The sequence below is a fragment of the Eumetopias jubatus genome, unplaced genomic scaffold (genome assembly GCF_037043125.1).
Source record: "Eumetopias jubatus isolate StellerSeaLion01/CBP00866 unplaced genomic scaffold, mEumJub1_p1.0 scaffold_5, whole genome shotgun sequence".
NCBI lineage: Eukaryota > Metazoa > Chordata > Mammalia > Carnivora > Otariidae > Eumetopias > Eumetopias jubatus.
Genome location: NW_028274811.1, coordinates 9,592,880 through 9,737,058, shown reverse-complemented (window position 1 = coordinate 9,737,058; position 144,179 = coordinate 9,592,880). Strand labels below are relative to the sequence as shown.

The window sequence follows — 144,179 nt, the reverse complement described above, 5'->3', positions numbered from 1 at the left end:
ATAATTGCCATTTATTGTTCTTGACAAACACCTTGGAGACAGAGCTTTTCCCACAGTTTTGAGTGAGGTCATGTAATTACAGTGCTGTTCCTCTCACTAATTGTATTTTGTTTCAAAATATACAGTTATTTTTCATTAAAAGTATGCTATTTATGTTAAAATGTAACTAGTGATTTTTTAAATGAAATAGATATTGAATGCATTAAATATTGATAGATTGATAGACATAACCCACATAAACAACATCTCTTTTGGGTCCTCAATGATTTTTAAGAATGTTAAGGAGTTCTGATATCAAAAAGTTTTAAAACTATCAGTTTAGCTAAAAGTAAGATTCTAAGTTTAAAGGATTTTTCCTTTAACACTTCAAAAACACTTCTGCATTATGTTTTTGTATTCCATGTCATTGAAGAGAAGTGAGCATCAATTTTATTCTTGTTCCTTTATGAGTTATCTGTTCTTTCTTCCTGGAAGCTTTTAGAATTTTAAGTGGTTTTTAGTTCTTAAATTTTATGACAGTACACATAGGTGTAGGCTTCTTCTTATCTATCCTATTTTGTACTCTATGAATTCTATCTGCTTTTGCTCATTCTGGAAAGTTCTCAGTCATTATTCCTTAAAATATTTACTTCTCTATTTTTTTCTTCTCTTTTGAGGCTTCCTATTTTTATACAGATGCTAATACAGTTCCTTTTACTATTCATATCTCTTGACTTTTTGTTCATATTTTCTACCCTTTTACATTTTCTTATCAGTGGGAGTTCCTCAAAGCAATCATATGAGGTTCTAATTTATTTTTTTATATTTTTGAGTTCTCATTGTGTTCAATTATTTTCAAGCCTTTCATTGTGAAACACAGCAAACATAAAGGAAAATACATAAAATATAAAACATATATCTTAACAAATTATTACAGAGTGAATTCTCATACAATCACCCCCAAGACTGACTTCATGGGCATGCAACCTGTGCAGTCACGCAGGGACCCCCACTTAGAAGGGTGCCATCCTTGGCCTAATAATCTGCTGTCACTGTCTTAATATTTCTAATAATTTTCAAAACAAGGGGCCCCACATCTCCGTGTTGTACAGACCCCACAATTTATGTAGTCCATCCTGGTCACTGTCCATGTCAAGAAATAAACAACTGTCATACTTCAGAAGCCCCTAGCCTGTCCCTTCCCAGTTGCAATCCCTATCCTCCTCATGAAGGTGAGATCTATCCTGATTTTTAGGGTAACCACCTCATTGCTTTATTACCTATGTATGATCCTCAATACTACAGTTTAGTTTTCCCTGCCTTACTGAACATCTCATATTGTGGCACATCATAATGATTACAGAAGCCACTAAAATACTATTTGTGAAAATTGTAGGGAACAGAAAACTTGACAAGATGGCTAATTATCGTAGGTTCTTGCTTCCTCCCCCAAACCAACCCTGAAGATGACGTATTGAAAAGAGCCATGAATGGAGCTAAGGAACTAATGTAAAAAGAAGGGGATGGGACAGGTGATGATGTCCCAAATAGCATGTCACAATGGTGCACCTAATAGGGTACCTGCACAAGCAATATTGAGCAAGGCAATCACACAATGAATGTGTGCAATCAATGTTCAAGGAAAAAGTACCTAGTGCCACAAAAGCAGATCATGGGGATCTGACCAAGCCTGAAGTATCTGAGATCTTCCCAAGAGTAACTTTTGCTCTGAAGTCCGAAGGAGTTAAATGAGGTGAGATTCCTGCTTTTGGAAGGAGCACGTCACAGCTGAAGGATTCTAAGAAGACAGCACGCAACAATCAGACAAACCCAGAGAGATAAGCAGGGTCCAGATCAGACAGGCTTTATCCCAACTGTAAAGACTTAAGATAGGTCAGTGATGCGATCCAATTTGGTTTTAAATGGTTACTTGAGTCGCAAGAGAATGCACTGGCCAGGAGAAGTAGAAAGGGAGATACCCATCACATGGCCACTGCAGTACTCCAGGTGAGATATGCTGATGGCTCGTCTAGGGCAGTGGCAATGAAGGTGCAGAGAAACAGATCGATTTGGAAGATACTGAGAAATAAATATCTCGATATTTATGGAGGTTGAAGCTGAAGGATGTATCCAGATTAAGAACAATGCCCAATTCCTGACATACCCATCTGGGGGAACTGCAGTGCCATCTGCTGGGTTAGGAAACTCAAAAGGGGGGACGTGTAGGGGGAGGGTCCCAATAGTGAGTTTGGCTCAGTTTTAGACATGGTGATTTAGCTTCCTTCAAGACATCCGATGGAGATGTTGAGCAGGCCGTGTGGACCTCTCATGTGGCTTCTGATCACCCAGTCATTTATCATTTTGAAAAAAAAAGAAAAGGCACAAAAACAATATTCTCTTCATGCACCTTTCTTACTCCTTTCTCCAATTTCTAAGGCAATTATTGAAGTCACAGACACTATTTTTACTAGGACAGTCTCATTCCCAGGCCATAACTCTGTCTGAAGGGCACTGCAGCCTGTAATCTCTGATAAATAAATATTCCCAATCCCTGGATATTAAATAATACTAACTAATATTACTAACAAAAAAATAATAAATTTACTTCAAAACAACTTGAGGGAGCTCTTTAAAGAGCATTGTATAGATTCTGAGCTCTTATTATTGGGTGCCTACAATTATATTGAATATTTTTTTAAGGTTTTATTCATTTATTTGAGAAAGAGCACAAGCAGGGGGCGGGGCAGATGGAGAGAGAGAAGCAGACTCCCCACTGAACAGGGAACCCAACACAGGGCTCGATCCCAGGACCCCAGGTTCATGACCTGAGCTGAAGGCTGATGCTTAACCGACTGAGCCACTCAAGAGCCCCACCTACAATCATATTGAACATGGGTACTCAATGGGAATGGTGATGAGACTGTACACAGAGTTCTTTCTTACTAAAAGAGAGCAATTATGTAGAAGAATATGACTTTCTATATCAAAGACAACATGTGCATCACTTTTCCTTAAAAAGCTGCAGATGTATTCAGTATGAATGTAATACACACTAATCATTAATAATTCAAGAGTTTCCATCATACCATTATTCTAACAAAGTTTGATGACTTCCACAGCATCAGTGATCAGTGTTTGAAAGATGGACATCCATCACAAGAAGATGGGGGGTAAGCAGTCTACCCAGCCAGCATGTTGGCCAAGGTCAAGCCACCCTTCGAGCTTTCTTTTTGTTCTAATAGCATGTCCCTTATAGAAACATGCATTTCTTACTTGCTGTTTCTGCTTCTCCTTGCATGATACATTAAATTCTCTTAGCACCAATTATTAATTTATTAATTATCACCAAGTAAAAATCTGTTAAAAATACCCAGAGGACGGGTCCTGTAGGTTCACAGCTGCAGACCCAACAGAGTTTATGAACTTGTTGCCAATGAATTAGGAGGCTTCCATATGCTCAGAGGCCATTATGTGAACCAAAAATAAAGTTTCTAATTATTTCCATCTATAAAATGTCCAGCATAATGCTAGGCTATGCTAATTTTAAGAATATAGAGTAATGTAACAGATGTTATGGGTGGGCTACTACCTAGGAGGGACAAAATCCTTCAGTGAAGGAAGCATTCTTTTTGGCATTATCATATTTCATGAGTTATGAGCCCTTATTATCGAATAAGAAACAACAGTGCATTATTGGAATGCCCTCTCCGTCCCGGACTCTAAGCCAGGTGTTTTCCATGATATCTTGCTTAATCCTCACAACTTATGAGGTGCATATGACCTGCGTTTTACAAAGGCAAACCCTGAACATATTAAGAAACTTGCCCCAGTCAAGCAGATAAGTAAACAGCAGAGCCATAAATTAATGTCCTGTCTTTGGACTACAGAACCTCTACAGGAAATAATGATAAGGAACAACTGGTAACCTGCATATATTAGAGGGCGCACGTGGGTGGCTCAGTCGTTAAGCGTCTGCCTTCGGCTCAGGTCATGATCCCAGGGTCCTGGGATTGAGTCCCGCATCGGGCTTCCTGCTCGGTGGGAAGCCTGCTTCTCCCTCTCCCACTCCCCCTGCTTGTGTTCCCTCTCTCGCTGTGTCTCTCTCTCTGTCAAATAAATAAATAAAATCTTTTAAAAAAGAAAGAAAGAAAGAAATCTTAGAGGGAGAAAAAGAAATCACCCAATGACAAAAATTTTCAATGTGTTTTTCACCTCCAATCAATTTTTGATCATCTCACTGAAAATCTTAGGAAAAGCTCCAAATTTGCTTTACCCATTCCTTTTCTTATTTGGTGTAAAAGAGGTTAGATTAGGCTGCAAAGAACTAATGCACAAAGATCTAACACTAACTTGTGTTACAGGGAAATAATAGCCAAATAGAATTGGAGTCAATGGTGCATGTAAGCAAATGACTTCAAAATTATTCTAATCTTCCTCTTTCTCTATGCCCAAACCAGGTTAGACGCTTCCTCAAGACAGGAGAGCATTGAATAGTACCACATCTTCACAATGACTTTCTTTCTTTGTCATTTTATTGTTGAAACTACTTGCTTTAGAATATCTCTGCCACAACCTTCGTTTTCATTCTTAGTTTTTAGATTTTTAAATTTTTGGGGGGGCTCTCCACTGAAACCTTGGCTTCATATAATATCTTTTCTTACAAAACTGAAGAATCCTCTGTTATGTAAACATACTGGTTCTGTAAGGGTGCTCTCTCAGGGTCTTGGCCACTCTGAAAGTTATCTTATTCTGGGGGTAGGTCACAGACAAGATCGGGTGGCCACATGATCCCTTTCAACATCATCTCCCTTGACAACTTCTGGAATAGAAATGTGCCCAAGGTCCTCCTTATTTCTCCCTGGTCCACCCACAAGATTAATCCTTTCTCAATATCAGAGGATAGAGGATACAGAAGTCAGCTCTGACTATCCCTCTCCAACTGGGTTCAAATGATGTTGTATCTAGAAGATATTCTTTAACCTGTGGAGCAGCAATGAGCTGTTTCCTAGTTTCATTATAGATACTGCCTCTCTATATTTGATTCTTTTTGTTCATTTCTGTAGTTTTCAGGGAGAGAAATAAGGTAAACTTGCTTTTATTATCTTTCTAGAAATTTATCTAATTTGAATATTTAAATATCTGATAAAATAATTGAATATTCATCAAAATATTCATTAAATATTGTATATTTTAAAAGATAGAGCTATACACTTTTGAATATCAAGAAAAGATACCGGGGTGCCTGGGTGGCTCAGATGGTTGTGCATCTGCCTTCGGCTCAGGTCATGATCTCCAGATCCTGGGATCGAGCTCCACTTCAGGCTCCCAGCTCAGCGGGGAGCCTGCTTCTCCCTCTCCCTCTGTCTCTCCCCCTGCTTGTACTCTGTCTCTCTCTCTCAAATGAATATATAAAATCCTTAAAAAAAAAAAAAAGATACCAAACATGCAAACACCTGAAGCCTCTTCTGATAGTTGAGAGGACTTACCTAAGCTTTGTTCAAGTGTGAACCTCTGACACAAGCTTCAGAAATCATGTCACTCACTCCCTCTTGCCAAGAGTACCGGTCTTCTCTGCATCGTGCTAGAACTCTGCAAGAACACAGAGATAGCAGGGAGGGTAACTATTCAAATTGCACATACTATAGGTACGTATCAACGATGGTGCGCTGAACAGATAGCTAAATTAGTTTGAACTGTGAGCAGGAACCACAAATGAGTGGTTTGCGTGCCATCTAGAAGGAATTACTTGAAGAGAGGCAGCAATGAATTTCCGAGCGTGAATTCCATAGTTAGACACTGCTTATCCACTGAACCTGGACCACAGTATGAACCAGCCCCAAGACCATGTGGCCTGGGTCACCAGCCTACTGTGGGCTATCTGCTCCTCTAATAAGGCCCGCAAACAGCCTTCTCCCTGACTTTTCCATTTCCGCCTGTCGATGTTATCCATCCCTCCACATCCAACTCAGATGCTGTCCTCTCCAGGAAGTCCTTACCATCACTTTGTCCATTCAAAATTGACCTTTCCCTACTTTGCATCTCCATGTTACCATCTGCCCCATATGTCCCATCTATTCAGTAATTATCACTCAGCACCTGCTATAGGCCAAGCCCTATTTGAAGGAGTATGGCTACAGTCCTGAAAAAGGCACAATTCTTGCTCTAGGAGCTCATCTTCAAGCGGATGATACAAAGCAACAATCAAAAACAATTTCATGTCAAGGGCAGTGTGATGGTATGAAGAAAAATTAAGTTAGGTAAAGGGTAAGATGAACCGAATGACCCTGGAAGGGGTCTGGAAAGACCTCTCTAAGTAAGTGACATTTGAACAGAGACACAAATGGAGTGAGAGAGTGATCATGGTAAGGTGAGTAGAGAGCTTCCCAAGCAAAGAGAAAGACCTTGCAAAGACCCCAAGGCAGGGGCGGAGCAAGATGGCAGATGAGTAGGAGACCTGGACTTTGTCTGGTCTCAGGAATTCAGCTGGAGAGGGATCAAACCATTCTGAACACCTATGAAATCAACAGGAGATTGAAGAGAAGAATAGCAGCAACTCTCTGAACAGAAAAGCGACCACTTTCTGGAAGGTAGGACATGCGGAGAAGTGAATCCGAGGCGATATTCGGGAGGATAGACGGTGGGGGAGGGGGCCTCCGTCGGCCGCTTCTGGCAAGTGCTAGAGCCACGGAGCACAAAATCGGAACTTTTAGAAGTCGGCTCTGCTGAGGGACGTCGCTCCAGTGGCTAAGCGGGGGGTGGAATCCTCACGGGACAGTGTGGTCTCAGGACCCTCGGGGTCACAGAAAGACCGGGGGTGCCTGAGTGCGGCAGAGCTCCCAGGTATCGGAGCGGGGAAGCCGGCTGCAGAGACGGAGCCGAGGCGTGGGCTCTCAGCTCAGGGTGGCCATAAACTGTGATCGGTGACAGTCGAGCCACTGCTCCTCCAGCAGGGGCCCAACAAGCGGCAGATCCGGGGAGACTCCCCTTCCTCCCCCGGGAGGAGCGGTGCAAGAGTGCACCGCAGGGATCTGCTGGGTTTGGAGACTCCACACGGGGTCAGGTGCCAGAGATAGAAACGCTTGGTCACAGGCCGGGTGAGCACAGAGTGCGGCGGGAGACGGGGGAGATGGGAGTGATTGACTGCTTTTCTCTAGGGGCTCACTGAGGAGTGGGGCCCCGAGTTCTCGGCTCCTCCGGGGTGGAGATTGGGACGCTGCCATTTTCACTCTCGTCCTCCAAAGCTGTACAGAAAGCATGCAGGGAGCAAAAGCTCCTGAGAGCAAACCCGAGCATATTGCTTAAGCCCCTACCCGTCAAGGGTGGGGCAATACTGCCTCCAGCAAAGACATTTGGGAACCACGGCAACAGGCCCCTCCCCCAGAAGATCAGCAAGAACCGCCAGCCAAGACCAAGTTTACCAATCAATGAGAACGGCAGAACTCCAGTGCTAGGGGAATACAGCACATAGAATCCATGGCTTTTTTACCATGATTCTTTAGTCTTTCAAAGTTAATTTTTTTAACTATCTTTTTTTTTTATTTTTCTTTTTCCCTTTTTCAACCAACATCTTCTCAATCCCTTTTTTTAAAAACATTTCTATTTTTCATTTTTAGAGTCATATTCTATCCTTCATAGTAGTTACCCTTATTTTTGGCATAATATATATATATATATATAAGTTGTTCTCTCTTTAAAATTTTGAGATACAGTTTCTTCTAACAGATCAAAATATACCCTAAATCTCTAGTGTATGGCTGTGTTCTAGTCTCCTGCCTGATCACATTCTATCCCCCTTTTTTTAAATCCTCTTCTTTCCTTTTTTAAACAACTTCTTATCTTATCAATTCCTTTTACAAAATTTTTTATAATTTTCATCTTTATAGTCATATTCCCATCCCTTCATTATATTAACCCTTATTTTTGTACATATATGTTTTCCTTCTTTAAAATTTTGGAAGACACTTTCTTCTAACAGACCAAAATACACTCAAAATCTAGTGTGTGGCACTGATCTATGCACCACCCTGATCATATTTGATCATATTCTGTTTTTTTGTTTTCTTCTGTTTTGTTCTGTTTTTGTTTGATCTTTTTCTTTTTCTTTTTTCTTTCTTTCTGTTTCTTTTCCCCCAGTTTCAGGTCTTTTCTGATTTGTTTAGAATATATTTTTTAGGGACATTGTTACCCTGTTAGCATTTTGTTCTCTCATTCATTTATTCTCCTATGGACAAAATGACAAGATGGAAAAAACCACCTCAACAAAAAGAATAAGAGGCAGGAGCGACTGCCAGGGACCTGCTCAATACGGACATTAGTACAATGTTGGAAATAGAGTTCAGAATGATGATTTTAAAGATACTAGCTGGGCTTGTATCATGGAAGTTATTAGAGAAACGCGTTCTGGAGAAATAAAAGAACCAAAATCTAACCAAGTCAAAATCAAAAAGGCTATTAATGAGGTGCAATCAAAAATGGGGGTGCTAACTGCTAGGATAAATGAGGCAGAAGAGAGAATTAGTGATATAGAAGACGAAATGATGGAAAATAAAAAAGCTGAGAAAAAGAGAGATAAACAACTACTGCATCACGAGGGCAGAATTCGAGAGATAAGCGATACCATAAGAAAAAACAACATTAGAATAATTGGGATCCCAGAAGAAGAAGAAAGAGAGAGAGGGGCAGAAGGTATATTGGAGCAAATTATAGAAGAGAACTTCCCTAATGTGGGGAAGGAAACAGGCATCAAAATCCAGGAGGCACAGAGAACCCCTCTCAAAATCAATAAAAATAGGTCAACACCCTGACATCTAATAGTAAAACTTATGAGTCTCAGAGACAAAGAGAAAATCCTGAAAGCAGCTCAGGAGAAGAGATCTGTAACCACAACGGTAGAAACATTAGACTGGCAACAGACCTATCCACAGACACCTGGCAGGCCAGAAAGGACGGGATATCTTCAGAGCACTAAATGAGAAAAATATGCAGCCAAGAATACTATATCCAGCTAGGCTGTCATTGAAAATAGAAGGAGAGATCAAAAGCTTCCAGGACAAACAAAAACTAAAGGAATTTGCAAACACAAAACCAGCCCTACAAGAAATATTGAAGGGGTCCTCTAAGCAAAGAGAGAGCCTAAAAGCAACATAGACCAGAAAGGAACAGAGAAAATATACAGTAACAGTCACCTTACAGGCAATACAATGGTACTAAATTCATATCTTTCAGTAGTTACCCTGAATGTAAATGGGCTCAATGCCCCAATCAAAAGACACAGGCTATCAGATTGGATTAAAAAACAAGACCCATCAATATGCTGTCTGCAAGAGATTCATTTTAGACCCAAAGACACCCCCAGATTGAAAGTGAGGGGGTGGAAAACTATTTACCATGCTAATGGACACCAAAAGAAAGCTGGGGTGGCAATCCTTATATCAGACAAGTTAGGTTTTAAAACAAAGACTAATAAGAGATGAGGAAGGACACTATATCTTACTTAAAGGGTCTATCCAACAAGAAGATCTAACAATTGTAAATATCTATGCCCCTAACATGGGAGGAACCACTTATATAAGCCACTTAATAACAAAAGCAAAGAAACACATACACAACAATACAATAATAGTGAGGGACTTTAACATCCCCCTCACTGAAATGGACAGATCATCTAAGCAAAAGATCAACAAGGAAATAAAGACTTTAAATGACACACTGGACCAAATGGACTTCACAGATCTATTCAGAACATTCCATCCCAAAGCAACGGAATACACATTCTTCTCTAGTGCCCATGGAACATTCTACAGAATAGATCACATCCTAGGCCACAAATCAGGTCTCAACCGGTACCAAAAGATTGGGATCATTCCCTGCATATTTTCAGACCACAATGCTTTGAAACTAGAACTCAGTCACAAGAGGAAAGTCGGAAAGAACTCAAATACATGGAGGCTAAAGAGCATCCTACTAAAGAATGAATGGGTCAACCAGAAAATTAAAGAATTAAGAACACTCATGGAAACAAATGAAAATGAAAGCACAACTGTTCAAAATATTTGGGATACAGCAAAGGCAATTCTAAGAGGAAAGTATATAGCAATACAAGACTTTCTCAAGAAACAAGAAAGGTCTCAAATACACAATCTCACCCTACACCTAAAGGAGCTGGAGAGAGAACAGCAAATAAAGCCTACGCCCAGCAGGAGAAGAGAAATAATAAAGATCAGAGCAGAAATCAATGAAATAGAAACCCAAAGAACAGTAGAACAGATCAACAGAACAAGGAGCTGGTTCTTTGAAAGAATTAACAAGATTGATAAACCCCTGGACAGACGTATCAAAAAGAAAAGAGAAATTACCTAAATCAACAAAATCATGAATGAAAGCGGAGAGATCACAACCAACACCAAAGAAATACCAACAATTTGAAGAACATATTATGAGCAACTATATGCCAGCAAATTAGATCACCTGGAAGAAATGGATGCATTCCTAGAATGTATCAACTACCAAAACTGAACCAGGAAGAAATAGAAAACCTGAACAGACCTATAACCACTAAGGAAATTGAGGCAGTCATCCAAAATCTCCCAACAAACAAAAGCCCAGGGCCAGATGGCTTCCCAGGGGAATTCTACCAAACTTTTAAAGAAGAATTAATACCTATTCTTCTGAAACTGTTCCAAAAAATAGAAATGGAAGGAAAACTTCCAAACTCGTTTTATGAGACCACCATTACCTTGATCCCAAAACCAGACAAAGACCCCATCAAAAAGGAGAATTACAGACCAATATCCTTGATGAACATGGATGCAAAAATTCTCACCAAAATACTAGCCAATAGGATCCAACAGTACATTAAAAGGATTATTCAGCACGACCAAGTGGGATTTATCCCTGGACTGCAAGGTTGGTTCAACATCCGCAAATCAATCAATGTGATACAATACATTAATAAAAGAAAGAACAAGAACCATATGATCCTCTCAATAGATGCAGAAAAAGCATTTGACAAAGTACAGCATCCTTTCTTAATCAAAACTCTTCAGAGTATATGGATAGAGGGTACATACCTCAATATCATAAAACCCATCTATTTAAAACCCACAGCAAATATCATTCTCAATGGGGAAAAACTGAGAGCTTTCCCCCTAAGGTCAGGAATGCGGCAGGGATGTCCACTCTCACCACTGCTGTTCAACACAGTATTAGAAGTCCTAGCCACAGCAATCAGACAACAAAAAGAAATAAAAGATATCCGAATCAGCAAAGAAGAAGTCAAACTCTCACTCTTTGCAGATGATATGATACTTCACGTGGAAAACCCAAAAGACTCCACCCCAAAACTGCTAGAACTCATACAGGAATTCAGTCAAGTGGCAGGATATAAAATCAATGCACAGAAATCAGTGGCATTCCTATACACCAACAACAAGAAAGAAGAGAGACAAATTAAGGAGTCTATCCCATTTACAATTGCACCCAAAACCATAAGATACCTAGGAATAATACTAACCAAAGAGGCAAAGGATCTGTACTCAGAAAACTATAAAATACTCATGAAAGAAATTGAGGAAGACACAAAGGAATGGAAAAACGTTCCATGCTCATGGATTGGAAGAACAAACATTGTGAAGATGTCAATGCTACCTAGAGCAATCTACACATTCAATGCAAGCCCCATCAAAATACCATCCACTTTTTTCAAAGAAATGGAACAAATACTCCTAAAATTTGTATAGAACCTGAAAAGACCCTGAATAGCCAAAGGAATGTTGAAAAAGAAAAGCAAAGCTGGCAGCATCACAATTCCGGACTTCCAGCTCTATTACAAAGCTGTCATCATCAAGGTAGTATGGTACTGGCACAAAAACAGACACATAGATCAATGGAACAGAATTGAGAGCCCAGAAATGGACCCTCAACTCTGTGGTCAACTAATCTTTGACAAAGCAGGAAAGAATGTGCAATGGAAAAAAGACAGTCTCTTCAACAAATGGTGTTGGGAAAATTGGACAGCCCCCACATGCAGAAGAAGGAAACTGGACCATTTCCTTACACCACACACAAAAATAGACTCCAAATGGTTGAAAGACCTAAACGTGAGACAGGAGTCCATCAAAATCCTACAGGAGAACACAGGCAGCAACCTCTTCGACCTCAGCCGCAGCAACTTCTTCCTAGAAACATCGCCAAAGGCAAGGGAAGCAAGGGCAAAAATGAACTATTGGGACTTCATCAAGATAATCAGCTTTTGCACAGCAAAAGAAACAGTCCACAAAACCAAAGACAACCAACAGAATGGGAGAAGATATTTGCAAATGACATATCAGATAAAGGGCTAGTATCCAAAATCTATAAAGAACTTCTTAAACTCAACACCCAGAGAACAAATGATCCAATCAAGAAATGGGCAGAAGACATGAACAGACATTTTTCCAAAGAAGACATCCAAACGGCCAACAGACACGTGAAAAAGTGCTGAACATCGCTCGGCATCAGGGAAATCCAAATCAAAACCTCAATGAGATATCACCTCACACCTGTCAGAATGGCTAAAATTAACAAGTCAGGAAACGGCAGATGTTGGCTGGGATGCGTAGAAAGGGGAACCTTCCTACACTGTTGGTGGGAATGGAAGCTGGTGCAGCTACTCTGGATAACAGTATGCGGGGTCCTCAAATATTTGAAAATAGAGCTTCCATATGATCCCGCAGTTGCACTACTGGGTATTTACCCCAAAGATACAAATGGAGGGATCTGAAGGGGTATGTGCACCCCGATGTTTATAGCAGCAGTGTCCACAATAGCCAAACTGTGGCAAGAGTCAAGATGTCCATTGAGAGAGGAATGGATAAAGAAGAAATGGTATATATACACAATGGAATATTATGTAGCCATCAAAAGGAATGAGCTCTTGCCATTTGCAATGACATGGATGGAACTAGAGGGTGTTATGCTGAGCGAAATAAGTCAATCAGAGAAAGACATGTATCATATGACCTCACTGATATGAGGAATTCTTAATCTTAGGAAAGAAACTGAGTGTTGCTGGAGTGGTGGGGGGTGGGAGGGATTGGGTGGCTGGGTGATAGACATTGGGGAGGGTATGTGCTATGGTGAGCACTGTGAAGTGTGCAAGACTGTTGAATCCCAGATCTGTATCTATGAAAAAATAATACAATATATGTTAAAAAGAAGAAGAAGAAGATAGCAGGAGGGGAAGAATGAAGGGGGGGAAATAGGAGGGGGAGACAAACCATGAGAGTAGATGGACTCTGAAAAACACACTGAGGGTTCTAGAGGGGAGGGGGTAGGGGGATGGGTTAGCCTGGTGATGGGTATTAAAGAGGGCACGTTCTGCATGGAGCACTGGGTGTTATGCCCAAACAATGAATCATGGAACACTACATCAAAAACTAATGATGTAATGTGTGGTGATTAACATAACAATAAAAATTAAAAAAATTTAAAAAGACCCCCCAAGGCAGGAACTAAATGCTCCACTTATTTAAGGAACAGTTAGAAGGCTAGCATTGCCTGGTGGCTGTGGGGGCACAGTGGAAGGACATGAAGTTTAGAAAGGCCAGGTTGAGTAGAGCCTTGTTGGCCATAGTAACACTTTAGCACCTGCGCTGAACACCTCATCTTCCTTTTCTTTGGTGAACTCCTACCCTCCCCCATGTGATTCTGTGGAATCTCCATCACAATGCCCTGCCTGATCCCTGTCTGCCAAGTACAGGACGCAGGTCAGACCCCTTCTCACCCAGCCCACAGTGAGGAAGTAGTCATGTGACCCACACGGGGTCAAAAATTTCAACATCCACATTGCTACCTTGTGCCAGAGGCTGTCTGCACCCCACTCACCACTGCTGTTGGGAGTCCTCATTGTCAAGCCATTCGTGCATATTCCAGATCCAAAATCTTATCCCAGCATCTGCATTTGGGGATTACTTTTGGCACCAACCGTTACAGGTTGAGTCCGACTCTGAGGAGGAGAATGGCATGCAAGGGTATTTTAGTGACAGACACCAGAAAGGGGGAAGCAAGGAAGCAGAGTTGGCCAGAGGGAAAAGATGAGCCTCCATAGTCTCACTGGTGCTCTCTGTCCTCCCCACGGGAAGCCTTGAGGCTAGGATGACTCTTCAGAGTCATCCGGAGTTGGGACGAGAAGGCTGAGTCTTTACGCCCCAGACATCAATCGGCCACTGGAGATGGGCCACCCGGGGAAGGGGACATGACTCGGGCAAGGCAGCTCTCTTCAGTTGGAGCAACACTGTGAGGCTCTGACAGCTGAGGGCCGCTGCGTGCAGCCCACCCAGTCCTGGGGGGGGGGGGGAGTTCTTCTTTCCCAGTGCGGCACCTGAGTAACTAATCATGGTGTTCATCACAGAAACTATGACTAGCAGGAAGTAATGGATTCTTATGAGAGTGTTTTAAAACACACAGACAGGGACACCTGGGTGGCTCAGTCAGTTAAGCGTCTGCCTTCGGCTCAGGTCATGATCCCAGGGTCCTGGGATCGAGTCCCACATCCGGCTCCTTGCTCAGCAGGGGAGCCTGCTTCTCCCTCTGCCTGCCACTCCCTCTGCTAGTGCTCGCTCTCTCCCTCTCTCTCTCTGACACATAATAATATCTTTAAAAAAAAAACCACGTACATACACAATAAAAACGTCAATACTCAACTATTATGTAAATGCCTAGAAACTGTCAACTATAAAACCCTCCACTCAACCTAGCATGTCCCTTATGTGTCATCAATGTTGCTTATACATATATTTATAGGGTCGACGTTGGCTCTGGAAAGAACACAATGCACGTAACTGTGAGCCATGTCTAAAGCCAACCAGGGAAGGGCGGTTAGTCACAGGGAAGAACCCGCGCAACTTCCCTCCTTAACTAAATAAAGCCCTCCTCAACAGTATCACCCTCCAGCAGGGGAGAAAGACCACATTTCAGGTCATGACTGTAACTGAAATATACAAATGTCTCAGAACCAAAGAATCTAAAGTCCACAAGCAGTACCACCCCTAGCCCTTCGGAGGCCAGAGGCTGCAGCGTTCAAGTACAGTTTTGTAGGAGGAGAGCCCCAGCTCCGGCTGTTCTTCCTCTCAGCACATCCTTTTGACTTTTCAAAAGGTCTGGTCCCGGGTCAAAGTTCTTCCTTAACATTTTGGGCATCAGGTTGTCTATCTGTAAAACAGTGAAATGGAACTAGGTGATTTCGGAAGTTCCTTCCAACCTAAAATGAACTTGAGGACTTGCCATTTAAACCTTGATGCTTGTTGGGACTGGAGGAGATTATGCTAAGTGAAGTAAGTCAAGCAGAGAAAGTCAATTATCATATGGTTGCACTTATTTGTGGAACATAAAGAATAGCAGGGAGGACATTAGGAGAAGGAAAGGAAAAATGAAGGGGGGATTAGAGGGAGAGATGAACCATGAGAGACTATGGACTCCGAGAAACAAACTGAGGGTTTTAGAGGGGAGGGGGTGGGGGGATGGGTTAGCCTGGTGATGGGTATTAAAGAGGGCATGTACTGCATGGAGCACTGGGTGTTATACAAAAACAATGAATCGTGGATCACTACATCAAAAACTAATGATGTACTGTATGGTGACTACCGTAACATAACATAATAAAATTAAAAATAAAACAAAATAAAATAAATAAAAAATTAACCGCGATGCTTTTTCACTCAATAAATCAATGAAACTTGCGATTGATGTTTGAAAATGCGCACCACAGCGTCATCTAGCGGCATAAGCTAGTCATACTAGCGACAATTCATACAAATGACCTGAAATTTCATAGGGAGAAAGTAATTATGTGGAACATTCCAGTTAGGATCTCTTAACTTTTTGTAGGCTGTGGGTTTCCTGGAGAAGCTAACAAAAGTTATGGACTCTCCTGCCACCCAATAATGCAAAAGGCACTCATACCAAAATTCTGTGTATAATTTCAGGAATTTGTGGTCTTCCCCAGCCCTCCCCAATCATGTACAGCTCACAGTTTAAGAACCTCCACTGTACACGTTATTAGGAAAATGAAAAATGATCCTATAATCATCAGGAATCAATACATGTCACAGATCCACTTTTTTTTTTTTAAGCTAACCATAACCCAAATGTCCTTTCTATTTGAGGAGATACTTTATTGTTTTACAGCTGGTGGGAGGCAGAAGAGGCTAGAACTACTTCTTCTTCCTCCTCTTCTTCTTCCTCCTCCTCCTCCTTCTCCCCCCCTTCTCCTCCTCCTTCTTTTTTTTTTTTTTAAAGTAGGCTCCATGCCGACCGTGGAGCTTGAACTTACAACCCTGAGATCAAGGGTCACATGCTCTAGCAACTGAGCCAGCCAGGGACCCCTCCCCTTTCCTGCCCCTGGAACCTCCCCTTCCTACTGCTTGGCCAGTCCTTGAGTCTTCAGAGAGTGTGACAAAGATACAGGGGAGGCTGGAAAATCACTGAAAAAGAAATGAGAATCTAGCATTGGCAGTGTCCTGACCCACCCTTTCCCTCCCTGGCTCTAATTCCGTCTCCCCCTGCCTATTTCCAGATCTGATTCTTCAATCCCATCAATTCCGGGAACTGTTTGACTGACACCCTTCCAATAAATCCCTTTACCACTTTAAGTCAGAATGTGTTACTTACAATTAAGTAACACCAAAGTTTGTGATTGATACACACACCAAATTCATAAGGGTGACCAGCAAAGTAACTCTTTATCAATGCAGCATATTTTATTATGTACTTAATAGCACTTTTACTTAAAGCAAAAGACCAAAAACTCATTAAAATTTCCAGAAGATGGGGCACCTGGGTGGCTCAGTTGGTTAAGCGACCCACTCTTGATTTCGGCTCAGGTCATGATCTCGGGGTTGTGAGATCGAACCCCGTGTTGGGCTGCGTGCTGAGCGTGGAGTCTGCTTAAGATTCTCTCTTTGCCCCTTCTCTCTCTCTCCTTCTCTCTCTCTCAAAAAAATAGAAAAAAATTTTCCAGGAGCCACATCTTCTCTAAAGATGATCCCAAATATTGGCACATTACAGGTGCCCTTCCTCACCGGACGACCCTACACTAGGCTGTTTATACAGTCCTCCAAGAAATAGTTTGTGTTGTTATTTTCCCCAATATTTCACACCAGAATTTAATACAATCTCAAATCCTTTTTGAAACAAGACAGTATTTTACATATTTACATACTCACATAAGGGTTTCTGATAGTTAGCCAGGATAAATTAAGAATGGATGAAACATGTTCTTAGAAAAAATAAATTGTAACTTTAGAATTGTTTTTAAAAAATTATTGCCACATGGAAGAGAAAGAACCACCAATAGTAAAAACAGGTGTTTGTTTTTTAAACCAAATAGGCCCAACTTTTTTTTAAAGGTTATTTTCCTGGGGCACCTGGGTGGGCTCAGTCGGTTAAGCACCTGACTCTTGAACTCAGTCAGGTCTTGAACTCAGGGTCATGAGTTGGAGCCCCAAGCTGGAGCTCCCCACACGGTGTGGAACCTACTCAAAAATAAAAATTTAAAAATTTAAAAAAATAATTATTTTCCTGACTTAAAAATAAACTTTGGGGTGCCTGTATGACTCAGTCGATTAAGCATCCAACTCTTGATTTTGGCTCAGATCATGATCTCAAGAGTCGTGAGATCGAGCCCCGCACCAGGCTCACACCGGGCATGGAACTTGCTTGGGATTCTCTCTCCTCCTCACCCCCTGCCCTTCCCCCACTCCCCATGTGCTCTCTTTCTCTCTAAAAAATAAAATTAAATAAAAATAAAAATAAATAAAGCTAAAAAACACTTCTAAAAAATAAAAATAAATTTTAAAAAATTGACCCAGATATAGCTACAACCATTTCTATACCCAGATCATCCTGCTTAAGGATCCATATGCTACACTGGTAGCTAAATATACTTTAAAATAATGTAATATAATTGTTCATACCTTTTCATCTAGTAATACCATTCCTGGGTATCTGTCCTAATGAAATTACTTAAGAAATGTTTGCAATAATACTATTTATAATAGGGGAAAAAATAAAATTATGGATTTTATTACAATAAATGAAATGTATTAAATATCATGTACCCATTTCTATGAATGAATCAGAAGTCTGCAATAGCATGGGGGAAACATTATCCTATAATTTTAAATGAAAATAAATAGAATAAAATATTATACTGTCCTAAAAAGAGACTAGGTAAAATTTATATTCAATAATGAATTTTTGTTTTCTTCTTTATTCCTCTAAGTAATTTCTTAAACAATTATGTATTAAATGCCTACTAGACATTGTGCAAGAAACTCAGTCTATAAAATTGAAAGGTTCTCCACCTCCAAGAAGTGTACAGTCTGTGAAGGAGGCAGGACATGAAAACAAGGAATACGATTACTATAATGAAAATATGCAAATCAGGAAAAAACTAAATCAGTACCTAGGAGTGGAATGTGGTTAAGTATATGCTTAACTTTTTCAGAAAATGTCCAACTACTTTCTAAAGTGCTTCTATCATTTTACATTCCCCCCTCATCGGTGGGTGAGAAGTCCAGTTCCACCACATCCTTGTCAACACTTGGCGCGGGGCGTCTTTTTCATGTTAGCTGCTCTAACAGATGGGCAATGGTATCTCACGGTGGCTTTTAGCTTGCATTCCTGATGACTATTGGTGGTGAGCATTATTTCATGTACTTATTTGTCTTCTGTCTATCCTCTTTGGTGAAGTATCTGTTCAAATGGCCCAATGTTTTAATTGGGTGCTTTTTTTTTTCCTTACTGTAGAGTTTTGAAAATTTTTTTAGGTATTCCGGATGCAACTCTTTTATTGGAAAGCAGCCCAAGTGTCCGTCCAATGATTGACGAATGGGTAAAGATGGGTAAAGATGAAGTGGCATATATATATACAATGGAATATTATTCAGACATAAAAAAGAATGAAATCTTGCCAAAAAAAGTAAAGAAGAAAGAAAAGAAAGAGGAAGGAAGAAGGAAGAGGAAGGAAGAAGGAAGGAAGGAAGGAAGGAAGGAAGGAAGGAAGGAAGGAAGGAAGCTCTACACCCAATGTGGGGCTCAAACTCCCGACCCAGAGATCAAAAGTTGCATGCTCCATTGACTGAGCCAGCCAGGTGCCTTTTAATTGGGATTTTTAGACGCTTAATATGATTACTGATTTTGTTAGGTGTGAGTCTATCATCTTGCTACTTGTTTTATTTTCGTTCATTATTTTTGTTTCTATTTGTTATTTCCATTTGTTCTTTTTTTCCCCCTCTTTTCTGCCTTCCTTTGGATTTTTACAAGTCTGGCTGGTGGGAACAGGTACTATTCCCTTTAATCCTTTCAAATGGTTCTTCTTTTCCTGACCATTTCTGCACATACATGCATGGATCAGCACTCTGCTGAATATTGCAGAGGGACTGTCTACACATCTCTGGAGTTCTCTTTGTATGCAGTCCTCCCTCTGGTGTTCTGTTCTATGAACTCTACCTGTTTGGTTTCCCCACTCTCAACTCTTGTCACCTCTGCTCAGGACTCTGTCAAGTTCTGCTTCAACTCCCCCTCCCTGTGCCACGGCCTGGAAATCTCACAAGGCAGTAGGCTTGGGCAGGTCTCTTTGTTTCTCATCTCTCAGGGATTACTGTTCTTCACTGCCTGATGTCCCGTGTCTTGAAAACCAGTGTTTCACGTATTTATGTATATGTTGTTTCAGGCAAGAAAGTAAATCTGGTCCATGTTACTTCATTTTAGTTAGAAGTGCAAGCCCTTGGGACTACTGGCTGGCTCAGCCAGAAGAGCATGTGACTCTTGATCTTGGGGTCATGAGTTTGAGTCCCATGTCAGGTGTAGAGATTACTTTAAATAAATACATTTTTTTAAAAAAAGTGCAAGTCTTCACTACCCAATTTTTAAAAATTGCTCTAAAACACCAATAATCAAAAAACACCAAAAACACTACAGTATTGGTGAAGGGACAGATATACAGATCAATGGAACATAACAATAACAGAGTCCAGAAATAGAGCCAAACAAACATGGCAAACTGATTTTTTACAAAGGTACAAAAACAATTCAATAAAGAGCATTCTTTTCAACAATGGTGTTAGACCCACTGAATAGCCACATGCATAAAAATGAACCTCAACCTAAATATCACAACTTGGACAAAAATTAACTCAAAATGGATCATGAATCTAAAAATAAAAAATTACAGAACTTTTAGGAAGAAACATAGAAGAAAAACTTCATAACTGGGGATAAAGCAAAGAGTTCTTAGACATGACACCAAAATCACAATCCATAAAAGGAAAAAATTGGTAAATTGTAGTTCATCAAAATTTAAAACTACAAAAAATTACTGTAAACCTACAAAAAACTATAAAAACTACTGTGGAGAGAACGAAAAGACAAGCTACAGGCAGAGAAAAAATATTTGCAAATCACATAACTGACCAAAAAACTTGTACTCCAAATACAGTGGCCCTCCCTATCCAACGTTCCAGGTACCCACATTCTCAATCCAGAAGCAAGTGATCCTCCTCCTCAGGTATCATCAGGTCAGTAGTAGCCTAATGCAATGTCACAATGCCTACATCATTCGCTTCGCTTCATCCCGTCGTGCAAGCATTTTATCATTTCACATGATCACAAGAAGGGTGAGTACAGTACAGTAAGATATTTTGAGACCACATTCACATAACTTTTATTACAGTATATTCTCATTACGGTTCTATTTGATTAGTTGTTGTTACATCTCTTACTATGCCTAATTTATACATTAAACTTTATCATAGGTGTGTATGTATATATAAAAAAAACAGTATATAGGGTTTGGTACTATCCATGGTTTCAGGCATCCACTGGGGGTATGAGACTGTAGCCCTGTACATAAAGGGGGAGTACTGTATATAATGAACTCTCAAAACTCAACAGTAAGAAAACAATGGATTTAATTTTATTTTTTTAAGATTAAATTTATTTATTTGACAGAGAGAGACACAGCGAGAGAGGGAACACAAGCAGGGGGAGTGGGAGAGGGAGAAGTGGGCTTCCCGTGGAGCAGGGATGTGGGGCTCGATCCCAGGACTCCAGGATCATGACCTGAGCCGAAGGCAGATGCTTAACTGACTGAAGCACCCAGGCATCCCAATGGATTTAATTTTAAAATGGTCAGATCACTCGGAGAAGACACTTCACCAAAGAGGATAAATGGGTGACTGCTATACACTGAATGGTTGTGTTGCCTTCCACCATGTGAAGACACAAGAAGCCAGCAGTTTGCAATTGAGAAGAGCCTTCTCCCAGAACCTGACCATGTCAACACCCTGATCTTGGACTTTCAGACTCCAGAGCTGTGAGAAACAAATTTCTGTGGTGTGTAAGCCACACCGTCTGTGTTACTTTGTTACAGCAGCCCGAACAGATTGAGTGGCATAATAAGCACATGAAAATCTGTTCAACATTAGGAGCCATTAGAGAGATACAACCTAAGACCATGATCAGATACTATTGCACATCTTAAAAATGATAAAAACAAAAGATATTGACAATAGAATGGTTAAAATCAAAAACACAGGAAACAACAAATGTTGGCGAAGATGTGGAGAAAAAGGAACCCTTATGCACTGTTGGTGGGAATGCAAACTGGTGCAGCCACTGTGGAAAACAGTATAGAGGTACCTCAAAAAAATTAAAAATAGAACTACCCTATGATCCAGTAATTGCACGACTGGGTATTTAACCAAAAAATACAAAAACACTAATTCAAAGGGACATCACCCCATATTTATTGCAGCATTAGCCAAATCATGGAAGCAGCCCAAGTGTCCGTCCAATGATTGACGAATGGGTAAAGATGAAGTGGCATATATATTATATATACAATGGAATATTATTCAGACATAAAAAAGAATGAAATCTTGCCATTTGCAACAACATGGATAGAGCTAGAGTATAATGCCCAAAAAAGAAGCCAGAGAAAGACAAATACCATATGATCTCACTCATATATGGAATTTAAGAAATAAGACAAATAAGCAAAGGAAAAAGAGAAAAACCAAGAAATAGACTCTTAACTATAGAAAACAAACTTACCAGCAGGGAAGTGGTGGGGGATGGGGGAAATAGGTGATGGGGATTAAGGAAGTATCATGATGAAAAAAATAAAAAGAAATGAAGAGAGGTTATGAACACATCTTTCTTAGGTATATTGGATTACCTCTAGCAGGTGTCTCAATTTAAACTTACCGATTACCGTGTATTTATATTTACGAAGTTACTGCACCAAATATGACAAAATAACATGCAGAAGAGGCACTTTGTAGTAATACTTATATTATTCTTCAGTGGAATTTAGCAACAATTTCATAAAATTGATGTGTATTTTCAACTTAAAGAGCAAAAAAAGATACTGACCATAGTAAGTGCTGTCAAGTACACGGAGCAACTGGAACTCTAAAGCGTTGCTGGTAGGAATGCAAACAGGTACAGCCACTCTGGACGATAGTTTGGCAGTTTCTTATAAAACACACTTACCATCATTGAATCGGCAATCCTGGCCCTAGGTATTTTCTCAACAAACAGAGACGTATTTCCACACGAAAACCTGTGCACCAATGGTTAGCTGGTCTATATATAATCACACGTGTGTAATTGACAGGTAAATGGCTTCCAAAAAATGTGGCACATTCTATACAATGGAATAGTACTTGGCAGGAATAGGAAATGAACTTTGATAGATACAGCTTGGCTCAATCTCAAAGGCATTATGCTGAGTGGCAGAAGCCAGTCCCACAAGGTTACATACTGTAAGATTCGGCCTGTATGTTCTCAAAAGGAGAAAACTAGAATGTCAGAGAACAGATCATCCATGGCTGGACAGCATGAGTGAGGAGAGGAAGCTGTTACTACAAAGGGATGGTATGAGGACGTTTTGGGGGTGATGGAACCATATTCTGAGGTGAAAGTTCCATAAATCTGTGTTGGTGTCAAAATTCAGAGCTGCACATTTTTAAAAAAGTTGGCTTTACTGTATGTCACTTCTATGTCACAGGAAACCTAACACTACATGGTGACAACCAGTTGGCCAAACAGATATTCTGGGAAGAGCCTTCTAGGCAGAGTCAACAGCTCACACCCGTCTCTGTGCTAGAACAGGCCTAGGATATTCAAGGAACAGTGGGAAGGCCGGCGTGGCTAGAGTGGAGTAAGCAGAGGACAGATCATGTCACGTTGGTGCCATTGTAAGGAGTTTGGCTCCTGAGAGAAATGGGGAGCCACTGCAGGGTTTTGAGCAGCCGAGTAATGCAAATTGTTTTTAAAGGATCATGGGTTTCTCTGTGGGAGGAGGAGGTCGAAGAGGGAAGGCATCTTAGGAAGCAATTTCAGTAACCCAGGTGAGGAGGACTGTGGCTCAGTCCAGAGTGGTTGTGACAGAGGAGGGGAGAAACAGTCGGAGTTTAGGTCTATTTTGAAGGTAGACTCAAGAAAATTTTCTGCTGGATGAGATTAAGTGAAGGAAAGATGTCAAGGATGACTGCAAGTTTTCTGGCCTTGAGCAACCGCAAGGGGTATTTTTTTAAATGTAACTAAAGAAGATTGATCCATTTTTCACTAAGACTTTATCTTGAGGATGTAACTAAACTGTCACTACCTCCCCACCACAACCTGAAGAAGGGTTAGTACAGTGAATGTTATAAAGCAGATATGAACAGTTTGAAGGACTGGAGCCAACATTAACTGACAAACAACTTCCATCTAAATTATCATAAAAATGTTTAAGTAAAAAGAAAAGGGGGGACGGGAAGGGGGCCATGGGGGTTTCAGATTGAACAAGGTCCTCCCATTTCATCGAATACGTTCAGTCCTGGATAGAGCACACCAGAAGGGAAACGGGATTACTATAATACACAACTGCCACTACTGCACAAGGCACACGCCTGCGTTCCAAGCCCATCCCCCATGCCCCGTGCGTAAAGGGCAGCCACTGAAGAGGGAGCAGCTTTCGGTGGAGCAGGTTGTAGGAAAGAACAGTAGTTCCATTTTCAGTATGCAGTGTTTGTGATTTTATGAGACAGCCAAGTGGAAATTTCACTCTTGGCTGCAAAGACCGAGGCACGTGCAGGGGCCTTGGGCAGAAATGAGTGCACTGTGTGGTGAGCCTCTGCGTGAAGAGGAGCTGCGGAAAGTTCTGGAGCACACTGAGCACGTGTGCTGCAGGAAGCTCACAGACTGAAACACGTCGTCACCGTTCAGGGGCAGGATGTGTGCCCCGGTGTTGATTCAGGGGTGAAGCTCATTTGACTTGGTCCTCCAGACTTTCCCTACTGCAGGAAATAAAGCTTTATATATGGTGAAGAAAGAGTCTCTGAGGACAAAGTCTTAGATGAATCAGTCTTTTCCTAAAGTAAACATTTGAGATTATGCTCTCCTCGATGCCAAGCTTTGCTGTAATTGGAAGAGTGAGGCTGGGGTGTGCAGTGGATACAGGGGCACGTTACCAAGATGCAGTGTCCTGACGGAGAACACATTCAAAAGATTTCATACTGAACACGTCTTGAGCTTTTTTTCCATCCCCTTATGGTAATAAGGCAAATTTTTTCAAGGAGGAGACACTGATATGAAATCATCACCTTCTATACCAATTTAGTATTCTTCAAGGTGTTTGAAATTCACTAATATTTCAACGGATATTGTTGATCATTGTTACCTTAGCCCTATTATAGACTGTCAGAAATAACAAGATCTAGATATTTTAACAGAATTTCATTTAATAAGTATATTTAAAGCTCATCTCTTCCAAAAACAGCATTTTAATTACATTCAAATTGTGTTCATTTTAAATATCAACAAACATCATTTACATTCAGAGCTAGATATTAGAAAACAGAAGGAAATTAAAATAAGTTTTATTTTTTTAAAAGTCCTCACTTCCAAATTTAGAACACCGTAAACTGCTAAATATATACCTCAACAAAATGTATACATTATCAGAAAAAACACAAGTTGCTCTAATAGGAAAAGAACTGTAATACACATACAGCAGAACCTAATTCACATAGGCTCAATTTACAGGTATATCTCTCAAAGTATAAAACAAACAAACAAACAACCAGTAACTACAAATATAGGCGAAAATCACAGCTGCCATTTTAAACTACTGTGCCAACATACAATGCTTTCCAAGAGAAAGAAGGGTTCTCAAGATCTTATGCGGACCCATGACTTTTCACTTCTTTGTTCTCAAATGCAGAAGCAAAAAACTCAGGAGTTGTATTCTTGTCTTTAAATCAGACTCGGGTTGGTTTTTCTTCACATAGCAATAACCCAAATATATCATGAGAAGTGCTATCAAAGCTGCTCTATTTAGAGCTCAGTAGCCCAGACACTTCTTTCATTTTCCCTGTACCTTTATTTCCCTTCAAAAAGCTTCTGGGGAACCTTTACAGACAGTGGTGGTAAAGAAATCAAATAATCCCGAGATGACAAAGATACAGGTGAGTTGGCACTAACACAGGTTTATAAAAAATTACCTCCCATTTATTAAACCATAAATGCAAAAAAATAAGAAATCCAAAAATGTAAGTAGGATGAAAAGTACTAGAAAACAAATAGAAAGCATTTAAAATTGCAGTGTTGTGGGCTTTAGTTTGAAAAACATACACCAACCAAGCTCTCACTAACTGTTGGGCACTTTTCTTTAACACGTTTAATTTGTTTCCATTTTTAACTTGTCTAAATCAAGTTTCTCTAGCCAAAACGAAGAGCGCATAATTACTGTGCTCACGTAAGAGAGGTGTGAAGGTTGTAACGCGGGAGGAAGGGAGGGGTATGGCACACACCGAGTTAAGAGGCAGAACCAGGAATAAGACTAAGCACTAAATCTGATCTGATCAAAGACAGGGAGGGAGGAACCCTGATTTCCTTCAGATCTTACTGTACTTCATAATCAAAGAAAAAGACATCTCTCCTTTTTTTCTTAATGTATCTCAGGTTTAAAATGGCAGAATGATGGGGCGCCTGGGTGGCTCAGTCATTAAACGTCTGCCTTCATCTCGGGTCATGCTCCCAGGGTCCTGGGATCGAGCCCCGCATCGGGCTCCCTGCTCAGCGGGATGCTTCTCCCTTTCCCACTCCCCCTGCTTGTGTTCCCTCTCTCGCTGTCTCTCTCTCTCTGCCAAATAAATAAAATCTTAAAAAAAAATAAATAAATAAAAAATAAAGTAAAATGGCAGAAGGAATAGTCCTTAATCAGCACACACTATTTTCAAAGGGGGCATTTTTAGAATTGGGTTGTTTGCTTCTTCTCTAACAACAAATTTTAAGAGCTGACTGTTCTAAAATGGTGCTCAGATACATTCAGGCCTTTCTTAAAAGGAAACAATTTACTTTGCATTAAAAAAAAAACAAACCCTCAATAAGAGTTGTAAGTCTGTGTCTTCAACAAATGAAATGTTTAACTTCAAATTAAGTATGTTTCAAATAACTGCTGTTGTGCCAAATAATGAAACCACTACTATTTTATTCAATTACAAACATATAAATAACCAACATTACATAATCATTTTTTACGATCACTATAAAAATTTAAATCACCCTTTTCTCCTTTATATGAAGATGGTGGGTCTTAAGTGACACTCTCAACCAGAAAAGCCCATTCACTCGTAACACTCATCTCCACCTCAGTTCTTAGAAGTCAGTGTGTTCGGTGGTTTTAAATAGGTACGATGTTCTTCTGTAGCTCAGAGCTCTGAAAGACCAAAAAAAAAAAAAAAAAAAAAAGATAGATAATTTGAAAGATGTCCTTAGTGATCACAAATACTGCCAGAATTCAAGGTCAAGGAGAGTATAACCTGAGTTCAGTCAGTTGCAGTTTTGTCTCCCAGTGGAAGGCGTTCCCATAACTGCAGCAACTGTTCACCAACCTGAGGCTCTAGTTCCTAGATGAAGCAGAAGTCAGAATAAACATGAAAGGAACCGGATTGAGTTTCTTAAAGCACCAAAACCTATGCTGATAAAAATGTAAGAAAAGTCCACTTAATTTCATTTTTCTACCAGAACATGATAAAATCACATTGCTCTGATTCTCTGCGTTCAGGTTTGTGAAGTTCAATTCCAGACTTCAAGATTATAGTTAGCCTGCGAATATAGCAACAATTGTGACAAGATGGTAATTTCCATGGAGTTCTCCTGGAACTTCTATCTGTAAATAATGAATTTCATTTTTAAAGGAGATTTACCAACAGCACTCAGCTTCAGCTTTCAAAGGTTTACTATGAAACCTAGCATATTAGATGTCTGGGGGCTTTAATGAAATAATCGAGAGTATATGATATTCTTATCTTAGGAATTAGACTTACTTCAAAATCATTATAGAATAAAAATTAAAATATTCTGATACAACTTATAAGAATGTCATTTATAGTCCTCCTGTGACATGATGTGCATTTAAAAAGAACCCGAACACTTTTCATATGTTCGGGTGAGTCACATGGGTTAAACAAACAATTAGCTGTGAAACCTTAGAATATTTTCTCCTATTTCTCCTGACTAAAACTGGCCTAATAACTCAATATGCATTAAATTAAATTACTTCATATAAAGCGGCTAGCACCATGGTCCATATATAGGGTAACTCCCATCCCCTTAACTAGTTCAAAATGCACGTCAGCAGCATGACAGAGGCCAAGCAAACGTAACAGAAATAAAACAAGCCACAAAAATATAAAAAGGCTGTTATTTATGTTACATAATTAGTTAAGGCACAAAGAAGTCAGATACTATTGTTATCCTTAGACTTCAGTGAAATTACTTCAGAATTACGCTCAGTTTTGAGCTTATCTTCCATTAGTAAGACAAAAACAGGAGCCTCCATGAAGTAACTTATGAAAGATTTTATATGTATGTAATGACAGAGAGAAGCCAAAGTTGCAAACTGTTAAAAAGCCATGAGCTCTGTCAAACACCTGCAAGCAGGTTTTCACCAGCTCCTCCACAAATCGGAACCACCATCTCCCGTGTGCATATGGAACCTACATTCTGTACTCTTCCATTCCCTCCTCAAACCACCAAATAACAGCGAAACAAAACAAAAAGAAAAGCAGAAGACAAATATTAAATGCCACTGTATACCTGCCCATCTCTGCTGATCTGGACTTTCTTGTTGTCATTCCAGGGATTGAGTAAGTGGTGAGCAAACTGAAAGGGAAGACTTTCCTTCCGGACCCACTCCACCTTAAATACTCCTCCCAGTCCAGCTGAGCCCCAGTCCTGGCTCTTCTCCCTTCCTATCTCAGAAGACATCCTAGAAAATCCCTGTGGGTAAAATGAGGGCAAGGGGAAAGGTGAGGATGATATTAAAATTGTCTGAATTCAATTTATCTGCGAAAGCTCTGAGGTTTTTTAAATTTTAAGGTAAAAATGTAATATAAAAATGATACCTCACAAAAACAAAAATAAGTTACTTACTGTTTTTTCTAAAAAGATGTATTAGCAAATCTTAGAGGGAAGACCAATTCCAGCCTTCTAACATAATTTCAATATGAACAGATACTTTCTAAATAATGTATTAACAGCCCTAAACCCATACTTTTTCCATGATAAACAGATACAATCTAACCTGTAAGTTTTTACTTCCAAAAATTATAATAATATCAAATAATAAATTCCTTAGTTTCTAAATTCAGATAGACATCAAGTCAAGAGGAGTTAAGAAACACACTCAGATTCTAGATTATCAATTCTAACTTCCTTGCCTACTTAAATAAACATTTTACCAAAAAGTCAAGCTTCTCATTACTCTTAATCCACCTGAGAAATAGTAAATCTAAAGTTGTCCTCAGAAGGAGAAATGGCTCATCTAGAGAGGTTCTGGTGAGATGAGGAAAACAATGGGATCCCTAGAGTCATTACCTTCAAGAGGTAACACTACATCCCTCATGCTCAGTCAAGAGAGATGCGTTCTTGCATCCCGAAACAATAAAAAGCCAGGGTGGTTTTTGGCCTTTGTTTTAATCTGTGTGGTCTAACCTGCAGCCAGAACAACCCCATTTTACTGGTTCAAGATGGCTCACCTGGAAATGTCCCGATCCTTGAACAGAAAATACCAAGTAAACCATGCTGCTTTCCCAAAAGGCTTGATTTAACTTCCGCTCATTACTAGGGGTTGTAGACCAGATACCCTTCTGTTGAGAAATTTCAAGGTTTCTCAAATTGCTACTCTTCATTATGAAGTATCGAGTAGGCATGTTTGGTCTTGGTGAAGGAGATTTTGAGCCCTATAAAAGAATGCATAAGTTCTTGAAAGGCAATTTGACCTTTCGAAATCAATAGGCTCTGTTAAATAACATCTTCATAAACATATAAACCAAATTATTTTACCAAATATTCAACAAATGCAAATAGTTCCATCATGCCTGAAAAGCTACATAAGAATCAATCAAAATGAGGTTAAAGAGCCAAAACCAAGCACTCATTTTCAAGAGCATTCAAAATCCCTTATCAACAAAGGATCCTGGAATACAAACTTTGATTTATGCTCCAAATGTACTTTCAGAAAATATTTTAATAAACTTCAAAGGCTGAAAACAAAACAAAAATTGCTCCAGCTTACCGCCTGGATACAGTTTCCAGGCAACAGTGCTAGGAAGGGAAACAAACAGAACCCCAGTCTCTCTGAACTGCAGAGATGGAGCCTGGAGTCGAGAGACCCAGGTAGTCAGAGTTTGCATGGCAGCGTGCTGGACAGAAGAGCGTTGCACAGACATAGAGTTTCCGAGGAACTGCAGAAGGGTCCCCACAAGTTTCTGACTACGTACTGACCTGCATACGAAGTGAGAAAACATGACCTAATGCTAGGGAAAGATCCAGAGGAAAGCAGTAGACTAAACCATTCCCAGAGCTCACGCAGGGTTGGGAGTATTCCACATTATCCCCAGCCAGGATGGAAAGAACTGTTAATACAGAGGGCATTAGCCCACAGAAGGCTCACACCTTGGTATTGAAACTAAATCAGTACTAGAATAAAAACTGCTCTGGACCTGCCCTAACGCTGCGTTCCAAAAGCAAATCTCGACAAGATTAAACTGATTGCAACTAACTTAGCTATGTACCAGAATGATGTCTGACAGTACTTAAAGGAATACAACAAAAATCTAGCAGCCAAACAAAACTATAAGGATGCAAAGAAACAGGAGAATATGACCCATAACCAGGACAAAAAATGAACAAACAGGGAAAGATTCAGATCTGACAGATGATGGAATTAGGAGACAAGAACAGCAGGGCAGCTATTATAAATACATGCTCTGTGTTCAAGAAGGTAAAGTGAACTTGAACATGCCTTTTGAAATGAGCAATGGAAGGTATTTTTTTAAAGACCCAAAGGGTGCTCCAGAGATGAAAATATGATACTCACAGTGAAAAATACAGTAGAAAGAATACACAGCCGATGAGACACTACAAATTAAAAACCTCAGTGAACTTATAGACATAGCCAGAGAGGCCATCACAAATGAAACAGAGACAAAAACAACTGAAAAAAATGAAGAAAGCTTCAGCAACTTGTGGAATAGTATCGACACTTGCGTCTCAAAAGTCCCAAAAAGGAGGGTAAGTGGTGAGATTAAAAAAAGAAATGTGAAGAAATAATGGTCCTAAATTTTCCAAAATCAATGCAAACTATAAATACATAGGTTAAATAAGAACTACAAAGAGTAACATACCAAAATCAAATTGCTGAAAACCAGTGATAAAAAGAAAATCTTAAAAGCAGCTAGAGGAAAAAAAATACATTATATACAGGAAAATAAAAATAAGAATGACAGTAAACCTCCCTCAGAAACTGTAAACGAGAAGATAATGGAATGACATCTTTGCATAAATTAAAGAAAACCACTGTCAACCTAGAATTATATACACAGTAAAATTATCTTCCAAAAATAAAAGTGAAAGGGTGCCTGGGTGGCTCAGTTGGTTAAGCGACTGCCTTCGGCTCAGGTCATGATCTCAGGGTCCTGGGATCGAGCCCCACATCGGGCTCCCTGCTCGGCAGGAAGCCTGCTTCTCCCTTTCCCACTCCCCCTGCTTGTGTTCCCTCTCTCGCTGTCTCTCTCTGTATCAAATAAATAAATAAAATCTTTTAAAAAAATAAATAAATAAAAGTGAAAAAGGTTTTCCAGACAAAAGCTTAAAGACTTCCATTTCCAGAATATCTGTACTAAAGGAAATGTTAAAAAGGTTTCCAGATAGAAGTGTATGATCCAAGATAGAAATTCACATCAACACAAAAGAATAAACAACACAAAAAATGGTAAATATTGAATAAATATAAAAGACACTTTTCTGACTTTTGGGAAAAGATAATTTACTATGAAGTAAAAAATACTACACTGTGGCATTTTTAACGTATGTAGAAATAAAATGTATGAGGCCAGTAACACAAAGGACTGAGGGGTAAAATAAAAACATACTGTTACAAGCTTCTCAAACTATACCCAAAGTGCATAATATTGATTCGAGATACACCAAGGAAAGCTAAAACATTTAAGAAAAAAAATCGCATCAATTCTAGGCTTCTCTTCCAAAAAACCTTAAGTGGAAAGAAGACTTCCCAACTAATTTTATGAGGCCAGCATTACCCTGATACTAAAGCCATACAAAAACAACACAAGAAAAGAGAACTACATAATATCCCTCCCTCATGAACAAAGATCCCAAACTTAACAGAAGTTTTGACTAAGCAAAACCAAATCCAATATTTAAAACAATAATCATCGTGACCAAGTGAGGCATAAACATTACAAAAACAGTCAATGACATCCACTTTATTAATAGAAGAAAAAAAGAATTCTGTTATCATTTCAGTAGATGCAAAAAAAAAAAGCACTGAACATAATTCAACATTTATTCCTAATAAATCCTCTCAGCAAAGTGCATCCAAAAGGAAATATCCCACAGTTATGTAATCATAAATGGTGACAGGTTTAACTGGGGGCTAGCTTTCCCTCTAAGGTCAAGGCAAAGATGTCTGCTCTCAACACTTTTTATTAAACATTTTACTGGAGGTTCTAATCAGAGAGAATAGGCAAGAAAAGAAATAAACAGAATCAATACTAGAGAGGAAAAAAGCAAAACGACTTTTATTAACAGATGAAATGATTATGCATGTAGAGAATCCTGAGAAATCTACATAAAAAGCTAACCATTAATAAATGAAATAAGATCGTGGCATATTGGGTAAATATACAAAAGTCAAATGTATTTCTATATGCTAGCCATGAACAGCTAGAAATTAAAAATTTAAAGAACAGCATCAAAAATGTAAAATACTTAGAGATCAAATTAACAAAAACTATGTAATACCTGAACTCTGAAATTACAAAACACTCTTGTGAAAAATTAAAGAATATCAAAAATGCAGATGTATACCATGCTTATGGATTAGGAAACTAAAACCTGTTGTCCGTTTTCTTCAAACTGACCTACAGAATCAATGCAATTCCACTTGATACCAAAAAATGTTTCTTAAGAAACTGACAAGCATTTTCTAAAGTTTATATGAAAGAATACTGGAACACCTAGAATACCAAAACAATTTTAAAAAAGAACAGAGTTGGAGAAAAAAATCAACTGGTTTCAAGACTTAGTATAAAGCTACTATAAACAACTCACTGTAGCAGAGGCAAAACAGAGAGGTATAAAGATCAATGCAACAGAATAGAGTCCAATAAGTAGATCACATTATTTACGGTCAATTGATTTTTGACAAAGGTGCCAAGATATTCAAAGGAAAAGGTAATCTTTTCAACAAATGGTGCTAGAACAACTGTATAGGCAAATGCCAAAATATGGCCCGTGACCCACTCATACTATAAACAAAACTTAAAACAGAACATCTAGCTAAATGTAAGAGCTCTCACTACAACATTTCTAGAAGAAAATATTGGAGAAAATCTTTGTAATCTTGAGTTAAACAAAAATTTCTCTTTTTTAAAGATTTATTTATTTGAGAGAGTGAGCACGCTCATGTGCACGTGTCAGTGGGGAAAGGGGCAGAGGGAGAGAATCTTCAAGCAAACTCCCCATTGAGAGTGGAGCCCCATGGGGGAGGGGTGTCTCAATCTCAAGACCATGAGATCATGACCTGAGCCAAAACCAAGAGTCGGATGCTCGACTAAGCCATCCTGGGACCCCAGAGTTAAACAAAGACTTCTTAGAACACAAAAAATATGAACCATAAGAGAAAAAGATGGAAAAAAATAGCTACAATGGACTTCATCAAAATTAAAAACACTGCTCCTTCAAAAGTCACTTGTTAAGAAAATGAATATGCAGGCACAGACTATTAGAAAAAGTTGCAAAGCATATATAATTAAGATCTGTATCTAGAATACATTTTTTAAAATCTTACCATTAAATAAAAAAGACAAACAACCAATAAACAACCAAAAAAAAGTTGAGCAAAAATTTGAACAGATACCTCACACCAAAGAAAATTCAGGAACAGCAAATAAGCACATGAAGAGAAGCTCAACATCAGTAGTCATTGGGGAAACACAAATTAAAACTACAATGGGGTATCACTATGTACCCATCAGAACGGCTAACATTAAAGAGATGAATAATGTCAAGTAATGTCAAGAACATGGAGCATTTGGGACCCTCACAGATGATTAAGGGAATGGAAAAAAGCCATTCTGGAAAACAGCTAGATAGTTTCTTCCAAAGTTAAACATGCACTTAACCATACAATCCCACAATTCTACTCCTGGATGTTTACCCAAGAATAGAAACCATACGTACACACACAGACTTGTCCTTGAATATTATAGCAGCTTTATTCGTAACAGCCAAAAAGTGGAAACAATCCAAATGTCCAACCGGTGAATGGATAAACATTCCATGGTATTACCCATACTATCCAGCAATAGAAAGTAATGAACTAATAATACACTGAATAATTTGGATGAATTTCAAAAGTGAAATAAGCCAGTCACAAAAAACTACATACATATGATTCCGCTTAGAGCAAATTGCAGAAAAGGCAAAACTCTAGGGGGACAGGGAGCAGTCCAGCCGCCATCAGGACCCAGAGTTGGTGGGAATGTCCTGCGTGTGGCTGTGCTATGTTTATATAATTATATACATTTGTCAAAACTCACTGAATTGCACAGTTTAAACTGGTGAATTTTACTGTGTATATACCTAAATAAAGATATTTAAAAATAAAACACCCTAAAACCTAAGACTGCAAATCCACAAAAAAACATTTATTTTCCTCTTATTTAACAAGAGTGTTTCAGCGGACATTTTCCCCAGAACACAACATATAGCTAAATAACCCTAATCAAATACTTACTCAGTACCAACAACACAGGAAATTAAAAGTAAACATACTCTAAACATTTGAAATCAGTATTACAAATTTTTTAAAAGATACATAGTTCTCAATTCCCTACCAGCATTTCCTATCTTCCTAACCCCACCCTATCTTTTTAATATAACCACTGAATTGGAAAAATCAATTAGTATTCAAAGAAACCACTGTTTGTAATTCTGAAATTACAAACCTAAACTAGTTTGAGATCATCTTGTAACTTAAAAAAAGGTTCTAACAATACAGAAAGGAAATGGTGGATGGCTGAGTTACGTGCCATCAGTAAACGATCTGTTAGTTTTAAAATATCCCAAGATGGGGATAACTAGAAATCTCTGGCAAGCAGGAAAAACTAAAAAATTTGTGCAAGGTGTCTCAAGTCTGCCAGATTCAATTTATATCAAGAACAAAGACCACGATTAGTAACCGAAAGTAGAATTGTTTTGTCATTTTGCTTCAATATGTAACATGAAATGTGCTAGCAATCTGTTCCTTGCTACATCAACTTGTAAGATACTCTACCTTTCCCAAGGATGGAGGGGAAGGACTAGCACAAGGACTTGGGTAGCTACTGCTGTCTGTAGATTTCACAGAAGATTGATCCGATCGGTCATCGGTGCTTCGTTTAGGATGTAAAATTCCTCTATCTTTGTATTTCTGAGGTGGGTGCAGCGCTGGAGATGGAGACTTCATCAATACTCTTGAGTGGAAAGGAGGAAATAAAGATCAGTGACACACAAGTTCATAATATAAAGCAGATTCCATTTCAAACCAAAGTTCCAGTGGCATTATGATATATGGAGTAATATCTAAGAAGGGAATTTCGTTCCCTTCTCACACTTAGAAGTTAAAAACATGAGATATTAGGGTGCCTCTACACAAACAATAGGTAAAAATATATTTTTAACAATCTACAGAAATTCTTCACTTAATGTTAACAAATACTCAAAGTATTATTTCCCTTACGAAATTCCTAACCTCTTGTATGATGCTATTGGAGAGGTCTTTAACATTATATAATTATTTTAATACAACTATGCTAATAGCCCTTACTAGAATATCACCCACTCTACTTCCCTTCCACCTTCACAGAGTATCTTAGAGCCAAGTAAAATATATTTTAAAAGCATACTAAAAAATTATGGTATGATAAAGTATTAAAATACTGCTGGACTAGAGTCAGGAGAGAAGACTTCTAGGAAAGTACTAAATTTGCAACTCAGGTATGTGATTCTGGGCAAGTCTCTTAACTTATCTGAGCTTTAATTTACTTATGTGTTAAATAAAAGGATTATACTAGATAAACCATAAGGTTCTTCTATTCTAAAATTCTGTGAATAAATGCAGCAAAGCTGGCAGCCGTGTATTTTATAATTTTTCTACAAGTATAGGTCTGTGGATTAACCAGACATTAAAAAACAAAAAAGGCGGGGCGCCTGGGTGGCTCAGTTGGTTAAGCGACTGCCTTCAGCTCAGGTCATGATCCTAGAGTCCCGGATCGAGTCCCGCATCGGGCTCCCTGCTCAGCAGTGAGCCGGCTTCTCCCTCGGACCCTCCCCCCTTTCATGGTCTATCTCATTCTCTCTCTCAAATAAATAAATAAAGTCTTTAAAAAAAAAAAAAAAGGCATTGAGTACTTCCTGAAGACATGCAATACAAAGTTCACAGCACTACCTATAAAATACACTTGCCAAAATATTGGCTCTAATCAAGCCCTGAGAGCTAACTACCAGTTTAGACAAAATACACATGGTATGGCAACAAAGAAGGCCAAGAAGAAACAGACAAATCCAGAACATGGTATACCTCACAGTACCACCAACCCACTTTCTTCAAAAGAAGTCCACAGAGGCGGGGCCTGGGTAGCCCAGTCGGATGAGCATCTGCCTTCTGCTCAGGTCATGATCCCGAGGTCCTGGGATTGAACCCCATGTCGGATTCCCCACTTGGTGGGGAGTCTGACTGTCCCTCTCCCTTTGCCCCTCCCCCCGACGTTCATGCTCTCTCTGGCTCTCTCTCTCAAATAAATAAGTAAAATCTTCAATAAAAAGAGTTGGGGTGCCTGGATGGCTCAGTCGTTAAGCGTCTGCCTTCGGCTCAGGTCGTGATCCCAGGGTCCTGGGATCGAGCCCCGCATCGGGCTCCCTGCTCAGCAGGAAGCCTGCTTCTCCCTCTCCCACTCCCCCTGCTTGTGTTCCTGCTCTCACTCTCTCTCTCTCTCTGTCAAATGAATAAATAAAATCTTTAAAAAATAAATAAATAAAAAAATAAAGTTAACAGAGGAACTACTACAGATCACAAGACACTCAAGAAACATGACACCCCGATACAATGCATGTGTCCCCCCTGGATGCTAATTCAAATAAATGTGTATATAGTATGAGAACTGAGGAAATGATCATTTTTACTGGGATTAATAATTGGATTTTGATTATATAGGAAAATTTCCTCTTTTTTTTTTAAGTAGGCTTCACAACCAGTATGGAGCCCCACATGGGGCTTGAACTCACAACCCTGAGATCAAGACCTGAACCAAGATCAAGAGTCAGATGCTTAACCGACTGAGCCACCCGGGTGCCCCAAAATTCCTCTATTTTTAAGAGATGCATATTTAAATATGGAAGGTAAAATGACATGATGTGTGGGATTTACTTTGAAATATGTAAACCAAAAAAGAAAGCCAAGAGCAAACAAAAGAAAATTTGGTTAGATACAGCAAGCAGGTGAAAATCTTGGTAACTACTGAATGCGGGGTATGGAGCTCATTATGGCATATCATTGAGTTTGCTGTGTCTAACAATATTTATAAAAGACACGTTTAAAACAAAAAAGAATGTGTTCAGTAATTCATAAACTTCCAAACACTCTTACAATATAATTACTCTTCCTTCAAGATAAGTTAAAATAGCTTATCCCCAGGAGTCACTTCTCTCTTTTTTTTAAGATTTTATTTATTTGACAGAGAGAGAGACAGGAGAGAGGGAACACAAGCAGGGGGAGTAGGAGAGGGAGAAGCAGGCTTCCCACCGAGCAGGGAGCCCGATGCAGGGCTCGATCCCAGGACCCGGGGACCATGACCTGAGCCAACAAAGGCAGACGCTTAACAACTAAGCCACCCAGGCACCCCAGGAGTCACTTCTCTTTCAATAACTTAGATCCAGGATTATTTGTTTCACAAATGAATAAAATAGGTGAAGCCTAAAGATATTAAAAAAAGACTTTATAATGAATGAACATCTGAATCATTAACAACCTGCTAAGAAGTGTAAAAAACAACCTTTCAGGGGTTTTTTCTCTTGCGAATTGATGTTCAAAGCATTCTGTAAATTCGACCCCCCTAAAATCCCAGCTCTTACCCAGTTCTTACCCTGGCACCTCGGTGACGTGAAAATTAGGTGACAGAACTTAATGAGGGTAAACCCTTATTACAATAAAAATGTGTTTTCCTATCTACCTTTTGATTTTCAAACTGATCTTTTAACCTGAGCCCCATTCTAGCTTCTCTCTCTTATATTTGGCTTCCCTGGAAAATTTCATTCAGATGGAAACAAAGCCTTCCGTGAGGCCCCCCACCTAAATTTTCATTTAAGAAGTCCTGATATGGAATTCATTTTCTCTCATTTCTCTCATAGAAAAGATGCACTTGTCCTCTGCCATCAAATTATTTAGAAAATGACAAGCAAAAAACACATTGGTATGATTTAAGATGGAACATGGGCAATTTCTATTACTTTAATAGTTTCTTACCACTACTTTAAAATAGTTTCAATAAAATGTTTTTATTAAAAGAATAGTAAATATAGTAAAAAAGTATATTACATATAGAGTAAAGAGTAAATATATCTTACCATTACAGAGTGAAAACTCTAACTATAAATACTTTCTCTCCAAGAAGTAATCTCACAAAGACTGTTAATTTCTCCCTCCAAAAACAAATCTTCCCAAGCATCCTCATTCTATTCCCCACCAAATCCACCAACTCCAGGCCCTATCTATTAATATTACCAAAAGTCTGAAGGCAGATGAAATTCCAGATCTCACTGTTCAACAGGTAAGAAAATGAAGAGTGCCAGGCTACAACTTGTAAGGAAATGGAAATGCTTGATTCCAGTATCACAGGTGAAAAACTAAATTTGTAAGAGAATATCTGAATTATAACTAATATTACATTTTATAATTTTGATTTTCTTAACTTTATTAAATTTCTAACTTTTATTAAATAAGCATTTATTACTTTAAAAGGAAGCTTTTTTCCAAAAATGTGTGTGTGCGCGTATGTGAGTATGTGCGCACACACATATACATTTGCATTTATACACACAGACACATACACATACTCACAACACACAGAGTCTCTATGAGCCTAACAGGTTTTTATAGACGGGCCTAGGAATAACATTACCACATAACAACTTCTATAGAAATCTATCCCCACATCCTAAACCATTGTTCAAGTAAGTTTTTAGAACAATCTTTTCAAAAGGTGGGTAGTGTCTAAGAAGAAAATGCGCCTTTTACTCTTCTATTGCCCAGCAGGGCCTACATCAGAGATAAACATTCAGGAACACACATTATGAGAAGATTTTCTTGGCAAATGACTGAATTATTCCTCAAGTGTAATATCTGAAGAACTTGGAAACCAGTATGGATTACTCCCCTTTAACAGAAGGCTGACCTGATGAAGCCATATGCTTCATTCAAATATGCAAATCTGACCAAAAGAAGACACTAACAGCCCCATCTGATCCTTAAAAAACAGTAAACATCACGTATCTTTAATGTTTTCCCTGTTTCTATTTTCAATTTTTTAACAATGAAATCTTACCACACAGACTTTCTACCAATATTGCCAAAACTAGCATCACAGACAAGAATATTGTTTTTTTCATCAATTATAAGAGGGTAAAAAAAAGTCTTAACTGATACAGAGAAACTTAAATTTGATTCTAACAAATGTTCTTACACAACAAATATTTTTGAATCATGGCCAATGATTCATTATAACCACTATTTATAATCAAAATACATTTTTGGATAAATAATTCAATATAAGGGCTTTCTTATTATTAATAATCATATAGTAAATAAAAATATCATATCTAATTGTTAAATGCTGGAAAGAAAAGAAGAATTTGGCTAAAGTGTAACAGATTTTGCCATTACAGTAAATTTGTTTACTTATTATATGCCTTCCCTGGATAAAAGATAAACTCTCTGAAGGAAGAGATCTTGTCTGTTTGGTACACTGCTATATCTCTTATAAGCACCAAGAATAACACACGTTTAATATGTCACTGAATAAATGAATGAATAATTGATCTCCTGGAGGAATACTAGTCAGCAATATTGATACTTAAGTAAGACTTGTGAGGAGGTTGTTCTTTTAAATGGCCACAGCCCATACTTCTTGCTGTAGGATATGTGGGAAAGGTATTACTTGACACATACCAATGAAAATATATAATTTTAAAATATTGGTAGCTTTTTAACAGACCCTAAATTTGTGAATTCTTGAAATTAAACATTTTGAGTTCTTCCTGATAAAAAAAAAATTGCCTTATTAAATGACTTATAGATACCAGTAGCTTAAAATCCTTCATATTATCTTAATATTTGTGAAAAACGTGGGGCACCGGGGTGGCACAGTTGGTTAAATGCCCAACTCTTGGCTTCGGCTCAGGTCATGATCTCAGGGTCATGAGATCGAGCCCTGCTCAGCAAAGAGTCTGCTTAAGACTCTCTCTCTCCCTCTGCCTCTGTCCCTCCCCACCTCAAGTAAATACATAAATCTTAAAAAAAAAAAGGGTAAAAAAACTCTTCCCATTTTATTGTAACCTTTTTGTGTATTTTAGATTATAAGTAATTTTTAAATATTACAAAACCACAATTCTATGATAAATAATTCATTTTCCTGGGGAAAAAAAGTCTCCCGTTTTGCTAAAAATGTTATCAGTTTACCTTTCTGCAGTCGCAGACTCATCCGAAAATTCCGTATCTGCTGAGGTTTTCCTACTGTTATTTGACCTCCAAGACGATGCCAGAGGGAGTTCTTCTGAAGACATAGGCCTTGGCCTCTGGCCTATCCCAGATGGCTGCTGTAGGCATGCAGACTGTTCTTCGGTGCTGAGAACAGCTATGATGGCTCGTGTGGTGGCTTCATCAACTTGAGACCAGGGTTTAGACGGAGCTCTCATTCGGCGTAAGAACAAGCTGTGCCACTTCTGCCGGAGGTGCAACAGCAAACTGGCTGCCTGTAACAGAACGATCGGCCTCCTCAGGTCCAGGAGGCCCAAGCAAGATGGCGAACCTATGTGCAAGACACCCACATACTAGGGAAGGTCTCCAACTGTTTCCAAAGGACACTCTGCAACTGGTCAGGAAGCAGCGTATTTCATTCTTTTTGTTGCCCTAATGAGATAACATTTCTTCTTTACCATATTTGAGGACTAGAGACACAAAATCAAATGACACAGGCCGATGGAAGAGAAGGCAAATCATGTGTGGGTAGAGTGTGATTAGAACTGGAACAGTAACAGCAGAGTCAATAACGAAAAATACATTTAGTTCCCTTCCTATTTTATTTTAGTGCTTGTAGAACATCCACACGATGATCCAGAGGGCAGCTAGACTCGTAAGTGCAGAGAGAGGCCGAAGCTAGAAATACAGACAGACCTGGGAGTCATCCGAGCATAAATGGTTACTAAATCTACACACTGAGGTGAGCTCCCTAGAGATCGTACAGAGACGTGAAAAGAGCACAGGAAAGCCCAGAGTACTGGAGAATATCTAACATTTGAGGCACAAACCCATACAGCAGAGTCAGTGAAAGAACCTAAGAAGGAATGACTTTTTAAGAAAGAAGAATCAGGGAGCAAGATGGCGGAGGAGTAGGAGACCTGGATTTCACCTAGTCTCAGGAATTCAGCTGAATAGGGATCAAACCATTCTGAACACCTACGAACTCAACAGGAGATTGGAGAGGAGAGTAGCAACAACTCTCTGAACAGAGAAGCGACCACTTACTGGAAGGTAGGACGGGCGTAGAAGTGAATCCGAGGCCATATTTGGGAGGATAAACGGTGGGGGAGGGGGCCTCCGCCGGCTGCTTCTGGCAAGTGCTAGAGCACGGAGCACAAAATCGGACCTTTTAGAAGTTGGCTCTGCTGAGGGACGTCGCTGCAGTGGCTAAGCGGGGGGTGGAATCCTCCCAGGACAGTGTGGTCTCAGGACCCTCGGGGTCACAGAAAGACCGGGGGTGCCTGAGTGCGGCAGAGCTCCCAGGGATCGGAGCGGGGAAACCGGCTGCAGAGACGGAGCCGAGGCGTGGGCTCTCAGCTCGGGGTGGCCATAGACTGTGATCCGCGGCCCAGTTGGGCCACTGCTCCTCCAGCAGGGACCCAACAAGCGGCAGAGCTGGTGAGACTCCCCTTCCTCCCCTGGGAGGAGCGGCGCAGGAATGCACCGCAGGGATCTGCTGGGTTTGAAGACTCCACATGGGGTCGGGTGCCAGAGATAGAAACACTCGGTCACAGGCCGGGTGAGCACGGAGGGCGGCCAGAGACCAGGGAGACGGCAGTGACTGCTTTTCTCTGGGGGTGCACTGAGGAGCGGGGCCCCGAGTTCTCGGCTCCTCCGGGTGGAGATTGGGAGGCCACCATTTTCGCCCTGGTCCTCCAAAGCTGTACTGAGAGCTTGCAGGGAACAAAAGCTCCTGAGAGCAAACCGGAGCAGCTTGCTTAGCCCGGACGACAAGGGCGGGGCAATTCAGCCTCCGGAAAAGACATTTGGGAACCACAGCAACAGGCCCCTCCCCCAGAAGATCAGCACGAACAGCCAGCAAGCCAAGACCAAGTTTACCGATCAAGGAGAACGGGAGAACTCCAGCGCTAGGGGAATACTGCACATAGAATTCATGGCTTTTTTCTACCATGATTCATTAATTCATCAAAGTTAATTTTTTTAACTGTTTTTTTTTTTCTTTTTCCCTTTTTCAACCAATATCTTATCAATCCCTTTTCTAAAAAAAACCATTTTTTATTTTTCATTTATAGAGTCATATTTTATCCCTTCATAGTTGGTTACCCTTATTTTTGGCATATATATATATAAGTTGTTCTCTCTTTAAAATTTTGAGATACAGTTTCCTCTAACAGATCAAAATATACCCTAAATCACTAGTGTATGGCTTTGTTCTAGTCTCCTGCCTGATCACATTCTCTCCCTTTTTTCCTTTTTCTTTTTTCAAATCTTCTTTCTTTTTTCAAACGACTTCTTCTCTTATCAATTCCTTTTATAAAATCTTTTATAATTTTCATTTTTACAGTCATATTCCATCCCTTCATTGTATCAACCCTTATTTTGTACATATATGTCTTCCTTTAAAATTTTAGCAGGCACTTTTTTCTAACAGACCAAAATATGCCCAAAAGCTAGTGTGTGGCACTGATCTATGCACTAGCCTGATTATATTTGATCATATTCTGCTTTTTTGTATTGTTCTGTTTTTGTTTTTATCTTTTTTTTTCTTTTTTCTTTCTTTCCCTTTCTTTTCCCCTGCTTTCAGGTCTTTTCTGATTTGTATACAGTATATTTGCTGGGGACGTTGTTAACCTGTTAGCATTTTGTTCTCTCATTCAACTATTCTCCTCTGGACAAAATGATAAGATGAAAAAAATCACCTCAGCAAAAAGAACAAGAAGTAGTACCGTCAGCCAGGGACCTATTCAATATGGACATTAGTAGGATGCCGGACCTAGAGTTCAGAATCATGACTTTAAAGATACTAGCTGGGCTTGAAAAAAGCGTGGAAGTTATTAGAGAAACCCTTTCTGGAGAAATAAAAGAACTAAATTTAACCAAGTCGAAATCAAAAAGGCTATTAATGAGGTGCAATCAAAAATGGGGGCACTGCTAGGATAAATGAGGCAGAAGAGAGAATCAGCGATATTGAAGACCAAATGATGGAAAATAAAGAGGCTGAGAAAAAGAGAGAGAAACAACTACAGGATCACGAGAGCAGAATTCGAGAGATAAGCGATACGATAAGATGAAACAACATTAGAATAATTGGGATCCCAGAAGAAGAAGAAAGAGAGAGAGGGGCAGAAGGAATATTGGAGCAAATTATAGCAGAGAACTTCCCTAATGTGAGGAAGGAAACAGGCATCAAAATCCAGGAGCCACAGAGAACCCCTCTCAAAATCAATAATAATAGGTCAAAACCCCGACATCTAATAGTAAAACTTACGAGTCTCGGAGACAAAGAGAAAATCCTGAAAGCAGCTCGGGAGAAGAGATCTGTAACCTACAATGGTAGAAATATTAGATTGGCAACAGACCTATCCACAGAGACCTGGCAGGCCACAAAGGACTGGCAAGATATCTTCAGAGCACTAAACGAGAAAAATATGCAGCCAAGAATACTCTATCCAGCTAGGCTGTCACTGAAAATAGGAGAGATCAAAAGCTTCCAGGACAAACAAAAACTAAAGGAATTTGCAAACACAAAATCAGCCCTCCAAGAAATATTGAAAGGGGTCCTCTAAGCAAAGTGAGAGCCTAAAAGCAGCATAGATCAGAAGGAACAGAGAAAATATACAGTAACAGTCACCTTACAGGCAATACAATGGCACTAAATTCATACCTTTCAATAGTTACCCTGAATGTAAATGGGCTCAATGCCCCAATCAAAAGACACGGGCTACCAGATTGGATTAAAAAACAAGACCCATCAATATCCTGTCTGCAAGAGACTCGTTTTAGACCCAAAGACACCCCCAGATTGGAAGTGAGGGGGTGGAAAACCATTTACCATGCTAATGAACACCAAAAGAAAGCTGGGGTGGCAATCCTTATATCAGACAAATTAGATTTTAAAACAAAGACTGTAATAAGAAATGAAGAAGGACACTATATCTTACTTAAAGGGTCTATCCAACAAGAAGATCTAACAATTGTAAATATCTATGCCCCTAACACGGGAGCAGCCAATTATATAAGGCAATTAATAACAAAAGCGAAGAAACACATTGACAACAATACAATACTAGTGGGGGACTTTAACACCCCTCTGACTGAAATGAACAGATCATCTAGTAAAAGATCAACAAGGAAATAAAGACTTTAAATGACACACTGGACCAAATGGACTTCACAGACATATTCAGAACATTCCATCCCAAAGCAACGGAATACACATTCTTCTCTAGTGCCCATGGAACATTCTCCAGAATTGATCACATCCTAGGTCACAAATCAGGTCTCAACCGGTACCAAAAGATTGGGATCATTCCCTGCATATTTTCAGACCACAATGCTTTGAAACTAGAACTCAATCACAAGAGGAAAGTCAGAAAGAACTCAAACACATGGAGGCTAAAGATCATCCTGCTAAAGAATGAATGGGTCAATCAGGAAATTAAAGAAGAATTAAAAACACTCATGGAAACAAATGAAAATGAAAGCACAAGTGTTCAAAATCCTTGGGATACAGCAAAGGCACTCCTGAGAGGAAAGTATATAGCAATACAAGCCTTTCCCAAGAAACAAGAAAGGTCTCAAATACACAACCTAACCCTACACCTAAAGGAGCTAGAGAAAGAACAGCAAAGAAAGCCTAAACCCAGCAGGAGAAGAGAAATAATAAAGATCAGAGCAGAAATCAATGAACTAGAAACCAAAAGAACAGTAGAACAGATCAACGAAACTAGGAGCTGGTTCTTTGAAGGAATTAACAAGATTGATAAACCCCTGGCCAGACTTATCAAAAAGAAAAGAGAAATGACCCAAATCAATAAAATCATGAATGAAAGAGGAGAGATCACAACCAACACCAAAGAAATACAAACAATTGTAAGAACATATCATGAGCAACTCTATGCCAGCAAATTAGATAACCTGAAAGAAATGGGTGCATTCTTAGAGATGTATCAACTACCAAAATTGAACCAGGAAGAAATAGAAAACCTGAACAGACCTATAACCACTAAGGAAATTGAAGCAGTCATCAAAAATCTCCCAACAAACAAAAGTCCAGGGCCAGATGGCTTCCCAGGGGAATTCTATCAGACATTTCAAGAAGAATTAATACCTATTCTCCTGAAACTGTTCCAAAAAATTGAAATGGAAGGAAAACTTCCAAACTCATTTTATGAGGCCACCATTACCTTGATCCTAAAACCAGACAAAGACCCCATCAAAAAGGAGAATTACAGACAAATATCCTTGATGAACATGGATGCAAAAATTCTCACCAAAATACTAGCCAATAGGATCCAACAGTACATTAAAAGGATTATTCACCAGGACCAAGTGGGATTTATCCCTGGGCTGCAAGGTTGGTTCAACGTCCGCAAATCAATCAACATGATACAATACATTAACAAAAGAAAGAACAAGAATCATATGATCCTCTGAATAGATGTAGAAAAAGCATTTGACAAAGTACAGCATCCTTTCTTGATCAAAACTCTTCAGAGTATAGGGAGAGAGGGTACCTACCTCAATATCATAAAAGCCATCTATGAAAACCCTACAGCGAATATCATTCTCAATGGGGAAAAGCTGAGAGCTTTTCCCCTAAGGTCAGGAATGCAGCAGGGATGTCCACTATCACCACTGCTATTCAACATAGTATTAGAAGTCCTAGCCACAGCAATCAGACAACAAAAAAGAAATCAAAGGCATCCAAATCGGCAAAGAGGAAGTCAAACTCTCACTCTTTGCAGATGAGAGGATACTTTATGTGGAAAACCCAGAAGACTCCACCCCAAAACTGCTAGAACTCATACAGGAATTCAGTCAAGTAGCAGGACATAAAATCAATGCACAGAAATCACTGGCATTCCTATACACCAACAAGACAGAAGAGAGACAAATCAAGGAGTCAATCCCATTTACAATTGCACCCAAAACCATAAGATACCTAGGAATAAATCTAACCAAAGAGGCAAAGGATGTGTACTCAGAAAACTATAAAATACTCATGAAAGATATTGAAGAAGACACAAAAAAATGGAAAACCTTCCATGCTCATGGATTGGAAGAACAAACATTGTGAAGGTGTCAATGCTACCTAGAGCAATCTCCACATTCAATGAAATCCCTATCAAAATTCCATCCACTTTTTTCAAATAAATGGAACAAATAATCCTAAAATTTGTATGGAACCAGAAGAGACCCCGAATAGCCAGAGGAATCTTGAAAAAGAAAAGCAAAGCTGGCGGCATCACAATTCCGGACTTCCAGCTCTATTACAAAGCTGTCATCATCAAGACAGTATGGTACTGCCACAAAAACAGACATATAGATCAATGGAACAGAATCGAGAGCCCAGAAATGGACCCTCAACTCTATGGTCAACTCATCTTTGACAAAGCAGGCAAGAATGCCCAATGGCAAAAAGACAGTCTCTTCAACAAATGGTGTTGGGAAAATTGGACAGCCACATGCAGAAGAATGACACTGGACCATTTCCTTACACCACACACAAAAACAGACTCCAAATGGTTGAAAGACCTAAACGTGAGACAGGAGTCCATCCAAATCCTAAAGGAGAACACAGGCAGCAACCTCTTCGACCTCAGCCGCAGCAACTTCTTCCTAGAAACATCGCCAAAGGCAAGGGAAGCAAGGGCAAAAATGAACTATTGGGATTTCATCAAGATAAAAAGTTTTTGCACAGCAAAAGAAACAGTTCACAAAACCAAAAGACAACCGACAGAATGGGAGAAAAGACTTGCAAATGACATATCAGATAAAGGGCTAGTATCCAAAATCTATAAAGAACTTATCAAACTCAACACCCAAAGAACAACTAATCCAATCAAGAAATGGGCAGAAGACATGAACAGACATTTTTCCAAAGAAGACATCCAAATGGCCAACAGGCACATGAAAAAGACACATGAAAAAGTGCTCAACATCGCTCGGCATCAGGGAAATCCAAATCAAAACCTCAATGAGATACCACTTCACAGCAGTCAGAATGGCTAAAATTTACAAGTCAGGAAACGACGGATGTTGGCAGAGATGTGGAGAAAGGGGAACCCTCCTATACTGTTGGTGGGAACGCAAGCTGGTGCAACCCCTCTGGAAAACAGTATGGAGGTTCCTCAAAAAGTTGACAATAGAGCTACCATATGATCCAGCAATTGCACTACTGGGTATTTACCCCAAAGATACAAATGTAGGGATCCGAAGGGGTACGTGCACCCTAATGTTTATAGCAGCAATCTCCACAATAGCCAAACTGTGGAATGTGCCAAGATGTCCATTGACAGATGAATGGATAAAGAAGAGGTGGTGTATATACACAATGGACTATTATGCAGCCATCAAAAGGAATGAGATCTTGCCATTTGCAACAACGTGGATGGGACTGGAGGGTGTTATGCTGAGTGAAATAAGTCAATCAGAGAAAGACATGTATCATACGACCTCACTGATTTGAGGAATTCTTAATCTCAGGAAACAAACTGAGTGTTGCTGAGTGGTGGTCGGTGGGAGGGATGGGGTGGCTGGGTGATAGGCATTGGGTAGGGTATGTGCTATGGTGAGCGCTGTGAATTGTGTAAGACTGTTGAATCACAGATCTGTACTTCTGAAACAAATAATGCAACATATGTTAAGAAAAAAGAAAAAGAAGAAGATAGCAGGAGGGGAAGAATGAAGGGGAGTAAGTCGGACGGGGAGACGAACCATGAGAGACGATGGACTCTGAAAAACAAACTGAGGGTTCTAGAGGGGAGGATGGTAGGGGGATGGGTTAGCCTGGTGATGGGTATTAAAGAGGGCACATATTGAATGGAGCACTGGGTGTTATGCACAAACAATGAATCATGGAACACTACATCAAAAACTAATGATGTAATGTATGGTGATTAACATAACAATAAAAAGAGAAGAATCAGGAAAGATTAATGTCATACTAACTTGTGACAAAGAAGTTGGGACAGGGGTGAGGAGGAAAAATGGGGAAGGGCAGAATTCACAAGGAACAGTATGGATAACAGTGCCAAACATGAGAGAAAGGGTGAATTCAACACAGTGGGCTGGCTGTGACAACATGGGGGACATGCTGACCTTGGCAAGGACCATTTCAGGGAAGGGAAGGGCTGGTGCAAATGGAAGTGGGACTCCAGGAGGCTGAAGCGACGAGTGAACAGAGAGTAAAAAAGTAAACCTAACCAGTTGTCGACTATTGACAGCTTAGCTGACCACCTTCCCCCTTCAATAAAGAAAAAAAAAACAATATAGTAGGATCTTTTAAAAATTGAAACGGAGCTTTCACCAGTATCTATCTTTTGTAATTACACATCCTAGCTAAGGCACAGAAAACTGAATGAATGCAAGGATTCATTAACTCTCTGAATTGGTTAAATACTAACAGTTGACCATTAGGAGGGGTTCAATGATGGAAGAGTCACATCGCTTCAACTCGTTCTTTGTTCTAGTTTTTAAAATTGTCGACTTTTAGCTATTTGACAGATTAAAAGCAAAATAATCATGCCATATTTACTTCAGGAGTTCAAGTCTAAATGTTTATGTGAAAAATTACTGTAGTAAACTTTTAATATGGCAAAGCAACCTTAAGCTCTATTTTAGCCAAGGGAACCATAATCTGAAATTATATTAGAGCAATTCCCTTGTCTCCAAACTGTTTGGTGTACAGAATATTGATATACAGCTTGGTGGATTTCACCACTTAATGCACATTCTTCTCCTTTCTTTCCCCCAATAATATGTATACTGGAAAGTGTGCATTTGTCTGAGGAATTATTTTGTTTGCTACCACTTAATGAATCTCAACATTTTGAGTAAATGTACCTAAGTCTGATTTTTTATGAACTTTATAACTACATTTAAAACCCTTAATTCCTGGGGTGCCTGGGTGGCTCAGTCAGTTAAGCATCTGAGTCTCGATTTCAGCTCAGATTGTGATCTCAGGGTCATGAGATCAAGCCCCCCATTGGGCTCCACACTCAGTGGGGAGTCTGCCTGAGATTCTCTCTCTCCCTCTCCCTCTGTCCCTCCTCCTGCTGATGCACACACTCTCTCTCAAATAAATAACTCTTTAAAAAAAAACCCTTAATTCCTATTTCTGCATGTTTGCAAGTCTGACTGCTATCATGAGGTAAAAATTTATTACTGTAGGTATTCACTAGCTAAATAAACATAGTTCTTATTTAGCAAGCATATACTGTTCCCAAACTCTTTTCTCCGGCTCTGGTAGTATCCTGGCATCCTTAAAATACTTTGAATATATAGCCTTGATCCACGGATTAGATTAGTTTCTAAGTGAATGTGCTGATGTTTTATGGATCAGATCCATATAAATGGGAATATGGTATATATCTGGGTATTCTTTTTAGTTATAGATATCTTTTTAATCTAATTTTTTTATTAATTACATATCAACATCAATTTTGTAACTTGAAACAAATTGATTTTGTATACTTAAATGTGTTGACCATCTGTATTAACTGATTTGATGGAATAAGGTTAGAAAATAATGTACTGCCCCTTTTATTCCTGTTCTAAAAGGAGAAAACTATGTAGAAAGATAAAGGGGGACAATAACAATATAGTAGGTGTGAATACCTTGAAATAAATAAGTAAATAGAAGTGGAGATGGAATGAAGGGAAGGCTTTGTAAAGAGCATTTTTAATTTGAAGAAAGACATTCATCTTTCCCAATTCAAAGATACACAAAAAGAGAAAACAGAATGAACTCCTATCTTTCTCTCAGAAACAGAGTTATATGAAATAAAGGGAGTTCTTCTGTACCACCCAACACTTGGTATTTTCTTACATACACAGAAATACTCAAATATCACTGTGCTTAAATACGAGCCACATCAAGGCTTTTCAAATCCTCTATTTAAATAAACCCCTATATGTCAGAGAATGCATAAGGGCCCTGTGAAAACTGAAACACAAACTATATTCTCTAATACTAAGGGCTCAATAGTAAAGGTGTAATTTCCAACATCCTGTATGTCAATTTATACTCACTGAATGAAAGATACTTATCACACTACTGAAAAGCAACGTACCTCAGGCTCTAGTTTGAAATTAAGCCACTCATCAAGCTTCAAAGCTGCCAAATTAGCAGTAGTTCTATCTTCCATTTCACTGTCACTACTGTCATTAGGAATACCATCCGCTGTTCAAACACATATTGAAAGGAAAAAATTTCACTTTTACCATCTTATAGCAAAATAAGTAAGTATACACAGACACTCTGTATTTACACAAATCCGCCTGATATACTAACAGTTTGGATGGGGAGCTCTCCAAATCCAACAGTTCACAAATTAAGTCTCAGTATTTATAAAAAGGGGGGAAAAGGCATTTTAAAGACCACAATCTTTAATCTAAATGCAACAAAATAAAAAAAAAAAACAAGAATGGGGTGCCTGGGTGGCTCAGTCACTTAAGCGTCTGCCTTCAGCTCAGGTAATGATCTCAGGGTCCTGGGATTGAGTCCCGCATCGGGCTCCCTCTTCCTTTGCCCCTCCTCACCCCCCACTTGTGTTCTCATTCTCTCTCTCTTAATAAAATCTTTTTTTCTTAGATTTTTTTATTTATTTATATGACAGAGAGAGACACAGCGAGAGAGGGAACACAAGCAGGGGGAGTGGGAGAGGGAGAAGCAGGCTTCCTGCCGAGCAGGGAGCCCGATGAGGGGCTCGATCCCAGGACCCTGGGACCATGACCTGAGCCAAAGGCAGACGCTTAACAACTGAGCCACCCAGGCGCCCCATAAATAAATAAAATCTTAAAAAAATAAAAGACAAGAACTTAAAAATCAAAACACAATCTTTAAATAATAACTGGATGAAGAAAACTAAGAACATAAAGAAGAGAATGAAAACTATAAATCAAGAAATGCTCATGAAAATTCACAGGTTTCAATTTAAAAGAAGAAAAGGAGATGTAGCATCTGGGTGGCTCAGTCAGTTAAGTGGCTGACTCTTGATCTCATCTCAGGTCTTGATCTTGGGTTCGCGAGTTCGGGCCCCATGCTGAGTGTAGAGATTATTTAAATAAATAAGCACTTAAAAAAATAAAGATGCCAAATGTAATATACAATCATGTAAACTTTCTAAAACAGTACATATGAGGGGAAAGCTGAGAAATATAATAACTGAAATGAAATATAAACTAATGGGAATCAACATCAGATTAGATGAGTAGGACAGATCAGTGATCTAGAAGACAGGGTGGCAGAAATCACCCACGCTGAACATCAAGAAGAAAAAAGAATTTTAAAAAATTATTCAAGCAAGCTACCACAGCCAAAATCCTGGAAGTTACTGACTCCCCCCTTTCACTAACCACCCATTCAATCCAGGACTTACTAGTACCTCCCAAATAATTCTGAAACTCCTTCTCTTCCTATCAGCTGCCACCGCTGTGGCTCTGAGCCATCATTACCTACCATTGAGACCACACACGGCAAAAGCCTCCTACCTGCCTCCTCCCTTCCATTCTTCCTCCTGCAATGATCCATCCTCACAGCTACAATGATCGTTTTGAACTTAAATAACATTACTCCCTTACTTAAAATCCTTCAGTGTCTTCCCTTGCATTTACCATGGCTTACAAGTTCATGCCTTTCTTTCAAGCTCATCTTACCCTACTCCCCCCTTGATCATTATGCTCCCAATCCCATAACCTTTCTGTCAGTTCCTAGAACACTTCCAAGTGAACTGTAGCCCTTTGTGCCATCTTCTACCACGAGTTTATTTGTGTCTTCACATGGCTGGTGGCTTCTCAAACTTCACGTTTTATACTCAAATCACACCTCCTCAGAGATATTTGTTCCAGGGTCTCTTTGTAAAGTCGGTCACCCCTAAGGCAGTCCTCTTTATTTCCTTCTTAGTAGCATGCAGATTATTTACTTTTTTTCTGTCTACCCCCCACTACCACGTGAACTCCTAAGGACCAAAACACCTTGTCTATCCTATTTTCTGTTACATCTTCAATGCCTAGCATCCTTGACATATAGGAGTTGACCAATAAATATTTGCTGAATCACTGAAGAGCAAAAAACTGAAAACAAGCAAGTGTAAAGGAGCATTTTAAATGCATTATCCCACTTTTAAGTGACAGAATATTTTGCAGCCATTAATATAAAGTATTTTTGAAAATTTATATTCTGCACAATGAAAATAGCAGAATGTAAAATAACTTAAAATATGTATAACTTTTTTTTAAAGATTTTATTTATTTAATTGAGAGAGAGAGAGAGAGAGAGCGTGAGAGGGAACACAAACAAGGGGAGTGGGAGGGGGAGAAGCAGGCTTCCAGCCGAGCAGGGAGCCTGATGTGGGGCTCGATCCCGGGACCCCAGGATCATGACCTGAGCTGAAGGCAGTCGCTTAACCAACTGGGCCACCCAGGTGCCCCAAAATATGTATAACTTTAAAAATATCACATAATAGTCTTAAAATATTAAAAAGTGGGCGCCTGGGTGGCTCAGTTGGTTAAGCGACTGCCTTCGGCTCAGGTCATGATCCTGGAGTCCCTGGATCGAGCCCCACATCTGGCTCCCTGCTTAGCAGGGAGTCTACTTCTCCCTCTGACCCTCCCCCTTCTCGTGTTCTCTCTCATTCTCTCTCAAATAAATAAATAAAATCTTTAAAAAAATATTATTAAAAAGTGCATAAGGGAAATGGGGTCATGGGTCACTCATTATTTCCCTTAAACAAATGCCTTTATGTTAAACTATTATTTAATTTCAAGTGGGAGAGAAAAGTAAACTTCCTATCAGCAAGATTAACCAAAAATGCACAAATCAATAACAAGTTACCTTAAAAATCAATTTTAAGAACTGAGGTATACTTTAGTATTTTCTAATTAGTCTTAATATAGCAAAAGGGAGCCACTCCTACATAAACTTTTGGAATTCCATATTTTATTTGGTCTAGTAAAAAAAAATTTCATTTCAAATCGATTTTTATTTCCTTATGATACATTTACCTTGAAACGAGGAAGGTTTCTGAAGAGCGTTTCTTGCCAGCCTCACTGGTCCACAGAACACCAACACGGTGACGGGGGTCACTGCCGAACAACATCTAATATTAGCTATTCTGTGGGCTCTGGTCATCTCATCATAAATAAGCCAATCTGTGGGCAGTGCCTGAATCGCTGCAGCCTGACCATTGGCTGGAGGAATCTATCAGAAAAATAAATCAAAAACTTGTTAACTGTATTTACCCCCTACTTTTAAACTGTAAAAAGTCCCTCAATGCAACAGATGATGGGTATTAGTAGTCAAGCAAACATTAAAGCAAGTCACTGCTCATGCAGCTGGAACGCAAGTCCTCATTACCTAACACACTACCTCTTCCAACTCTAACATTTCATCAAAATTTTGTTCCGATGATGAATTATACATATATAACCAATTAATTTTTTTAACGCAGGTTGGTATTTGGAGCATCTTTCTGTTGCTCTTCAACTATGTAAATTAGATTAGTTTCACCTCAAGGCCTAAGAGCATTAAAAATGTTTTACCTTTTTATATTGAGGCTGACTGAGAACTGAAGTGGGATGAAACCGAACTTTTTTCTCCTTTGGCCCTGTCAATACTACATTCTCTCTGTCCACATGGACTAAATTAGGATACATGCCTGCCACCAATGCAGCTTTAACGACAGCCCAGTTCTCGGAATTTGTGTTAACATCTCGGATGTCACCACCACCTCGTGCTCTAATAAAACCTAGAAGAAGGAACAAAACCACACCGACTTTTTCTATTGTGCAAAATATACTTTTAAACGTGTGCATTTTTTACAAAAATTGTAATAACCCATATAAGTTTAAGGATATTCAAATTCCACAATAATTAATAAAATCTCCTCTGTAAAGTTTAAAACACAGAATCAATGTTCTAAGAAGTTTAGGTTTGCTCAGGCTAAAGTAAGTAGAAGATTTATTGGGGACTTAGGGACTTCTAAAAAATACACATCCTTGTTATAAAGTTCTTCATAAGATGCTATCAGAAAGGTACTAAAATTAAAAAAAAAAAAGAAATGTACTAAAATCATAGCTGAAAATCTAAACCATTCTTCTAACTGCTATTAATAACATTTTGGTTATGACAGACATGAATTCTAGAATGAAGACAATACATATATTCTTGCTTGAATTTCCAAAGCCATTCGTATTTCCTAATATTTGAGACCATTCTAAAACCTTTTGGTTCACTCCTCATATTACTTTGGCACTTTAGCTCATCCATGTATCCAGGCTCTAGCACTCTTCCTCAACTACATTCTCAATGTACTATGCTACTCAAAAGGAAATTTAAAGAAGTAATTCTAAAATGACATAACAATACTGCCATTCTCTTAAAAAAAAAATTAAGTGCCTTAAAGAGATTACTAGCTGTTTTATGTTCCAAAAATATGAAGACCACATTTGTATCAACATACTTATACATTTAAATCTCTTATAGAGCTAAGCAACTGTTTATTAAGAGTGATAAAGCAGAACTACAATATCTAAATTGCTTTTTTGCCAACATACTATAAATATAAATATAACATAAATATATTATAAACTGCTCACTGCCTACAGTATTCATATATTTCTCAGCTACAGCTTCTACAATTATCATTTTTTTAACCAACAAAAGCTGAGATCACATAGGAGTCTACAAAGCAGTTCATATATACAAGATATACAACAATATGAAAATGTGATTAAAATAATATAAGATGGCATCAGTTAACACTAAAAATACTATGAAGTATAGACAAGGTACTCTCAGTGGGCTAAATAAGTTCTTTAGGGAAAATTTTACCTGATGCTCTAAGTTGACCAAGCAACTGAGTTCTCATGCCAATGATTATTTCCATGGTAGCTTGTGAAAGAAAATTCTTTTCACAGAAGGCTCGTTCCCATCCATCACATCGTGCTTTCTGCCATGCCTACGAAAATATAATTATATAACAAGATACACTTACTAAACTCCTTAGTTAGGAGCAAAGTAACTGAAAACCACTACATTAGCTACTCAAGGTCAATTCTCCTTCTAATTATTTGATAAAATCTAGGCCTTCATTAAAAAAAAAACAAAACTCAAAGATACAGAGAACAGATTGGTAGTTGCCAAAGGCAGGGGAGGAGAAGGGGGTGAAATGGGTGAAGAGAGTCAAAAGATACAAGCTTAAAGTTATAATAAGTAAGTCCTGGGGAGGCAACTTACAGCATGGTGACCATAGTTAATAACACTGTACTGCGTACTTGAAAGTCGCTAAGAGTGTAGATTTTTTTTAATGGATTTATTTATCTATTTTAGAGAAAGAGAGAGTACGCAGAGGGAAGGGGAGAGGGAGAGAGAGTCTCAAGCAGACTCCGTGCTGAGCACGGACCCCAATGTGGGGCTCGATCTCACGACCCCAAGACCAAAACCTGAGCAGAAACCAAGAGGTGGATGCTCAACCGACTGCACCACCCCAAGTGCCCTGACAGTAGATTTTTTTGTAAACTTTTTTTTAAATTGAGATATCACTGACATTCAACGTCATATTCATTTCAGGTATACAAAATAGTGATTCAGTATTTCTACATATTGTGAAATGATCACCACAATAAGTCTGGTTAACACACCAGAGAGTAAATCTTAAAAGTTCTCATCACAACAGAAAAAAATTTGTAACTATGTGCAGTGATGGATGTTAACTAGACTTACTGTGGAGATCATTTCCCAATATATACAATTATAGTATCATTATATTTTATACCTGAAACTAATATGTCAATGATATCTCAATTTTTTTAAAATATAAATTTTTAAATTAAATATTAAAAAATAAAATCTAAAGGGCGCCTGGGTGGCTCAGTCGTTGGGCGTCTGCCTTCGGCTCGGGTCATGCTCCCAGGGTCCTGGGATCGAGTCCTGCATCGGGCTCCCTGTTTGGCGGGAGGCCTGCTTCTCCCTCTCCCACTCCCCCCTGCTTGTGTTCCCTCTCTCACTGTGTCTCTCTCTGTCAAATAAATAAGTAAAAATCTTTTTTTTTAAGATTTTATTTATTTGAGAGAGAGAATAAGAGAGAGAGAGCACAGGAGAGGGGGGAGGGTCAGAGGGAGAAGCAGACTCCCTGCTGAGCAGGGAGCCTGATGCGGGACTCGATCCCAGGACTCCAGGATCATGACCTGAGCCGAAGGCAGTTGCTTAACCAACTGAGCCACCCAGGCACCCTAAATAAAAATCTTTAAAAAATAAATAAAATCTAAGATTTTATGATCAAATAAGATGTATCATTAATTTACAGTCAAATGCTATGAAAGCCATTGAGTTTATAAAATCCAAGTGAGAACTAAGTATCCATTAGTCTAAATGACCAGCTATGTAAAAACAGCTACCTTTTCAGATGTGTCTGCTAATTTTCTTCCACTGAAGTGTCAGAGGTTTTTAACTAAGCCATCACAACACCATTTATATGTAAGGATTCTACTACTCCAGTCCTCCAAAAATAGCCTCTATATCAACCTCTTAATTTATCTGAGAATGGGAAGTATGATTTCTAGAAACCATCTATATGCAGTATAAGAAAGCTCCTCTTTGAAAATGACTTCTCTTGCTTTGGAATGTAACTAAAAGGCCAAGGCAGTAATTTACCCTCTCTGCTTTTGTAGGAGCTGGGGAAAAAGCAAAGAATACATTGGAATTCTACACCAAATCTCCCCCTATTATCCACTCAACTAGTCTACTATAACATATGGTATCTAATAAACTCAATAGCACTGCTTTACCCACTGTTCAATAATGCTCACCAAACAGCTTGCCATTATTTTTTTTAAAAACTACATATATTGGAAAAATCCTGTATGCCTGGAAAAGAGTACTTTCTGTATAAACAAAATGAAATTTTTAAAAAATGTAGAGTCACAGCCTACATTCGAGAGAATTTAAGGATAAATGTCTACTTTTCAGGAAATAACATCATCTTCTCCACATTATCTGAAATTCTACATTACGTATCATTTCGTTCCCTCAGAATCCCTTGTCCTTATCTTTTCTTTCCCATTTATCACATTCCTCAATTTCTCACTACTGTTATCCTGAAAAGTCTTAAGTGATATTTGGATTTTACTTTATAAAATTAAGTTCTTAGCACAGTGTCTTGAGCACACAAGAAAAAGATGTACTCTAAAAAAATAAATAAATAGGGGCGCCTGGGTGGCTCAGTCGTTAAGCGTCTGCCTTCGGCTCAGGTCATGATCTCAGGGTCCTGGGTTCGAGCCCCGCATCGGGCTCCCTGCTCAGCAGGAAGCCTGCTTCTCCCTCTCCCTCTCCCCCTGCTTGTGTTCCCTCTCTAGCTGTGTCTCGCTCTATCAAATAAATAAATAAAATCTTTAAAAAAATAATAAAATAATTTAAAAAATCAATAAATAGATACTAAATTCAAGATAATTTTCTTCCAAGGTTTGTTCTACATACTTTGAATAATATACATTGCTTCTTAACTGAAATTTTAGAGGACTCCCTGCCCAAAATATGATTAAAAGATAAGGAACTTGGGTATCAGAAAATGAATACAAGTAAATAAACATCAATATAGGTATACACATATTCCTACATGGAGAAAACTGAGAAAATGGAAGAAAAAAAAGTAGAGACAAACAGTGATCATTCCAACATATTAACAGTAGGAAGATATTTTTCTAAGCTGGTAATAAAATGTGACTTTATAATGAGACAAAATTAATGGAATCATATCTCTTTTTTAATTCGTAACACTTGCCCCAGACACATGTTTAAAAGCAGCAGCAGGTTCAGAAACAAAATGGCAAGAATAAACCGTACCTGGAATGCTCTGAGAAGGGCCATGTGGTCACTGCAAGTTCCTGCAGCGAAGCGTTTCCTACAAAGCATGGCCGCCCGTCTTTGAGAGGCCTGGGCCGGCAGGACAAAGGGGTCTCGAGAGGCTAGTGTGCAGGCAATTGTGAGGATGGGATCCAGACACTTTAAGACGACAGCACACAGGACCATTTTACCAAGATGTGGCTCCATGGGCAGGTCAGCCAAATGATAGCCCAGCTCAGTGAGATCCTCCCATGCGTCCATTGCATCTATTGTCTAAATAAAAGAACACAAAACAGTACTTGACACGACCAAAAAACTATGTTTAATCAAATCACATACCTAAAAATCATCAAGAAATGAAAATGTAAATTTTCTTTTGCCACATCTTATAAAAAACATATTTTGCGGGGCGCCTGGGTGGCTCAGTCGTTAAGCGGCTGCCTTCGGCTCAGGTCATGATCCCAGGGTCCTGGGATCGAGTCCCACATCGGGCTCCCTGCTCAGCGGGAAGCCTGCTTCTCCCTCTCCCTCTCCCCCTGCTTGTGTTCCTGCTCTCGCTGTGTCTCTCTGTCAAATAAATAAATAAAATCTTAAAAAAAAAACAAAAACAAGGTACAAGATTATTTAAGATAATATTTTTAAGTACAAAATTAGGTAAGATGCATCCTCACTCTGTTTAAATTTCAAGTAAAATGGGTAAAGTAAAACTATGAAGACACCTACCTTAAGCATTTGTATAGCATTTCTTACAATTAGAGCTGGTGGTGGTTCTGGAGCTTTCATTAGGAAATCAGCAATAGGACAATTCACTGGGGCTAACAGCTTAGTATGTAAACAAAGTTCCTATAAATAAAAACAGCAAATAATTTTGAAATGTTGAAATTTATGTTGATTTTGACTTTCAAAGAAATCATGGGAGGGGAGCCTCGGTGGCTCAGTCGGTTCAACATCTGCCTTCGGCTCAGGTCATGATCCTGGGGTCCTGGGATCCAGCCTCACATTGGGCTCCCTGCTCAGTAGGGAGTCTGCTTCTCCCTCTCCTTCTGCCCCTCCCCCCTGCTCATGCTCTCTCTCTCTCAAATGAAGAAATAAAATCTTTAAAAGTTTGGAAGCTAGCATCTGGCTCAGCACGCCAGAGAATCAAGTTAATGTATTTCCAGTAGTTTTCCCTCGAAACTACAATGTCTGGCTATTCCATGAAGTCAGAAGCCCTATTAATAAAAGTCAGCAAAACAATTAATAAAGGCCAGGAAATCTCAGTGGACTCAGTTCCAAACTACCAAGATTAATCTCAGCATCTTAAACTGAGATTTCGGTATTATCTTCTGGACCTTAAATAATTTTTCTAATCCTCAATGAGAATGTGAAAGATGAACACTACGTGGTTATCAGATTTCTAAAATGTTGCATTAAAAAAACCAATATTTCTATAAACTGTACCATAATTTAAATGCACTCAAGTAATTCTTTAAAATTTTGGAGGTTTATGGATCAAATTTTCTTGTCCAGAAAAAAAATTAGATACATAACCACTTCCCATCATATACATTTTATAATTTTGTTTTAGGAACTGATCATTTAGGGGTGCCTGGGTGGCTCAGTCGGTTAAGCAGCTGCCTTCAGCTCGGGTCATGATCCCAGGGTCCTGGGATCGAACCCCACATTGGGCTCCCTGCTTAGCGGGGAGCCTGCTTCTCCCTCTCCCTCTGTCTGCTGCTCTGCCTACTTGTGCTCTCTCTCTGTCAAATAAATAAAATCTTTTAAAAAAGGAATCGATCATTTAAAAGTCCAACTGGTATGAAGTTGAAATGGTCCCTCTCCGGGCGCCTGGGTGGCTCAGTTGGTTAAGCGACTGCCTTCGGCTCAGGTCATGATCCTGGAGTCCCGGGATTGAGCCCGCTTCTCCCTCTGACCCTCCCCCCTCTCATGCTCTCTCTATCTCATTCTCTCTCTCAAATAAATAAATAAAAATCTTTAAAAAAAAGAAAAAAAAAAAAAGAAACGGTCCCTCTCCTCCCTCACCCATAAAAATAGCCTTTTAGAGTTTAGTAAATTTCTACCTGTAATGGCACTCTCAAAAGTTCTGGAGTCTGAAATTCCAACATATTCTGGAATCGGAGTCTACTGAACAGTCGGAAACAAATTCCAGGTCTGCATCTCCCTGCCCTTAAAAGTGAAATAAAAAATTAAGATTCAGACAAGGAATAAAGACTAGACCAAGGCAACTCTAAAAGCAGTGTGCTTCAGGAGACAGAGCAATGGAACAGTGTCAGGACATCTAAGTGTGATTCCCTCCTGTGATGTTTCTCCCCTCTGACTCTTTCCAGAAGGCACTTTATTCATCTGGGACTCATTCATAAAAACTCATGAATGACACCTACCTGATACACCTACTAGGGTATTGATAAAAACAAATTTGTAAGTGACATATATATGAAAGTGAGTAAAAATAACGAAAAAATACATGGGGATTTACATTTCATCAGCTTTACTCAACTGACACAAGCACCATGCTCAGGCCCACTGCTCAGAGCTATGCAAAGTAAGTATTACACAACTCCAAGGGAGTGGCATTTCCTGTTACCAGAGAGACTTGTATCATTTTCTGGGAAGTAGGAGAAAAACATCTTGAAGAAAAGCAGCCTCTCGTCATTTCCCCCAGAGTCACTGTATCAACCAATGAATGGCCAGGCTGAATATGCTAAGTGATAGAGATCCAGAAATAACCCTACCCTCACAAAGCTACAACACACTGTGATACAAGTTACAAACTGAGACATTGGACCACTGCTTCCTTCATCAGTACTGTCCTCACCATCAGCCCATCTGTTCTCCCTCCTATCCAGCCTCCTCTGAGACATTTCCACCCTTCGCCAGTCCTTAAATGATGTTCCTGTGAGGTTGGACCTCAGCCCTCTGCTCTCCTATTCCATCCTCTCTCCCAAGGGGATCATAATTATCCTCCTGCCTTCAATTTCCATCCACTGAGATCACTTCATCCTAACCCTACACCTATACTTCAGAAGCCTCTTAGCTCCACTTGGATTTTCCAGCCAACCCAAGCTCAACACAGCCAAAAGCTAATCCTTCTCAGCAACATAACCACTATTCTCATTTTCCCTGACACCACCGTCCACAAAAGTTTCTAAGACAGACACCTGTATGACATCCTTGACTCCACACTATTCCTCACCCCTGGACATACGATCACCAGTACTGCTCTCCTTAATACCCTCTACCACCGCTTTCCCAATCCAGACTATTGTCATCTCTCCCTCATTGTAAATGCAAGTATTAATGAAAGAGCCTCCTACTGGGTCCTCCTGCCATCAGTTTTGTCTCTACCGATTCATTCTTCAAAGAGCTGAAACAATTCTAAAATCATGCCATCCTTTAGTTTATTAAGAAGAAAAAGAGAGAGGGGCCCCTGGGTGGCTCAGTAGTTAAGCATCTGCCCTCGGCTCAGGTCATGATCCCAGGGTCCTGGGATTGAGCCCCGCATCGGGCTCCCTGCTCTGCGGGAAGCCTGCTTCTCCCTCTCCCACTCCCCCTGCTTGTGTTCCCTCTCTTGCTGTGTCTCTCTCTATCAAATAAATAAATAAAATATTTTTAAAAAAGAAGAAGAAAAAGAGAGAGGAAACACAAATGATCCTTTAGGACATGTCCACAACTTACCTCTTTCTGCTCATTTTTCACTATTCTCCTCTAAACTAAACTCCATCCAAACAACTTTGTTGCTCACTCTTGCCTGCAGGCCTTTGTGTATGCCTTGCCTCTGCTAGAAGAGCCTTTCCACAACACCTCTTTATTCGTATTTATCTCAGATTCTACCTTAACTCCTCTAAAAGCATTATCCAGTCATAGCACAAATCACATGGTATTAAAATTGCTTACTTTACTGGATTCCAAGACAGATTGCACCATTCCCCCCACCTCAAACTTTACTCATCAGACTACAGTTTATTCATCATCGCATCCCTCACACTTGCACAGTGATGGCTGTCAAAAAATATGTTGAAAAAGATGATGAGGAAAATTCCTACAATTTCTGATTTTCCTCCCAGATAATATACGATTAACTGCCTATAAATCTAGCTAGTGTATCAAGCCACCCCCTGTCATAAGAAAACAACAGGCATGGTAACAGCAACAAGCCCTCAAGAATGTTCTATGCCATTATAAAGTACAGAAATAAAGCATCCACCATCTTCAGCATATGAGGCACTGCTTTAGAGTCAGTACCTGATGTTTTCCTGTTAGTTAAAATGCAAAAAAATTAGTCAAATAATTACTGAAAAATAGGCTACTTTTTCACCTTCCCTTTTTTAAAAAAGAAAAGGTAATGCAAGCACATACTAAAATAAATAACCAAACTACAAAAAAGTAAAATGAAAATTAAATCTTCTTCCTTCAAAGAGCCCCACAAATTCTCCTTCTCAGAGTCAACAATTGTTTTTTAATGTTTCTCTCAAATCTGACAATGCATTTCTGCCCTAAATATATACATACAAACATATATCTATAAAAAACATATATTTAACACTATATATATTTAGCATTATATATATTTATTTAGCACATATATATATATATATACTTACCACAAATACTATAGATGCATGTTCTACACCTTACTTTTTTCAATTAATAATATATTCTGAGAACTCATTCCATAACAATACATATGTCCACATCTTTCCCTGTAACAGTTATCTAGTATACCATTGTATGGCTATAGCATAATTTATTTAACTACAATACTTCCAGAGTTTTCTCTATTACAAACAGTGCTGCGGAAAACATTCTTCAATACATGTCTGGGCACATGCACAGGTACACTCAGCATAAATGATGAGAAACAGAATCCACCAGCAAAGGGTAGATTTGGATAAAACAGTTTCAAACTGTCCTCTGAAGAAGTCACAGCAATTTATACTCATCAGTAAACTATGAAAGCCTACTGGCCCATGCTTTTGCCAACTCTGTTGTAGGTACTGTTAAACATTTTCATCAATGCCAATCTGGCGATAAGCAAAAAAATGTCCTCATTAATTTGCACTTATTCTGGCATATATGAGGTGGTGTATGTGAGCTTAATGTGTTGGTCTTTATGAAGTGATTTTAAAGAGTTTTTTGCATAATACAGAAATTAGCCCTTTATCCTGTATTGCAAATGTTTAAAATATTTTCCTTTTTTGTTTTTTAACTTTCTTACATCTTCTGAGGACAGATTATACTAGTCAAAAATTAACATAACCTGAATTCAACTTTTAAAGAAAGTATTAAAATGGCTTGCTTTGCAAAAACAATATAAGAATTAAGACTAACATGAAAATTTTAACATTTTACATAGAAAGCGGAATAGACATTAAATACGTACATGTCAAAATGTTTCCATTTTACAGGCAACTGAATGAATAAATGTACATTAAATATACATTACCTGCCTTTTCGTTGTATGGCACTAGCTTTGGAAATCCACACCATTTTTAACATTGTAACAAAATTCAGTGCATCAAAGGATTTCTGTAATATTTAAGTTATCTTCATATTAAAACTTTGATAAAAGGTGCTTAAGAAGAAATAGCAAGAAATACTATGAATATATTTTAACATGCCAAGTTTAATTCAAGGCCCTTCTTGATTAGGTAAGTAGGATGGGGCACAGATTAAAAAAAAAAAAACAATCCAGATCTCTGGTTACAAACATTCTAAGGAAAAAGAATGAAAAACTGAGAAGAGCTGTAAAAACTTCCTCATTCCATGCCTTGCTTACTTATTTCTCTCTGCTACAGTTGGATAATAGCAGTCAGTACTCATAGACATCAAGACTGAAGAAAAACTGATCTACTCTCTTGAGGTCATTTCCTATCAGATTTCTATCACCACGAGGAATAGGAGTGTCAGGGAAAGACAGTTTCTAAAATATGTGCCAGGGAACTGATCTGGAGGAATGAGAATAACAATAATCGCTGAACCAATCTTATCCCCAAAGTGAAGAATTTTTAATCCTTTCCATTTTACCCCCTACTGAGCTACTAAGGCAGTAAGCCTATCCAGAATGTTACAAAAGAGAAAGTAAAAAAGAACCATTATTACCCTTATATTCCATAAACAATCTAAAGCCAAAATTTACTGTAGAGAAAGATTTTAGAAGAATGCATTCCTAACTAGAATATATAATTAATCATTCAGTGACTTACACTTTCCCTTTCATAAAATAGCTATATAGGGCAAATACAAATGTGTTCTCATAATAGTTGAATTATGGGATTTTTAGAAAAGATGATACTTATGTAGTTTTCAATAAAATGTCACATTTATCAGTTTTGTATGTAAAATAACTTCTGACACTACCATCATGTTCTAAACTGGGGTTTACCTGATAAATGGCACCCACAGAAATTAATTTCTAAAATATTCAAAATCCACTTCATCAGCTTTACATAATTTCAGGGCAATAAAATCTGAATTTTCACTGACTCACCCAGACTTTTAGTGATAATCCTATCATTATCCTCTTATAAAAGGTATATATCCATCATTATCTTCTTACAAAAAATAAAATGTATCCCTTCTTTATAGTATACAACTATACTGAAACGTCTACATTTTATAAAATTTTATTTTCTATAAGATATTCCTAAAAATTCCACTGAAAACATTATAAAGCAATTAACAAATGTTTCCCACATTAAAACACGATCATTTCTAGCCACCAGAACAGACATCATTTGCTTTCCACAACAGAGACAGTATCTTTCCTTGAAAAGCAACCACCTCTATATCACTTTCCATTCTTTCAGTGAAAGGATCTGCCAAAGTGAAGGGTATTGAGGACTGCTGAGCATTCCAATGCTAAAAGAAAATAAATGCTGTCTTTTCTTTATATCAGGGTTGGAGTAAATATTTTAGCCTTTGTAGAGCGACTCTGTCGCAACAATGCCAGTTGCAGTGTGAAAGCAACCACAGACAACAGGTAAAAGAGTGAACAGGACAGTGTTCCAGTGAAATTTATTTTTATAAAAGCAGGCACTGGACCCGTGCGGCTGCTCACTGGCATTTGCTGAACTCTGGTTCTGACTCCGGCTCACTGTCTCAGGATGGTTCTCTCGAACGATATATCTTTTGAATACCTACTATACATGTGGAGCCCTAGAGATTAACACTGAACAAGAGGGACATGGTGCATGCCCACATGCAGAAGGAAAGAAGGAAAGCATACAAAATATGTAATCCAATTCTCACACTGTGACAAATTTTCAGTGTAACTAGCCAACCCTTTACTTTCTTCCTGGTATTTAATCAGCAGGAGCTATTTTTTTTTTTTTTGTATAATCTGTTACAATAACTAGCTCCTACATTCTGAATTGCTTAAGGTAAAATCTTTACTTTAGAGAAATCAACGATTACTATTGTTAAATTCATGCAGAACCAGAAATCTTCCCATTAAAGTGAATTATAAAAGCATTTATTGGAAAGTAACATAACCTTCTTCATTTAAACAAAATACAACTTATCCGTACATACCTCTTTCACCTTACCAGAATCAATAACAAAGACAACATCGTTCACTGTGATGCTGGTTTCAGCAATATTGGTGGAAAGGATCTGCAAGGGGATGTTACGTTACAGTTAATAGGAACACAGGACCAATGGCTAATGAAATGGACAAAAGAAAATTTTATGAAGCTTACTATTTTTCGAACACCAGCAGGTGGGTTTTTTAATACTTTCTTTTGATCAGATGTTTGCATATTTGAATGAAGCATAAAGACTTGGTATCTGTTGACAGTGGAAAGGGAAAATACACTATGGTACCTATCTGTTACTTAAAGCAACAAATACAAAGCTTTAGCTTTTACCTATGTGTGTTGTCAGCAAACCGCTTGTCATCAAACAGGATGCGATCCTTCAGTCCAACAATTTCATCATATCCAGGTAGGAAAATTAATATTGCACCTTGGAGAAAAAGGATTTTTTTTTTTTAAATATTAAATCTCTGGTTTTACAAACCAGAACCAATCAACAGGCCCAGCTACAATGAGCTACCATCACAAGTTTTCAAATACTGATAAACTGTAATACTTATGACACTTAGAGACTATTTATGCAATATTGCCAATGGAATTCTGTAGAAATCTGTACATGCAAAATACTAATTTTGAAATCAAAGTATACACTGGTGTTCCAGTTATTTTAGACAGTACTTATTTACCAGCATCACAACCATGGCAGATATTGTATAGAAGGTGCATGATCAAATCCAAGTCTACTTTTTCATCATCAAAACTGTGATGATAAGCTTTCAGGAGCTCTCTGTCTTCTGCACTGAGGTCACTTCCGTTTGTGTGAACCAGAGAACTTTCATCTAGATTTCCAAATTCCAGTGAAGCACTTAAAAAAAAGAAAAAAATGACCAACTCAATTTTCATCAAAAAGAGTACTCCTTTAAGGCCAATGATTCCCAGGATGTCCTTCCTCAAATTCTGAATATACCCTAAGGAGGTAAGTGATACTTAATTTCCTAGCTACAGTTCATGTTTTGGCTTACAGTACATTATCCAAAGTAAAATTTGTCACTAAGTGCTTTCTGAAAACACAATCTGAAGATATTTCTCTAAAGAAAACATACAAATGGCCAATAAACACATTGAAAAGATGCTGGACATCATTACTCATCAGAGAAATGAAAACCAAAACCACAATGAGATACCACTCATTACACCCATTAGGATGACTATAATCAAAAGACAGAGGAAAGTGTTAAAAGAGGGTGTGGAGAAATTGTAACCATCGTACATTGTTAGTAAGAACATAAAATGGTAAAGCCACTTTGAAAAACAATGTGGCGGGGGGGCGGAGCAAGATGGTGGGGGAGTAGGAGACCTGGATTTCGTCTGGTCTCAGGAATTCAGCTGAATAGGGATCAAACCATTCTAAACACCTACGAACTCAACAGGAGACCGAAGAAGAGAGCAGCAACAATTCTCTGAACAGAGAAGCGACCACTTACTGGAAGGACAAAATGACAAAACGAAAAAAATCACCTCAGCAAAAAGAATAAGAGGTAGTACCATCTGCCAGGGACATACTCAATACAGACATTAGTATGATGTTGGACCTAGAGTTCAGAATCATGACTTTAAAGATACTAGCTGGACTTGAAAAAAGCGTGGAAGTTATTAGAGAAACCCTTTCTGGAGAAATAAAAGAACTAAAATCTAACCAAGTCGAAATCAAAAAGGCTATTAATAAGGTCCAATCAAAAATGGGGGCACTAACTGCTAGGATAAATGAGGCAGAAGAGAGAATCAGCAACATAAAAGACCAAATGATGGAAAATAAAGAGGCTGAGAAAAAGAGAGAGAAACAACTACTGGATCACGAGGGCAGAATTCGAGAGATAAGCGATACGATAAGACAAAACAACATTAGAATAATTGGGATCCCAGAAGAAGAAGAAAGAGAGAGAGGGGCAGAAGGTATACTGGAGCAAATTATAGCAGAGAACTTCCCTAATGTGGGGAAGGAAACAGGTATCAAAATCCAGGAGGCACAGAGAACCCCTCTCAAAATCATAAAAATAGGTCGACACCCCGACATCTAATAGTAAAACTTACGAGTCTCAGAGACAAAGAGAAAATCCTGAAAGCAGCTCGGGAGAAGAGATATGTAACCTACCATAGTAGAAACGTTAGACTGGCAACAGACCTATCCACAGAGACCTGGCAGGCCAGAAAGGACTCGCATGATATCTTCAGAGCACTAAACGAGAAAAATATGCAGCCAAGAATACTCTATCCAGCTAGGCTGTCATTGAAAATAGAAGGGGAGATCAAAAGCTTCCAGGACAAACAAAAACTAAAGGAATTTGCAAACACAAAACCAGCCCTAAGAGAAATATTGAAAGGGGTCCTCTAAGCAAAGAGAGAGCCTAAAAGCAGCATAGATCAGAAAGGAACACAGACAATATACAGTCACAGTCACCCTACAGGCAATACAATGGCACTAAATTCATACCTTTCAATAGTTACGCTGAATGTAAATGGGCTCAATGCCCCAATCAAAAGACACAGGCTATCAGATTGGATTAAAAAACAAGACCCATCAATATACTGTCTGCAAGAGACTCGTTTTAGACCCAAAGACACCCCCAGATTGAAAGTGAGGGGGTGGAAAACCATTTACCATGCGAATGGACACCAAAAGAAAGCTGGGGTGGCAATCCTTATATCAGACAAATTAGATTTTAAAACAAAGACTGTAATAAGAGATGAAGAAGGACACTATATCCTACTTAAAGGGTCTATCCAACAAGAAGATCTAACAACTGTAATTATCTATGCCCCTAACATGGGAGCAGCCAATTATATAAGGCAATTAATAACAAAAGCAGAGAAACACGTTGACAACAATACAATAGTAGTGGGGGACTTTAACACCCCCCTGACTGAAATGGACAGATCATCTAAGCAAAAGATCAATAAGAAAATAAAGACTTAAATGACACACTGGACCAAATGGACTTCACAGACATATTTAGAACATTCCATCCCAAAGCAACGGAATACACATTCTTCTCTAGTGCCCATGGAACATTCTCCAGAATTGATCACATCCTAGGTCACAAATCAGGTCTCAACCAATACCAAAAGATTGGGATTATTCCCTACATATTTTCAGACCACAATGCTTTGAAACTAGCAAAAGATTGGGATTATTCCCTGCATATTTTCAGACCACAATGCTTTGAAACTAGAACTCAATCACAAGAGGAAAGTCGGAAAGAACTCAAATACATGGAGGTTAAAGAGCATCCAACTACAGAATGAATGGGTCAACCAGGAAATTAAAGAAGAATTTAAAAAATGCATGGAAACCAATGAAAATGAAAACACAACTGTTCAAAATCTTTGGGATACAGCAAAGGCGGTCCTAAGAGGAAAGTATATAGCAATACAAGCCTTTCTCAAGAAACAAGAAAGGTCTCAAATACACAACCTAACCCTACACCTAAAGGAGCTAGAGAAAGAACAGCAAATAAAGCCTAAACCCAGAGGAGAAGAGAAATAACAAAGATCAGAGCAGAAATCAATGAACTAGGAACCAAAAGAACACTAGAACAGATCAACGAAACTAGGAGCTGGTTCTTTAAAAGAATTAACAAGATTGATAAACTCCTGGCCAGACTTATCAAAAAGAAAAATGACCAAAATCAACAAAATTATGAATGAAAGAGGAGAGATCACAACCAACACCAAAGAAATAACAATTATAAGAACATATTATGAGCAACTCTATGCCAGCAAATTAGATAACCTGGAAGAAATGGGTGCATTCCTAGAGATGTATCAACTATCAAAATTGAACCAGGAAGAAATAGAAAACCTGAACAGACCTATACCCACTAAGGAAATTGAAGCAGTCATCAAAAATCTCCCAACAAACAAAAGCCCAGGGCCAGATGGCTTCCCAGGGGAAACTATCAAACATTTCAAGAATTAATGCCTATTCTCCTGAAACTGTTCCAAAAAACAGAAATGGAAGGAAAACTTCCAAACTCATTTTATGAGGCCACCATTACCTTGATCCCAAAACCAGACAAAGACCCCATGAAAAAGGAGAATTACAGACCAATATCCTTGATGAACATGGATGCAGAAATTCTCACCAAAATACTAGCCAACAGGATCCAACAGTACATTAAAAGGCTTATTCACCACGACCAAGTGGGATTTATCCCTGGGCTGCAAGGCTGGTTCAACATCCGCAAATCAATCAACGTGATACAATACATTAACAAAAGAAAGAACAAGAATCATATGATCCTCTCAATAGATGCAGAAAAAGCATTTGACAAAGTACAGCATCCTTTCTTGATCAAAACTCTTCAGAGTATAGGGATAGAGGGTACATACCTCAATATCATAAAAGCCATCTATGAAAAACCTACAGCGAATATCATTCTCAATGGGGAAAGGCTGAGAGCTTTTCCCCTAAGGTCAGGAACGCGGCAGGGATGTCCACTATCACCACTGCTATTCAACATAGTATTAGAAGACCTAGCCACAGCAATCAGACAACAAAAAGAAATCAAAGGCATCCAAATCGGCAAAGAAGAAGTCAAACTCTCACTCTTTGCAGATGATAGGATATTGTATGTGGACAACCCAAAAGACTCCACCCTAAAACTGCTAGAACTCATACAGGAATTCAGTAAAGTAGCAGGATATAAAATCAGTGCACAGAAATCAGTGGCATTCCTATACACCAACAACAAGACAGAAGAGAGACAAATCAAGGAGTCAATCCCATTTACAATTGCACCCAAAACCGTAAGATACCTAGGAATAAATCTAACCAAAGAGGCAAAGGATCTGTACTCAGAAAACTATAAAATACTCATGAAAGAAATTGAAGAAGACACAAAGAAATGGAAAAACGTTCCATGCTCATGGATTGGAAGAACCAATATTGTGAAGATGTCAATGCTACCTAGAGCAATCTACACATTCAATGCAATCCCCATCAAAATACCATCCACTTTTTTCAAAGAAATGGAACAAATAATCCTAAAATTTGTATGGAACCAGAAGAGACCCCGAATACCCAGAGGAATCTTGAAAAAGAAAAGCAAAGCTGGTGGCATCATAATTCCGGACTTCCAGCTCTATTACAAAGCTGTCATCATCAACACAGTATGGTACTGGCACAAAAACAGACATATAGATCAATGGAACAGAATCGAGAGCCCAGAAATGGACCCTCAACTCTATGGTCAACTCATCTTTGACAAAGCAGGCAAGAATGTCCAATGGCAAAAGACAGTCTCTTCAACAAATGGTGTTGGGAAAATTGGACAGCCACATGCAGAAGAAGGAAACTGGACCATTTCCTTACACCACACACAAAAACAGACTCCAAATGGTTGAAAGACCTAAATGTGAGACAGGAGCCCATCAAAATCCTAAAGGAGAACACAGGTAGCAACCTTTTCGACCTCAGCCACAGCAACTTCTTCCTAGAAACATCGCCAAAGGCAAGGGAAGCAAGGGCAAAAATGAACTATTGGGATTTCAACAAGATAAAAAGCTTTTGCACAGCAAAAGAAACAGTCCACAAAACCAAAAGACAACCGACAGAATGGGAGAAAATATTTGCAAATGACATATCAGATAAAGGGCTAGTATCCAAAATCTATAAAGAACTTATCAAACTCAACACCCAAAGAACAACTAATCCAATCAAGAAATGGGCAGAAGACATGAACAGACATTTTTCCAAAGAAGACATCCAAATGGCCAACAGACACATGAAAAAGTGCTCAACATCGCTTGGCATCACGGAAATCCAAATCAAATCCTCAATGAGATACCACCTCACAGCAGTCAGAATGGCTAAAATTAACAAGTCAGGAAATGACAGATGTTGGCAAGGATGTGGAGAAAGGGGAACCCTCCTACACTGTTGGTGGGAATGCAAGCTGGTGCAACCCCTCTGGAAAACAGTATGGAGGTTCCTCAAACAGTTGAAAATAGAGCTACCATACGATCCAGCAATTGCACTACTGGGTATTTACCACAGAGATACAAATGTAGGGATCCGAAGGGGTACGTGCACCCCAATGTTTATAGCAGCAATGTCCACAACAGCCAAACTATGGAAAGAGCCAAGATGTCCGTCGACAGATGAATGGATAAAGAAGATGTGGTATATATACACAATGGAATATTATGCAGCCATAAAAAGGAACGAGATCTTGCCATTTCCAATGACATGGATGGAAGTGGAGGGTGCTATTCTGAGTGAAATAAGTCAAACAGAGAAAGACATGTATTATATGACCTCGCTGATATGAGGAATTTTTAACCTCAGGAAACAAACTGAGGGTTGCTGGAGTGGTTGGGGGTGGGAGGGATGGCGTGGCTGGGTGATAGACATTGGGGAGGGTATGTGCTACGGTGAGCGCTGTGAATTGTGCAAGACTGTTGAATCACAGATCAGTACTTCTGAAACAAATAATGCAATATATGTTAAGAAAAAAAAGAAGAAGGTAGCAGGAGGGGAAGAATGAAGGGGAGTAAGTCGGAGGGCGAGACGAACCATGAGAGACGATGGACTCTGAAAAACAAACTGAGGTTTCTAGAGGGGAGGGGGGTGGGGGGATGGGTTAGCCTGGTGATGGGTATTAAAGAGGGCACGTTCTGCGTGGAGCACTGGGTGTTATGCACAAACAATGAATCATGGAACACTACATCAAAAACTAATGATGTAATGTATGGTGATTAACATAACAATAAATATTAAAAAATAAAAAAAAAAACCAATATGGCAGTTCCTCAAAATGTTAAACACAGTATTACCTGATGCCCCAGCAATTCTACTCTTAGGTATATAAACAAGAGAAATGAAAATATATGTCCACATATACTGGTGTACACAAATGTTCATACCAGTATTATTCATAACTGCCAGAAAGTGGAAACCACCCAAATGTTCATCAATTGAAGACGAGTTAAACAAACTGTGATCTAGCCTTAGAACAGAGTATCACTCAGTCAGAAAAAGGATGTTACAACATGAATGAACCTTGAAAACATTATACGAAGTGATAGAAGCCAATCACAAAAAGACTACGTACTATATCATCCCACTTAGATTAAGTGTATGGAATAGACAAATCTATAGAAAGACAAAGTAGACTAGTTGCCTAGGACTGGAAGAACTGGGGAAGATGAGGAGTGCTTGCTAATGATTACAGGGTTTTCTGGGGGGTGGTGATGAAAATGTTCTCAAAATTGATTGTCCTAATAACTGCATTACATGGGGCACCTGGGTGGATCAGTCTGTTAAGCCTCCCACTCTTGGTTTTGGCTCAGGTCACGATCTCAGGGTCGTTGAGATCAATCCCGGTGTCACGCTCTGCACTCAGTGCAGAGTCTGCTCAAGATTCTCTCTCTCTCCCTCTCCTTCTGTCCCTCCCCTGCTTGCGCTCTAAATAAATAAATATATAAATAAATAAATAAAATCTTTTTAAAAAACTGCATAACATGGCAGACATACTAAAAGTCACTGAATTGTACACTTCAATGGGTAAATTACATGGTTGTGAACTTCACCTCAATAAAATTTAAAACACACAAACCTTTGATCATTTGTATTTTCTTTTTTCTTTTCATTTAAATTCAATTAATTAACATATAACGTATTACTGGTTTCAGGGGTACAGGTCTATGATTCATCAGTCTTATATAATACCCAGTGCTCATTACATTATATGCCTCATTTGTATTTTCTTAATAGACTGTTTGTAATTATTCACTCTTACAAACAAAACTCGGAAGCAAAGCCCACATTTAAAACAAAACAAAACAAAACAATTCTGCAGGTACCAACTTAACATGACTGCTATTTGGTTATTCCATACTAAAAGCAGATTGATTTGCTATTTTCTAAAAGCCCAGAATCAGCATAAATTACTGAAACAATAGCTTGCTTCTTCATCCCATATGTAAAAATATAACCTTCTGCCATCCCTAGTAACCATCAATAAGATTCCTAGGAAGTTCAAATCAGCCCAATTTCTCCTAAAGAGCTTAGCAGAAAAGTAACTAAGCCTGTTTTTAGGAGGGAAAATATTAAAATTATAACTGCGTTATTTTAAATTTTAAGATTTTAAAACATTCCAATTTTTTTTGCTTTCTTACTTCTTAACAGGTAAATGAAGAGGTATTATGTCCTTTGTTTAAAGCTCTAACTTTAGGGGTGCCTGGGTGGCTCAGTTGGTTAAGTGTCTGCCTTCGAGGCTCAGGTCATGATCCCATGGTCCTGGGATCAAGCCCCATACTAGGCTCCCTGCTCAGCAGGATGCCTGCTTCTCCTTCCCCTTCTGCCCCCCCAATTCATGTTCTTGCTCCCTCTGCTCTCTCTCAAATAAATAAAAAAATCTTTAAAAAAAAAATAAATAAAACTCGGGCGCCTGGGTGGCTCAGTCGTTAGGTGTCTGCCTTCGCTCAGGTCATGATCCCAGGGTCCTGGGCTCGAGCCCCGCATTGGGCTCCCTGCTCAGCAGAGGCCTGCTTCTTCCTCTCCCACTCCCCCTGCTTGTGTTCCCTCTCTCGCTGTTTCTCTGTCAAATAAATAAATGAAATCTTTTAAAAAATAAATAAATAAAGCTCTAACTTTATATATCAATTATCAATAATCTGGCAAACATCATAAATTTAAATATTTGAAATTTGTAATTGATAACATCATGACCTGTAGAATAAAAAGAAAGCCCAGTTAGGTAGGATAATTAGAATACTATCCAGACAACCACTACTTGGTACTCTGCAGTGTCTACTGAGCTATTCCCAGCACCCTAAGAATGTCTGGAACATTCAAAGCATTAGCACTAAAAGGACTGCAAGTTCTGGGTATGATTATTGAAATGACAACAAAACCTGCCTACCATAATTAGCATTTGGGTCTGCTAAGAACTTTGTGACTCTAACCTTCATTATCATTTAATGAAATTAAAATGACAAGACTAATTTCATACTTCAAACATTCACTTCATCTGAGACTATATCTATAGAATAAAATACAAAAACCCAACTCAAATAAAACATTTTTATGTTCTTCTATAAAAGATACCTTAATATATTTTAACCTCAGATTCATTTTTTTCTTTTTTCTTATAGGTTGAAAACAAATGCTATCAATGTATTATAAAACATGTTTTCTTTAGATATCTTTTCCTTTAAAATTATCTTTTTCTTTTCTTTAGATAGCTAATCTAAAATCTACATAATCTACCTAAGTATCTAACCTAACTTTAGCTAAAACCTTTAATTGCCTAAATGAAGGATTTGCTTCATAGGACCTTTATCAAAGTATTGTCTGATTCTTTTCTTTAAATCAAAGTAATACAGGGGTACCTGGGTGGCTCAGTCAGTTAAGCGTCTGCCTTCAGCTCAGGTCATGATCCCAGGGTCCTGGGATCGAGCCCCGCACCGGGCTCCCTGCTCAGCGGGGAGTCTGCTTCTCCCTCTCCCACTAGCCCCCGCTTGTGTTCCCTCTCTCGCTGTGTCTCTGTCAAACAAATAAAAATCTTTAAATAAATAAATAAATAAAAGTAATACATATACGTAGTGTTAATAAACAAACGGTTTTGTAGAATTTACAACAAAAAACCCTCTTTATACACAGACACGTTGCCTAGGACTTTTTCAATTCTTTTAGCCATTTCTTTTGGTATTTGCGGCCATATTTCCAAGCAACATGCACCTTCCGCTACTTACTGATTTAATAATTTCATCATTATCTGTGAACCTCTATTCATGAAAACTTAGGTCACCACCTCCGCTCCCGCCCACTTTCCACCCACAGAGGTCCATACAATTTTCATTACATCTTCATTTGGCCTTTACTACCACTACACAAACATTACTTACCACTGAGCCAAAGCCCAACAGCAAACTGATTACACTTCCTTTCTTCTGTTCTTCTTTTGGGTTTTCCTCAAGTAATTAATGTCTAATTTTTATTTGCTTAGTTTTCTGTGTACTTACCACTAATTCTTCCCAAAGTCTTACAAGATTCCTAAAGCCTTTTTTTTTTTTTTTAAAGCTTTTATTTATTTGACAGAGAGACAGGGAGAGAGGGAACACAAGCAGGGGGAGTGGAAGAGGGAGAAGCAGGCTTCCCTCGGAGCAGGGAGCCTGATGAGGGGCTCGATCCCAGGACCCTGGGATCATGACCTGAGCTGAAGGCAGCCGCTTAACGACTGAGCCACCCAGGTGCCCCTAAAGCCTTTTTACTAAGGTCAGCAACATCAGGTCATCTCCCCTCCTTCCCTCCTTTCCCCACACCACACCCCCTACCCCAGCACTGCTCAGGAGCTCTCCTAGGAGACTTGGCCTAGTGGCTAGCAGGCAGCTGTCACAGAAACACTGCTCCTCACTGGCACACTGAGCAATTCTTTCACTACCTCCTGTGCTTGGTCGCTGTTTTCCTGTTTTATTTTACTTCTTCATTTTTGTGGAGCACGTTCTCTAAACCTTCCTGGTAAAGGATATATAGGAAATAAATTGTCTTATCTTTCTTCCACAATTTTCCATCTCTTGTCCTTTTTTCCTGGTTTGTGAGCCAATTCTCTCAACTTTATCTTGACACCCTTCTGAATTTTTTTCTATCATCTCTTTAATTTGTAAGAGCTTTTTCTTATTTATTCAGTCTCTCAACAAATATTCACTGAACATCTACTATATCCGGGCTCTGTCCCTGAACAAAAGAGACAAGGAGCTTACTAAAGTCTAGTGGAGCAAAGAGACAGACAATAAATCATGAATACAGTAAGTAAGTACATAATTTATCAGAGGGTGGCCAGCAATTGCACTATTAGCTATTTACCCCAAAGATACAAATGGAGTGATCCAAAGGGGCACCTGCACCCCAATGTTCAGAGCAGCAATGTCCACAATAGCCAAACTGTGGAAAGAGCTGAGATGCCCTTCAACAGATGAATGGATAAAGAAGATGCAGTTCATATATACAATGGAATATTACTCAGCCATCAAAGAGAATGAGATCTTGCCATTTGCATCAACGTGGATGGAACTGGAGGATATTATGCTAAGCAAAATAAGTCAATTAAAGAAAGACAATTATCATATGATCTCACTCATGTGGAATTTAAGAAACAAAACAGAGGATCATAGGGGAAGAGAGGAAAAAATAAAACAAGACATAATCAGAGAGGCAGACAAACCATAAGAGACTCTTAATCACAGGAAACAAACTGAGGGTTACTAGAGGGGAGAAGTGGGAGGATGGAGCAACTGGGTGATGGGCAGTAAGAAGGGCACAGGATATAATGAGCACTGGGTATTATATACGACTGATGAATCACCAAACTCTACCTCTGAAACTAATAAAACGTTATATGTTAATTAACTGAATTTAAATTTTAAAAAAGCTAAAAAAGAAAAATGAGTAAGTTCTGAAAAAAATAAAAAAACAAAACAAAACAAAAAGACTGATGAATCACTGAACTCCACCTCTGAAACTAATACACTATATGTTAATTAACTGAATTTAAATTTTAAAAAAGAAAAAAAGCGTATCAGAGGGTGGCAGGTCCTAGAGACAAAAGAAAAAGTAGAATAGGTTAAGAAGGATGAATAGCACAAGGAGGTAGACTACAACAACAGGATATTTTTAGGTAGCCCTCATGAAGATAAAATCTGAATAAAGATTTGTGTTCTGTCCCTGTTTTGTAACACACTGTTTCGTAACACACTGTTTCTGTTTTATGAATATTTTCTATTAGTTTTTGAAGTTTTCTTCTGGTCACTGATGCTTAGTCCATCCAAGTTCCAGGGTTTTTTGTGGCTACTGTTGTTTGCTTGTGGGTGCTTCTCCCCCTCACAGACGCCTGGTGCTCAATCCTTAGCAGTTTGCTCATCTTCAAAGAGAAGGCACAAAAACCCTCCACGTGCACAAGAGGGGATTGTTGTGCTATCTGGCTTACAGATGGTCCTTTCACTGAAGGAATACCAAACTTTCCATATTTCCAATTCTTTTCCATAGGCTTGGTCTATTCTCCCAGGAAAGAATTCTCACATTTTCTGCTGAAGAACATAAGCTTCAAACAGGAAACAGTGACGGGACAGCAGCGGAATGGGCTGAACGGTATCTCAACCTTCAGTCTGTCAGGAGACTTTTCTATTTGATGCCTCACTCCCACTCTCCCATTGCGCCTGGGAGCCCCAAGTCCAAAGCTTCTGTGGCTTAATTTTTTAATAAACTTCCCACTTCCTGCCGAGGTGGGGAAGGGAGAGCTCATCTAATGGCAGGGGAGGTGGGAATCGGGAATTCTAAATGTTCCTCATAGAGAATTTCAATCAAGTCTGGGGGGGTTTTTTGGAGTTTTTTTTTGGTTTTGGCCCTTTCTTTCACTGTCCTTCAGATGTAGTTAAATGACCCTCTAAGAAGCTAAAATGAGTTTGTTTCTCACTGGCACTACCCTCTGCAGGCATTGAGCTTTCAGTTTTCTCAGCTCTGCTAAGTCAAATACCATTGATCCATTAGCCTTTTATTACCCCAAAATTGACTCCTGTCTTCCATCAGGTGCTAGGCCCTCTTCCAATCTCTCTGACTTTGTTAGCCTGCACACTTTATATTCCTTCCTTACCATTTCAATAAGGCTTTGGGAAAATGCAAAGATAAATTACATGTGGTGTATCTACCATGTTTAACTGAAAAATCCCCCTTCTGTTTTTCAAAATGAAATAAAGTATTATAGCACACTGGATCTTATTGGCACCCTACCAAAAACAAAAAACAAAATCAGACAAAAATTCCTTAGAATTCAAAAAAAAGAAAAAAGAAAATCTCTGCATAAGAGACTATAGCCTACCTACCTTGTCACAGTCCATGATTTACATGGACTTCTTTTAAAAAAGAAGTGAGGGTTAATTAAACACAGTATAAAGTTTTACCTGTAAGATTCGAGAAGATCCACAATTTCAGTCTGTCCAAAGTGTTTAGCCCAATCTAAAGCCATCCTGCCAAAATTCAAAGAGATCAGATTTAGACAGAGAAATAATCTTCTCAAAATTATAAAACTAGTCAAATTATTCATTCACCCATTAGAGATGGACCAGCAATTATTACACAATAGCTTTTAATATAAAGACAAACATCAGAAATCAAAAACAGTATGTGTAGCTATACAAAGATATACAAAGAATGGATGCAGTTTAAAATTACCAGCCGTTTGATGCTTTACTATGAACGTTGGCTCCCATACTAATTAACTGCTCTACTTGACTTGAAAAACCTCGTCCTGCAGCAACCATCAGAGCTGTTGCACTGGTTTCACTATGCCTGTAATCAACTGAAGCAAGGGAAAGATAAATACAGGTTATATTTCCAAATTGTTCTCAATCATTTTAATTTCTTTTTAACTTAAATGAGAGAAATGTGTGTCAGGAGAATTAACCTGGGACCTGCTCCTTCATCCAGCCACATGATAACAGTATTACATAACCCTTAACTCAGATCTGTTATAAATATGCTCTTAGTATAAACAGGATGGAAGAGGGATTATCATTTGGAAGGTAGGAGAACGAGAGATAGTTGTTCAGCTGCATTAAGCTCACCACGATAATTAAAACAGAAGAGGAAAGCTAGTAACTTGCAGAACCCTTAAATAAACTTCCTAAGCCTAGATATTGTCTTGATCACCAAATGACAAGATATAATTAAAGAATTTAAAAGTTAAGGTTCATCAGTAACTAGAAAAGAATGCTTAAAAGTGCAAATGCAAAGTTCAAGACCATTTTTTTTTTTGTTCTTTTGCTTTGCTTTGATTCCCCCATCATTCCAGACTGTTACCTTCTGAGATGCTTAACAGAAATAACACTGGCAGAAAGTTTACTTCCCATAAAAGCCCTCCATGAGAAAAATAAAGTTTTAGTGAATTTAATTTCCTTCCTAGAATATATTTCTCAAGAAATGCAATATATTATAATTGCTTAGCACCAACTGGCTTAAATTACAAAATTGGTGATTTCAAAAAGAAATTATCACTGAAAAAAAAAACTCTGCAGTAAAATTTAAGATAATTACAAATGGGAAATTTTATTTTTCCATAGATACCCAATTATCCTTATTGTTTAATAATACTCTAAAACTTGGTAACCGTTATTAATATAAGTCAATGGTTCTTAAAGTGGGGAGGACTTACAAGAGAATTACATCAGACTTATTTCTGAAAGCACAGATAGCCATGACTGACTGACTCCTAGATTCAGAGTCAGTAGGTCTGGGATGGCCAGACACACGTATTTTTAAAAAGGTCTGAAAAGATTATGATCTGTACTCACTGTATGATAATTACTGCTTCAACTGAATATTCGTTTGATAGCCTTGGAGAAAAGAACCAAAATGTGTATATTTTGAGCAGCAGGGTATGACTAAGTGTGGGTGTTTTAAAACATCCAACAATTCTTTAGTACTCCTCTCTTCAAGAGGTGGAGCCTAAAAAAAAAAAAAGAGGTGGAGCCTAAATTCCCTTCCTGAGTATGAACTAGACTAAGTGACTAACTCTAAAAGGTTCCTACGGCTTCCTGCTTGCTTTTTCTCCTTCTCTTTTGCCTCACTCACTCAGAAAGAAGCCAGCTGCCACATCCTGGGACGAGTAAGACAGCCAGCCCTATGAAGGGGTCTAAATGGCAAGAACTGAGGCCTTCTGCCAAAAGAGGAAACGACCTGAGGCCTCTTGCCAATAGCCACATGAGTGAGCCTCTTGGAAGTAGATCCTCCAGCTCCCAGTGAACCTTCAGATGACCAAAGGCCCGGACAACAGCTTCACTACTACTTTATCAGTCACTAGAAGCCAGAACCACTCTCAGATTCTTGAGTCTCAGAAACAATGTGAGATAATAAATGTTTTAGGTTGCTAAGGTTGGAAATCATTTGTCATGCAGCAATAGATGATTAGGACAGTAAGCATGACAAAGAATGCCTGTCTCACTAATTACTAGCTGCTTCCACTGGATTCCATGGAGAAATTGATAGCATTAAAAAGAAACCTACAGGGGCGCCTGGGTGGCTCAGCCGTTAAGCTGCCTTCGGCTCAGGTCATTATCCCAGGGTCCTGGGATCGAGTCCCACAACGGGCTCCCTGCTCAGCAGGGAGTCTGCTTCTCCTTCTCCCACTCCTCCTGCTTGTGTTCCCTCTCTCACTGTGTCTCTCTTTGTCAAATAAATAAAATCTTAAAAAAAAAAAAAAGAAAGAAACCTACGAAGCAGAAGGTTTCCTGGATTACATGAAGTATTTTCAACTCTGGTGCCAATTAAGGGTTGAGATTTTAGAAGGGAAATAAAAAGATGGGAAGTCAATAACTGTTCAAAGAGCTATTAACATTTTTGTTTACTTCCGTCAGAGGGGGACACGAACCATGAGAGACGATGGACTCTGAAAAATAAACTGAGGGTTCTAGAGGGGAGGGGGGTGGGGGGATGGGTTAGCCTGGTGATGGGTATTAAAGAGGGCACATTGTGTGTGAAGCACTGGGTGTTATGCACAAACAATGAATCATGGAACACTACATCAAAAACTAATGATGTAATGTATGGTGATTAACATAACAATACAAATAAAAAATAAATAAAAAAAATTTTTGTTTACTTCAGATAGCTTATGACATTGGAATACTGCACTCTAGAAAATGTCTAGTGAAACTTTTATAAAGATGAGGGACCCAGGGGCACCTGTCTGGCTCAGTCAGTGGAGCATGTGATTCCTGATCTCAGGGTTGAGAGTTCGAGCCCCACGCTGGGTATAGAAATTACTTAAAAATAAAATCTTTAAAAGAAAAAAAAAAGATGAGGAACCTGGATCCATAGGATGATGACATCAAAGTATACACTAAAGAAATATCTAGGAAGAAGGTCAAGAATAATATATTAATGCTTCATAAATATTTTAAAGCAACATGCTTCAGAGTTCAAATTTTCCTAACTTTCAGTTAAGATTGCTAAGCTTTTTTCTGTGGGAGGAAAAAAAAAGACTGCCAGAAAACTGGAGATGAACAAATGTCCACATTTCCAAATACAAAAAATTACTTTTCGAAATACAGATAGATTGTTTTTTAATAACCAATAACCTGAAAAAAAATAGAGCAATAGGAACCAAAATACATTTACAAAGAACAAGAAAGGCCATGGGGTGCCTGGATGGCTCAGTTGGTTTGGCGCCTGCCTTCAGCTCAGGTCACGGTCCCAGAGTTCTGGGATCGAGTCCCACATTGGGCTCTCTGCTCAGTGGGGAGCCTACTTCTCCCTCTGCCTGCTGCTCTGCCTATTTGCGCACTCTCTCTGTGTCAAATAAATAAATAAAATCTTAAGACAAAAAAAAAGAACAAGAAAGGCCAAAAGATCTTCATTCCCTTAAGTGGTTTGTTGGATTACTAGATGCATGCACCTGAACAACCAAACCCAAATGCTGACCTAAAGCATACACAACACTTGGTCAGTGACCCAGGCCTCTTGAGTTCATAAACTGAGAAAGTTTATTAATATATTAGGTAACAATTAGAACTGGGGAAAAAAAAAGTTGTGAAGCAAAAGCAATGGGCCAAATCTAATCATGAGATTTAAAAGGAATAAATAGAATGTCTTAAACTCAAAAAAAAAAAATCAGAATAAGTATATGATAGGAGGGATTCATTAAAAAAAAAAAAAAAAAGAAAAAAGAAATAGAAGTTTCCAAGACAGCATGAATCAGTAAGACAAGGTAGTGGCAAAGAGCTATACTGACCACAGGTTGAATTACTGTAGATAAAAGAGTGGAGTTTTTTAGGCTGATTGACCCACTCTACCTGAAGCTAGTCACTAAGATTAATACTCAGGACTGGACAGCATGCTTTTTAAAAGGGACAAATTCCACATAACCAAAGAAGGCAAACAAGGGCAGGAGAAGACTAAACAGCATCTCATGTTAAAGACAAACCCCTGAAGTCAGGTCTCGTCAGCCCAAAAAAAAGAGGCAGAAAGAATAACTATCTTCGTACCAGAAGATCTGTCAGGTATAAACAGTACTAAATCTCCCCATTGTCACCCCAAAGACAGAAGAGGGGAGAAGCTATATAGGTAGATGTCACTTCACTCTACAACATATAAAAAAATTAGCAATTAAAAGAAACCAAATTTGAAAAAAAAGTCCTGAAGAAAGGAAGTGAGCCTCCTATCACTAAACATGTTCAAACAGATGATCATTTGGTAGGATGCTTATAAGTTGTATCATTTTTCAACAAATATTTATTGGGCACGGACTACAAAACCTCTGGGTCTAAGAGATGAGTAAAACAAACGAGGTTTCCACCCTCATGCTGTTTACATTCTAGTAAATGAGACAGAGAGTAAAACAAAATTAAAAAATACATGCTGTCAGGTGATGAAAGTACAATAGTGAATAATATGGCGGGGTACGGGGAGTGAGAGAAGGGCACAATTTCTCAGTAAAATGACCCCAAAGAGGCCTCTCTGAGAAGGCAAGATCCAGGCAGAGACCTACATGAAGTAGACGTTGGGCCATACGATCATCTGCAGGGACGGCATTCCAGGCACAGGAAACAACCAAAGCGAAGACCCCCAGGTCGGAATGTGCTGATACATGAAGGGCAAGGAGGTAACAGGGGCAAAAGGTCCAGAGTCGTACAAAATGATATCAAAAAGGCAGTCAGACCCAGCGATGGGTATTAATTAAGGAGGGCACATACTGCATGGAGCACTGGGTGTTATACGCAAACAATGAATCATGGAACACTACATCAAGAACTAATGATGTACTGTATGGTGACTAACATAATAAAATAAATAAAATTTAAAAACAATAAGTTTAAAAAAAAGGCAGTCAGAGACCCAATCAGGGAAAAAACTCTGATTTTTATTCAAAGTGTAACTGAAGGGTGCCTGGGTGGCTCAGTTGGGTTAAGCAACTGCCTTTGGCTCAGGTCATGATCCTGGAGTCCCGGGATCGAGTCCCACATCGGGCTCCCTGCTCGGCAGGGAGTCTGCTTCTCCCTCTGACCCTCTTCCCTCTCGTGCTCTCATGCTCTCTCTCTCAAATAAATAAATAAAATCTTTATAAAAAAAAAAACAAAGTGTAACTGAAAGCCACGGGCAAGTGGAAAGCTGGGAAGGAGCATGATCCAGGTTTTTTTGAAAGGATCAGTCTGATTGTTCTCTGGAGAACAGACTACAATGACATAAGAATAAAAGCAATTCACAGGCTACTGAAATTGTCCCCGGAGAGAAATGTTGGCTTGGACTAGAATGGCAGCAGTAGGGGAAGTAAAATGGGGTCAGATTCAGGATTTAATTAGAAGGTAAAACTACCAGTCCCTGCTTGTGTTCCCTCTCTCGCTGTGTCTCTCTCTGTCAAATAAATAAATAAAAATCTTTAAAAAAAAAAAAAAGAGGGTAAAACTATCAGGACTTGCAAATGGAAATGTGGAGTATGAAAACAAAGTCAAGAATGACTTTATGGGGCGCCTGGGTGGCTCAGTCGGTTAAGCATCTGCCTTCAACTCAGGTCATGATCTCAGGGTCCTGAGATCGAGTCCCGCATGGGGCTCCCTGCTCAGTGGGGAGTCTGCTTCTCCCCGCTCCACCCCTCCCCGCCACCACTCATGCGCGCTCTCTCAAATTAAATAAATAAAATCTTTTCTAAAAAAATGACTTACTTTATGTTTTGTTGCCACAGCAACTAGGTGAAAATTCAGTTTCAAAACGTCTGGGATGGTCAGGCACATGAATTTTTAAAGAATTCCACAACTGATTACGATCACTTAGGAAACACTAAGGAAAAGGCAGGTCAGGAAAGAAGTGAGAAGGGAACCAAAAGTTGTCTGGGGCGTATCTAGTTTTAGTCTCCTAATAGACACCCAAGGGGAGATGTCAAGTGATCAGGTGTACTCAAGTCAGGGGGGAGGTCAGGACTGAAACAGTAAAATTAAGAGTCATTTTAAATAAATATTTAAAACGATGACTAGATGAGATCCACATTAGAAGTAAAGTGTAAACAGAAGCAACACCAAAGGATTGAGGCCTGGGCCATTCCATATTTAAGAAGTCAGGGATTGGGCTCCCTGCTCAGCAGGGAGTCTGTTTCTCCCTCTGACCCTCCCCCCCTCATGTGCTCTGTCTCTCTCAAATAAATAAAATCTTAAAAAAAAAAAAAAAGAAGTCAGGGAAAATTCTGCTGAAGAAACCAAGAAGTTCCAGCAAGGGAGACGAGAAAGAAGAAAATAAAGCAAGCATGGAATCTGAGAGGTTAACTGAAGAAAATGTTTCAAGAAAGGAATAATCAATAATTATAACAATAATAACAGCGCTGAGAAGTTGAAGTGAGGGGATAAATTACTTTTTTTTTTTTTAAAAGATTTTATTTATTTATTTGATAGAGAGAGACACAGCGAGAGAGGGAACACAAGCAGGGGCAGTGGGAGAAGAAGAAGCAGGCCTCCCGCGGAGCAGGGAGCCCGATGCGGGGCTCGATCCCAGGACCCTAGGATCATGACCTGAGCCAAAGGCAGACGCTTAATGACTGAGCCACCCAGGCGCCCCGAGGGGATAAATTACTTGACATCTAAATCCTTTTCAGTACTGACCTTCTATGGTTTTTCATTCTGTCTTTTGCCTAGAAGCCCTCAGGGCTCTGAAACTGACCTCTGGTTACCAATATCCACTATAATCAACTTATAAAATCAGGATAGGTCATTAGTGAAAACACATCACATGACATAAAGCATATCCATGTGAATTAGTATTTGAGCTCATATAACTAAAGGTATGCTGAAATCCTCCATTTACTAAATACAAAATCTAGAGCAAAGTTATTAACCTTCCTCTTCCTACCGTTTTTGAAACCGCAAATTTCTTTAAAAATCCAAGATATTCCCTTGGGAGGGAAGGGAGTATGTTTATATACACAATACACATACATAAATATACTTTTGCACATAACTGTCATATATTCACAGAGCCCGTACAACCTTTCTGGAGACAACTTGATTAAGAATCACAAGATTTAGGGGCACCTGACTGACTCCAGTCGGTAGAGCATGGGACTCTTGATCTCGGGGTCATGAGTTAAAGCCCCACGTTGGGTGAAGAACTTACTTAAAAAAAAAAAAAAGAATCCCTGATTTAATACAGTATTTATTTGTTCTAGTATGCTGATAAGATCCTGATTTGTCCATGTGAAATAAGTACTCCAAAAGAACAAATTACTGGTAATGAACAAATGTAGTACATACACTTTGAATTAAACTACACTTCCACCAGAAATAACCATAAGAGTAATAAAAATATGTTTTAAGAAATTACACGTACCACTAACATTTTCAGTTAAAATAAGGTGAAAGACCTGAGCAAAGGCATCAACATCCTTATGTAGCCATATGTCAGAGAGACAAGCATCCATTTCTTTTATTAACCATGGTTCAAGGCAATTCACATCTTTTTCTGTCTTTAAAAAAAAAAAAAAGCAAAAATTATAAATTACCCAACAGCTTAACCTTTATATGCAAAGAATGCGAGATGACCACAATGGCCACAAGGACTACTAACCATATATTACAGCGTTGGCTTTGACATAAAAGTTTCTCATCTCACAAACATTCCACTTACAATACGGCATCTTGTTCTTACATTTATCTCTTATCTGAGAATGAGTTTGTAAACAAAGGAGGATGATTCAGTCAAAATATTAACTAAATGTGCTTCTGGCAGAACACTGTGAAATACACCTGTACCCCAGTGATTCTCCCTCCCAGCTGCACATCAGAGGGACCACCCCCTAATGTTTTTCAACACTGATGCCAGGTCCCACCCCAGAGCATGTTCGTTAGAACCTCTGCTGATGGAGGCCAGATTCTATAATAGAAGGGTTTTAAAAGTTCCTGAGGTAATGATCATGCACAGCCAGGCTTAGGAAACACTAATTTAATGGTCAAAATGCTGTTCACTGAACCAAAAGGATGTTCCCCATACTACCTAACAACTTTTAAACATTCTTCAAAAGCCTTTTTAGAGGGCACCTGGGTGGCTCAGTTGGTTGAGCGACTGCCTTCAGCTCAGGTCATGATCCTGGGGTCCCAGGATCGAGTCCCGCATCGGGCTCCCTGCTCAGCGGGGAGTCTGCTTCTCCCTCTGACCCTCCCCACTCTCATGTGCTCTCTCTCTCTCTCATTCTCACTCTCTCAAATGAATAAATAAATAAAATCTTTAAAAAAAAGCATTTTTAGAAACATGTTCATTTGGATGCATTAGAACTTAAAACATATCTGCTTAGGTGACTGCATATGTACCTTCTCATGTTCAAAACAGTTAAAAATTTTCTAAAAAGTATACAAGCCCAGCAATATTTTGCATCACACTAATCACCAATGCCTTTTAAAGAATTCTAAACCAGAATGGAAGACCAGAAGACACCTAGGAAACCAGCTAGTTCCAGTTTTCAAACAGATTCCATGAAACCCAAGGTAGCCGAGGCCCCACCGAGGGATGGGGGTGGACACTGAGGGTGAGCACGCTGGGCTTCTGTGAAATATTTCATTTGTAAAAGATTCTGTAGCAAAATAGAAAAAAGAAAAGGAGCAGAGAAGAGACTGAGGTCTACAGTGTGTAAGTGATTTTATAAAGTCACACAGCTGGCTGGTGGATTATGTGCTCTAATATCAACAATCTGTTCTCAATTTTCTCTTAACTGAGCTTATCTTACATTGTTTAGCTCACAGGTTCTTAAACTTTTGAGATGATAAAATATCAGACTGACAATGTATATATATAATATCTATAACTATTTTCTTCCAAAAATTTATTTTATTGAAATAATTTAAACTGAGAATAAAATAATAAGAGACGCTGCATTATTTGCCAAAAAAAAGTACATTAGAAAGTTGTTCTGAAAAAATAGGTCGTAGCCTAAGATAAACTAAGAGAATTACACTGTAATAATGCAGTAACAATTATAATCTCCTAAGATGTTCTTTAAACTGCACGATTTTCACTCAAAATATTGGTGTGAAACCAACAACGTCTTACCAACTGGCTGAAGACAGCATCACCACCGTCATCCAATAAATCATACTCTTCAGTCACATTGGGAACAGTTCTCTGCCTCTGAGACTCAGGCTTGAAAGTATTCTCTTGAGCTGAATACCATTCTGTAAGGGTGGTTTGCTGTTTCTCTTCTAAATTATTAACAAAAGAAAGAATAAGCAAATAAATGCTTCATTTTGGGGAATATATTCCTTTGTTTAAAAAAATTAAGTGAGCTTGGGGGCGCCTGGGTGGCTCAGTCGTTAGGCGTCTGCCTTCAGCTCAGGTCATGATCCCAGAGTCCTGGGATCGAGCCCCGCATTGGGCTCCCTGCTCAGTGGAGAGTCTGCTTCTCCCGCTCTCTCCCTGTGTCAAATAAATAAATAAAATCTTTAAACAAAAAAATTAAGTGAGTTTGAAAATACTTAAAAGTTGGCCTAATTTTGAAGTTGTTTTTTCAAAATACATTAACAAGAAATATTTAGTAAAATGTGTTATGCTGAACCTTAAGGACACATGAAACTGCTTAAAAACATCATCTAGTCCGTGTTATTAGTGAGAAGTTTACTTCTAAGTCCAAATTCAAAGAACAGTATTTTAGCCATACACTAAATATTGCTTAAATTAGTGACTAATATTCATATAGCACTGTGTAGAAAACGATTTACCGAACTTCTACCACCTGGCCAGTTGCTTGAGATAAAAATTATACACCATTGTCACCTTCAAAAGTTTAGAGATAGAGTTTTACAATCTGCATACTAGTGCTTCAGCACTGCACTGTGAAATAGGCACTGCTAATTGCTTTTCTTCAGGTGGAGAATCCAAAGAACTTAAGAGACCGGTCCAAGGTCATACAGACTAAAGAAAGGAATCAAAGCTTGAAGCCAAATCTTCTATCATGAATAATGTAGTTAAAAGTCAGCAAAAAAGAATCTCCCCCAACTCAAAAGCTGAGAGATAGTGTAAGTCATGATAAGAGATGTATTAATGGGCAAATAATGCTAAATTCTAAGTACAGATGCAACTTATAACAAAATCAAGATTTGAGGGGTGCCTGGGTGGCTCAGTGGGTTAAGCGTCCAACTCTTGATTTGGGCTCAGATCATGACCTCAGGGTCGCAAGATCGATCCCCGCATCAGGCTCTGTGATGAACATGGAGCCTGCTTGGAATTCTCTCTCTCCCTCTCCTTCTACCCCTCTGCATCCCCTACCCCTGCACTCAGGCTCACTCTCTCAAAAAAAAAAAAAAAAAAAATCAAGATTTAAAGACTTGACATTTGTATCAAAGATGAGCTTGTTAGCACTCACATGCTACTCTTTTCAATCCTTCCGTCCACTCCCCACACCTGTCCCATGAGCTCTGCTGTGGCATACTGCACTCTTACCATACGCGGCCTACCACAGATGAGGCAGCATAGTCTTCTGTCTCCTTACAACACTGGTTGCATCTCTGGATACGGACACACTTCCCCTCAACCCTGGCATCCACCTTCAATTCCTCTCTACAGATTATAATTTATGGGCATAAACCACAATGTAAGTAGTACACTTGGGACAGAATTCTAATATAATATTATACAATTATATACAAAGGAAAAAACTTTCAAGTGTCCTTGTACCTCCACAGTATAATACTCTAAAAACCCAGTATCAATAGTACTTTATTATTTGATAAAAAGCTTACCTCGTTGTTTTTCCTTTTTGTACTTTAGCATTTCTTTGTTTGTGTATCCAGTAGTTCTTAAGATGTCTTCCAGAAACATTTCTTTTACTTCAAATGGTCTTCCCTGTACTAAATAACAGGAATACTTTAAAGAGTCGATTTGCATCTTACAGATAATATACATAAAAACATGAGAATACTGAGTTAATGAACCTGAGTATAAAATCCAGAAGCAATTCCACAGGGCAAGTGATCCTCATGATACTGTAAACATAATTCTGATTTTTATGTTACAGAACTATTCATTTGCTTATTTCTTCTAGGGTGTATGACCTACTTATCATGTGTTTGCCATCATGCTAGGCACCAGAAATACAAATCCTAAGAAGCACAGCTGTCTCCTTATCTCCTGAAGCTTACGTACCAGCAAGGGAGACAAACAATAATCCAATAATCCAGAATATAAATGTAAAAACAGAGTTGTAATAAGTCCTCTTAGAGAGAAGTACAAGATACCATGACATAATGGGGGATCTGAATGAGTTAAGAAAATCATCCTCTTAGAGAAGATGAAGACCAAGAGAAGGGGTAAACAAAATACTAAACTAATAGGAGAGAAAAAAGTGTACAATGAAGAAAACAAAAGCACATGCAAACATCCTATGTTGGGAAAGAGTATGATATTTTCAAGAAATTAAACGGCCAAGCTAGTCGGAATATGGCAGGAGACAGGGAGTAAAGAAGGGACTGCAGTTCGAGATGAGGCAAGTCTTATTAAGGATCTAGGTCTTCATCCTGAGATGAAGGTTATCCAAAGTCTTAAGCTCAAGAGAGTATTCAACATCCTTGGAATTCCATGTCAGAAAAGACCACTCTGGCTGCAATGGACAGCACAGATTTAAAACAGAGCAGAAGGGATGGAACCGACTGGATTATCATTCCACTAATTCACATGAAAGAGAACAACATTTGAATGAAACTGGTGATGATAAAAATGAAAAAAGACAGACTCTAGAGATAGTCAGGAAGTAAAATTCACAGAACTCAGCACTAAATTGGATGTGGAGGAATGATAAGAAGCGTCAACCATGTTTCTTGGATGTCTGGCTCACAAAACTGGGTAGATGACGATGTCATTCTCTGAGGTAACAAGGAAAGCTGAAAGCCACAGGTTGGCCGGTTGGAGTTGGGGTTTGGTGTCAGACATGTCAAACGTGAGGTGCCAAAACGAGCTTCCAGTTAGCAGACATTTACATTTTATGTGTCTTATCATCCAAGAATATTATGAGAAGACAGACAGGTTTGCGCCTTAGGTGACTAGGTTGATGGTAGGAGTAACTAAAATGGGCAACAAATGGGAAGTAGATTTTGTAGAAGAGATTAAACATTTAGCTTGGGACATATTAGAGATGAGCTGCTTATAAGTAGTGTTGTCAAATAAATTGAGATGTGAGCATTTCACACACAAAAAGGCGGGGGGGGGGGTGCCCAACCATGAGAAATACAGAAAACTTAAGATCTTTGTGCAAAATTTAAATAGTAGGCTTTGCAATTAAATCAGTATCAAAACAATACTGGTAAGAATGCACAAATGAACAGCCCCATGCACTACAGAAATACATATAAATCATTTCAGCTCTCTGAAAAAGTACAGTGGCAAAATCTGTTAAAATTAAGAACAGATACATTCTTTTTACTCAACAATGTTAGTTTCAGGAATCTCTCCCTAGAAATAAGAGCACCAGTATATAAGGATATATGCACAAGGATGTTTGTTACAACACTGTTTATGGTGGGGGAACAGGAGAGTCTAGAACCAATCTGAGTGTCCAAAGATAAATGGTTAAATAAATCATAGTACATGCGTATTATGAAATATTACAAGAGCTGCTTCAAACAATGAACTACATCAAAAAAAATAATGAACTATATCTACAGCTACTACACTGGAGGACTTTTCATGATGTACTGTCCTATGAATAAAGCAAATTGCAAACTAATGTATAAGGCATGTGCTCATTTCTCTAAAACTAATTTCTGTACATCTCAAGTATATGGATCTATTTGCATATGTTGTATGAGCCTGGACAACATGAGAAAGGATACACAGGTGGCTTTAACCTCGAGTAATCTCAGGAAAGTGGGACATAAGCTGGAAGGAGGATGCGGTGATTCTGAACCTCTCTCTTATATATATTTGTACTATATCACTGAGGTGAACACATACAACTTTTTCAATTTTTAAAGAGGAATTCAATAATTATTTTAAAAGATTGGTGTTAAAACCAGTTTGGATTAAAGGACAAGAGAAAAGTGAAGTGGCAGGCTGTGTAGAAGTACACAGGAACTAAACATGCAAGTGTAGACTACTCTTTCAAGAAGTCTAGCAACAAAGGGGAAACCGGAGGACAGAATTAAAGGATAAGGGACCAAAATAAAGCACATTTCCTTTTAAGACTGGAGAACTGCCCTCCCAACACAGTCCCAAAGAGTGTGGATGGAAAAGGAGTAGATGAAAATCTAGAGTTTTTGACGCATACCTCAGACAAAAGAGAAATGGATGCTCTCTACTTCAGACCATTCCCAACTCCTATTACAATAAATATAATCATGCCGAAAAGTATACTTTCATAAAAATCCTAGAAGAAATTTGATCATTTAACTTACTATATATCACTGGACAACTTCCAAAATATCTTATAAAAAGATTTACATCCAAGGCGGCACTAGAAAGAATAAGTTTCAAAGTTGGGTGCTTTTGCAAAAGATCTCTTAACTTCGTAAGTAAAAAATCACTAAATCGATCCCTTTCGTGTACTTCATCCTGCAGAAAACAAAAATAAAACCATGGAATAGTTAAAACATTATGGACGACAAAGTCTTTAGAATTATGGAGCTGCTAGGTTTTAAACTAATTCAAATTAAATGTGAATAAGGCCAATCAGTACTCATGAAAATTTTGTATTATGGACAATTCAGAAATAATCAGACATCAACAACCACTGTGGGTAACATAGCACTGCCTCTCAGACGATATAAAAAATACACAAACTACAACAAATTCTGAATTACTGGAGTCTAATTTGATGTACTTTTAATACATACAAAATATATTTAAATATGCTTCCGTTAGCATCGGGCACAGGTGCACCCTTTGGTTTGAATGCACAGAACTAATAAGTTTCCAAAAACTGCTTATTGCAAACTTATACAACTTAATCTAATGTTTTTCTGACACAAACTCGATTAAAACCTAGAATTTTTTAATAAGGTGGTAATTCATCTATTTCAGCAGCTACTTAATTTAGCAGCTTAACTATGAAGTTAAATGACTACAAGTATACCCCTAAGACTGGGAAATACATATTAGCTAAAGGAGGAGTCAGATGACTAAGCACAGAGAAAAAAAAACTTTCACCATTCTGGAGAATGCTAAGCACGTGTATCATTTTCCCATATACAAAGCACTTTTGAAAAAACTTACCTAGGGGCACCTGGGTGGCTCAGTTGGTTAAGCGACTGCCTTCGGTTCAGGTCATGATCCTGGAGTCCCAGGATCGAGCCCCACATCGGGCTCCCTGCTCAGCAGGGAGTCTGCTTCTCCCTCTGACCCTCCCCCTTCTCGTGTTCTCTCTCTCATTCTCTCTCTCTCTCTCAAATAAATAAATAAAATCTTAAAAAAAAAAGAAAAAACTTACCTACTTACTTTATTTGCCCTCATAAAACCTGACAGTAAGAATATCTCTACTTAATACAAGTATTTACATCTAACAATTATAGGCAATAAAAAGTAACTTGATTATAATAGCTGTTCAAAAAAATTGGTTCTCATGCGTACCCTATCCTAAAAATGTCATTGCATATTCAAAGCTTAAAGCAATCTGAGTTGTATATGGCAAACTCAGCAATATTCTTACCACAATAACATGTGTCACAGTTGACAATGTACTATCTCCTGCCATCAATGTACGAAGCAATATCCCATTAGTGCAAAATGTCAGAAGTGTCTTTGGAGAAACCCTTTTTGAAAAAATAAAAATAAAGCGTGCAATTACAACTCTCATATGTATTGAAAACATGATCACATTAAACGTTAGTCTTGTATGTACTTTAATAAAGGTTACTTAAGGTTACTAATATAATGGTAAACTGGTATGCATGCTTTATGACCCAAGTTATTGGAAATATGTATTTCATACCTGAAAATCTTACAAAATTTTTATTACTAAATAATTGATTTTATTACTAAATGATTGATTATTTTGTTAAGGAACCATAAATTGATTTTTTTTTAAAGACCTTTAATACTTTTTGCTCAGGGGAGAAAAGCGTATCATAAGTGAGCAGCTTTCTGAATTACTATATCCAAACTACTGAGAACAAAGAAACAGTACCACTTATCAAGAAGGTACTACTAGTACCACTTCTAATAATCAATTCTGTTACTATCATTTATTGTTTACTATAAACTTCAAATCAAACCTGGGCTCTAGCTGCTTTTACTGGCCCATTTTATGGATGAGAAAACCGAGGTTCAAAGAGGTGAAATAACTTGTATTTGATCATAAAACTATGAAACAGGCTTTGTATCTACGGCCCAACTCTTTCTTGAGCTATGTGTTCAAAACCTTACTAAGTTCAGTCATGACCTCAACATCTTACCAAAGACTTACTTGAAGCAAAATGATCATCTAATTTTTCAACCAACATATCCTCTGTATTTAGTGAAATAGAAACATTAGTCTTTTTGAAGAACGATCAAAGATAGGCTACAGGAGAACTGGCATTACCTGCTTTCTAATCGGATCTGATATCCAATTGTTTGACCAATCCTTTCCCTTCTCTCTGCAGCAACTCTTTCGGCCACAGCAATTGCTGCTAACCGTCTTGGCTGGGTACAAAATATACGGCAGGGGATACCATTTTTAAAGCAATCATCTAAAAGGAACTGAGGAATCTGAAATGAAAGTTTTAAAGTCCTATGAGATGACATGATCGTACTCCCAGAAGGTCCAAGTCAACCACAACGGAAAAACTACTGGAACTAAAAAAAAAGTTCTGTGACATGTCCTAACATAAAATAATCATAAAATCAACAACTTTCATGTAACTTCTAACAATCAATTAGGAAATGTAATTTTAAAAGATCTTTTTCACAAGAGAAACTAAAGTATTAAACATAAATTCATATACAGAGCCCCTAGGTGGCTCAGTTGGTTAAGCGTCCAACTCCTGATTTTGATTTCGACCCAGGTCATGATCCAGAGTTATGAGATCGAACACCCATGTCAGGCTCTGCCCTGGGGGTAGAGTCTGCTTAAGATTCTCTCTCTCCAGGGCGCCTGGTGGCTCAGTCGTTAAGCGTCTGCCTTTGGCTCAGGTCATAATCCCAGGGTCCTGGGATCGAGCCCCACATCGGGCTCCCTGCTCCATGGGAAACCTGCTTCTCCCTCTCCCACTCCCGCTGCTTGTGTTCCCTCTCTCCCTCTCCCATTCCCGCTGCTTGTGTTCCCTCTCTCGCTGTGTCTCTCTCTGTCAAATAAATAAATAAAATCTTTAAAAAAAAAAAAACAAAACAGAAATACATGCTCCCAAGTTTCTAACAGAAATGCATGGAGAGGGACACCTGGGTGGCTCAGTCAGTTGAGTGTCGGCCTTTTGCTCAGGTCATGATCCCAGCATCCTGGGATCAAGTCCCAGCATCAGGCTCCTTGCTCAGTGGGGAGCCTGCTTCTCTGCCTGCCACTGCCCCTGCTTGTGCTCTCTCTCTGACAAATAAATAAAATCTTAAAAGAAAGAAAGAAAAAAATGCATGGAGAGTAGCAAGAGAATTAGAAATCTTTCACTTTCTATGTACTATTTTCCATAATGTTTGAATTTTACATAATGAACATGAACAATGAACATGGAATGGAAATGCAAAAGGCAATTAACTTCCTAATGCTACTAAAGGCAAGATGAAACTGGCTAATGATATGAACTTTAAATTCTATTTATATTTCATAAAACAGACACATCAGTAATTTTACTTTAACTCCTCAAATAAGATGCGATCATTTCTTAGGTGTAAACCCATTAGATTAATAGTTTCTTCTTGAAAAGCAAAAAGCAAATAATTCATTTCTAATTAAATTCTCAAGTATCTTCATACCTATTAAATGATATACATAATTGTGAAAATAAGCATACTTAATGCCCATATACAAAGATCATTTAGCAAGAATATTCAAATAATTTAAATGAAAACATATTTGTCAAAACTTTCATAATCTCTGTTCAGTGTATGTGCTGCCAAAGCAAACATTCAAAATCTCTGTTCAATATAATTAGAACCGGTACAATTAAAACCTATTGGTAAAACTTACTCTAATACTAAAACAATCAACAACTGAACGGATTCTCTGGAATGACTCCATGGAATTTCAATTAATCATGAAATGACTCACACTGAAGAAAAATTTTATATATTGTGTTCAGATAAAAATTTCATCATGTTTTTCATTATTTAGTTTTAAAGGCTCAAGTTTTAGGGATAGTTATGCTTCTGTAAAAATGGTTAAGTCCTTCAAGTAAATAAGTGGTAAACTCTAAGTCAACTTTGCCTCCACTCCCTTGCCTTACCTATGGACTAGGTTTATTACACCAACCAATATGACCATAGGAAATGTTAAGCAATTGTCAAAAGCAAATTTATGTGTCCATAAAAGAAAAGATGTAAAATTATATTGACTATTCTATCTGAATCTCTATCAAAAGCAAAGTAATTTTACTATTTTAACATGTGAACACGTAAAGAACATAAAAAAGGTCAAATCACTATGCCATACTTACTTCCAATCTGTCACCCGGAGGGAAACTGCATAATGAAGTACTTTGATACTAAACATCCAAGTCAAACCTGTCATACTGATTCCATTCTATAGTCAACTTTATTTTTTTTAAACTGTATTATTATTATTTTAATATTAAGGACTCTCCTTCTACACTTGTCACCAAGCCCAGGCTGGGTTAACAGTAATGAGTCCTGGAGGCAATTACTTACACCCAACTCTGGACTTTCTGGTTATAAGCACTATCTTCTCTCTCTACCTCAGCCGAAAACCCAGACTCCTGAGGCCTCAATCCCTGCCTCCCTATTCCCGGAAGACACCAAAGCCAACCTATGTAGGAGGCTTTCTCAGAGGAGAAGACGACTTTGTCTTCCCAGAAGACAAACCCTCTACTTTGCTTTATGAGACGGATAGCAACCCCAAACCACAGACAGGTTGGGACCTGCGCAGGCCTCAATGTCTACAGTCGACTTTATATTAACACGACATTATTAATACTGCTGTTAATTTAGCTGCTACGTACAAAACACTGATCAGCACGTTACAGACATCTCTAACCTTCACCGTAAATGGGAGCAATTATTAGCTCCATTTTACAAATGAGGGCTCTGGCTCATGGAGGTTACAAGAACTAGCCTCATCCATATTCCTTTATGATGCCCAATCACATCCCCATTTCTCTTTAAATGAAGGCCCAATGTGCTAGCTTAAAAGTACTTTAAAACATTTCCTTTCTATAAATTCTCAAAATGTACTCCCAGTAATATCTTTGAAATAACCACTGAAGTAACCAAAAGGGGGTTATTTTGGGTTAAAATACAAATTTGATATAAAACTATCCTGTGGGAAAAAATATTTTTTCTTCCATAAACAACAAAGAAACAAACCTGCGTAGTCTTTCCAGATCCAGTTTCTCCTACAATCAAAACTACTTTATTTTCTTTAATTATTTTAACAATTTCTTCTTGTTTCTCAAACACGGGCAGAGACTGCCTGAAAGAATCAAATTCAGATTCTCCTCTTTTCACTGGAATCTGAGGTATGCCATTGTTGAGTCCCCAGCTTGTTTTGCTCATTTCCCAGTTTTCTTTGAAAATGAATAAAGGAACAACAACAAAAACAATTTATGGTCAACAATGTTGAAAAAGTGTGGAAAACAAAGATAAGTAATTTCCAATGTAATTCCATTCGAGTGTTTCTTCTCTACTCAGTCTACATGAAGTTAGCAAGCAATGCACCACTGTGGTACTCCTACGCCTAAGACCCTTTAAAAACAAGTTACAAATTTCAGTTATCAATCAAAAAGCAAATTTCTAAAAGTATTTCTGGTGCACAATGTTTACAAATGAACAAAAATCAACCACTCCATAACCACTGAAAATAAAATGGGATTCTGATATCCTTAGAGTTTTCATGCTTGCTTCCATCAATAACGACACAAAAAACTAAAATGGGAAACAATGTGCATTATAACGTCTGTTATGTACGATATGAAAACACATCGTGAAAAGAATAATATTCTGTCTGTATGTGTAAAGCTAAATATGTAAGATTATGTGATCAATAGAATAATATGTGTAAATATAAGGTCCTAACTGAAAATTTTAGCTAGCATCTGCATTTAATTAATAAGCAGATAGGAATAAAAAAGAGACATGATGTGTTTTATATTCTTCACATAAATCAAAACATTTTAGAACTTAAATTCCTTGCTGTCTAGGATCATGTATTTTCTACACTCTGCAAACCTACTCCAACAGACAATGGAAATTATGCATATCTGAAACTTTAGGTAAATAATAATTTTCTAAGAAGTTATTTTTCCAAATGATAAAATTACAACTTCATTTTACAACCTAAATATATTATTTATCTACCCTTCGGCAAGTTAGTGTACTGAGGACTCTGTCCTCTTACCAGAAGCTAAAGCCCCAATTCAAAAGCTCACTCATTAGCATGTCTTGGCAGTGTAATACAGGAAAATCCAGACCCTGGAGTCAAATTCCAGCTCTGCGGTTTAGTGGCTGGTTGAGTAGCCTTGAACAAGTTATTTAACTGCTCTGAGCCCGTTTAACCACCCCTGAGATAGAGGAAATTCTTACCTTGGGAGAGTTGTTAGGAGGCCCTACATAAAGAGTTTAGCACACTGCCTAGCACACAATAGGTGCTCCATAAATGATAGCTATCACAGCGACACTTAAGACTTGTCTAACTTCATCACGTGCCTTAACACTGCATTTCGTTCCAAAATTTTCAGTTCTTGATTCAAACTGAGAAATCTCATTGCATCTTAGTTTTTTAATAAATTTAAAATGGTAAAAGAACAGTCATCAAATAATAGGATAGACAAGGAAGCTTCCCAGAAAATACATACCAGCTTCAACTGCAAACACATTTCCTCTTTCTGTTTTAGGCAGAAGTTCAGTACGCTCTTTATTGGTGACAGGAAATCTTTGAATTAGGCTCCTAACAGCATGTTTTGAATTATGAGTCAAATTACAGGTCATCATTGCATGAGCTGTTTCTGATCCATCTTTCTTCTTCACAGTTAGGTATCTATTTGCTCCCTTTCTGAATATTAATAAAAATCATTTATTTACTACATATAGTCAATTTGTTCACAAATGATGTACGCCTACTTAGAAAACACGTCTCAAGCAAAACATTGAAAAAAATCAAAATGCTTTGGGAGAAGATGCTGAAAATCCCAAAAAAAAGTCAGTAAGGAGGGGTTTGGTGCTGAAGTGGCCACAAGACCATTTTCAATTAAAATTTCAAACTGCTGCAAATCCAGTTTTTAAACCTCAAAAATGGCCTACTTACCCACAAATGTTAAAGTTTGTCTTAGCAGACTTCATGGTGGATGGAAACATCACCAGTTGGAAGCATACAGAGGGAGAAAACCAATCTGAACAACAGAATCTAAAAATGGTAATAAAAAAGTTATGGTTCACTCTCCAGACTAATATCGCCCACTGAACGTTTCCATAGTATGCTGGTAATGTCACATCCCATGAAAACTGTTAGGAGAACCAAGCTTAGTGGCTGGACCAAAAAAGCATAAATCAACATTACTGGTAAGTAGTTTCATACGCATCTTGGGAAAAAGAAATTTTTCAAAGCTTCAGGCTCTGGCCTTCAGTTAAGGTAATGATGATTTAAAGCTGTATTCAAATTATTTGACGTAGGTATATTTATTTCTTCAACTGGTCCAGAACCGACAACATCTTTTATGACTTTTGTAGCTCCAAGAGTACCAGGTACAATGTTATACACACAGGAAGTCCTCAAATGTGTTTTTGACTGATTTAATAAGGCATGTCCATAATCTAGTAAAATACAGTACTCATAAAGCACTCAGGCTGTAAAACCATACCAACCTGGGTTTGAATCCTATCTCTACCACTTAGCTGTGAAACTAAGTAAATTATTTAAAAGCTCTGAGCCAAAGATAATAGTAATACCTGCCTCAAAGGATTACCCATATGACTACATAAGATAATGCATATAAAGGGCAACATCTGTTACAAAGTAAGTATTAAATGAATGAAAGCTATTATTATATAGTCTGGGTAAAAAAATCACTTATTTTTAAAAAGTTACCCAAAATATTTCATAAAATGTTCTACCATTTGTTACTGTCACTATCACTTACAGAAGTGAGCAACAAAGCCACAAATACAATGAAAAGTACATGTACACTTTTCCTAATTTTCATTAGATTTAAAACTTTTCAACAATATTTTCACTGTAAAAACAATAAAAAACTGGAGATTAACCTATAGTTTTAGCTGTCTAAGCCTTAAGTGAGGTTTTTGTCTTTCACCTTTTACCAAGATTTTTAATTTCTAGGAACTTTTTATGGACTGCTTTAATGAATTATAGATGTTCAGTACTGTCATCTACTCCTTAACAAGTGCTTAGTGATCTTTAAATTATGGGATAAAGACAAAATAATCAAATTTAACCTGATCTAGGAATTTCAGTTATTTCCATGGTAAGTAAGAATTACTGGATTCTAAAGATAATCTCTGCAGTAGGTTTGTTTCCCAGGACCTTTCTGAAAATTCAGCACAGTCATTATAGACACAATCATTCACTCCCCTCCTATGCCATTTATTTCATAAAACTTTTAACTACATAAGGCAGGAAGTGTGCTGAAATGAACACTAGAGCCACAAGTCAGGAGGCTTGTGTTCAACTAACTAGCTATGTGATCAAAAATCATTTTATTTCTCTAACACTATATACAAGTTAATTTAGAAATCTCTACTATTTCTATCAGTTCCAAGATGCTTTAATTTTCTTGAAAACTGTCTCTGGAAAGTTTTGCTATATTTCACCTTTAATTTTATTTCATTCATTCATTCAATCATTCATCATATATTGAGCACCTACTGCATGCCAGGCACTATGCTAGAAGCTGGGATTACAAAGTTGAGTAAAACATACTCTCCTCAAGAAGCTCACAACTAAAATGGGTCAGATTCAAACTTTCCTAACATAAGTTGCCTACTATTAATACAGCATTTACGTACAAAAATAACTCAAAGTAAGCATGTGTGAGTAGTTAGCCATTACCATTTAAAATTTACTGAATTCATTTTGAACACAAATGGTGGGGTAGAAAGATATAACCAACTTCATGGTTTTTATGTTTTATAAGATTCTACTTGTGGCTCTTAGTACTCATTCTTACCACATTCAGCACCATAGTGACACTGGTAAATGATAAAAAGATAAGTGAAATGCTTGGTAAAATATTTGTCTTGTTGTGAGGATGAAAACATTCAATACAGCAGAGATTTGTCCTACTTTGTAAACTAACACACTGAGATCTCATCATGCTTTCCTTCCAAAGTGGCACTATTCTTTGAAGAAAACCATTAAGGGATTCCTTTTCAAAGTAAAATTAACTAGAAACCACGATGTAGAAAAGATGCTAAACAAAATAATGTCACAATAATTTTTTCAAAATAAAATGCAAGCTCCACATGCGATTTTTAAACATAAATGTGCTAATATTACAGGCAAGAACATCATAACATCTAACTTTCAGAGTGTAAAAGTAATCAATACATGCTATCAGGAAGTTTTGGCATTTCAATGGCTTCTTCCTTTTAAAGATTTTATTTTTATTATTTGACAGAAAGCGAGACAGCAAAAGAGGGAACACAAGCAGGGGGAGTGAGAGAGGAAGAAGCCGGCTTCCGACTGAGCAGGGAGCCCAGTGCAGGGCCCAATCCCAGGACCCTGGGATCATGACCCGAGCCGAAGGCACACGCTTAACAACTGAGCCACCCAGGCGCCCCTGGCTTCTTCCTTTTAAGGCGCCCCTGGCTTCTTCCTTTTAAAGAAAAACTATTAACTCATCAAATTTGATGCAATTTTAATATTAATTTATCAATTTACACAGCACATTACTGAACATTTAACTCAAATACAACCATATGCCTTACTATTCTCCACTCTCCAAATCTGTAAACGGTTTAAAAAATCAGCTAGGGGGCACCTGGGTGGCACAGTTGGTTAAGCACCCAACTCTTGATTTCAGCTCAGGTCATAATCTCACGGTCGTGAGATCGAGCCCTGTGTCTGGCTCAGTGCGGAGTGGGGAGTTTGCTTGAGGATTCTCTCTCTCCCTCTGCCTCTCCCCTCCCCCGGTTCACACATGTGCGTGCGCACACTCTCTCTATCTTTTTTTTTAATCAGCTAAAGAACCAAAATTTGAAATGACAACTTAAAAAGCTCACAGCCAGGGGCACCTGGGTAGCTCAGTTGGTTAAGTGGCTGCCTTCAGCTCAGGTCATGATCCCAGAGTCCTGGGATCGAGTCCCACATCAGGCTCCTTGCTCAGCGGGGAACCTGCTTCTCTCTCTGCCTGCCGCTCCCCCTGCTTGTACTCTCTCTCTCTCTCTCTCTCTCTGGCAAATAAATAAAATCTTTAAAAAAAAAAAAGCTCACAGCCACCAAGGAGCTAATGCCTCAAAAAATAATCCACATTCATATGATGCCTTACAAATGCATCACTTCCTATTTCCTTAATTTATACTTCCATTAAGCAGAAAGATGCAAAGACCTAACTCCAAACCGTTCTCTTCCCAATACTGTAGTACAGAATTGTAAATTTATTAAAGTTTATATCATACTAATTCATACTTTTTATGACTATGTGGAAATTAATAAACCAGTTAACTTTGTCACTAAACAAAGTTGCTCTCACGTCATGGACACCATGATGGTGGTACACTGGTTCATTCTGTGACTTTGGACTATAAACAACTTAAAGACAAGACCTAGCTAATGTTTCCAGTTTAACTCCTCACAGCTCCTAGGACATTGCCGTGAACCCACTGTGAACAATCAAAAATTAATGAAGCATTAACTATGTTCAAATCCTGGCTCTACCTCTTGCTAGCTCTGTGATCTTGGGAAAATTACTTATGTCTCCAACCCTGAACTGCCTCAGCTGCTATACAGATACCAGATGTTATTAACAGAACCTACTGATTAAGACTATTGTGAGCATTAACTAATCTACTTAAAGCCATTAGCATAGACCTGCTGCTTATGAGAACCTAATGAACGTGAGCTGTCACTATTATTACTGTTAGGCACCGTAGGCTGTTTCTTTTCAATGGATGCCCAAAAAGTCAGTAAGACACTTAAGTCACTTTTAACCAATTTTTCCTATTTTAAGTGGGGCAGAAAAGGAGAGTGCAGTACACAACCTTCCCAGGCAAGAGGCAAGGGAGTCAGGAACCCGAATCTGAAAAGGGGGCTTTCTTGCAGGGTACAGCCTTCCAGTCAGGGTGGCTAGAACACGTGGATACCTAGGAAGCAGGGACATCAGCAATCACAGGGTAAGAAACCTGTACCTGGAAAACCTATTTTCATGTACTTTATAGTTTCTCTTTCCACAAGTCTTTAACAAAGTTCATTTTGTAAATTTCATTTTGCATCACTTGCACTAGGAAGAACAGAAAAGAAATTGTTTTGTTCATGAACAAGTCAAACAAAGACTCAGAAAAGTATGCTCTTAAAACCAAAATTCAGACCTCAGTTGAGGAAAAAGGGAAATTATAAGGAGGTAAAATTTTGGTATGGGAAAGCTTGCCTAAAATTTCAAACAAAACTTTAGGCTACACTAAAGAACACAAAATGGGGACATTACTCCAACAAAAGAATTTTCACCAAAAGATGAGCAATTATAAAAAGTAATTCAAAATAAGTAATCAACTGCAAAATCAATTCAACTCTTCAGGAGGAAATGAAAAACAAAATCTAACACAGACGGCTGTTTTTTGAAAGAAAGGAGAGCAAAAAAGAGAAAGTGATGAGAAAAAATAACCGTCAACTTTCACACAGTAAGCCTGGAATCTATATATTTTTTAAAGATTTTATTTATTTATTTGACAGAGAGAGACAGCGAGAGAGGGAACACAAGCAGGGGGAGTGGGAGAGGGACAAGAAGGCTCTCCACTCAGTGGGGAGCCTGATGCGGGGCTGGATCCCAGGACCCTGGGATCATGACCTGAGCCGAAGGCAGACACTCAAGATGCTCACTGACTCAGCCACCCAAGCACCCTGCCCGGAATCTATTTTTAAACCTCATAAGATACTCAAAATAAACTACAGAATCACAGAATTCGAACTAAAACAAAGAGACTTAACTCCTTCATACTTTACATTTAAGAAAATAGGCCTTGAAAGTTAAGGGCCATGACCAAAACTAGAGAATGAGGCAGTGAGACACTGGGAGTGAAATCCAACCTTCCTCCCTCTTCCTCCACACCAGGCTCTCTCTCAAATACTTATTAAGGAAACATGATACCAGATACAAAAGAAATACTAACTTACTAAGTCAATGAAGTTATGCTAGGAAGTGGGGGGAAAAATCCTTTACTCAACAGTAAACAGGAAAACCCATGAAAATGTAAGTCAGGTACAAATTCTCATATAAGTGAAAAGAAAGGATATGACAACCATATTCCAAGTACTTAATATACGTGAAAAGAAAGGCATCTGAAAATCACAAGGACCACAAGATAAGCATCGTACTACCTTTAATCAAGCTAGGACATTTCCTAACAGTATTTACAGAGCACTAGGAATAGGTACTATAGCCCAGATGAGAAAGCAGGTTTGCCTGACTTCCCTTAGCATCTTTTTTCCTCTCTCCGTCCCTTCAGTGTTTCCTCGCCCACCTTTTTTTGTCCTGATAACTTCTATCTTGCTCTTTCCCCTTCCCCAGGTTTCTCCATTCAGGACCATCCCTTAAACAATCATGCTACTGAACAGAAGCAGATGTAGTCCATTCTAATGGACTGCTTTTCTAAGGGTAATTTCTAATGGTCATTTCCAAGTTAACTGTTCAGAATTCAGAACCCATTTACCATAGAAATAACATAGCTACAGAACTGTACCTTACAACAGATGCTTTCTACTGAGAACCCACAATCTCTTATCTGCAACTCTTAACCCAAACAATGAAAACTGGAAGATTTCTGTAAGTTTGCAATGTGAAAATTAATAAAGGGAAACCTCACTAAAGTGGAGAGGGAATGCTAGAAAGGGAGGCCGGTAGGGAAACCCAAGCTACTCATGTCAATTACAGGAAGAATTGTTAATTACAGACCCAACTGAAGACTCCTCAAGAGGAAAGAAGCTTGGGGGTGCCTGGGTGGCTCAGTGGGTTAAGTCCGGTTAAGACTCAATGAGTCCCAGGCCACCTGGGTGGCTCAGTTGTTAAGCGTCTGCCTTTGGCTCAGGTCATGATCCCAGGGTCCTGGGATCGAGCCCCCTGCTCGGCGGGAAGCCTGCTTCTCCCTCTCCCACTCCCCCTGCTTGTGTTCTCTCTCGCTCGTTGTCTCTGTCAAATAAATTAAAAGCTTTAAAAAAAAGAAAAAAAAGACTCAGTGAGTCCAACTCCTGATTTCGGCTCAGGTCATCATCTCAGGGTTGTGAGATAGAGCCCTGTGTCAGGGTCCATGCTGGGTGTGGAGCCTGCTTAAGATTCTCTATCTCCATCTCCCTTTGCCCCTACCTCCTCCCTCCCCCACCCTCTTTCTCTCCTACTCTAGGAAAAAAAAAAAAAAAAGGCAAAGGAGTTTCAATTGCAGGCTCCAACAGAAAGATTTACATTGCTGTTTCTTGTTCTTTTTTTTTTTTTTTGCTGTTTCTTCTTCTACAAGAAATCAACCACCCCAAAACTCAGCCAATGAGAAACCATCATTCTTGCTTCTCTCCAATGCACTTTTGTTCAAAACAACCCCTCCCCACTTCCTCCTCCTTCTCCACAAAATAATGTTCCTATCTTTTGTTTGTTGGACTTGCAGATGGTTTTGTAGGTTTTTAGGGTTCAAGGCAGCAACTTCATTTGGCAGGAAAGCCTGATTACATTGATATGAGGCTATTTCTACTATTTCTTTATCTTACTGTGAATATTCATGTTTCCCAGCAGAAATATTGTGATTAAAGGTGATGCCTGCACCTTATGAGGGGTATTACATAACATACTGCAAATATACCCTAAAATGTTTCTAAAACCTGAATCTCAAAATCCACTTGTTCCAGGTGTTTTTGGATAAAGGATTATGGCCCTGTACTCTTTTTCATCTGCAAGTGCTGTATTTAACTTATGCAGAGGACTATAATATGGGCATGCTCAAAACCTTCCACTGTTTCCAGCACCGGCCTTAGTGATATTCAAAACGCACATTCACCTAAGCTAAATCCCATCTTACTCAGTAATGTATCACTGTGGGCATTCAAATGCCAGACATTCCTACATCAGGTACTTTCATCTTAGGACCTTCCTGCTGTAAATTAAAAATATTGACCTCATAATCTTTTGTTTTCTCTCTTTTTAACCTAAACCCTGTTAAGCTGAAATTTTATCTTTCTTTCCCCCCTCCTTGGTTCTTAACCACAGGCAATTTTGCTCCCCAGGGAACACTTTGGCAACATCTGGAAGCATTTTTGGTTGTTACAGCTGCGGGTGAAAGTGCTAGTGGGTAAGGTTAGATATGCTACAATACACAAGACAGTCCTCCACAATAATTATCCAGTTTGAAATGTTAATAATGCCAATATTGAGAAACCCTGCTATATATCAATCCCTTCATCCTTATTCCCAAAATGAAATCGTTTCATGTAATCATAGAGTTCTTCAATTTGGATGGTAAAAATGACTTTTTCCCCTACAGATCAGTGGCCCTCAAAAAAATATATACTGTTTCTTTCTTCCTGATCCATTTTATTTAGTCTTTTCTAATCATCAGTTTCTTGAGCTGGTAAGAAAGAAAACAATGATTATGTATTCTAAAGTTACCATTACAATACAGTAACATTGAAAGAAATAGTTCTGTAAATAATGGTACTTATTATCTTTCATCTATCCATTCTGTTTAAAAAAGGAGACTTAGTTTCTATGAAAAAAGAAAACATTTTCCTCAAGCAACTTCAACTTTTAAACTATTTTTCTTACATTTTAAACTTCACTTTTTTTTTTTTTTAACCCTTAAGGGAAAACAAAAAAAGGGCAAGATAGGAGGAAAAGCAACGAGCTAAGTTTGGTACAGACATGAATCAGTTTATCTACAATATAATTAAGGACGTGAATCTAAAACAGTAATAACTACTTAAATGGAGTCAGGAACATTTCTTTTTTTGGTAAATAATTCTTTTTAAATAAGAAAAGCTATCAGCTTACCCTTTACTTTTAGAAACCAAACCAAGAGACTGACTCAATCGATGAACAAAGGCTCTTTCAGTGCTGGTGAAAGAAGAAGGAAATTCCATTTCTATATGAAAAAAAAAAAACACACAAGGTACCATTTGGTAATACAAAATTTTCTTTCAAGGTGCTTCAATAAACATACAGATACAAAATATGAAAAAACAGGCGCCTGGGTAGCTCAGTCAGTTGAGCACCCACCTCTTGATTTCTACTCCAGTCATGATCTCAGGGCTGTGAGATCGAGCCCCAAGTGCAGCTCCACACTGGGCATAGAATCTGCTTAAGATTCTCTCTCTCCCTCTCTCTGCCCTTCCCCCAACAAGCACTCTAAAAAAAAAAAAGTCATATAAGCATATGTGATTTTATGTGAAAAGTCATTTTCACATTATGTGAAAAGGTCATTTTATGTGAAAAGTAGATATTAATTCAATTAACTACTGAATGTCTATCAGAATTACCATATTAATAAAAATTAAATCTAAACGTGATAGAGGATTCTCATGTTCACCAAAGATTACTCCTCTTATTTGTGCTGGAATCTTCAATTGGTACGATGACTGATGAACATATTTTACTATTTTAACTTGGTTTAGTCCTTACTTGCTTACTTAACAAAAAGATTCATTTCCTTCCGTGATAAGCGATGCTCAAGCATGATGAATGCTTAACGTCAAACTCCACTGTCTTTGCTTTCAAAAAACTATAGAATTCCTATTTCACTATATCTCAGACTGCATTTGTTGCTTTCATATTGCTGAGGCTTTGTTTAATGTAAGTTCACTCTGTCCAAGTCATTCATTGCCTGTTCTGGATCGTAAGGTTCCAAGGTCAAGGGTCCCCTACTTGGGCCAGTAAATCGGAATGGGCACTCAGTATGTTGTACTGATCACCTCGGGTCGGCGGCGGTTCTGCACCGTATGACACAAGACAAGTAGCTTTCCATCCTTAAGTGGTGTGAAAGACGTCTACCAAAACCAGTTTAATTTTCTTAAGTGTTTAAGCGTGATGCTTTCGGGATTTAAACAAAACACTACATATTGCCAATACATGTCTGATTTCCTCCGCTCTTCTGTAGTTTAAACGTGCCTCAGCTAAGGCTACCACAATTTCCTTTTTAAAAAAGGGGGGGTACCAATACCTAAAAACTGTGGGTTAAACGCCCCAAGCTGCCTACAGGCCTCTCTCTGGGGAAAGAAACGCTTCCGGCAAAGGAGCAACCCCACTCCTCCACCTTCTGATTACTGCTAGGCAAGTGCTTTAACCCTGCCGACCCGCAGGACGCCGTGCATCCCACCGAGCGCTAGCAAGCGCGGCCCCACCCGCCGGGGAGGCCCGCTCCAGCGGGCCCGGGGGCGGCCCAGGCCTTCCCTCCCCACTGAGGCCGCATCTTCACACCGTGGGTCCCGGCTTGGGGGAGGCGGGGCAGCCGACGGGGTCCCTGTCGGGAACCTCACCTCTCTGATCCCCGCATAGGAAGCGCTCCAGAGCGATATTGACCGCGATCTTCACCTCCTCGTCTACACGAATGTCCTTCAGCCCCTTGGCCCGGCCTCCGCCCCCAGGGCCGAACTGAGCTGGGCCTCCCCCGCCGCCGCCGCCGCCAGCAACGGGCGGCCGCGGGGAGACGCTGCTCGGCCTGAACATGGCCCTGGGAAGTTCTCCCCGCGGGCGAGCCGCCAGGCCTGCGGGCGGACGGTCCATGACGAGGACGGAGGGCTACTGCCGGGACTGGACAGCTCCGCAGGCGACCTGCGGTGGGCCGGGGTCACCAGAAACCGCCAGTCACCACAACGGTCGAGGAGGAGCCCGCGCCAACTGAAACCCGGGCGGAGCGGAGAGCGCAGGCGTGATGACGTCACCAGGGCCGCGGGCGCCCGTGACCTCAGCGCGTCGGCCGCTCCTCGCCTCCCAGCGGTTGCCAGCCAATGTAGTGCCCGGACCCAGCCGATTCTCTCTGTCTTCTCCCGTTCCCCCGTCCGCACCAAGGCATTCCCGTGCATCCTTTTATTCAATCACTCTTTCCTTAAATCCTTCATTAATTCCTTCCGTGAGCCTGTGAGGGCTCCCACTATGTGCCCGGCAGGCACTACGCCACGACGTAGGTGTGGGAGCGGACAGACGTGGTTCCTGCCCTCTTGGAGTTCACATTCTAGTGGGGGTAGAGTTGGCAGATTTAGCACGTAAAAATGCAGGGTGCCCCATTTAATTGCATTTCAGATAACGAATAGTTTGGTTTTTTGGTTTTTAGTATTTCCCATGCAACATTTGGGAACACATAGTAAAAAAAAGTTATTCTACTGAAATGCGCTTTTAACAGAGCGCCTGTATTTTATGTGGCGACCCTAAATGAGGATGACAGACAATAAAAAAGTACGTGCTTCAGTGATAGTTATAAGTGCTATATGAGATGATGGAAGAGGAAAGTGGAACTCTTTCGTTTTGGAGGTCAAACAAGATTATGAGAATTTGCACTTGCTTGTATACAATAACACTAACATAAACCTAATCCCAGACACCCTAACTGCTTCCACTGTGGTCTTCCCATGGTCCATTCTGCAGAGAGCAACCAGAGTGATCCTTTTAAAAATATAAGCTAGGTAGAGGCGCCTGGGTGGCTCAGTTGATTAAGCTCCTGACTTTGGCATAAGTCCTGATCCCAGAGCCCTGGGATCGAGCCCTGCATCAGGTTCCCCGGTCAGCGGATAGTTCGCTTCTCTCTTTCTCTCCCTTACTGCCCCTCTCCCCTGCTCATGCTTCTCCCAAAATAAATAAAATCTTTAAAAAATAAAAATATGAGGCAGGTAGGATTATACTCCTACATAAAGCACATCAATAGCTCCCCATTGCAACAACTAAAAACTCACAACTTTTTTACCATGACTCTCAAGACTCTGCCTTAGCTGGTCTCTGCCCTACCTCCCTGAATCTCATCTCCCAGGGCTCTCATCCTCACTTTCAGTGGTCACATGCACTAGTTTCTTTCTGTGCCTTGAACACACCAAGATCATTACCATCAGGGGAACTTTCCATTTGCATTGTTTCCTCCTGCCCAGGACAATCTTCCTCCCAGTACTTTCTCATCATTTAAGGCAGGATTCTATCCCTTACCTAGACAGGTTCTCTCACATCAATCTTGTTATCAATTACCACTGCTTGAAATTATTTTATTTATTTATAATTTGCTCTTTTCACTAGAATATAAGCTCAAGAGCAGGAACTTGTTGATCTTGTTTGTCAGTTTCATCAGCAGCTGAAACTGCAGAGACACATAATAAATATTCATTGGTTGGCCATATTTTGGAATCCGGGGTCAGGATTGGTCATCTCTACCCTCTGAAAACTTACTTCATAATCCTTGAGCTCCTAATCTCTTTGGTTTGCTAATAGAAAGAGTTCCGAATAAGCAGAAATAGGTTCTTTTTTTTTCAAGTTTTTAATTTCTAGTTAGTTAACATATATGGTAAAATTGGTTTCAGGTGTAGAATTTGGTGATTATCACTTACACATAACACCCAATGCTCATCATAACAAGTGCCCTCCTTAATACTCATCACCCATTTAGCCCATCCCCCTACACACCTCCCTCCATTAACCCTCAGTTCGCTCTCTACAGTTAAGACTCTTCTATTCTTGGGGCGCCTGGGTGGCTCAGTCGATTAAGTCCGCCTGCAACTCAGGTCATGGTCTCAGTATCCTGGGATGGAGCCCCATGTTGGGCTCTCTGCTCAGCGGGGAGCCTACTTTTCCCTCTCCCTCTGCTGCTCCCCCTGCTTGTGCTCGCTCACTCTATAGCTCTATTAAATAAATAAATAAATAAATAAATAAATAAATAAATAAATAAATAAATATCCTTTAAAAAAAGACTTATTGTTTACCTCCCTCTCTTTTTCCCTTCCCCTATGTTCATCTGTTTTGTTTCTTAAATTCCACATATGAGTGAGATCATATGGTATTTGTTTCTCCAACTGACTTATTTCGCTCAGCATAATACCCTCTAGCTCCATCCACATTGCTGCAAATGGCAAGATTTCATTCTTTTTGATGGCATATATATATATATATATATATATATATATCTGTCTTCTTTATCCATTCATCAGTCGATAGACATTTGGGCTCTTTCCATAGTTTGGCTAATGTTGATAATGGTGATATAAACATTGGGGTGCAATGTGCCCCTTCAAATCAGTATTTTTGTAACCTTTGGGTACATACCTAGTAGTGCAATTGCTGGGTCATAAGGTAGCTCTACTTTTAACTTTTTGAGGAACCTCCATACTGTTTTCCAGAGTGGCTGCACCAGTTTGCATTCCCACCAACAGTGCAAAAGTGTTCCCCTTTCTCCACATCCTCGCCAACATCTGTTGTTCCCTGTGTTGTTAATTTTAGCCATTCTGACAGGTGTGAGGTGGTATCTCGTTGTTTTTTGTTTTGTTTTGTTTTGAGAGAAAGCGAGCATGTGTTCATGTGCACATGCACACTGGGGCTGGTAGGGGGCGGAGGGGTGGGCAAAGGGAGAGAGAATCCCAAGCCGACTCCACAACCCTGAGATCATGACCTGAGCCAAAATCAAGAGTCAGACACTCAACCAACTGAGCCACCCTGGCGCCCCTCATCATGGTTTTGATTTGCATTTCCTCGATGACGAAAGATATTGAGCATCTTTTCATGTATCTGTTAGCCATCTGCATGTCGTCTTTGGGAAAAAAATGTCTATTCATGTCTTCTGCCTGTTGCAGAAATAGGTTCTATATTCCGGCCCTGGCATAGACATCACTGAACTGTGTGAACATTTACTACTACCTTGATCTCTGTGTGTTGTAATTTCCTTAGCTGCGCCATAATAATACCCTGCCATTAATTAAGTGCCCACGAGCATTGTCTTATTTTCCCAAGCTTCACAAAACCATATGAAAAAGTTATATTACCTCATGATACAGATAATACAGATGAAGAAGCAAACTGGATGAGGTTAAAATAACTAGCACAAGGCCATGCTATGAGTAATGAATGAGGTAGAGATAGAAAGCAGACCCAGTCTATGATGAAGCCCAGCTTCATTCAGAGACAAAACACAGATGGTAGATAATATCTGGATGCAGCAAATACGTAGTGATAAAACATTTTATAAGGAGTCAGACACATAATTGTTCTCAATCTTATCCCATAACTTCATAGTTCCACCATTTATTGGCTTTGTGGCTTAACTACTTACTCTGACCTTCAGATTTCCCCTCTGTAAATAGTTATATTTAAAACTTATAGGATGGTTGTGAATATGACATAATATGTAAGTATCAAGCATTGATTTCATGCTGTATTCCTTTTGTCACTCTTTCTTTTCTGTTTTTTTTAATTTATTTTTCTTAGTAATCTCTACACCCAATGTGGGGCTCAAACTCACAACCCCAAGATCAAGAGTCACATCTACTAATTGAGCCAGCCAGGCACCCTGTCATTCTTTCCTTTCTTTTTGGATAAGTGACTAAATGCTTGTATTCCTGGTGCCTGGTAAGTATATAGAACATATTCATTCAAATAAAAAAAGAATACTTGGGGCGCCTAGGTGGTTCAGTCCGTTGGGCATCTGTCTTCGGCTTGCGTGGTGATCTCGGGGTCCTGGGATCGAGCCCTGCATCAGGCTCCCTGCTCAGTGGGGAGCCTGATTTTCCCTCTCCCTGCCCCCTGGTCATGCTCTCTCTCTTGCTATCTAACTCTCTCAAATAAATGAATAAAATCTTTTTTTACTGTACTATTTTTAATTAACATATAATATATTGTTTCAGGGGTACAGGTCTGTGATTCATCAGTCTTACACAATTCACAGTGCTCACCATAGCACATACCCTCCCCAATGTCCATCACCCAGCCACTCTATCCCTACCAAACCCCTCCACTCCAGCAACCCTCTGTTTGTTTCCTGAGATTAAGAGTCTCTTAGGTTTGTCTCCCTCTCTGGTTTTGTCTTGTTTCATTTTTCCCTCCCTTCCCCTATGGTCCTCTGTCTTGTTTCTCAAATTCCCCATATCAGTGAGATCATATGATAATTGTCTTTCTCTGATTGACTTATTTCACTTAGCATAATACCCTCTAGTTCTATTCACATTGTTGCAAATGGCAAGATTTCATTTTTTTGATGGCTGCATATTATATATATACCACATCTTCTTTATCCGTCAAATGATTAAAATCTTAAAAAAAATACTTGCCTAAAGTTACATAGCAATAAATCATAAGGTTAATCAGCTCTACATTCTCTGGTATTTTTTCATACCCCTGGAAATTTCTGGGTGCTTAGGGTGAAACACTGCAATTCTACTTTTTACATATGCTTCAGAGAACAATTAAAGTAAGGAAGATATAGAATATTCACAAATGATTTCAAGTTATCCTTTGCAGAGACTAGACCAAAAGCTTTCATCCTTCTCTGAAAAACAAACTGAGGGTTCTAGAGGGGAGGGGGGTGGGAGGATGGGTTAGCCTGGTGATGGGTATTAAAGAGGGCACGTTCTGCATGGAGCACTGGGTGTTATATGCAAACAATGAATCACGGAACTCTACATCAAAAACTAATGATGTAATGTGTGGTGATTAACATAACATAATAATAATAATAAAAAAAGCTTTCGTCCTTGTTTTTATCACTTAGAGTTGTGTGGCCTTGTGCAATGATTTAATCTCCCCACCCACAAAATGGATATGATAACACCTATGTCACAGTGTTCTTATGGGGATGAAATTAGATTATATTAACTTTATGAGGATGAAGTGCTTATTACCACAATGCCCGGCTCATGACTCAGCCTTAGCATTCGGGTATAGTTAGATATTTTTTGCTTCACCTGATGGAAAACCCAAGCAAAAAAAGGCCCATAGTAAGGACCTTTCTTACCTTATACAATAAGAAGTCTAGGGGTAGGGTGCTTCCAGGGCTGATTATTTCAACATGGCACACCAATGCCTTCAATCATCCACCATCTGTCCAGCTTACCACTCTGTCATCTTTAATGTCTGCCACTCTCCTCTTGGTTGCAGCTCTAAGTAATCACATCATAACACGCCACCAAGGCATGAAAGATAAGTACCCACTGTCTGATGTCCTCTTTTAAGAGAGGGAGAGAGAAAAAACCTTCCCAGAAGTTCCAGAAATAGACATCCTTATGTCTGTTAGCCAGAACATGGTTAATGAACTAACCCCCAAATAGGAATGAATGGGATTACCATGAAAGGTCTGGTCTTTCCTAACGCAGATGTCACCCAGAAGAGAGTAGACAGAACTGGGGTTCTCTTAGCAAGTCATAAGGGATGGGAAATGGCTGTTGGGTAGGCCACCAAGGGTATTGTGATAGTCCTCAGTGATGGTCACCAATATTTCTGGTTTTCTAAATAAATAAATAAACATCTTTAAAAAAGAAAAAGAAAGAAAAACACAATCAGCAATTCACAGAAGAAATCAATGACCGAGAAGAAACACTAGGCATTTGAGGAAATAAAAATGAAAAGGACAGGAAGGAAATGAAATAAACAGAAAATAAAAGGAAATACAACTTTTCATCCACTTCTAAAGTTTTGCAAAGATTAAAAAGGTTGAGAACGGTTGACTAGAGTGTGGAAATTAAGCACTGCAATACACTGCTGGTGAAACTATAATTGGTACAAAGTTTGAAAGGGGAATTTTGTGATCTCTTATCAAAAACTATGTCCTACAGTAATGCTTTTTTAGAAAATGAACACAAGGGGTGCCTGGGTGGCTCAGTCGTTAAGTGTCTGCCTTTGGCTCAGGTCATAGTCCTGGGGTCCTGGGATCGAACCCCGCATCGGGCTCCCTGCTCCGCGGGAAGCCTGCTTCTCCCTCTCCTACGCCCCCTGCTTGTGTTCCCTCTCTCGCTGTGTCTCTCTCTGTCAAATAAATAAATAAAATCTTCAAAAAAAGAAAATGAACACAAATTGTTATTGCAGCAATATATGTAAGAGCAAATAATGGGGGGGTGGTGCCTGGGTGGCACAGTCAATTAAGTCACTGACGCTTCTTTTTACCTCAGGGTAGTGAGATGGAGCCCCATATTGGGCTCTGTGCTCAGCACGGAGTCTGCTTAACATTCTCTTCTCGCTCAGCCCCTCCCTGACCGTGCACACGCACATACTCTCTCTCTCTCTCTCTAAAATAAACAGATGAGGGGCGCCTAGGTGGCTCAGTCGTTGGGCGTCTGCCTTCGGCTAGGGTAGTAATCCCAGGGTCCTGGGATGGTGCTTCCATCGGGCTCCCTGCTTGGCGTGGGGCCTGCTTCTCCCTCCCCCTGTTTGTGTTCCCTCTCTCGCTGTGTCTCTCTCTGTCAAATAAATAAATAAAATCTTGTTAAAAATAAATAAATAAATAAATAATAAAATAAACAGATGAATCATGGAAAAAATAATTGGGGGAAAGAAATCTTAACCACGTTCATCATAGGAATGGTTAAAAATAAGGTGCTGTATGAACCAAGATGATATTATATTGTTACTGTTAAGAAAAATGAGTTAAAGACTTGTAATAAGGGGGAAATGTCAACACATCCTCAAACTTCCCTCCCCAAGATCAAACAAAACAAAGAGAACCCAAATTAGAGAGGAAACCTCCAACTTCTATGAAACCTTAAGATGGCAAAATCAGAAACTAACACTGCCAAATACACTGGAATTTGGATAAAATCCTGGAAAGGCAGACACAGACCCTCTGTTGATCTCACACTGAGCACAGAGCCCTCCAAAACAGGCGACTCTCCCCAAGACCCCCACCCATACTCCTTTACCTGCGGGCCACTGGGGCACCAAACCATGTCCCGGAGAGGAGCCAACACGGCGGAGCCCCTGCAGCAAAGCCCGCGTGGTTGATGTCTGGTACTGATGTTGTGCGGGGGAATGCCTGGGACCATACGGACCAGACGAGACTAATTCTAGGAGTGGATGGGTTTTGAAGAGCAAAAAAAGGTAAAGGAAGTCTCCTTGGCTTTTTATTTTCCCCCCAAGAGAAGTTGGTGCACCATTTGTGTCACTTTTCAAAATTAAGAGGGGTTTGTTTTGTTCCGTTTTTTGCTTTTTTTTTTTTAAGATTTATTTGTTTATCCTAGAGGGAGAAAGCGCGCTCCAGCTTGGGGGGTGGGGTGGAGGGCAGAGGGAGAGGGAAAGGGAATCTCAAGCAGACTCCGTCTGGAACCCCTATGGAAGGGGGTGCTCAATCCCAGGACCCTGAGATCATGACCTGAGCAGTAATCAGGAGCTTTTGGGATGCCTAATTGACTAAGCAGAAATCAGGAGCTTTTGGAAGGCTTAAATGACTAAGCCACGTAGGCGCCCCTGTTTTTTGTTTCTTGGGTTTTTTTTTGCTTTTTTAAAGTAGGCTCCACGCCCAGCTGGTGCCTAACACAGGGCTCGAACTCAGGACCCAGGAGATCAAGACCTGAACTGAAATCAAGAGCCTCACGCTTAACCCACTGAACCACGCAGACCCCCTAAAAGATCAGTTTTTTAAAAATGCAAGCCCAAAGTGTAAATGCAGACACCTGGAGGGAAAGTCAGGGATCCTCGGTTTCAATCCTGTACCTGCTCATAATTCACTCTGCCACCCCACAAACATACTGCGTTACTTCCACCATCTCTAAAAAGTTGATAATCACATTCGCCGGCCACCACGACAATCAACGGAAAGGCGGTTTCAATTCCGGGGCCCCAATTCTATCCCGAGCAGAAGCGCCTCCCTTATCAGGTACTGTTTCGCTGGGGCCGAGGGCATTTCGGGACTTGTAGTCCAGCCAATGGAACTCGTCATCCCGGCAGGCCCTGCGGCTGCGTCAAGGTTACGCGCTGCCGCCGCCTGCGGCTCTGAGGACAAGTGCTGGTCGGATGCAGAGCGGGTCTAAGAAGAGTGTTTTGCGGCCCGCGGAGGCGCGCTTTACTTCCACATCGGGGAGACCGAAAAGAAGTGCTTTATTGAGGAGATTCCGGACGAGACCATGGTTATAGGTGCGGGTGGAACGGGAGAGTTTGGAACAAGACCTTGGTCTTGGGGCGGCGGGGGGCGCGGGAGAGTCCGCTCTTCCAGAGCGGGGAGCACCCGGTCTCGCCGCGTCCTGGCGAGGGCCGACTCGACCCCACCTCGCGCTCGTCTGACCTGGGTTCGCCCCGCTTCCCTCCAGGAAACTACCGGACACAGCTGTATGACAAGCAGCGGGAGGAGTACCAGCCGGCCACCCCCGGGCTTGGTATGTTCGTGGAGGTGAAGGACCCAGAGGACAAGGTGAGCCGGCCCCTGAGCCCCGCCGAGCCCTCCACTCTGCACTTCACCGCTAGACCAGGCGGGCGCTGGTACTTCCCTCCTACTCGCCGCAGCCGCTCAACTGCTGGCGGTCGTTGGGGGTTGGTGAGAAGATCCCGGATTTTCGCTCTAGGCCAAACTTGGGCTGCTATAGGCTAGCGGCTCCTCTCAGCTTCTTCCCGACTGCTGCATGACTCGGCCAAGCCCCCTTCCCTGCCCCGAGCCGTTTTCCTGGCCTGTGAGATGGAAATGCACCTGTCTTGTAGGCGCGGTTCGTGGGTTAATTGTGGTGCTGGCCATCAAAGAATTTCGTTAACTCTAATGCTGTGACGTCTAGACTTGAGGAGTTCACAGAACGGGGTGCTTTCCAAAACGAATGAGCGGCTTTTAATTTCGACGAATATTAAAGCAAAAGAAAAAATATCTTTAGTTGCCACCTTTGGTTTAAGAAAAGAACCACACCAAAAGAGCGTAAATGGCAGGAGCTCCAATAAAGAGCCCTTCCCAAGAGCAGTCACGTGTCAGCTCCATCTCAGACGCTTCACCTCTGCCCCAGAAGGTTCTCAGACAAGGCTTGGGCAACTGCTGCTGAGCAGCTCTAGACCTTTTAATGTTGCGAGGTGCCTAAGGCTCTGTTTGCCAACTTTTGAGGCACTGAGAGCCTGAAGCCCTGTTTCCTTCCAGCCCCATCCCCCTGTAACACTTGCCTAAGCCCCTTCTCCTTAGGTCATCCTGGCCCAGCGGTATGGCTCTGAAGGCAGGTTCACTTTCACTTGCCGTACCCCAAGGGAACACCAGATCTGTCCTGTGGTCTCTCTTAGAGTCGGGATTATGATATAGTGGCTTTCTTTCGGTTTCCCAAATTGCCATGTTCTTTTTTGCTTTAGGGCTCCTGTATGTGCTAGTCATTCTGGCCAGAACACACTTCCCCCAGCTAACTCCTAATCATGAATGCAATTCTAAAAAGCAGCCTTCTCGGACCATCTAGATTAGACCAGAGCTAGTATCATGTCATTCTCAGCACATACCCTTCTCAGAAACATGCATCGCCTTTACCTGTTGTTCAAGCCCTGCCTCATTTGGTATCAGACCATAGGCTCCATGTGCAAGAATGTGCATGTCTGGATTGCTCTGCTTCTCCTATGACAGAGAGCAAGGCACCCCCCCCAACACACACACCCCTTCAGGTAAGGGTAATGAACCCTAAGATCACAAACTGTGTCTGAGGTTGCTCTCCAGTGGTTCCCCACCAGCCGTCAGTTCAGTCCACTCATACTTTCCAGAGGCCAGTTATGACCACACCCACAAATGAGCAAATCTCCAAGGCTTGCAGTGTCCCTCAAACATATCCTAGGGGCGGGTGGGTCTGTCTCGGGCCAAGTGCTGGGGCTGTCCCCACATCCCCCTCCTCATGGGGAGTCTCCCTTTATTGACATCCTTAGCTTTGATGATTTGGGCTTCATTTTGTTGAGGGTGCCAGCCAGTGAAATTTCCTTATCACAGAAAATATCAGATTCACATGAGAGATGACTATTCCAACAGGGCAACCAGCAGAGGTAAAATGTGGGCTAGATCAGGCAGTTGCAGTGGGTGCATAGATGCCTGGTCGTTACACCTGTGAAGGTCCTGACATGTGAAGGTCAAGTTATAGGAGATGCCGACTATAATGGAAACTATTACTTGGAATCCTATTTTTTTTTTTTAAAGGAGAAAAGAAAGCATCTTCTGAAAAAAAATCAACCTGTGACATCATAAAGACAGACATAGGTTGGCTGAAAAATAGTGGGAAGACAGAGGTGCCCATCCAACTACCTGGAAGAACCCAGCAGAAGAGCACATGAACCTGACTGGAGCCTGCAAAGAGGCACAGGATCACCACAAGCACTCAGGTTACCCATAAGATGGGCCCAAATTGGACCTTTCTGGAAAGGGCTCCACAGGTTGCTAAGGCTTTTGGAGAACAAGCTTTCTTCATCCCATCCATTTCAGGATCTGTCCCCACCAATGCATGCAGAGCCTCACATGTTAATATCTGGTTAGAAACAAAACACCAGAATGAATTGCAGAGCGGGAGGCAATAAATGTTTAGGTCAGAAAGGTTGCAGTTTATAGTCGCTCTTAATTCTCTCCATCTTGGGACAGTTCATCCATCCGGTTTAGCCAGGGGCGTGGGGGCACCCTCACCTTCCTCCTCAACAGCACAAAGCCACAAAATCCTACAGCTCCCCGACCAAGCATCTAGTGGGCAACTCATCCTCTCCCAAATGCTGGCTGAGAAACCAGTTGAAAGAGGTCCTCTGTCCCCCCTGCAGGGTTGGGGGATTGGGAGCCAGGAAATAGACCAGGCCAGGGCACTTTCAATCAGTTAACAGAAGGGGAATGAGTTGGGGCTAGGTTTCTGGGGCCCAACTACACCAGCTTCTTGGCTTTAAAGAAACTCTTGAGGTGCTGCATCTGCCAGACACCCGTGGCAACCAGAATGAAGGTCTGCAGAATGGACCACCACAGCACCCGCTGGTTGGTGCTCTCGCTGGTCTGCCGGAAGCGCTCCTCTCGCCACTGCGGGAGGAGAGAAGGGAGAAGCCACCTGTCTAGAACTGAATTTCACCCCCACCCCCTCGGCGGGAAGGGCCGGAAGAGCCACTTCCCAGGAGGTCACACAGCCCCTGCCCCAGCTGTGCCAACCCAGCCCCTCACCCTCTGATACTCCTGCTCCTTCTGGATCAACTCCACCTGCTCCACAAGCTGCTGTACACGCAGATGCAGCTGGGTCAGCTTGTCCTTGGCCGCAAATTCCGCATAATCATTGGTGTGTTCACCCAACTGCATGTCCAAGTGAATGGCCTGGAACAGGAGGACCCAGGATGGGGGTCAGGGGAGCTTAGCTCTGTGAACCTGCCAGAAATCTAGCTTCTACGTCCCCATCTGGGCCTGATGCTGGCAGCTCCATTCCTCACACACCGACCTGGTGACTGGCCCTGCTCAGGGGGTCAAAACACCAGATCGGAACCCTGCTTATGTGGAGTTCTACATTGAAAATACAAAGGATGGGACTACACGTGCAGAGAAATAGAGGTGTGACTCAGCCAGGCAGTTTACTAGAAGTTCTGTATGGGGAGGTGACAATGGAGAGCCCTGAAGCACTCAGAGGCAGAATAGCTCTGAATCTCACGTCATGAAGCTTGGTCTTTATCCTAGGGATGGCTGGGAGCCAAGGGAGAGTTTGTTTTTTGTGTTTTTGTGTTTTTTTTGCTGTCAAATTTTATTTCTTTTTAATTTTTTGGATTTTTTTAATTTTGTTATGTTAATCACCATACATTACATCATTAGTTTTTGATGTAGTGTTCCTTGATTCATTGTTTGCGTATAACACCCAGTACTCCATTCAGTACGTGCCCTCTTTAATACCCATCACCAGGGTAACCCATCCCCCCACCCCCTCCCCTCTAGAACCCTCAGTTTGTTTCTCAGAGTCCATAATCTCTCATGGTTCATCTCCCCGTCTGATTCCCCCCCTTCATTTTTCCCTTCCTGCTATCTTCTTTTTTTTTTTTTTTTTTTAACATAACATATTATTTGTTTCAGAGATACAGGTCTGTGATTCAACAGTCTTACACACATCACAGCGCTCACCATAGCACATACCCTCCCCAATGTCTATCACCCAGCCACCCCATCCCTCCCACCCCCCTCCACTCCAGCAACCCTCCATTTGTTTCCTGAGATTAAGAATTCCTATCAGTGAGGTCATATGATACATGTCTTTCTCTGATTGACTTATTTCGCTCAGCATAATACCCTCCAGTTCCATCCATGTCGTTGCAAATGGCATATGGAGGGCCTCAAAAAGTTGAAAATAGAGCTACCATACAACCAGCAATTACACTACTGGGTATTTATCCCAAAGATACAAATGTAGGGATTCGAAGGGGTATGTGCACCCCGATGTTTATAGCAGCAATGTCCAAGGGAGAGTTTTAAGTCAGAGTGACCCTCCCAAGGTCCCCTTTCATCCTCAGGAGTGGTTGTCGGGGTGCTTCAGGTAAAGTCTCAGCCCTACTCAATAGGCACCACCCACCACACCCTTCTCACTCTAGAGGCCGAGGAATTGAGTCCCTGGGGACAGGGGCCTCCCGCCTGCCACACTCACCAGCTTGCCATCATAGAAGAGGGCGAACCGGATGGACTCAAGGTGGAGGCAGATCTGGTGCTCTCCGGGAGACTGGGAGGTGAAGGTGAAGCTGCCCTGAGGGCCGTACTGTCGGGCCAGAAGGTTCTAGAGGAAGCAGCCTCCAGTGAGCACAGAGAAGTTAGCCTAGTACCTGCTCCCAGGAGAATTCTGGGGGTATCCCAGGTGCAGACCCCCGCAGGCCAGAGGGGTGGGTGTGAGGGAAATAGCATCGGTTTGGCTGGAAAGTCTCAGATGCCAGCACTGCTAATACAGAATACGGATGGCAAAGACCATGGCCCTCCTTGAGGTAGCCTGCCTGACCAGATCCTTCTGTGAGAAATGAAGGACCAGAGAGGGCTACGCATTGACGCTGGGGCGTTGGGGGGCATGCAAGGAGTAAAGGCCTGCCTCACCTTGTTCTCGGGGTCTTTCACAAACACGAACAAATTGATCCACTGCGGGGAGGGCTGGTACTTTTCCATAGCGGGGTCGTAGAGCTCCGTCTTGTAGTTACCTAATGGAGAGGCAACAGAGGTGCATTTCTGTCCATCCCCGTGACCAAGTCATGGTGGTCGGGGGTGGGGGGTCGAGGGACAGGAAGATCTCGAGTCTGACCACTGCCCTCCGCTTCTCCTCCCTTCTCCAGCACGACTTCTCTGCCATCGTTCGAGTCTGCATCAGACTCGGCGCCCCTGGCCCGCCGCACAGGCAAGAGAGGATGCCTTGGCTAGACTTCTGTCCACCCATTCTCCCCGCCCCAGCCCACCCCCGGCAGGGGAGGGAAGGTGCGGGCCTGAGCTGGTGCCACGGCGCCCCATTCCCCTCCCTTCTCAGGATTCTGGGTGCAGGGAGGGCAAGGCCGGGAGTGGCGGGCGCGCGCACCTATGACCACGGTACCATCGGGGATCTCCTGGATGAAGCACTTCTCCTCCAGCTCGCGGACCTCAAGGTAGAACGCGCCCCCGTGGCCCATGAGCGCCAGCAGCTGCCCCAGCAGCAACGGCAGGGCCATACCGGTTGCTTGCGCTCTGCCCCATCCCCGCCCGGGGCCAGCCCCTAGAGCCCCGCAGACCCCCGCCACCTTCGCAGGCAAGTCTTACGGGTCTCCGCGCGGAGCGTGCGGAGACTGCGAGCGCACTTGCGGACTACAACTCCCGGGAGACCCCGCGCGGCCCCGCCCCCGGTGCGTTCCTGCTGTTCCGGGCTGCGGAGGGGCCACGCAAGCCCCGACCCAACCTGCGCCAGGCTCTAGAGCGATTTCCACCGCTCGCATCTCTTACTCCGCGTAGAAACTCGGGGATGTGTGGGTGCTGTTAGCCCTTCTTGCTGATTGAGGTAACATCCTCAAAGAGGGGAGGGGGCTTGCCCTCTGCAACTTGCAGGGCAGTCACCCCAGATGTGTGCGGAAAGGATGGGGCTAATGGGAAGTTTATTACCTGGACTTGAACCTCGAAGAGCTTAGAATCGATTGGGGGAAGGAGGTGACATGGTGAGACGGAATGAGAAGCCCTGAAGCAGTAATTCAGGAAGGGGAGAGGGAAATGTCGCGGTTTCCATGGTAGAGATAGATTTGACTCAAGCCTTGAAGGATGGTTAAAATCTCCCTGAGCAGCGGGGAACAAGAGCAGTTTAGGCACGGGGACCCAGGATTGCTTAGCAGTCAGTGGGCCGGTTAAGGGACTGGGGGAAGAAAAGTTATAGGAACATGGAGGGAGGAGGTAATTGGACTGAATCTGAGGGCGCAGGAGGTGCCGAGCACACTTCAACAGGAGAGCCCTTCCTCCAGTGTACTTTTCTCTGCATTGGGACCAAAAAGAGGTTGTGGGTGAGCCTGGAGGGAAGAGAAGATGGCAAGGAAGCCACTGGAAAAGGATAGGGTACACAACTAAAAGGTGTGGGAGGGTGACGCCAACATGACAAAATGGGGACCCAGAAAAAACAAGTCTCGAGAATTCCAAAGTTCACAATGCCCTGGGTCTAGACCCAAACATGTCAATAGAAAGCTGTAGCCCAACCCAGGTAATAGGATGAAGTCTTCCACCTCCTAGTGCCCAGTGCTAAGAGATGCTCATTAGTTTATTCAGTAATATGTGGTGATGACGATGATGATGATGATCTTTATGTATATATAATCTCAATACAGTGTTTTAAGATTGACAATATGGGGGCATCTGGATGGCTCAGATGGTTAAGCGTCTGCCTTTGGCTCAGGTCATGATCTCAGGGTCCTGGGATGGAGCCCCACATCAGGCTCCCTGCACAGCAGGGAGCCTGATTCTCCCTCTCCCTCTGCCCGCCCCTCCCCCTGCTTGTGTGCTCGCTCTCTCTGTGTGTCAAATAAATAAATAAAAATCTTTAAAAAAAATATTGGCAATATGTTTTAGTTACCAGGAATGGTCCCCTCATTTTAGTGGTGTAGCTCGTTGGCAGTGTTTTTTATTTCTTATTTCTTCACTGGGAATGATCATTAAACAAAAATGGCAGAGTCGATGTTAACAAAAGTCATACGTTAGAAAGGGCAAGTAAGACAAAAGCTGAAAAGCATCTGTTGGAGATTTGGGAGCTAGTTGTTCACCAGGGGATGCAGCCAGAGCTGGGAGCAGAGGCAGAAAAGCAAGGATTCAGTCTTGGAAAGCGAGGTGCTGTCCGTGGTCCTGAAGCGTGGTTCCTCTCTAGACCAGTACCACCCACCACCTGTAGTAAAGCATTGGCTGTTTTGTTTTTAATAAAATTTGCAATCCCTCACAAACCAATACTCCTATAAAATACAATAAAATATGAAACTAATCATGTGCTTGGATATCACATCAATATTAAATTTCTGTAAAAATTCCTAAACGCTTAGTCAATTTCTGTACTTACCTCATTGCAGACCTATAACAAACATGGACCAGTACCAGCCCCCACACCACACTGTGAATATCACTCTTGCATGGCAGTGGTCCACTGGCCAGACTACTCACAGGAATCTCCCAAAGTGTAAAAAGTGGAAAATGCTTGCAGTTACGTGTATGTAGGAGATAGTGCACCAGTGAGATTTCAAGGCCCAGAACCCAGACATTAGGAAGGGGGAACATGACTGTCCAAGTAGCAAAATTGTTTTGTTAAAAATAGAACAACCTGGGGGTGTCCAGGTGGCTCAGTCAGTAAAGCATCTGACTTTGGCTGGGGTCCTGGTCTCAGGCCCACCTACTGCTTTGACTGTGTCCAATGCCCAGTGGGGGAGATTTCCAACAAGATGGGTAAGGATCCTTTCTTCTACTAACTTGGGGTTTAGGTCTTCTTTTTCTAGTTCTTCAAGTTGTAAAGTGAAGTTGTTGATTTGAGATATTTCTTATGAGTGTACGCATTTATAGCTATAAATGTCTTTTTTAGCACTGCTTTCTCTGTGTCCCATATGTTTCAGTGTTTTTGTTATCATTCATCTCTAAGGATTTTTCTCAGAAATCCCCTGTGATTTCTTCTTGATTGATTGGTTGCTTAAGAGGGTGTTAATTAGGGGCGACTGGGTGGCTCAGTTGGTTAAGCATCTGCCTTCAGCTCAGATCATAATCCCGGGGTCCTGGGATCAAGCCCTGCCCTTTGGGCTCCCTGCTCAGTGGGGAGCTTCCTTTTCCCTCTGCCCCTCCCCCCAGCTCATTCTCTCTCTCCCAAATAAATAAATAAAATCTTAAGAAAAAAAGAGAAGGGCCGCCTGGGTGGCTCAGATGGTTAAGCATCTGCCTCTGGCTCAGGTCATGATCCTGGGATTGAGCCCCACATCCAGCTCCTGGCTCAGTGGGGAGCCTGCTTCTCCCTCTCCCTCTGTCTCTCTCCCTGCTCATGCTCTCATTCTCTCTGTATCTCTGTGTCTCAAATGAATAAATAAAATCTTAAAAAAAAGAGGATGTTGCTTAAAGAGAAAAAATAGAAATATGTAATTACAATATTGCTATAATTGTTGATATAAGCAATAAGCTGATTAACTCTCCAGATAATTAACTGAGGGAAAAAAGTCAATCTCAAAAGGTTACATACCTTATGAGTCCATTTATATAACATTCTGGAAATGACAAAATTATAGAAATGGAGAACACAGATTACTTGTTGTCTGAGGTTAAGGAGAGGGTGAAGGAATAGGGAAGTGCGTGTGGCTTGAATACACGACATGAGGGATCCCTGTGGTGATGGAAATGTTCCCTGTCTTGACTGTATCAATATCAATATCCTGGTTGTGATATTGTATTATACGTGGTCAAGATGTTACCATGGGGGAAACTAGGTGATGGGTACACTGGATCTCTCTGCATTGTTTCTTACAACTGCATGTGAATCTGTAATTATCTCAACATAAAAAGTTTAATTTTAAAAGCAATAGAAAATTTTATTATAAAATGTTATCATTTGTTAATTCTCTAATCATTTGTTAATCCCGAATCCTGGTGACATCAGCACTAATAGCATGTAGTTATAACAGCACTAAGAAAAACACAAGCAGTAATTCACAGAAGAAAACAAATGACCAACAAAAAAATGCTCAGTATCCAAGGAAATAAAAATTAAGAGGATAGTGAAATACAACTTTTCATTCAATTATTTTGCAAGATTAAAAAGGTTGAGAACTAAAAAAAAAAAAGCAGGAGGGGAAGAATGAAGGGGGGAATTCGGAGGGGGAGACAAACCATGAGAGACTATGGACTCTGAGAAACAAACTGAAGGTTCTAGAGGGGAGGGGGGTGGGGGGATGGGTTAGCCTGGTGATGGGTATTAAAGAGGGCACGTTCTGCATGGAGCCCTGGGTGTTAGACGCAAACAGTGAATCATGGAACACTACATCAAAAACTAATGATGTAATGTATGGTGATTAACATAACATAAAAAAAAAAAGGTTGAGAACTTTGACCAGGGTGTGCGGAAGTAAGCACAAGAACCCACTGCTGGCGGGCGACTGAGTGGCTCAGTCGTTAAGCGTCTGCCTTTGACTCAGGTCATGATCCCAGGGTCCTGGGATCGAGCCCCGCATCGGGCTCCCTGCTTGGTAGGAAGCCTGCTTCTCCCTTTCCCACTCCCCCTGCTTGTGTTCCTGCTCTCCCTCTCTGTCTCTGTCAAATAAATAAATAAAATCTTTTAAAAAAAAAAAAAGAACCCACTGCTGGTGAGACTGTAAATCGGTATGAAGTTTGAAAGGGCAATTTTACCAAAAAACTATGTCCTACAGTAATGCTTTTTTAGAAAACGAACACAAATTTATGTACAATATATGTAAGAGCAAATGATTAGGGGAAAGAAATCTTAACCACTTTCATCACAGGAGTGGTTAAAAAAAATAAGGTATGAACCAAGATTATGTTATAGTGTTACTGTTGAGAAAAATGAGGTAAAGATTTCCAATGAAGGGGAAATGTCAACACATCCTCATCAAACTTCCCTCCCCAAGACCAAACGAAACAACAAAGAGAACCCGAATTAGAGAGAAAACCTCCAACTTCTATGAAACCTTGAAGTGGCACAATCAGAAACTGCTAACTCCAAAGAGCTGCCAAAATACACCGGAATTTGGATAAAATCCAGGAAGGACACGAAGGGCACACCCAGACCTCTGTTGACCTCACATTGAGCGCAGAGCCCTCCAAAACGGGGCGGCTCTGCCCCCCAAGACCCCCACCAATACTCCTTTACCTGAGGGCCACTGGGGCACCGAAACACGTTCCGGAAAGGAGTCACCACGGCCGAGCTCTGCAGCAAAGCCCGCGTGGACGACGTCTGGTGCTGATGCGGGGGCGGGGCGGGAGGAGGGGCATACCTGGTACCATACAGACCAGATCAGACCAGAGCTAGGATTGGATGAATTTGGAGGTGAAAGAGAAGTGGTAAAAGAAGTCTCCTAGGCTCCTTTTTTTTTTTTGTATTTGAATTTTTTTCGAAAATCAGTTGGTGCACTGTTGGTGTCACTTTTTCAAAGTTCAGTTTTTTAAAAATAGAAGCAAGCCCAAAGTGTCGGACCCAGAGACGTCAAGTCAGGGATCCTCAGTTTCAATCCTGTATCTGCTCAAAATTCATTCTGCGACCACAAATTGCGTTACTTACAGCATCTGTAAAAAGTTGATAAACACTAGCAGTCGCCGGACCGGCACCACGATCAACGGAAGGAAGGTTTCAATTCTGACGGCGCAATTAGGTTGCAGGCAGAAGCTGCTCTCCAACCAGTTACTGCCTCGCCGTGGCCGCGGGGCTTCTCGGGACTTGTAGTCCAGCCGGTCGAACTCGCTGTCCCGGCAGGCCCCGCGGCGGCGGCGGCAGGGCTACGTGGCGCCGCCGGCTGCCGTTGCGCCGGCAGGTGGGGCAAGATGGCTGCGGAGCAGGGCGTGAGGGTCGTAGGGCCCCGGTCCGGAGCGGGACTGGGCAGCGTGGTTAGGGCCCTCGCGCTGCTGCTATGTTTTGCGGCCCGCGGAGGCGCGCTTTACTTCCACATCGGGGAGACCGAAAAGAAGTGCTTTATTGAGGAGATTCCGGACGAGACCATGGTTATAGGTGCGGGTGGAAGGGGAGAGTTTGGAACAAGACCTTGGTCTTGGGGCGGGGGGGGGGCGCGGGAGAGTCCGCTCTTCCAGAGCGGGGAGCACCCGGTCTCGCCGCGTCCTGGCGAGGGCCGACTCGACCCCACCTCGCGCTCGTCTGACCTGGGTTCGCCCCGCTTCCCTCCAGGAAACTACCGGACACAGCTGTATGACAAGCAGCGGGAGGAGTACCAGCCGGCCACCCCCGGGCTTGGTATGTTCGTGGAGGTGAAGGACCCAGAGGACAAGGTGAGCCGGCCCCTGAGCCCCGCCGAGCCCTCCACTCTGCACTTCACCGCTAGACCAGGCGGGCGCTGGTACTTCCCTCCTACTCGCCGCAGCCGCTCAACTGCTGGCGGTCGTTGGGGGTTGGTGAGAAGATCCCGGATTTTCGCTCTAGGCCAAACTTGGGCTGCTATAGGCTAGCGGCTCCTCTCAGCTTCTTCCCGACTGCTGCATGACTCGGCCAAGCCCCCTTCCCTGCCCCGAGCCGTTTTCCTGGCCTGTGAGATGGAAATGCACCTGTCTTGTAGGCGCGGTTCGTGGGTTAATTGTGGTGCTGGCCATCAAAGAATTTCGTTAACTCTAATGCTGTGACGTCTAGACTTGAGGAGTTCACAGAACGGGGTGCTTTCCAAAACGAATGAGCGGCTTTTAATTTCGACGAATATTAAAGCAAAAGAAAAAAAATCTTTAGTTGCCACCTTTGGTTTAAGAAAAGAACCACACCAAAAGAGCGTAAATGGCAGGAGCTCCAATAAAGAGCCCTTCCCAAGAGCAGTCACGTGTCAGCTCCATCTCAGACGCTTCACCTCTGCCCCAGAAGGTTCTCAGACAAGGCTTGGGCAACTGCTGCTGAGCAGCTCTAGACCTTTTAATGTTGCGAGGTGCCTAAGGCTCTGTTTGCCAACTCTTGAGGCACTGAGAGCCTGAAGCCCTGTTTCCTTCCAGCCCCATCCCCCTGTAACACTGAAGGCTTTTCTCTCCAGGTCATCCTGGCCCGGCAGTATGGCTCTGAAGGCAGGTTCACTTTCACCTCCCATACCCCTGGCGAACACCAGATCTGTCTTCACTCCAATTCTACCAAGTTCTCCCTTTTTGCTGGAGGCATGCTGGTGAGTGGAACCACGTGGGATTTGTAGCTTTCAAGCTCTAGAGCCCCGTCAGGGCTGGAGACTTGGTGGTGCTTTGGGTGTGAGATGAGTATGTCCGATTTTGTGTTTCCTAATAATTCTGGGTTTCCAGTGAACATTCAGGCACAGTTGCTGAGCTCCTTGTGTATGCCTTGGTCCAAGGCTAAGCCAAGCTGATTCTTGCCTGTTTTCCCAGAGCCCCGTAGGGCCAAACACTGAGGAGGTCTCAGCATTGGCTAAGTGCACAAATGAAGGAAGGTGGGGGACCAGCTGTCAGCCCCTGGCAGGAAGTTGGAGCAGGGCTGCCTGATTTCTTCTTATCTTCCTTGTCTGTCCACAGAGAGTACACTTGGACATCCAGGTGGGGGAACACGCCAACGACTATGCAGAAATTGCTGCCAAAGACAAGCTGAGTGAGTTGCAGCTCCGGGTGAGACAGTTGGTGGAGCAGGTGGAGCAGATCCAGAAAGAGCAGAACTACCAACGGGTATGTCGGGCAGGAGCTTCTGCGTGGGCTTCATCCCAGATGCCTTCCCCTGGCTCAGCCAGAAGTTGCATGCTGGTCGGATTCATTTTGAAACCCAAGGGATTTACCTGTCTGTGCCGCTTTGCAAGTCTAAAAGGCGGGGTGGGTACCACTCACTCCCGTTTGTAACCAAGGAGATAGGCTCTTAAGAGGCTGTCATTGCTCTAAATCACAGTGACACATGCCCAGTGACAAGAGCGGGAATTGATGCTAATACCATGGGTGTTATTTTCGTGGCTCCAGGTGCTTCTAGGACCAGCTATTTCATACTCACTTGTGTCGGGGAAGCAGGATGGGACCATGAATGAATCTGTGACAATGAGGACTATTACGTGTCTAAGCCTCAGGGACCTCAAGTTAATTGTCAGCTGAGGGCAGCGTTGCAGATAATGCTAGCCCTGGGTTTTAAGAGAAGCAATGTGAATTTTTCCGGGTTTTAAATATTGGCAAAACACATGTATGTGCCAGATGCCACTACGGGGCCACCAGTTTGCAGCTTGTGCCCACAATCCTCAAGGAGCAGCTAGGGAGAGCTGGGCAGAGAGATCAGAGCAAGTCCACTCCTAAGTGCTAGAGGACAGCTCTGATGGAGTGATACTGCAATGACTTTACCTCTCCACCAAGCTCCAGGATAGGACCAGCGGAGTGCTGTCCCTGACAGAGGAGCAGACAGACTTAAATGAGTGGGTTCCCTGAGGCCCTCTGGCTGGGGAGGATGAAAGCAGTCCCCAGGTGGGGGGTTTCTTTGACTCTTTGCAGGTACTTGACTGGAACCTGAGCAGAGCTGGTTGGCCCTGGGGCACCCTCTGGGAAGGGAATCCGGCAGTTAAAGTGGCGCCTGGTGGGGCCCAGCGAACTTGAGCTCCTCTTCCCTTCTCCTGCAGTGGCGAGAGGAGCGCTTCCGGCAGACCAGCGAGAGCACCAACCAGCGGGTGCTGTGGTGGTCCATCCTGCAGACCCTCATCCTCGTAGCCATCGGCGTCTGGCAGATGCGACACCTTAAAAGCTTCTTTGAAGCAAAGAAGCTGGTGTAGCCATCCCAGGCCTCACAGGCCATCCTTCCTCCCGGGCTGGGGGAGAAAGGGCCTCCTGGAACTGATTTCTCTCTGGCAGGAGGACTGGTTCCGAGCCGTGGATATCTGGAGGGGAGAGGGGCTACAGGCACCCCAGGCACAAGCTTAGGGCAGCAGCTTGGCTGGCTGATACCGAGCAGGTGGTGGGCCAATGCCTGCCCCCTCCCCTGGGATCTGAGCCCTTTGCAGTAATCACTCAGGGGCCAAGCCACTGGGAGCCCCGTTGGCACCTCAGAATCACAGTGTTACTGATCAGGGACGTGAGGCTATTGTCTGGGGTGGCTGGGGGAGGGGAGCGGGTGGGCGAGCCAGTCTTTTTTTCTGTCTTCCTTTGCTAACGTGGGATTTTGCGCAGGTTGGGGTGTGGCTGTGATTCCTTGCCACCCTGGGAACCTCACTATACCCTCCTTGGGCCCAGACTGCTGATCCAGGATGTGTGTGTCAATGGAGGGGAGGGGTGGAGGGGGTTGCAGTGTGGGGAAAGTAGCCCTGAGGTTGACCTCAGCTTCTCAAATTGGTTGTCCTTTGGGGGGCTTGAGGAACTGGGGTCAAGCCAAGCAGAGGCCTTGGTGCTGGTTGGGGATGGGGCCTGCAGAGTCTTAGTTACTGATTTCATTTTCAATAAGTCTAGGTTTGTTACATTGGTTTCCCAATTAAAAAAAAAAAAGTGACTTCTCGTCCAGTGTAGTTACTATAGTGGCCGTAACACGGAGGTACTCGGGGAATGTCAGTTCTGCCACTGTGTACCTCACGTTCCAAGATGAAAATCCACCTGTGAACTTTGGTCCTCTTAGCCTCTCTCCACCTTCCCGCAGCAGGGGATAGCGGGTCTGCCCAAGACCATAAAACAAGTGACTTGTGGGCTTGGTGCTCAGATTTATACCATTTTCCTCTGTTTCCACTCCCTTGAGATACAAGTGGCCTCCCTGCGTTTCCAGAACAGGTGGACGGCATTGTCACGGTGCTGCCAGGAGGGGCCTCATTTGTAAAGGTAGTCGGCATTGAACAGAAGAGTGCAGCAGGTTTGGGAAGGACAGAAGTCCCTGGGCTGGTGGGCATGAGGATGTTGATGGTCTTAACCAATAGCACGGGATTTCAGCAAGGACCTTGAAGGAGAGGAAGGATTCTGAGGTAAGAAGGCAGAGCCGGGGAGTTGGGGGCATTGGCAAATGGAGGTCGACGGCATGGTTTCCACTGGAGTTCAGGATTTTATTTTATTTTACTTCTTTTTAAAGATTTTATTTATTTGACAGAGAGATAGCAAGAGCAGGAACATAAGCAGGGGGAGTGGGAGAGGGAGAAGCAGGCTTCCCGCAGAGCAGGGAGCCCGATGCGTGGCTCGATCCTAGGACCCTGGGATCATGACCTGAGCCCAAGGCAGATGCATAATGACAGTCACCCAGGCGCCCCAGGATTTTATTTGAGAGAGAGCACAAGCAGGGGGAGCGGCAGGCAGAGGGAGAAGCAGGCCCCCCCAGACGCAGGACTTGATCCCAGGACCCTGGGATCAAGACCTGAGTCAAAGGCCAACTGAGCCACCCAGGCAGCCCCTGTGGAGATAAATTTGAGGAAGGTTAACCCAGCAGTGTGAGAGAAAGAGTTGGGGGGGAGCGGGGGGACCAGTTTGCAGACTATTCGAACTGCCAGGTGGATGTGATCTGACCTCATATTGCCACCTAGACCACCTCCACATTAAAAACAAGACGCTTTTATAGAACAGCTTTGGAATTACAGAAAAATTGTATAAAATAGTTCCCCCCATTATTAATGTCATGCATCAGTTTGGCACGTTTGTTAAGAAACAATATCGATACATTATTTTTCACTGAAGTCCATGCCATATGTAGATTTCCTTAGCCATTGCCTAAGCCTTTTGTTTGTTTCAGGATCCCATCCAGGATACCACATTACATTTAGCCCCTTCTTCGCTGTGACAGTTTCTCAGAATTACTTTGCTTATTATTACCTTGACAGTTTAGGAGTACAGTTCAGGTTTTTTGTAGAATGTTCCTCAATTGGGATTTGTCTGCTATTTCATGATTAGACTGGAGTTCTGAGTTTGAAAGAAAGACCAAAAACGTGCCATTCTCATTCCATCATATCTATAGTGCTGATTATCAACATGACTGTGGGTGTCACCGTTTGAAATTAATTTTTATGTGAAATCTGATTTCTTGAGACAAATCAGATCTGACGCTAGTGGGGCTTCATTCTGATGTTACAATTAGCTGGGCCGAATCGAGCTGTCCCCTTGAGGTGGGTTTGTGCTTTCAGATCACAGTCCCACCTCCCTGCTACTGTCACTGGCCTTACTGGACTGGTCCCTGCAGGGGGTCAGCCTCCCCTGTGTCATCAGCAAACCTAGGCTGCATTTGCCAAGGCTCTGTTCTAGGGTGCAGTGCAATGGCAGAGTTTAGCAGCGAGGTCCCTGGTGGGTATATGCTGGGTTTAACGGAGAAAGGGGGCTGCTGGGGTGACTAAATTCCTCACCGACAGTAAAGTCCTTTTGGAGGGACTGCAACCAAGGTATCTTGGTTTACACCCTGAATTGCCTCTCTCTGCCCCAGCTTTTCAAGTGGGCAGAAGTACACTACTCGTAAGGACTGAATGAGAGAACGGGAGTAAAGAATTTAGAACCATGCCTGGCACCTAGTAAGCACTCAGTAGATGTTAGCTATTTATTTGGGAACTTCACATTTGCCTAAGAGCAGGGGACATCAAGCCCCACGAGCTCTGTTGCTGTCTTTTCCCAGGTGGGAGGCTGGCCGAGCCGGGTAAGTTCCCACTGTGCCAGGGAAGATAAGTATAAGAACTTCGTCTTATACTCCCCCTTCAGTGTTCACCTCAACTCCAACAAAGTGCCCCCCTCCCGCATAATAACTTGTCACTGACATCGGGTTGACTATATGCCCAGCACCCACCAAGTATGTTGGTCTGTCCTCCTTCAACCCAAGCAACCACGTCGGTCAGGGACTATTTATGCACGCAAGTGAGGAAACATTTGCAAGGGGATGGTGCCTTGCCCCCTAGGGCTTGGGGTCTCTGCTTGGCCCGAGGCTGAGCCCCGAGCCTGGCCTTGCCCCACTCCTAGCTTGCTGCGGAGGAAGAATGCACCACCAACTGGGGCCGGGAAGAGGAGGAGGGTGCGGATCGTCATCCCAGAGCGCCGGTTTGGAAGCCTGGAGTCTAAGTCCAGCACCGGCTCAGTGACTTGAGCCCCCTCCGGGCTCTCGGTTTCTCGGGAGAACGAACGGGTCCCCGGCAGGGCAGTTGAGCCGTCCGGCGGTGGGAGCGCTTGGGCGTTCCTCGCACGCGGAACCTTTCACGCGGCGGCTTGGGGGAACGGACGGCGCGGCTGGAGCGGCGGACCCGGCGGACCGGGAGGCGGGGCGGACGGGGCGGGGCCGGAGGCGGAGGCGCCGCGTAGGCCCGGGAGGCCGGGCCGGCCCGGCTGGGAGCTCGAGTCCCATGCGCCGACACCTCCCCCCACGATGTTCCCCTCCCGGAGAAAAGCGGCGCAGCTGCCCTGGGAGGACGGCAGGTGAGCGGCGGCGGCCGGCCCGGGCCCCGTCCTCCCGGGTGCCGATCCTTTCCGGGCCGCCCCGCGGAATCTAGGAGCCCGAGGCCGTCGCGTCCCCGTCTGCGGGGCTTCCTGAGGGTCTGTGGTTCTCCTTGTGGGTCCCTGTCTCTCTGGGTCCGGGTCGCCGTCTCTCCGTGTGGGTCTCTGTTTCTCGCGGTCTCCGTCGCTCCGCAGGTCTCCGTCCCTCCGCGGGTCCGTATTTCTCCGGTGACTTCCCCTTGTGAGTTTTCTGTCCCTCGCTTTGCGAGGCTCTGTCTCTCCGCTCCGTGTCGCTCTTTGTGTCTGTGGTTTTCCACTGGCGTCTGTCTTCGTGCGGGTCTCTGACTCCATTGACCTCTCCCCACTGGATCTCTGTCTTTCTGTCTGCCCCGGCCCCTGAGGGTCGTTCTGCCTTGTCTCTGGTCTCCCGCTTCCCCCCTTCACGTCCACGTAGCCTCATACCCTACCCTCTCTCACGCTTCCCCAGCTTTTGCTGACCGCCCAGAAGCTTTTCCGACCAGATCGAAACTCTGGATGCTGTGCCTGGCAGGCCCCTGCCTGGCACGTACTAGGCACTCTGCACACGTAATGCTGGTTCATTTCCGGTGCAGCTGTACTCGAGTGGGACCTGCTCCATGGGTTAGGTGTGAGCTGGATCCAGACCTTAGCTAGTGATGTTCTCCACTAAAGCAGAATCAGGGTAGGGGAGCCATTTGCCCATCTAGATTCGGGGGGACACCCACACTTCATTCTTAAGATGTGCCCGCAAAACTCTTCTCACCCAGAACACCGGATAGCGGGTGTCCGGAGACCCAGTGAATGACACCTCATTCCCTGTATGTCTCTTGAGTTTGCCAGGTGCCAAAAGATTCTGAAATATAGTGGGCACAACTCTTTAGTTTGGGGGATTTTTCCGACTTGGTGTTGAAGTCGGAAGACAGGAATATAAGAGAAGGAAAGCCTGGATAGTGGAGTGAGCCCTGGGCGGCAATCCTCTTTAATAGCCATGTGAACCAGAACAGATCACTAAATCTTTCTGACCTCAGCTTTTCCATCTCTGAAACAGGGATCATAATATCTACTCTGCAGGGCTGCATGAGGATTAAAAGAGATCACATCCGTAAAGCTCTTGACCCTGTGCCTTGCACAGAGGAGGTGTCTAACGGGTCCCTTTGCATTTGGGAAGTGCTGTTAACCAGAGCAGCTGATATTCAAACCTGTATCACTAAGATTTGTGTAAGGAAAGAGAGGAAAGGTAATGGAGGAGAAGTTCCATTTCCTGATCCCTTTCCATAAACGTTTGGAACATACCTGTGTTCCCAAAAAAAGTTACCCATGTCAATTCCTGCTTTGGACCCAGGGGGTTCAAAGGTCCATGCAACCGATGCAGGCTAGTGTAGCAATCGAGAGTGATGGCTCTGGAGCCAGCCTGCCTAGATTTGAATCTGCCTTTTCTAGCCTTGGGCGCAGACTGATGGAGACAAAAAAACCTCCTCTGGTCTGCCCCTCAGAGCAGGGTGCCCCGGGGCCTGGGAGCCGCTGGGCCTGCAGATCTGGAGTTTGCCACCAGGTGGCGCCAGGAGCTCTCAGTGTCCACTTGTCCTGAGGAATTGAGATTTGGTTCTGAATTCAGTTGCTCGGGGATTTGGGCCCTTAGAGCCCAAAGGATAGGATTGCCTACGAGAACGTGATCCTGGAAAGGGAAGCTGGACTGAAGGAACAGCCTGTGAAGTTGCACAGAGTGCCCAAGCCATGCCAAACCCCCGGATAACGGTCACTGCTTCTTTTCCCAAAGGTGGGATGTTTCTTCATGTCCGTATTCCCGGTCTCCATCCCACCCCCAGAGAGAGCCCCGAGGGCGAAAGAGAATCTGTAGAGGTTCCAGCCTTCCCAAGCCACTGGCAGGATTGGGCTCCGCTCCTCCCCAGCGGAAAGCCCTACCACAGGACAATGGGGGGTAAGTCAGAAGCCTTGTCTTACCTGGCCACCTCTCTGCTGTGTGTGGGACCTGGCTGCAGGGCTGCTGGCTTCCAGGTTGTGCTCTAGAGAAAGTCAGGAGCTGTTCTGGCTCTGGTGTGTGACTTAAAGCATGTCCCTGACAGCTTGAACCTTTCCTGTGACTCGCCTAGCAAGCCCTCTGTTGTCTAAACTGGGGCCGCAGGCAGAAACTGATGACCTGCAGGGGAAGACAGTGAGCAGGGACACAAGTGATTGCAGAGACACAAGTGATTACAGATAAGAGCTCTGAAGAGGGAAGGCCCAGAGGCCATGCAGGGAGTGCTCTGTCAGTTTGTGCGCACGTTGAGGGGTTGGCTCTGCGGGCCCTGGCGTTGGAATTGAGGTAGAGGGACCGTGCTGGCCATGACATGGGAGGTTGGCCCCAGAGGATCAGCAGCGGGCTTCCAGGCAGATAAAATAAGGAAGGGCACAGCAGACTGTGTGAGGGCTGGAGCAGGAAGGACTATGGTGAGTGGCGAAGCTCTGGGTTACCCCACACGTGCCCTCGGTGAGTGGTAGGGAGCAACTCAGGTCAAATTTGTGCCGCCTGCCAGCTAACTGGTGACTCCTAAAGGCAATAAAGCCAAGTGTTTTGCAGGTTATTGCAGGGGGAGTAGATTGAGGAAGATTGCTTTTTCTTAGGTTGCTCAGCTCCTTCGCGATCCTCAGCAAAGGGATCAGGTGAATCCCACCTTCCTAACCTAGAGAGCAGCCTCTCCAAGCACTCCCTCGGTGTCCAGGCCATTCAGTGGCGCTGGCCGCTTCTAAACCCAGCCTGGGTTCCATTCCCGGCATGCATCTTCCTTTCCCTCTTCCGTCTTTCATCTCTTGTCGCATGGGCTGCCCCTTGGACTGAAGCTTTGAGACTCGTTCAGTGAACTGCCACTGGCCGTTTGGGCCTTGTGTTGTTTTGGAGGCAGATCCGATCTTCCCAGAGTCAACTCAGGTCTCTTCCCTGGGACGGATATCGGCCCTGGCCCCCGCCTTGGGGGTCTTTCTTGTGTGAGAAGCAGGATGAAGCCAAGGTTTCATCTAGGGGTAAACCGACAGGGGAGCGTGGTTGGAAGGCAGTGGATGGGACCTCTAAGGCGGCACTCCTGCCGTCGGCTCGAGCTTTGGACCTCCAACCATTGTCCTGGGGAGGGGCAGGTACAAGGCACAAGGAGTCTCATCCCTGACCTCCAGCAGCTCTTGGTCTGACCTGGACTCACTCACAGAAAGTAAAAGGGGTGTGAAGGAACTGGGGCAGCTCTGCCCAGGGGATGGAGGGCTTCCTGGAGGCGGCGTGAACAGAGGCTGGGCCCAGAGCAGTGAGCAGGATTCTGATGCGAGGTAGCAGCATGAACAAAAGCATTCAAGTGTTGGCTTCTGCACTAACTCCCAGGCGCTTGGGGCAGACCGGTCCTGTGTGCCCAACTTGGGGGGAAGCCAGAGAGGGGCCTGTCAGAGGGCCCCTGGTGCCACCCGCCCTCCTGACCCTGTCCCTGCTCTTGTCCCAGGTCCAGGTTGCTGCCCAGCGGCCTCCCTCGGAAGTGCTCCGTCTTTCACCTCTTCGTTGCCTGTCTCTTACTGGGCTTCCTCTCCCTGCTCTGGCTGCAACTCAGCTGCTCCGGTGACGTGGCCCGGGCAGCCAGGGGACAAGGGCAGGAGACCCCAGGCCCACCCCAGTCCTGCCCCCCAGAGCCGCCTCCTGAGCACTGGGAAGAAGACTCATCCTGGGGCCCCCACCGCCTGGCCGTGCTGGTGCCCTTCCGCGAGCGCTTTGAGGAGCTCCTGGTCTTTGTGCCCCACATGCACCGCTTCCTGAGCAGGAAGAAGATCCAGCACCACATCTACGTGCTCAACCAGGTGGACCACTTCAGGTAGGGGCGGCCTCCTGATTCAACAGGCCCTCTCCAGGTCCTCACCTTGCCCTGGCCCCTCGGACTCCTCCCTTTCCCACAGGAGTCCTATGCCAGGGGGGCCTCTGGCCTGTGAAAGCTCCCCCCATCCCTGGGGAGCAGTGGCAGCTGGGGCGGGGGGAGCAGTAATCTTTTTTTAAAAGGATTTGTTTATTTATTTGAGAGACAGAAAGAACGAGCAGGTGGGAGGGGCAGAGGGAGAGAGAGAATCTCAAGCGGACTCCCCACCGAGCGCAGAGCCCGACGCGGGGCTCGATCTTACCACCCTGAGATCATCACCTGAGCCGAAACCAAGAGTCGGATACTTAAATGCCTGAGCCCCCCCCCACCCCCCCCGCCCCAGGTGCCCTGATACCCATTTTGCAAAGATGACCACAGCTCCTGTATGAGGAATAGCTTTTACCTGGACACCAGAGGGGTGCTGGGTGGTCAGAGGTGAGGGTGTCTTGGCTCTGGGGGAGATGTGGTGGGGAGGAGCTTTCTAGTGGATTGGCTGTGGGTATTCAGGGAAGGGCTGGTCAAGACCACAGCTTCGAAGCTGCTCTGGTGTTACCCTGAGGTCGTTGCCCTTTACCACGCCTCGCTCCACTGGGACAGGTCCAAAGGCTCTGGGGCCCCACCCGGCCCTTTAGGCCACAGTTGCCCCAGTTTTCACAGCCCACCCTCCTGGTCCTCACTGTCTCCTCCCCCAGCTTGGATTCCACAGTCCATCGGTAGCATCAGTCCTTCGGCCCATGGGCCACAGAATGTGGCTGGAGAGGTGGCTGGTCTTCCTGGCAGTGGAGGGCCTGCCTGGAGCCCTGCGCTCCTCTGGCCTGCTGCCTCTCCGCTCTCTGACGCAGCTCTGCTCCCTCTCTCCTCTCCTCCTCCTCCTCAGCCTCGGCTGATGACTTTGCTTCCTATGTGAGGAAACAGAACCAGCTGGAAGAGAGCGCGCCCTGGTGCCCACCAGCCTAGGCACCCGCCATGCTGAGAATGCCCTGTCCCAGCCCCTCCACTTGGGCCCCCGATCCCCTTCTCGCTATGCTGTTCAAGGACATGGCTCTAGCCACGGCTCCTTTCTCGCCCGCACCAATGGGCACCCGCTGCAGCACGCCCACTGAGATAGCGCCCAATTAAAAAAGACAAGACCCTGTGACCTCCCATCACCATTTCTCTGCTCCCCTTTGTAGCAGGAACCCCCCCCCCCCGCTCTCTGGAACCTACTCTGTTCCAGCGTTTACCCCCATCATGACATGGAGGCAGCTCTCGCCGATACCACCAGTGAGCCCCAGTGAGCCCACTGCCATGCCCCGAAGCCTCCCCTCCCTGACCTCTTGAGTTGGTGCTCTTGGGGCTCAGCGCCTCAGCATCCTCTTTTCTGGCTCCAGTAACTCCCTGGGGGTTTTCGGTCGGTCTCAGGGCACTAAACCCCACCCGTACCCTGCTGACCACCCCCCCAAGTCTGTATTCTCCTGACCGCCAGAACCGCACGTGCAACCACCTGCGTCACCCTCCTTCTGGGGGTGTCGGGCAGCTGAGGCTTAACATCAAAACCACATTTCTGAATTCCCACCCGCCCCCCTTCCCCATTTCAGGAGCTGCCCGCTCCTCGCTTCTGCTTGCTCAGGCCAGAAAGCCTCAGAATCATTCTCAACCCCCCTCTTTCCCTCGCGCGGTGCATCCCGACTCTCAGAATACATCTAGAACTTGCCCCCTTCTCACCACCCCCCTGAGCTAAATCACTACTGCCTCCTGTCTAAATGAGTGTAGGAGCCTCCCAACCTGACTGCCTGCTCCCGCCCCTGATCCTCCCGTCTCTTCCCAACACCCCAGCTGGCGTGACCCTGTTACACGCCAAGACACAGCACGTCCTGTCCCTGCTTCGAGCCCATGGCTCCTGCGTCTTCCTGCGGGTCACAGCCCCAACCTGCCAGGGCCCCTCCCCAGCCGCATCCCTTAAGCCCTCCTCGGTCCCTCTGCTCCTGCCTCAGGCCTTGTCGGTTGCTTTCACCTCTGCTCGGAGCCCCATCCCCTCCACTCCTCTCCCCTGCCACCCTGTTATCCTGCCCCCCATCCCCCTTGTCTGAAAGAACACTGCCCCGCCCCCCAGCGGGCTCCCCCTTCCTCGCCCTGCTGTTCTTTCCTTCGCGGCTCACCAGGGTCTGGCTGGGCACATAACTTATTTTTTTCCCTTACAAGCATGTCAGCTCCCAGAAGACAGGGCTTTGATTTCTCAGTGCGGGCACTGCAGTGATCCGGGCGGTTTCCGGCACATGGTGGGGGCTCGGTGGACCTGTGTGCGCTGAGCCCGGGGGGGGGGGGGGGGTGCAGGCGTGCAGCCGGGCAGCCCCCCAGGGAAGGCGGCGTCCGGCGCCGGGCGCCGGGCGGGGAGAGCAAGCCCCGCCCCCCGCCCGCTCAGCCTCTGCCAACCCCCTGCGCAGGTTCAACCGCGCGGCCCTCATCAACGTGGGCTTCCTGGAGACCAGCAACAGCACGGACTACATCGCCATGCACGACGTGGACCTGCTGCCCCTCAACGAGGAGCTGGACTACGGCTTCCCCGAGGCCGGGCCCTTCCACGTGGCCTCCCCGGAGCTCCACCCGCTCTACCACTACAAGACCTACGTGGGCGGCATCCTGCTGCTCTCCAAGCAGCACTACCAGCTGGTGAGGCCCAGAGCCAGGGGGCGTCCGCCTGCAGGAGCCCGGGAGCAGCCCACCACATGGGAGACTTGGTTAGGGAGGCCGCGGCCGGGAGCGGGAGCCCCGGTACCAGCTGGCTTCAGAACAGAACACTGGGGGTGGGAGGGGGGCCGGCTCCTTGGCTCTCAGACTGGACCGGTCTGGGTGGGGCCAGGGGACGGTCTGGCTTCAGGAGCGGCTGGCCCAGCCTCTCAGATGAGGGTCCCCCGACACCATCTCATGCGCCATCTCTCAGCTCGGCTTTCTCGGTGGAGTGGATTTATTTTCAGACACTCAACGGGCAGGGTGCTTGTACCTGCGCCCCGCGCCCACCTAGGCCCGGTTTCAGTGGAAGATGAAGTACCTTCTCCAGCAACCCAGACAGGAGTCCCAGAACTGCATCTTGCTGCCTCTTGATTGGCCTGACTTGAGTCAGGGGCCCACCCTGAGTCAGGGGCTGTGGCTGGAGGTCGGTTGGGGGGAGGGGGACCAAGTGGCTTAGACCCCCCTTTCTTGCACCTCTTTTCAGGCTGTGGCTGAAGCCAGCTTTATGTAAATGAAGCTCCAGGTCGGGTAGCAGAAAACGGTGCTGCCACAGAGCCCAGCTGTCCCCATCCCCCCAGGGAGAGACCAGGGCAGAGCGTCCCCGGGAGAAGCGGGGGCATGGGGCAGGCAGAAGTCAAGCACGAGCTGGCACTTCTGCCCATCACCAGCTGCCCGGAGAGGTGCCCTCCTGCCAGCCAGACCTTTTTGAGAAACTGGTCATCTCACACAAGTTCAGGGCCCCATTAGAACAGGCAGAGGGACTGGGTGTCCATTCGAACCTCCACGGGGCCGGGGGGGGGGGCGGGGAGGAGCAGGGGGCCTTGGCAGACTCCCAAGTGGTAGGAGACCAGGGAGTGCTCCTGGGAGGATGGGGCAAGTGACACTCCCTGTCTCTATTAGTGCAACGGGATGTCCAACCGCTTCTGGGGCTGGGGCCGTGAAGACGACGAGTTCTACCGCCGCATCAAAGGGGCCGGGCTGCAGGTAATGTCCCCCCAAGGGCTCCCCCCCTCTTCAGCCTTTGTGGCTGCCCTGAGGTTCCCTTCTCTGGCTCAGATGAGGTTCCTGGGACTTGGAGATGGCCCCCCCTGCCCTGCCACCGATGAGCACCTCTTTCTCCTGCTGAGTGGCAGTGCAGGCCCCTGCCTGTGGCCTTTGGCCCGTGGCCCATGGCAGGCGGGGGGACCCCGGAAGACTAGTGGTGAGGGCCAGAGCTCCGGGAGGGCGGCCTGACCCCCCTTCCTTTGGCCTTCTTAGCTTTTCCGCCCCTCGGGAATCACAACTGGGTACAAGACATTTCGCCACCTGCATGACCCAGCCTGGCGGAAGAGGGACCAGAAGCGCATCGCCGCTCAAAAACAGGTGCTGGCTGGTCCCCTGATTGGGGCCGCATAGGTGGTGACATGGGGAAAGCAACAGGGCCAAGCCTTACCACCAAGCTCTCCTCGGGCCCAGATGGCCCTGTCCTCTCCTGCTTGGCCCAGCGTAGTCCCCGCTCTGGGGGCTGCCATGAGCACCTGGGTGCCGTGGGCCAGCCGAGACCTCAGGGCCCGGGCAGACGGGGAGCAGGGGAGGGACTCTGCTGTAGGTGCCGACTCCCAGGCAGACCTGTGACACAGGGACCACTATCCCGCACCCGGCCATATTGGCGCATCGGCTCTCGTACTTACCGCCACGGTGCCGCTGGGGACAGTTAGCCGCCACACAGCCCTGAGTACGTGCCCTCTCCCCCTTCCCTTCCCAGGAGCAGTTCAAGGTAGACCGGGAGGGCGGCCTGAGCACCGTGAAGTACCGCGTGGATTCCCGCACTGCCCTGTCGGTGGGCGGGGCCCCCTGTACTGTCCTCAACATCCTGTTGGACTGTGACAAGGCTGCCACCCCCTGGTGCATGTTTGGCTGAGCCGGCAGACAGTAAGGAAGCCTGTGCCCACAGGCCACACAGCTCCTCAGGCTCAGGACAAAGCCTCAGGCCCGGCGCCCTACTCCAGTAGGACGTGGAGGGGCCCAAAGCAGCGCCTAGCAAGCCACCCGCTTGCAGCAGCCCGGCCCCCCTGGGGGCAGGCTGGACCCGGGACGCTGCTAGCAATGAACAGCAGTGGAGAGAGGCTGGAACGCGGCTGCCACCTGGGACCGCCCGCCCCCTTCCTACTTGCCCTGCTCTGCCCGCCTTGGCGTGCTTAGACCTTGGTTCCTTCCCCTGGACCGCGTTGGGCAGAAGCCAGGTGGCGGACATCGGTGGCCAGGCGATCCAGAAGGTTGGAACTGCAGAAACCGGCATGCAGGTCCCACAGGAAGGGAACTGCGGAGGCCAGCTCCTGCTGGGTGTCAACTGTGCAGGAATGTGGGCCCCGTGTTGCCGGATCTTCTGATTTTTTCAAAAGAAACTAGAATTCTGGATTCTTACGTGAAATTGGGTACTTTTTAAACGCTAGCAACTAATTGAAACTTCAGAAAAGGATGGTGGGCCAGACAAAACGTGTTGTGGACCACCAGTTTGTCGCCTATGACCAAGTGGAGGGGGATGGGGCAAAAGATGGCACCTCCCTTAGTGATGAGCTGGCAAGGGGTTGGGACAGGGCTGGGGATGCCAAGGCCAGGGGAAGCTCAGGTGGGAGAGAAGCTGGATGGAGGGCAAGGTTCCTGCCACCTCCCACAGCCCTCCAGGCTTCGCTGCCCTTCTGGGCAGTCTGGTCCCTCTGGGGTCGGGGGGGCTTCATCCTGCCACACTGGGATGGACAGTCCTAGATCCACAGGCCCAGACTCAGGGTAGGCAGAAGGTGCCGGCAAGGACCTGGTCGTAGCTTGGAGGTGGGAAGACCACGTCTCTGAGGTGGGAGGAAGAAGATGAGAAGCAGGAGAATCCTGGGTGGTTCCCACAAGCATGAGGGCAGATTAGCACTGATCACACGATGTCCAGGAGAAGCAAAGGAGGGGAGCCATGGGAGACCATGGAATTGGGGAGTGACCTTGGAGGAATTACCTGCAAGGAAGCCTGGGGCCAATGAGAGTGTGAGGTGAGGGGCTCTGCAAGGTAGATCACTCCTTCAAGGCATCTGACTGCCAAAGATTTGGGCCAGAAGTCAGGAGAGTCTTGGGACCAGGGCAAATTGGTTTGTTTAACAATAAACAGGACACCTGAAATGCCAGAAGAAGGGAGTGAAGTCCCAGAGTTCGGGAGGGTGGATTCAACAGCTGTGCTCCAAAAAGACTACCCCTCTGAGGATGATCTCAGGGCTGCTGTGTACAGTTGTGGGGGTTGTGCACT

At 42.0% G+C, this 144,179-nt stretch overlaps 4 protein-coding genes and 1 long non-coding RNA gene across 10 annotated transcripts; 3 read left to right on the top strand and 2 right to left on the bottom strand.

Moving 5' to 3' along the window:
* Positions 1-24,789: 24,789 nt before the first annotated feature.
* YTHDC2 (YTH N6-methyladenosine RNA binding protein C2) lies at positions 24,790-108,836 on the bottom strand. The gene is made up of 30 exons (XM_028093023.2): positions 108,472-108,836; positions 106,991-107,081; positions 98,651-98,847; positions 97,164-97,363; positions 94,237-94,403; positions 93,364-93,466; positions 92,114-92,270; positions 89,468-89,575; positions 87,783-87,931; positions 86,070-86,205; positions 78,936-79,062; positions 78,665-78,730; positions 66,394-66,572; positions 66,041-66,137; positions 65,873-65,960; positions 65,706-65,786; positions 63,619-63,701; positions 60,236-60,341; positions 58,899-59,018; positions 58,176-58,448; positions 55,167-55,293; positions 53,876-54,081; positions 53,339-53,534; positions 50,407-50,516; positions 40,310-40,602; positions 34,874-35,051; positions 29,049-29,252; positions 28,108-28,290; positions 26,829-26,915; positions 24,790-26,725 (listed from the first exon to the last, which is right to left on the bottom strand). Exons 1-29 carry the CDS (start codon positions 108,716-108,718, stop codon positions 26,835-26,837), a joined length of 4,353 nt encoding a protein of 1,450 aa, XP_027948824.1. The 5' UTR covers positions 108,719-108,836; the 3' UTR covers positions 24,790-26,725; positions 26,829-26,834.
* An 8,029-nt stretch (positions 108,837-116,865) lies between these two features.
* Positions 116,866-119,405, top strand: LOC148164299 (uncharacterized). The gene is made up of 3 exons (XR_015768153.1): positions 116,866-117,016; positions 117,190-117,290; positions 119,016-119,405. It is a non-coding gene; the product is annotated as an uncharacterized LOC148164299 (long non-coding RNA).
* Positions 119,393-127,673, bottom strand: LOC114203882 (transmembrane emp24 domain-containing protein 9-like). 3 transcript variants are annotated; one of them, XM_088023233.1, is made up of 5 exons: positions 127,546-127,673; positions 121,893-121,993; positions 121,459-121,584; positions 120,006-120,152; positions 119,393-119,867 (listed from the first exon to the last, which is right to left on the bottom strand). In XM_088023233.1, exons 2-5 carry the CDS (start codon positions 121,959-121,961, stop codon positions 119,718-119,720), a joined length of 492 nt encoding a protein of 163 aa, XP_087879359.1. In that variant the 5' UTR covers positions 121,962-121,993; positions 127,546-127,673; the 3' UTR covers positions 119,393-119,717. The 3 variants fall into 3 exon arrangements, with proteins under 3 accessions (XP_087879359.1, XP_087879360.1, XP_027952964.1); XM_088023234.1 differs by lacking the exon at positions 127,546-127,673 and adding an exon at positions 127,138-127,521; XM_028097163.2 differs by lacking the exon at positions 127,546-127,673 and adding an exon at positions 122,362-122,506.
* Positions 127,674-127,770: 97 nt separating this feature from the next.
* Positions 127,771-131,418, top strand: TMED9 (transmembrane p24 trafficking protein 9). The gene is made up of 5 exons (XM_088023232.1): positions 127,771-127,989; positions 128,164-128,264; positions 129,005-129,130; positions 129,489-129,635; positions 130,559-131,418. The coding sequence occupies exons 1-5, from the start codon at positions 127,806-127,808 to the stop codon at positions 130,706-130,708; spliced, it is 708 nt and encodes a 235-aa protein (XP_087879358.1). The 5' UTR covers positions 127,771-127,805; the 3' UTR covers positions 130,709-131,418.
* Positions 131,419-134,148: 2,730 nt separating this feature from the next.
* B4GALT7 (beta-1,4-galactosyltransferase 7) lies at positions 134,149-143,317 on the top strand. 4 transcript variants are annotated; one of them, XM_028093026.2, is made up of 7 exons: positions 134,149-134,288; positions 136,102-136,263; positions 137,804-138,166; positions 140,629-140,854; positions 141,815-141,898; positions 142,172-142,276; positions 142,659-143,317. In XM_028093026.2, exons 1-7 carry the CDS (start codon positions 134,239-134,241, stop codon positions 142,812-142,814), a joined length of 1,146 nt encoding a protein of 381 aa, XP_027948827.1. In that variant the 5' UTR covers positions 134,149-134,238; the 3' UTR covers positions 142,815-143,317. The 4 variants fall into 4 exon arrangements, with proteins under 4 accessions (XP_027948827.1, XP_027948829.1, XP_027948828.1 ...); XM_028093028.2 differs by lacking the exon at positions 136,102-136,263; XM_028093027.2 differs by lacking the exon at positions 142,172-142,276.
* The last annotated feature ends 862 nt before the right edge of the window (positions 143,318-144,179 follow it).

Excerpts from the sequence above, each read along its gene's own strand:
- YTHDC2 (XM_028093023.2), bottom strand. The coding sequence starts at position 108,718 with ATGGACCGTCCGCCCGCAGGCCTGGCGGCTCGCCCGCGGGGAGAACTT. Across the intron at positions 89,576-92,113 it reads AAGTTGTCCAGTGATATATA|TACAGGGAAGACCATTTGAA; the intron begins GTAAGTTAAATG and ends CCTGTTATTTAG. Across the intron at positions 54,082-55,166 it reads TGGTCAACTTAGAGCATCAG|GTTTTATTAGAGCACGAGGT; the intron begins GTAAAATTTTCC and ends TCCTTCTTCTAG.
- LOC114203882 (XM_028097163.2), bottom strand. The coding sequence starts at position 122,491 with ATGGCCCTGCCGTTGCTGCTGGGGCAGCTGCTGGCGCTCATGGGCCAC. Across the intron at positions 121,585-121,892 it reads TGAAAGACCCCGAGAACAAG|AACCTTCTGGCCCGACAGTA; the intron begins GTGAGGCAGGCC and ends TGCTTCCTCTAG. Across the intron at positions 120,153-121,458 it reads TCTTCTATGATGGCAAGCTG|GCCATTCACTTGGACATGCA; the intron begins GTGAGTGTGGCA and ends CTCCTGTTCCAG.
- TMED9 (XM_088023232.1), top strand. The coding sequence starts at position 127,806 with ATGGCTGCGGAGCAGGGCGTGAGGGTCGTAGGGCCCCGGTCCGGAGCG. Across the intron at positions 128,265-129,004 it reads TGAAGGACCCAGAGGACAAG|GTCATCCTGGCCCGGCAGTA; the intron begins GTGAGCCGGCCC and ends TTTTCTCTCCAG. Across the intron at positions 129,636-130,558 it reads AAGAGCAGAACTACCAACGG|TGGCGAGAGGAGCGCTTCCG; the intron begins GTATGTCGGGCA and ends CTTCTCCTGCAG.
- B4GALT7 (XM_028093026.2), top strand. The coding sequence starts at position 134,239 with ATGTTCCCCTCCCGGAGAAAAGCGGCGCAGCTGCCCTGGGAGGACGGC. Across the intron at positions 140,855-141,814 it reads CCAAGCAGCACTACCAGCTG|TGCAACGGGATGTCCAACCG; the intron begins GTGAGGCCCAGA and ends TGTCTCTATTAG. Across the intron at positions 142,277-142,658 it reads GCATCGCCGCTCAAAAACAG|GAGCAGTTCAAGGTAGACCG; the intron begins GTGCTGGCTGGT and ends TTCCCTTCCCAG.